General features: G+C 38.6%; 2 protein-coding genes across 4 annotated transcripts in view; one reads left to right on the top strand and one right to left on the bottom strand.

The window, feature by feature from the left end:
- Window positions 1-8,735, bottom strand: part of DLEU7 (deleted in lymphocytic leukemia 7) — a 21,507-nt gene extending 12,772 nt beyond the window's left edge. Inside the window, 3 exon segments of the mRNA XM_033104645.1 lie at window positions 7,950-8,198; window positions 8,201-8,381; window positions 8,383-8,735. Of these exon segments, the coding sequence (XP_032960536.1) occupies window positions 7,950-8,198; window positions 8,201-8,381; window positions 8,383-8,411 (459 nt within the window). The 5' untranslated portion in view covers window positions 8,412-8,735.
- Window positions 8,736-59,180: 50,445 nt separating this feature from the next.
- Window positions 59,181-124,856, top strand: RNASEH2B (ribonuclease H2 subunit B). Of its 3 annotated transcripts, XM_033104899.1 has the most exons (11): window positions 59,181-59,297; window positions 85,273-85,344; window positions 87,235-87,342; window positions 89,591-89,667; window positions 92,123-92,237; window positions 102,122-102,186; window positions 103,801-103,906; window positions 106,287-106,368; window positions 107,766-107,808; window positions 111,778-111,858; window positions 115,125-115,260. In XM_033104899.1, the coding sequence occupies exons 1-11, from the start codon at window positions 59,234-59,236 to the stop codon at window positions 115,239-115,241; spliced, it is 930 nt and encodes a 309-aa protein (XP_032960790.1). In that variant the 5' UTR covers window positions 59,181-59,233; the 3' UTR covers window positions 115,242-115,260. The 3 variants fall into 3 exon arrangements, with proteins under 3 accessions (XP_032960790.1, XP_032960792.1, XP_032960791.1); XM_033104901.1 differs by lacking the exons at window positions 111,778-111,858; window positions 115,125-115,260 and adding an exon at window positions 123,668-124,856; XM_033104900.1 differs by lacking the exon at window positions 111,778-111,858.
- The last annotated feature ends 19,323 nt before the right edge of the window (window positions 124,857-144,179 follow it).

Below are 144,179 nucleotides of genomic sequence, written 5' to 3'. Positions count from 1 at the left end.
TGCAGATGCAGGCGACCACCATATCTAAGTCTTCAGGCTTTTCCATATAAATGGCTTGTCTTGGCTCATGCTGCGGACTTTCCTAAAATCTCTCAAAGGCTCACAAAACCCAAACAAGTAACATCTGGCTTCGGTGTGTCCTGTATGTCTGGCTGAGCAGCCCTACGCCTGGAACTACTGAGAGCCAACCTTGGTTCGTGGCTTGGCCTCTTGAGGCACCTCCAAGCCCAGCTTGAACAGTGGCCATCTATGGTTTGCTTTGTGTCTCATGCCAGGTGGCCATGGTCAGGACACAGGCTGTAGCTGAACTTGGCCTGAGGTGGGGTCCCTCCCAGGAGGCCCTAGGGCTGGCCTGCCAGGTGGCCAACTTCAGACCAAGATGAAAGGTCATCTGGCCACCTATAGGGATGACACACCCACAGGACACACTGCACAGGTACCAGAGCCCTGCTAATGCAAATCCTGCTCTGTAGGGTCAGCCCCTGTACAACAGCTCCTCCATTGTAGTCATGGAGGAGCTAGTCCTCACAACCAATCAGCCTGAGGGTCAATACCTCCTACTGACATGCAAACAGCAACCATGGCTCAACTACACTAGGATGGCACACACAAATCACACAAGGGACACACCTGGAGTACCTGGCTCAAGTGACCAGGAAGACTGTGCCACTGAGCCCCACAGCACACCTACTACTCTACTAAGACCTGGTGACATAGCAGCCCTACCTCATAGAAACAAACACAGGGAGGCAGCCAGAATGGAAAGACAAACAAATATGTCCCAAATAAAAGAACAGATCTCTTAAACAAAATAGAGAAAAGCAATCTACCAGATGCAGAGTTCAAAACACTGGTTATAAGGATGCTCAATAATCTCAGGGAGAATTTCAACAAAGACATACAAAACATAAAAATAGAAATAGAAAACTTAAAAAAGAACCAGTCAGAAATAAAGAATACAATAACTGAAATGAAGACTATATTAGAGGAAATCAACAGTAAATTAGAGGAAGCAGAGGAATGAATCAGATGTTTAAAAGATAATGTAGCAGAACACACCCAAACAAAACAGCAAAGAGAAAAACCATCCAAAAAAAGAGTACAGTTTAAGGGACCTCTGGGACATTATCAAGCATACCAACATTCGCCATATAGGGGTAACAGAAGGAGAAAAGAGAGAGCAAGAAATTGAAAGCCTGTTTGAAGAAATAATGACTTCTGTAACCTGCAAAGGAAATAAATTTACAAATAAACCTGCAAAGGAAATAAATAAATACAGCACAGAGAGTCCCAAACAACATGAACCCAAAAAGGCTCACACCAAGACTCATCATAATTAAAATGCCAAAGGTTAAAGAGAGACTCTTAAAAGCAGAAAGAGAAAAGAAATTGCATACCTACAAGGGAGCTTCCAGAAGACTATCAGCTGATTTCTCAACAGAAACTTTGCAGGCCAGAAGGAATTGGCAGGAAATATACAAAGTGATGAAAAGCAAGGACCTACAACCAAGATTACTCTACCCAGAAAAGCTATCATTTAGAATTGAAGAACAGATACAGAGCTTCCCAGACAAGAAAAAGCTAAAAGAGTTCATCAACACCAAACCAGAATTACAAGGAATCTTGGAGGGACTTCTTTAAGGAGGAAAAAAAAAATAAAAAATATGAATAATAAAATGGCAATAACTACATATCTAGGAACTATTACTTTACATGTGAATGGATTAAATGCTCCAGTCAAAAGACATAAGAGGGCTGAATGGATAAGAAAACAATACCCTGACATATGCTGCCTACAAGAGATTCACTTCAGATCAAAAGACACACAGACTGAAAATAAAGGAATAGAAAAAGATATTTCATGCAAATGGAAACAAAAAAGGGGGAAAAAAAAAGCTGCGGTAGCAATACTTATACCAGACAAAATAGACTTTAAAACAATGGCTATAACAAGAGACAAAGAAGGACCCAGTAATCACACTTCTGGGTACGTATCCAAAGAAATGCAAAATGCTACTTCAAGAGAACATATGCATCCATATGTTCATTGAAGCATTGTATATAATGGCCAAGATGTGGAGGCAGCCTAGGTGTCCATCAATGGATGAATGGATAAAGTGGAAGTGGTACATGCAAGCTCTGACAATTAAGTTTGCGAACTCATCCTAGAAAAAGTGTTACACACCTCATTGCTGAATATCACTACAGTCACCTTCAAAGTACTCCTCTTGGGAAGCTATGCACCTACACCAGAGTCCAGACCACCCTTCAAAGCAATTTTGGAACTCTTTTTCTGGAATGGTCATCAGAGCTGTCATTGTATTACCCTTGATATCCTGAATGTCATCAAAATGTCTTCTCTTCAACATTTCCTTTATCTTCAGGTAAAGAAAGAAGTCACTGAGGGTCAGATCAGGTGAGTAGGGAGCGTGTTCCAATACAGTTATTTGTTTGCTGGCCAAAAACTCCCTCACAGACAGTGCCTGTGAGCTGGTACATAGTCGTGATGTAAGAGCCATGAATTGTTGGCGAAAAGTTCAGGTCATTTTTGTCTAACTTATTCACACAGCCTTTTCAGCACTTCCAAATAGTAAACTTGGTTAACTGTTTGTCCAGTTGGTACAAACTCATAATGAATAATCCCTCTGATATCAAAAATGGTTAGCAACATCATTTTGACTCTTGATTTGGACTAACAGAACTTTTTTGGTCATAGAGAATTGGCTGACTTCCACTGTGCCCTTTGAGGATTTGTTTCAGGGTCATATTGGCACACCCATGTTTCATCACCAGTTATAACATGGCCCAAAACATCATCTTGCCTCTCCAAAAGGTCTTGGCAAACTTCTATTCTCCTTTGCTTTTGTTCATTGGTGAACTCCTTCGGAACCATTTTTTCACATTCCTTCTTCATGCCAAGATTTTCAGTTAAGATTTTCCTAAGTGTTTCTCTATTGATGTTTACTTGGTCTTTTATGCTTCTCACAGTCAGCCGATGATTTTGACGCACAATTCAATGAATTTTTGCAATGTTTTCATCAGTTCTGCTCGTTACTGGCAGACCTGACCTCTCTTCATCAGTGACGCGTTCTCTCCCCTCAGAAAAATGGTTAATCCATTTGTACACTGCCATTTTCTTCATGGCATTATCCCCATAGACTTGGACTAACATGTCCCTTATTTCTTTTCACTCTTACCAAGTTTAACAAGAAATGTAATGTTTGTTCATTGCTCTAATTCAAGCTCAAACAGTCTTGCGATGGCACACAAAAACATGCAATAATAATAATGAACGCCACTCAATAAGACACTGCCACTCTTTGACATGAACACAGCTGTGAGACACTGACAAGTTTATGAAACCTTACCGAGCTATTTGTACAGTGCTGCCAAAGTAAGTGCATGATGGCAAGTTTGCAGACTTGTCAGACCTCATATATACAATGCAATATTGCTCGGCCAGGGAAGGGAATGGGTTCTAGCCGTCAGTGGCCACAGATGATGAACCATGGATGGACCTGGAGGGTATTGCGCTGAGGGAAGGTTATCAGACAGCAAAAGACCGATGCAATGTGATTTCACTTATATGTGGGATCTAAACAACAAAATACACAAACAAAACAGAAACAGACTCATAGAAACAGACTCATAGATACAGACAACACTTTGACGTTGCCAGATGGGAGGGGTTTGAGGATGGGTGAAAAAGAGGTGGGGATTAAGAAGTACGAAGTGGTTGTTACAAAGTAGCCATGGGGATGTAGGTTATAGTATAAGGAATATAATCAATAATATTGTAATTACTATGTATGGTGTCAGATGGGTACTAGATTATTGGGGTGATAGATAGGAAGGGGGTTGAGGGGCGGGGTATAAAAAGGTGAAGGCATTAAGATGTACAAATTGATAGTTACAAAATAGTCATGGGAATGTAAAGTAAATCATAGAGAATATAGTTAATAATATGGTAGTAATTGTATAGTGCCAGGTAGGTACTAGACTAGTCAGGGGGATCACTTCTTAAATTATATAAATGTCTAATCACTAAACTGTACACCTGAAATTCATATAAATTAATATTGACTGTCAACTGTAATTGATAAATTTAAAAGGGGGGGCAGGTGAAGGGAAATAAGAGGTTCAAATTTCCAGGTATAAAACAAATTATATTGGGATGTAATGTACAGCACAGGGAATATAGTCAATAACATTGTGATAGCGTGATTCGGTGTCAGATGGTTGCTGGACTTATCGTGGTGATCGCTTCTTTAGGTACATAAATGTTGAATAACTACTGTGTACACTTGAAACTAACATAATATTGTATACTAGCTATATTTTAATAAAAATCTTTAAAAATGTATATAGGAGGAAAAACAAAATTTAAAAATATATGATTATAAATAGCAAAACAAAACAAAATAGTCATGTGGATATAGAGTATAGAATAAGGAATATAGTTAATAATACTATAATAACTATGTACGGTGTCAGATGGGTACTAGAGTTTTTGGGGTAATCACTTCGTAAGTCACATAAATGTCTAATTACTATGTTGAACACTTGAAACTAATACAATGTCGCATGTCAACTGTAGTTGAAAAATTAAAAATTATTAAAAAAAAGAATTCATGAGTCATTGACCTGTTAATAGTAATAATTTTAAAACTTCAACAGTATTGAGACTTACTGTGAGAAACCACTAGCTAAGACTTTATATGCATTCTCTCAATAACGCTATAAGGTTAGATATCATTATACCGTTAGATACCCATTTTACAATTGAGGAGACTGAGGCACAGAAAGGCTATTTGCCTAAGAGCCTACAGCAGGAAGTGGCAGAGTAAGTTTGAAATGCTCCGTGGAGCCAGATCACCGTGCTGTGCTGTCTCCACTTTAGGATCCCTAAAGCCTGTCACCTTGGCTGTGGCTTTAGTTCAAGTGAGTCCTCCTCCTTTCTGTGGCAAGTCACACTAGAGAAGAGGCCTGAGGTTGGGGAAGTTTCCATACACCTCCAAGTGATACACAGGTGTTATTTCTATTAGCACAAATCCTCCTGAAACCATTCTGGTGTATAAAATCAAACTGCATGTTCTTAATTTAAAAATATAGAAAACATTCTTCCAAATTGTTTGAATTAACACTAGTATTAATGAAGCCAAGTCTGTATAACCAGCCCCCTAGAAATACTGCTGCATCCTTATGTCCAAGGGCTTTTAATCATTACTCTACAAACCAAAAGGAGATCATACCTTTTCTCCAAACAGCACACCGAGCAAAATTTGAGATGTTGGCCAGGAGGCAAGTAATCCAGAGAAAGCCCTCTCTGCTTCCCTCCCTTCTGAAAGCACTTGGCTGTTCTCAGGAGCCCTAAAACTCATTACTCTCCTGCCAGTGAATAGCAGACTCCAGTAGTTGAAAGAAAAGAAAAAACCTGCAGACCCCTGTCCTTAATGAGCACTGTGGACACTTCTAGAAAGTGGTAGCAACACACTGAGATGTCTGCATGTTTGCTCATGACAGGGAAGAAAAGAACTGTGACTCAAGGGCCTGGGTAGGTGAAGGAAGCTTCGAGCATGTTTATGGACTGAGGGAATCGGCAGAGTGGAGGCAATAGAAAACATAAGACAAGAGGAGGGAATTAATAGAAAAAGGGATGGGGATAGATGAAAGATTTGTTCCAGTCCTTAAGAGAAAAAATTTACATGGAGGCTGGGGAGTGTAAACCAAACAGTATTTTTTTATTAGAGACAAGAAAGAAAATGAGTGGAGGTGAGATGTTTTTAGATAGAAAGGAAGATATTTGTGTCACATGGCCTCAATTTTCTCAGAAAAGGAGTGAGACAGTTGAGGTTTGGATAAAGAAAGCTTGAGGAGAGTAAAAATCGTTTAGCACAAAAAGTCAAGTAGAAAAGTTTAAAAGGATTGCCAAGTAGAAGTGACAGCTGAATGAAGCTCAAAGGACATAATCTATAGTCCAGAGCAGAGGACACCATTGCTACCAAGCCGGATCAGACCCTCTGACAATCATCTTCTGACTTGATTCCCAAACCTCGACCTTGCCTCCCGTGATTTGTCTAGGCTCCAGACCTTCCTTCAGTCATTTCAATGGCTAGCTTTGACCTGCAAGACAATCTAAGGTCCTCTGCATGACACACAGGCCTTGCCCCATGTGACCCTCACTTACCTCTCCAGAATCCTTTTTTGCCTTCTGTCATAATAAACTACTTTTAGTTCCCCCACCCCCAATCCAGACCCTTTCATCCCTTCGGGTCTTGGATCACACAGCCAACCTGAAATTTTATTTTCCCTTTAAACCGTAGAGAGCAAACATTCATTTTTTAAAAAGATTACCTCCTCCAAAAAGCCTTCTGGTATCACTTGAGGTAAAACGAATCACTCAGTCTCTCCTTTTGCCAACCTATCTATGCCCTGTATATGCTGCTAATATCAAATAACACCTCCTATTTGATCAATTCTAAGATTTAGTTTTTCACATTTCAAAAATCTCTGAAATGAGGTTTTATCTCATAGTCGAAGGTGTGTCATAATTTAAAACTGGCAGGATTTTTTATTTCTTAGAGGTACAAAGAAAGGTGCACCTTACACTCAGGAGCATTAGTGAAATGCAGGTTCATTTTTTAAAACTCTAAGGTAAGTGGAGCTGTACTTCACATCTGGGGACATTCTCATTTCCCCTCCCCCCCACACACACACACATTTGGCAATATTTGGTTGTATCAATTGGTGGTGTGTGTATGCTGCTGGCATCTAGTGGGTGGAGGTCAGGGGTGCTGCTATACATCCCATAATATAAAAGACGATCCCCCACAATAATTGTACAGTGCAAAAATGTCAACAGTGTGGAGATTGAGAAACCCTAGTGTGGAGTAACAATGTTTATTTGGGTGTATGATATGCTTTATTATGTTTGGTTTTTAAATCAGCCTTTTACAGTGTACAGTGCAATCTAATATAGCAATTTTCCCCCCCAAACCTTGGCTTATAGAGCAAGAATAGCAATTCTTGAGGAGTGCTCTAAACTTTCTTCATCACCCCTCGCCCATTTCCTTCTGATAAACTCTCAAGGGGAATGAATGAAGCCATGCTCCAGGTCAAAATTGGAAAGCCAGAAGGTCCCAAAGTGATTTATGACCTTAAACCAATTAGGTTAATTAATGGCAAGCCCAAGACTGGAACCTGGACCACCAGATTTCCACAATCCCTGGGAGGCAGCTACTCTGTTTCCTGGCCAACTTGGTCAACACAGTTTGGTACCTTAAGAGGAAGCTGTGCCCCACAAATATGAGCTGCGTGACTTAGCAGGAGGTTAGCCTTAGTATTCAGGCTTCAACACCTGCAACCCACCCCGCTCTCACCCCACTTTATGAGAATTTAGGTGGACTCCATAAGGTCCCTGAGCTCTGTGGGGAATTGCATTTATGCAAAAATAATTGCGATTCATAAGTTTGAAAGAACTTTAAATGAATGTAGGTGATTTCGTCATTCAAAAGGCATCCCATAATATATAAGACATCCCATAATATATAATTGTGGACTTAATACGTGTATTTAAGGCTCTGAAAGAACGGTTATTAATTCGGAGGGGGCCGTAGGGGGAGCTGTCCCCCATCTAGAAGCTGCACCTGTGGAAAGGCCCTCAGCTGGAGCAGGAAGCTGAGAGAGGAGGGCGTTCCACAGGCCTTTGGCGAGGCCTCCGGATGTCTGTGCTCCTCCCGCAGTCTGGGCCCCAGGTGCGCCCGGAGTTCCCAGCCCCAAGTGCAGAGTCCCGGGAGTGTCACCTCCCTCCTTCATTACTCAGGGGGCTGAATCTCGGTGGGCAGCTGCCCTTAGGACACTGTGACCCCACCCCGTCTCCATCCAGTCCCCCACAGCCCTGGCTTGCAGGGGGATCCTGCGTCCTAGGGGGGAACTGGAGCCAGACTCACCTTCAGGTGGATGGGGAAGGACCGCTCCTGCTGGAGGGGGCCCAGCAGCGTCTGTTCCACGCTGACCAGCTCCGAGGTCGAGTCCACCACGCGGGCCAGCGCACTACGCATCGCCATCCGGGCCAGGGTGCAGGGCCCGCGGCCCCGGGGGAAGGGCAGCAGCTCCGCTCCCCCCTCTGCGCCTCGCACCACCTCTACCTCGGGGGAGCTCGCCCTGCGCCCCGGACCCCCCATTCCTGAAACCGCCTGTCCCCGCCGCCTTCCTCGCGCCCAAGCCCGGGCCGGGCCCGCAGCGGGCCTGAGCGAGCACTGAGGCGATAGACACATGATCCGGGTCCCGCGGGCTCCCTGGGCGCGCCCGGACCGTCCCCCCAGCCCCACTCCTGCTGCAACAGCTGCAGAGTCTGCAAAGCCACCATTGGTGGCTGATGGAGGGCAAACTAGGGGAGCGGGGCTGGCCATCGCCTCCGCCGCCGGCTCTGGGCGCTCCGCTGGCAGGTGGAGGAACAAGAGAGGAGGCGGGGGCGTTTGGGGTCGCCAGGGTCACACTTCCTAACCTGCGGCTCCTGATTCCTCCTTGCCTCTCGACTTGTGGGGCCGGTCCCGCCCCTGGCCCGCAGTCCGTGACCCCCACTGGCCCCTGCATTCGCTTAAAGTCTGAATCGCCCTGTTTTGACCCAAGGCTGCTCGAAGCGCTACTCGGCGTGCGCTCGAAAATCGGCAAATGCTGAGCTCTTGTTCTTCAACCCCTCCAAGGTTTTGCTAGGAAAAGGTGGCCGCTTTAGGCGGATGAAACGATTCGCAGTATTACCCCGCCCCCATCTCTTTAAAGGATTCTGCCAGTGACCATTCACGCCCCTGGGGGATGAGAAGCGAGCGTGTAAAAGACCCACCCCGGAGTGAAACTGTGAAGAACCAGAGAAAAACTCACAAAGGAAGACTGTACCTGATCCTCCTCCCCCTCTTTCTCAGCCCTAGGGGAATTTTCAGGAACTTCATGGAGTAGCCTTCAAGGCCTGGAGCTCCCCAAACAAAGGTGACTTGTGTATCTCTGCTTTTGCCCCATGCCACATGTGCTCAGAGATCCTGATCGAGGAAGTAGCATCAGGGTACACAGCCCATGAGGCCTGCTCCTGAAGTGGACTTGGGAAGCATGGGCCCGGGTACTGCCAGATGAAGGACCTGAATGGTTTTGTGTGAAACTCCCAAAGGACTTCTGTAGCAGAGTTTTGAAGCTAAATCCTTTTACCAGCCATGAACCCAGGGACGCTGTACAAATAGTTGCCGGTTTTAATTAAATCTAACTTCACTACTTCCTTGACTTGGGAAAAGGGACTGGCAAATTGTGTTTTGATAGATAGGAAACCATTGATTTGTAATTCATTACACTTTTAAAAGGAAAGGACATTTGAGGGAATGGTAGAAAGGGACTATCCCGGAACAGCATCGTTTCCATTTCCTTCCTGTGTGGGGAAACCTAACAACACACTCAAGCAGGGGACAAGGGTGCAGGCCCATGACAGACAAGGGGACCCTAGCAGACCCGCAGGATGGGATTCGTTCTTTAGAAGGGAGAATCCATCCTTCGTGCTGTGGGGTGAGATCTGGAGAGGCCCTTACTTGCATGGGAAAGCTGGTTCAGTGACTTTTAGTCTAGAAAGGCTGTCAGGGGAAATATGGGGAGGAGTTTAGGGTCCTTTAAAGTTTCTCTAACTCGGGGATAGTATGACTCCACATAATCCTCCCAACTCTCCAGTGACAGTTCCTTCTCCTTTCTCAGTGTTTTCTTCGCCTATGAAAACAATCTGAATGCCAAGGTAAAGAAAACCTTTCTTAAACAAAAACAAGTATGTTCACACTAATTATAAGTAAGTAAAAATGCATGTCTGTACATTGACAGAGAGGAAATTACTTTGGAGGGAAGTAAATAATTTAATGTTGATTAGATTCTTTTGCCATGAAGTTACTTAAGTTCATTTAAAAAGCAGAGAAATTGTGTGTGTGTGTGTGCGTGTGGGTGGTGTGTTTATCCTCAAATGTTGAAATACGTTAGGTTCAGCAAAGACTAACCAAGAATAGCAAAACTAACCCCTAATTTTCACAGAGCATGTCAGATCTCCAGGGGTGCTCCTCTTCCAGATATGCAGGAAATTCAGTTTCATGGGCGAACTCTTCTACTATCAAATGGCTGACTGCAAAACCTTCTTGACAGATGGAATTCCAGCTAACAGCAGAATTGAAAGCACTAGACACAGCCTGACCTGAGGCCCCAGAGTTCTAATTACCAGGCTGACTCTGAGAGCCATGAGACCAACTGAACTTAAGAGGTATGAGAGACGGGGGCCAGAAAAAATATGGGGCCTGTGGGATGATACATGGAGCTTAAATAGCTGCCTGAGTTTTCCAGTATCCTTTAGATAGTACTGGATTATCCAACAACTCAAGGCTTTCTCTGTCTTGGCCATGGACCACCCTTTCTTTGCCATGACTTTTAAATAGCTGATTTTCAAAGCTGGAGATAGGAGACCCCTAACTGAGGAAAAGTATCATAGGCTACCAAGATGAATCAATAGCGTAGCAGATCTACCTTTGATCTAAAACAACTCTCAAGTTGTATATTCTGGGCTACCCACCTACAATGCCCTACCTACTACACTGACAGTTTCAGGCCACTGTGTAATAAAAGGCTTATTCAAAAGAATGAAGCACTAGACACATGATACTTTTGCTTCACAGTATCTATTTCACTATTTTATGGAAACCATACCCTCATTTCCCAGGAGATATTTCTCCTCCTCCTCCAGGCTCAGTCCATGTAGTCAGAGGGATGAACCCTTCCCACTGCAGAAGTGGACTAGGGCATTGTGAATGGTCAGGAATGGATGCATGCCCCAATTGGAGCCATTATGACAATGTCATTTCGAATGATATCATTTAGGACAATATCATTTCAGCTGAATGTACTAAATAAGAGAAAACAATGGAGCTAGAAGAAAATGTAGGCTGAAAGATGAAACATCTAAAAGGTAAATTCCCTTTAACATAAAAACATAAAATAGTTGAATCAATAAGAATGAGTTATTGTCTCAGATCACAAGTCCTAGGGTAGGATGGCTCCAGTGTGATTAATCTGCTGGAGTGTCAGATCCCAGAAACTGAGAAGATATAAGTTCTGGAGCTTCTGCAGCCATCTTATGAGTCTGAGGGAAGAGGCTGCCTATGAATGAGCGAACACTAAAGATAGAAAAGTCAAGAGATCTATGGAGAGAAATCAGTGACCTTATAATATCATCAGAGCCCCACATTTAGCTACGAAGAAATGATAGACCCACCTCCTAGCTTTTCATTTATATAGCCACTAAGATCTCTTTTGCTTGAGGACACTTTGGGTTGAGTTTACTGCCTCTTGCAACAGAAAATCACAACTAAGCAAACTGCTTGAGGTATGTAAGAGGATAAAGTGTTAATGGAATGACCTGTGACCCAAGTCACCCTCAGTCAAGACACTGCCAAAAGGTCCCTCCAACTGTTTCCAGCAATGCTTTTGTCATTCACCTGATCTTTCTACCATCTCAGTAATTGGTGGGAAACGTTTTTTTGAGCAGTCTGGTCATTGCTGACAATTGATGGGAGCATTAGAAAATGAGCCATGGAAACATTCATGACTCTGTGGGATGGAAAAGGGAAGAGGGTTGAAAACTCGGTGAAGTGAGAAGCAATTTCTACTTGTTAATAGACATAGTAGAGTGTTGTTAGATAAACAAGGATTCTGTTGCTTCTATTAACCTGAAGGTTCTTTTCTCACATAAACAAAAGATACAAACTCTTGTGTGGAATCATGAAGAAGCTGGGCCCAGTCAGAATAGAAAGGAGCTGGCAGAAGGTACAGCTCTATGGAGCCTTCCTCAGAGGACTTGGCAGAGCCCAGATACATTTGAGCCCTCCTTATATACTTTGGCGCTTTTCTCCAAAAAGGATCCAAGAGAATTCCAGAAATGGAGCCGTTAACCTTCAACACACCCTCATGAAGTTCATAGGTGGGGGCAAAACAAAACATGTCCAAAGAGGCCAAAGAGTTATTATTGTTAAATGAAAATTATGATTGAGGAGAAACAGATGCTGAATAGATATACCAAGATACGAAAATGTTTTATAAGAGAGAAAACAATGGAACTAAGAAAAGATGGAGGCCCAACAAAGAAAGAGCAAAAAAGATCAAATTCCTCTTTTAAACATACAATTGTAACGTCTGAATATGCCAAGTCATAAAAATGCACATGCAATTCTAACTTTGGCCTAAACATTTGATTTTGAGGGGGAAAAAAAGATGCAATCCTGCCACGAAACCTCTGAATTGCCAAAAATAATTGTTTACATAGGGCAATGTGTTTTCAGGACATCATATATGCACTGCCTGCCCAGACCCTATTAAGCTGGTGACACTAAGTGAAGCTTAGTAAAACTAAGTAGAAAAATAGGGAAGTCTAGTATAGGGAGGGAAAAGAGAAGTGAAAAGTGTTCAAAATGTTCAATCCCGCCTGCCTGTGCCGATGGAATCTGACGTGCAACTTATCTCAACACAAAATACCAGTTTACCTGGACATACAAATAATTTTACTGGATTGTGTCTCCCTAATAAGTTTATATCCAGGAGGAATTCTTGATGCCAGCAGAGAAAAAAATCTAAAGTCGATTTTAAAAGAGTAGTGTAATTTTTCCTAATTCTTGTAGCTTTGGTAGATAATTTGTTTTTTAAGAGTGACAGAAAGGCCATGGATTTTCATGCTGCCTACATAATTTCAACAAGAAAATCTTGTTGGGTTCTCCCCTCCATTTGTGATTACAAAATGTAAACTGAAGAATATCCTTTCCCTTTGAGGGAAATTCAAAAGCTGTTTGATTTCCTGAACCACTTCAATTACCTGTGTAGATACGGCTTGTAAGATTGAAATGAGGGGGGAGGAGCCTCGTAATAGTAATAAAAATAGGACAGGAATAAGTGTAGGAAGTGTTTTAATGCAACTGTATGCCAGGATCTTTCATCTTAGTGAAAAAAATAGGACCACGCTCATCACTTTCCATGGTCATGATCACCCTGTATGTATTTCCAAGTTCCAGTAGGTACCCTTTCAGTGTGATAGAAATAAATGCTCAACTTGGATTGATATACTTAAAACTAAAACTGAAAAAAAAAAAATCTTCCTAGTCCCTTTCCTTATATTTATCCTCATTTCTTTAGACTTTTTTTTTCCTCTAAGGAATTTTCTACTATTGTTCCCCAATGTCTCTTCTGTTATGTTTTATGATCAAAAAGATATTGGGGTTTTATCCAGCCTCTCATTTATTCCTCTATCCCTTGGATATTTCCAGCGCTCCCTTTCCTGTGGTGACTGTAATGAAAAAACAGGGCAGGGAGGACAAACTGGGAGGGCACATGTTCTTTTGTTTAGCTTTTGCTACAAGAACGCTATTCCTATGCACCCACGAAGTCAAAACTTCCTTACTGGGAGATTCAATAGGTATGTTGTCAGGCTCCAACTCCTAAACCCTGAGTGCAGCAAGGGAGAGCTAAACCAGTTCTGAGAACTGGATGAGTGCCTTCCCACGTTGGCTCTCTGTGCTAGGAAAATAAGAAAGGCCAACAGATCCGCTCGTTTTATTTGTTTGGTCATTTTCATCATTTTTATTTCAAAATATTATTGAGAATGGTCAGAAAAGTTGAAATAAGGTAAAAGCCATTTTAAAAATAAAGATTTGTGAAACATAATTGAAAGAACCTTTTTTTTTCCCTTGGAGGAAAAAGATGTAAAATATTTAAATACTTACGTTTACATAAAAATATGGCATTACATATTTTAGCATAAAGAATGCCTATTTTTTCATTTTCATCATCTGTTTCTCTTACAGTTCACTGTTAATTAGCAAGTGGTGTTTTATAGATGCTAATCTGACTATAAAACTCAAATGGTCCATACAAGTGATCAAATTTCAAGTATTTGTTCAAGAAAATCATATGGAAATTTTATTTGGTCTGTACTTACCATTTGAAAAATTGAAACCACATTCACTAGAATCTTTAATTGCTCTGTTCAAATATCCAAGCTTCTCAGAACCCTAAATAGTAGCTTTGATGGACCATTCCTAGATAATTGTCGATAATTTGTTAAGAAAGCGTTGAAGAATTCTTAACATCCTATTCATTTTAGCTGAGAGTATAATCTAATATTACTAGGTGAATGTTAATTTTAATACACAATTCTATTTAACAATGGCTTGTTTGTTGTTTTGTTTTGTTTTTTATTTTAAGTAACTATTATTCCACAGTCAGGGTAAAATATAAAGTATGTATGATGGGTAAAAAGTATACCTTGAAATCAGCTTATTTATCATAATTTATATTATAGTTCAAATTAAACCTTTTTAGCTCCCTTAACCTTCCATGCTAATATTTTAAATTCCTAAATTTAACATTCATAGGAAAAGTAATGCAGTATAGAAGCTAACAGATTAGGCTCTTGTGGATGATAGAAACATCTGCCTAGAGAATCCAAGATAATCAACTGAAAAACTATAAGAACAAATGAGAGTTTACTTCATATATATACATATATATATAGTCAACATACAAAAACTGATTAGCTTTCTTATGTACCACAATAACTGGTTAGAAATGTCAGGGGAAAATTGTCCAATTAATAATAACATCAAACCTAGAAATTAGCTGGAAATAAACTAACTATAAATATTTTCAAGACTTACAAAAAACCATATGTAAAACAAATTACTAAAAGCTATAAAAGAAGATGCAAATAAATGGAGAAAAATATTCCCTCTCTGATTGACCAGTCCAAATTTATAAAGCTCTCAGTTTTCTCTAAATTAATCTAGAAACTCAAGAAATCCCAATTAAATGTCAATAAGATTCTTATGAAACTAAGCGAGCTCATTCTCAAGTTCATCTAGAAGAGAAAGCATCAAAATAGCTAAGAAAATTTTGAAAAAACAACAATTAGGAGGGGACTTTCTCTACCATATATCAAAATGTACTCTAAGCTATACCAATTTTAAAAGTGGGATTATGGTATTAAAATGGATAAACAGATCAATAGAGTCAAAAGCAGGTACACACACATATATATATATATATATATAATATATATATATTTTATTTATTATTTATTTATATATAACATATATAATAGAAGTTGCTCATGTGGAAAGAGCCTTGCCCTGGAGCAGGAAGCTGATTTATGTGAGAGGAAAGAGGCCCACAAGCCTTTGGCAAGGCCTTTCCTGTGTCTCTATTCCACAATCAGGCAGCCCCAGGTGGGCCGCAAGTTCCAGCCTCAACTACCAAGTGTATATATGATTTTATCTTTGTCAAACCAGTGAAGAAAAAATTGGTGATATGACAATTGGCTCTCCATTTGGATAAAAACAAAATCTGATGCGTTCCAACTTCATATGTAAACATAAATAACAGATGGACTGAAGTGCTAAATGTAAAATATCAGGATTTTAAAAACATTGGGAGAAAATACTGTTGTGTATATTTTTAATCATTGAAAGAATGCATTTCTAAACAAGACACGTATGTATACACCATAAAGAAAAAAGCTGGATAGATTTATTACATGAAATATTAAAATTTTTAATTGTTAAAAGATGCCATAAGTAACATTTAAAAACAAGTGTACCCTGACAAAATATATTTGCAACATAAAAAACAGGCAAAGGATCAATATATAAATATATGAAGAGGAACTATACATGTTTTAATGATAATAGATTTTGATTAAGTTAGGCAAAGGATATGAAAATAATCAATGGTCCAGTAAACGTATAAAAGATAGTCAGCCTCACTACTTATCAGGAAAATACAAATGAAATCCACATTGAGATATGGCCTGCCTACTCCTCAACCCCTCATAGTGGCAGAAATAAAAGTTGGTTAATATGTACTTGGCAAACAATGTTGGGAACTGGCGAGTTTCGTATGCCATTGGTAGAAGTATACTGAATCAGTCTTTTTCAGTATAATTTTTGTCCTACAGGGATAGTCATATGTGCTCATATTTGTATGCACTATGTGTGTAATAAAAATAAGAAAAACATGCTAATAACGGAATTGCCTGTCTGTAGGAGAATGGATAAATAAAATCATGGGATACCAAAAGAGTAAAAATCCCTGTTACAAAGAATGCTGATACCAAAAACAAAAAAAAGTAGCACTATAGCTAGTAACTTGGAAATAGCAAGATGCAAAGCAATGCACTCACCAGACAAATATTAATACTGATTGAGTATCTTAACTAGTCAGGCACTGTTCTAGATGCTGGGACACAGAAATAAGTAAAACATCAAATTCCTCCTTTAAGAAGCTTACATTTAATCTAAGTTTGATAATAAACAAATAAATATAACCCATAATGTCAAATAATGGTAAATCCTGTTAAGAAAAATAAAGCATTTTGTGTCATTTTTTACTGTGTTCAGCTATAGGAGAAAATCCAATTTGCTAAGGTTTAAATAAATAAGGATTTATTTATTTTGTGAACAGAAACTCAGGTATGGGGGGAAGCTGGGAGTAGATTTTGAAGGAATGAACACCTTTGAGCTTTCTGCTCTCCTATCCTCAGGATGTGGCTTTCCTTCTCTTGGTTACAAGGTGGCTACTGCTCCTCTGTGCAATAGGTCAGCATCCAGGCATAAATTAAATAAGAAAAACTATATAATGCACTGAGCACACAAAGCAGTCACTGAATTTTTATTTTATTTTTTTCTCATGAGTTTCCAGGCTATACTCCTTATACTGGCTTCTTTCCATCAAATCTACTTGTTATTTTCACAGCTTAAAATTCCGTTTTCCCTCAGTCCACTTCATTTCCATCCTTCACTTCTGCAACAACTTCTTGAAAGACCTGCCTATTCTCCCTATGTTTTACTTTCATCACTTGTAAGTCCATTTTCACCCTATGGTGATTTGCCCTCCAACCTTCCTGCACTCCAGCAGTGGAGCCCAAGGTCCTGTTCAGCCGCTTGTTCTCAATTCAGTGGCCACTTGCCAGTGTCTTAAACCTTTTCCATTCTTGAAAAGCTCACAAATCATCAAACATGATACACCATATACACAAACTAAAAAATAAAAATCATATGATCCTATCAATAGATGCAGAAAAAGCGTTTTACAAAATCCATCATTTATTTATGATGAAAACTCTCAGCAAAGTGGGAATAGAGGGAATATATCTCAACAATAATAAAGGCCATGTATGACCCCCAGTTCACATTATACTCACAGGGGAAAAGCTAAAAGCTTTTTCTTTAAGATCAGGAACAGACAACAGTGTCCACTTTCACCACTTTTATTCAACATCGTACTGGAAGTCCTAGCCATGGCCAATCAGACAAAAAGAAATAAAAGGCATCCAAATTGGAAAGGAAAAGGTAAAACTGTCATTATTTGCAGATTACATGATCCTATATAGAGAGAACCTTAAAGATTCCACCAAAAAACTGTCAGAACTGATAAATGAATTCAGTAAAGGAGCTGAATACAAAATTATGTTTAGAAATCAGTTGCATTTTTATACAGCAATAATGAACTATCAGAAAGAGAAATTAAGAAAACCAATCCCATTACAATTGTATTAAAAAAAAATACCTAGGAATAAATTTAACTGGGGAAGTAAAAGACCTGTTCTCAGAAAATTATAAGACGCTAAAGAGAGAAATTAAAGAAGATACAAAAATTGAAGCATATACCATGCTCGTGGATAGGAAGAATTAATATAGTTAAAATATCCATGCTACCAAAAGCAATCTATAGAATCAATGCAATCCTTATCAAAATACCAATGACATTTTTCACAGAACTAGAACAAATAATCCTAAAATTTATATGAAACCATGAAAGACCCCAAGTAGCTACAGTAATCTTGAAAAAGAAGAATAAAGTTGGAGGTATCACACTACCTGATATCAAATTATACTACAAGGCCACAGTAATCAAAATAGCATGGCATAAAAACAGATACATACATCAAAGCAACAGAATGGAGAGCCCAGAAATAAATCCGTGCCTATATGGTCATTTAATCTATGACAAAGGAAACAAAAATATACATTGGGGTAAAGACAGTCTCTTCGATAAATGATGCTCGAAAAACTGGACAGATACATGGGAAAAAAATAAAACTAAACCACCTTCTTATGCCATATACTTATGCCAAGAATAAACTCAAAATGGATTAAAGACTTAAATGTATGACCTGAAACCACAAAACTCCTAGAAGAAAAATAGGCAGTTAACTCTCAGAAATACCCTTAATAATATTTTTATCGATATATCTCCTCAGGCAAGGGAAACAAAAGAAAAAAATAAACAAATGGGACTACCTCAAACCAAAAAGGTTTTGCACAGCAAAGAAAACCATCAACAAGATGAAAAGACATACTACTGAATGGGAGAAGATATTCATCAATGATACCTCCGATAAGAGGTTAATATCCAGAATCTATTAAAAAAAAAAAACTCATACAACTCAACGCCAGAAAAAACAATTCAATTAACAAATAGGCAGAGGACTGGGTAGGCATTTCTCCAAAGTTGACATACAGATGGCCAATAGACATATGTTAAGATGCTCAACGTCACTAATCATCAGAGAAATGTAAATAAGAACTACATGAAATATCACCCCACAGCTATCAGATTTGCCATCATCAATAAATTAACAAACAACAAGAGTTGGCAAGAATGTGGAGAAAAGGGAAGCCTCGTGCACTGTTGGTAGGACTGCAAATTGGTGCAGCCACTATAGAAAACAGTATGGAGCGTCCTGAAAATTAAAAATAGAACTACCTTATGACCCAGCAATTCCACTCCCGGTATTTACCCAAAGAAATCCAAAACACTAATTTGAAAAGATATATACACTCCTATGTTCACTGCAGTGGTATTTACAATAGCCAAGATATGGAAACAACTGAAATGCCCACCAGTAGGTGATTGGATAAAGAAATTGTAGTACACATATACAATGAAACACTCCTCTGCCACAAAAAAACATAAAATCTTACCATGTGCAACGATATGGATAGAGCTAGAGGGTTTTATGCTAAGTAAAATAAATCAGACTGAGAAAGACAAATACCATATGATCTCACTTCTATGTGGAATCTAAAGAACAAAATAAATAAACGGAGCAGATACAGACCCATAGATACAGAGAACAAACTGATGGTTACTAGATGGGAGGGTTTGAGGGGCAGAGTTAAAAAGGTGAAAGGATTAAAAAGTACACATTGGTAGTTACAAAAGAGTCATCGGGTATAAAATATAGTACGGGAAATATAGTCAATAATGTTGTAAAAATTATGTATAATGTCAGATAGAATTATCGGGGGGGGTCACTTCATAAATTATATAAATGTCTAACTGCTACACTGTACACCTGAAATTAATATAAAATAATATTGAATCTCTACTGTAATTTAAAAAATAGTTACAGAGATATATAGTATAGGTAATATAGTCAATAATAGTCTAATAACTACCTATGTACAGTGTCACATGGGTAATAGTCTTAAGGGGTTATTACTTTGTGAGGTTTATAAATGTCTAATTGCTATGTTGTTTTGTACACCTGAAACTAATAATGAAAAAAAGAATGTTACTCAATAGAAGATGAGCTGAATACAAATAAAATTTATTTGGTGTATTAAAAGCCACTGTTGCAAATTTACTCTGACACAGATTCCCTTGTGGGAATGTGTGTGTTTGGAGTCATTTTAGGGCATTAGGTGATGATTTACAAATATTGTAGAAGCATCTACTATGCACTTCAGGTGCCAGTAAAAATAATAGCTGTGGAGACTTTTAACATCCCTAATAATGTTTAAAGCACCACAGGGATATGGCACAGATTTCAATCTCTAGGATGTTAATATTGCATTTTGGTGCTGTAGGGATCTGAGGTGCTTTCAGTTATGAAATTTCAGCTCCAGCCTAAAAATTTAATGTGTTTGTGGTTTCAAAGACATGGCTAAATAATTTATCCAAGATAGGATTTGGGGCAGATGACTTAAAGAAGTACCAATCAGATAAAAGTAATATTCAATGCTAAGGAAAGACATAAGTGTACCTGGCAGAGTGGGGTAGGATTGAAAAAATTTACTGAACTCTAAGCCACCCTCATCTCTAAGGTGTAATAAGGAAAATAGCTTATATGCAAGGAGACCTGCTGCAAGAAATCTCCCTCACCCCTCATTGCTTAGGAGCAGCCCTAGGAAATAGTAAGATAAGAGAATTCACGGAGAAGCAATTGATTTTGGCACAAAGGAGCCCATCCTTTTGATAGCAAGGGTATTTTTCATATACAAACACAGGAATGTGTAGCTATATGCCTGCTACATGTATTTTTCTCAGTATATTATGTAAATGCCAAATTTTGATTTGTTTAAGGGCTGGCATTTGGTAATTTGTTTTGTGAAGCTGAATTTGTTTAGCATCATCTACATTGCCTTCAGGGCCCTGAATGCCTACTCTTGAGTCCTGAGATCCAGTTGTGTCCCTGCAATTCACCAGGGGTGAGATCTTAGGCAGGTAATTAACTCATTGGTCTTTACCTTCCCCATTTGCAGCAGTTAAATTGGTAAGCTCCAATATCCCTACTGGTTCGACTTACATTTTTTTTCATGTATTTAATATTTTATTCATTCACTCAATAACCACTTACTAAATGTCTACTATGTGATAGGCATTGTTCTGTGGACACAGCAGTGGACAAAAACAGGCCAGGTCCATGCTCTCTCAGAACTTATATTCTGTGAATCTGCTTCTTTACTATTAATGAAATATAAATTGTAAGTGGTCAGAATGCAAATTTTATGATGCCCTCATTGATTATGACACATTTCTGCATTTTTCTGAATCTAAAAGTAATACATTAATCAATAATACCCTGGTTCAGTGAGGGTGTGGAAAAGTGAATGAGCAGTCTTCTTTGCCTGTAGGTAGGATGTAAATTTGTTCAGCCATTTTGGAGGATAATTGGAAAATACCTACCAAATTTTTAAATGCACATATATTTTGTTCCAGCATGTTTCCTCTGTGGAATATTTCTTATGGAAATAATCACATATGTTCACAAAAACAAATGTATCACTTATAATATCAGTGTTTATTGTAAAAACACACATTTGGAGATCCTCTAATTATCCTATTTAGGTGGATGGATAAATAAATTATAGTATATTATATTAAGAAATATACTGAAACCATTAAAAAATGATATAAATGCTGACATGGAAAATAACCAAGGCATACTTTAATAAAAATCACAGAACTTGTATACAATAATTGCAGTTATATTTTTTAAAACTATAGAAGAAGATACCAATTGCTACTTCTGGTAATGGCACAAGAGTGAACTGGTCACATGAAACTTCCCTTCAAATAAAAATTATACAAACTGGATAAAATAAAACAAAAATATTTTATGAGAGTGGAACGTACAAAAGTAGACTGAAACTACAGGAGAGTTCAGCTAAAATTTTCAGTTAGAAGGGGTAAGAATTATGAGGTTGTGACTTTCTGAGCCAAGTGCACTGCCCAATCCTAGTATCAATGACTACAGAAAATTGTAGAAGAAAACCACATTGTTATTAGCTAAAGGTGCCAGAGATAAGAGTTGAGGAGTGGACAAGCAGCTGGAAATTTCTCAGGGAAATCTGGCAGTGAGAGAGCAAGAGAAATATTGAAACAGAAATTCTGAACATAAACTCTTCCCAAATCCTTGACTAACAGCTAAAATCCACAGATATTGGAGAAGACCTTAGGGATCCACAAACAAGCATAGAGAAGGAAATCTACTCTTGAAAAAATAAAATTACATGAGGTCATACCTATGAGTTGTTTCTTTAAATATAAATATATTTAAAATATATTTTAAGATATATTTAAATATATAAATGTGCTTAGTTAAAAAACAAACTCTCTCTCTGTAGATGATAGATAGATAGATAGATAGATAGATAGATAGATAGATAGATAGATAGACAGACAGACAGATAGATAGATATAGAAAGAGAGTTTGTTTTTTAACTAAGCACATTCTTCAACATGCAAACCTTGGCTGTAAAAAGTGAAGGAAGCCTTATGCATCTGAAGTACACAGAACAGAGTCTATAGATGGCACAGCAGCTGGCTGTGAGATCCCTAGAACAAGGAAACCACTGAGAGGGTAAGCCATATCCATGTACAAAGAGCTGGCTGATTGACAAATAATGCAGACACAACAGAGGCCAGGCTAAAAGTCAGTAGTTAGAAACCATAAGAATATAACAAGATATCAGCTGCTGCATTATAGGAGGAAAGTTTGAATTTACACAAGTTAGCTGTCTGAATAAAGAGCAGTAATCCTTAGACGAATGTAACAGAATCCTGAGTAACTACAATGTATTAAATGAGATATCCAGTCTCAAAACAGAAAATAATTAACATGCATAGAAACAGAAAGTGTAACCCTTACTAAGAAATAAAAGCAGTCATAGAAGTTGACCCCAACTGGGCCCAGGTTTTGACTTAATAGACAAAGACTACAAAGTAGAAATTATAAATAGATTTACATTTTCAAAGAAAAAATATGGCATTAATGGATAATAGCATACAGTATCTCTACATAGAAAAAAATTCTAAAAATAAAATTTGCAGAAGTGGAAAGTATAAAAACTGAAATAAAATCACTATATAGGCTCAATAACATTAGAAATTGCAGAAAATATAAAGCTTATCCAAGCCAATACAAGCAGAAAAAAATACTGACAAAAAATGAACAGAATCTCAGAGACATGTGTGACAAAATTATTAACCAGTGCAACATCTGTGTAATTAGAATTTTAGGAGGAGAGGAGAAATAACAACAATAATTAAAAAAAAATTTTTTTTGAGGAACTGATATCTGAGAACTTCCCAGATTGGACAGAAAACATGAATCCATAGATCCAAGAAGCTCATCTATTCATAAGAGGATGAAACTCAAGTAAAACCACTCCTAAATATATCAGAGTCAAACAGCTAAAAGATGAAGAGGAGGAGGAAATGTTGAAAACAGGAAAAGAAAAACCACAAGTTACATATAGGGAGACAATAAAAGGTAACATAACAACCAAAATATTGAAGCCAGAAGACTTTGGAGTGCTGAGGGGGGGAAATGTCAATTAACAATTCTATACCCAGTGAAATTTTCTTCAAAAAAGAAGACAAAACAAAGATAATTTTTCAATAAGCAATAAAACAGTGTGTTGCAAATAGGCCTGCACTACAGTAAATTCAAAAACAACAACAAAAACAAAAACAAAAAAACAATTTTGGGCTGAAGGGAATAACATCAGATAGCAATTGCAATATACAGGAAAAAAATGAAGAGCACCAGAAATGGAAATATGTGGACAAATAAAAAATACTATGTATTTTTTCATTCATTAAAAGACTTAAAGCTGGTTAAAGAAAATAATGATAATAAGTAGATGGGTTAAAACATACAAAGATCTCATGTATGTGACTAAAATAACTCAAAGGAGAGACAGAAAACGGAAATATATTGTTGTAAGATTCCTATATTTTACCTAAAGTCAGTCAATACTAACTCTAAGTAGTCAGTTATGTTAAATATTGCAATATATGAATAAAAAATAAAAATAAAGCAGGAATTATAGCTAGAAAGCCAAGAAGAATAAAAATGGAATCCTATAAGATATCTGATTTAAAAATAAAAGGAGCAGAGGATAAATAAACAAAAACAGAGATGACACAAAGTAACAGCAAAATGGCAGCCCTAAATACAACCACTATACCACTGCATTTTCTACAAATATTAAAAGTATAATAAGAAATTATTATGAACAACTTAATGCCAATAATCTCAACAATTTAGATAAAATGGATAGATTCCTTGAAACACACAAACTACCAAAACACTTAAGAAAAGACAGATAACCTGATTAGAAAATTTTATTAGAGAAATTAATCTATATATATATTATAGAAAGTTAATTTATAGTTAGAAACTTTCCCATAACAGCAACAAAAAATTCTTGTTTAGATGGTTTGACTAATATATTCCACCAAGCAATTAGGGAACATACAATATCAATTCTACACGATTTTTCCCAGGGAATCAAAGAGTACAGAATACTTTCTAATACATTCTATGAGGCAAGTATCCTGATACCAAAACCTCACATAGATACCACAAGAAAACTACACACCCACGTCCCTCATAAATAAGCCCCCAAATTCTAATAAAAATCTTAGTAAACTGAATCCAACAATATACAAAAATTGTAATACATCCAATTTAGGTTTATTCAGGAATGCAAGGTTGATTTAATATTTGAAAATCATGTAGTGAAACAGTTTAAAAAAGAAAAGCTATATCATCATTTCAAAAGATACAGAACAGGCCTTTCACAAATTCCAGTATCTATTCCTGATAAAAACTTACAGTAACCTAGGAATAGAAAAGAACTTCCTCAATCTGAAAAAGTGCATCCTTAAACAATTTACAACTACACCATACCAATGTTAAAAGACTGAATGCTTTTCCCCTAAAAATTAGAATGAGGAAAAAGTGTTCACTATCACCATTTTTATTCAACATTGTTCTAGAAGATTCTAGCCAGTGTAAAAAGGCAAAATAATAAAAATAGTAATAATAATAATAATAATAATAATAATAATAATAATAATAAATTAGTCATCCAGATTGGAAAAGGTAAAACTATCTTTCTTTGCATACAACATGATGATCTATGTGAAAAATTCAATGGGAATCTATTTTTTTAAAATCACTGGAACTAATAAATGAATACAGCATGCTTTCAGGGTTGAGGTTGATATTCAAAAATTAATTGTTATTTCTATATATTAGTAACAAATAAAAATTAAAACTTTAAAAGAAGTGCCATTTATAGTACATCAAAAAGTAAGAAATAATTAGGAATAAATTTGACAAAATATGTGCAATATTTGTGTGCTAAAAATGATAAAACATTGCTAAGAGACATTAATGAAGATCAAAATACATGGAGAGATACACCATATTCATTAATCAGAAGCATTAAATATTGTTGTCAATTCTTCCTAAATGTATATGTACAGACCCAACACAATCTCATTCAAAATTTCAGCAGACTCTTTTGTATAAATTGACAAACTGACAATAAAATTCATGTGGAAATGAAAAGACCTAAAGTAGCCAAAACACTTTGAAAAAGAACAAAAGTAATTTCAAGAAATTTTATAAGCCACAGTAATTAAGATAGTGTGGTGTTGGAGTCTCAGAGGAGGGATCCAAGATGGTGGAGTAGATAAACACAGTGCCTGAATCCTTCCATGAACACATTAAAATTACAACTAAATTATATAACAGTTAACTTGGTGAACCATCCGAAGTCTAGCCAAACAGAAGTCCTATAATTAAAAAAATAAAGAAGAAGCCATGTCGACGAGACTAGTAGGAGGTGCAGAGACATGGAACGAGCCCCAAACCTCCCGTGGCGGTTGAGAATCAGGCATATCAGGATATCTCAGCTGCAGAGGTTACACCCAGAGGAGTGAGGGAACCCAGCCCCACACAACACACCAGGCTCCCCAGCCCAGAGGAGTGGTGCTGGGAAAAGGAGCCCCCACAACATCTGCCTATGAAAAACAGTGGGGATTCCAACTGTACAGGTGGGACAGAAGGCTGCAGGAAACCCAGACATCTTCTTAAATGGCCCTCTTAAATTATCTTCATTTTTTTTTTTTTTTTTTTTTTTTAGATTAGCTCGCAGGCACTCACCTTGGGCTCCAGTGGAGGGAAGGTGACCTGGGGGCATCAGAGACATACAGGGGGGCAGACTGAAGTGTGTTGCTTCAGGGGGAGGACTAGAGGACAGTTAGCATTTTCTTAGTTAGGGGTCCTGCTCCTGTGCAACCAGCAAGTGCGGCACCATCTTTCTTATGTTGAGCCCACTCCCACAGGCTAAATTTGAAACTGATTAGCCTGGTGAACTCTGCTGTTCTGCCATGCTGACTCAGCTGGGACCCCACCCCACCCAATTCCCCCATGCCCATACGTGGGAGAGACTTTCTCCAGGAGCAGCCACCCCCCCAACCCCATTGCATTTTTCTTGGAAAACTATCAGAATCCAGGAGGCCCCAGGCAGGCAGAGACTGGCCACTATGTGCTCTGAGACTTTTGTTGAGTCACTCCAGGCTCAGCACAGGCACCAAACCAGAGTCTACATTACCCTGATGACCACAACTCTTCCCACTCTAGTGACTCCCTGACACCCTGCCTTACCCAACTTGTGTACCACCTGAGGCTTTATCAGTGGTTGAAACTTAAGGGGGCCAGCAGGTGGCAGTAGCCATTATTCTAGGATGTCCTGGCTTTTTGTGAAGTTACTCCAGGCCTAGTACTGGTGGAAGTTTGCAGTGTGGACTCTTCCATGCGTCTCCAGGATTAGCACAGGCAGCACACAACCATGGATTGCTTTGTAACTCCTACCAGGTAGCCCCCAGCCATCAACAGGCAGTACCTAAACTGGGTCTGCAGCGGAGCCACTCCCAAGAGGCCCCAGAGCCAGCATATTTGGAGGTTAGCTTCAGACCATAGCAGAGTACCAACCAATTAACCCCAAAAGTGGCACACACAAAGGGTGGTCTCAACAGGCACTACAGCCCTCTCGTACAAATTCCACTCAGCAGGGTAAGCCTCTCCCACCCACTGACGTGCCAATAGCAATCAAGACTCAACTATAACAGGAGAGCACACACAATCCACACAAAGGACATTCCTGGAGCACCTGGCTCAGGTGACCAGGGAGACTGTGCCACTGGCCCCAAAGGACACCTACTATATATGGCTCCTGGACAACACTGATAGAAATAGCAGATCTACCTAATACATAGAAACAAACACAGAGAGGCATCTAAAATAAGGGAAAAAAGAAATGTGTCCCAAATGAAAGAACAGGAGAAAAATCCAGAAAAAGAACTAAATGAAATGGAGGCAAGCAAACTACCAAAGACAGAGTTCAAAACAATGGTTATAAGGATGCTCAAAGAACTTAGTGAGAACTTCAACAAAGAGATAGCAAGCATAAAAAAGGGACATAGAAACCATAAAAAAGAACCAGTCAGAAGTGAAGAATACAATAACTGAAATGAAGAAGGTACCAGAAGGGGAATCATCAGCAGACTAGATGAAGCAGAAGATTGAATCAACAATTTGGAAGACAAGATAGCAGAAAACACCCAATCGGAACAGCAAAAAGAGAAAATAATCCCCCCCCAAAAAAAAATGAAGACAATTTAAGAGACTTCTGGGACAACATCAAGCATAACAACATTCACATCATAGGGCTACCAGAAGGAGAAGGAAAAAAGCAAGGGAGTGAGAACCTATTTGAAGAAATAATGACTGAAAACTTTCCTAACCTGGCAAAAGAAATAGACATACAAGTCCAGGAAGTGCACAGAGTTCCAAACAAGATGAACCCAACTAGACACATTAAAATTAAAAGAGCAAAGGTGAAAGTCAAAGAGAGAATCCTAAAAGCAGCAAGAGAAAGGCAACCAATAACTTATAAGGGAGCTCCCATAAGACTATCAGCTGATTTCTCAACAGAAACGTTGCAGGCTAGAAGGGATTGGCTGGAAATACCCAACGTGATGAAAAGTCAGGACCTACAATTGAGACTACTCTACCTAGCAAGGTTATCATTTAAAATTAAAGGACAGATACAGAGCTTCCCAGACAAGAAAAAGCTAAAGGAGTTCATCACCACCAAATCGGTATTACAAGGAATGTTACAGGGACTTCTTTAAGATGGAAAAAAAATCAAAATTATGAATAATAAAGTGGCAATAACTACATATCTATCAACAATTACTTTCAATGTAAATGGATTAAATGCTCCACTCAAAAGACATAGGAGGTGTGAATGGATGAGAAAACAAAACCCTTTCATATGCTACCCACAAGAGACTCACTTTAGATTGAAAGACACACACAGACAGAAAGCAAAGGGATGGTAAAAGATATTTCATGAAAATGGAAATGGAAAATGTATAAAAAGCTCGGATATCAATACTTACACTAGACAAAATGGACTTTAAAACAAAAGCTATAACAAGAGACAATGAAGGATCCAGTAATCTCAATTCAGGATATTTATCTGAAGAAACACAAAACAGTACTTCTAGGGGACGTGTGCACCTATGTGTTCATTGCGTCATTGTTTACAATGGCCAAGATGTGGAAGCAGCCGGGGTGTCAGTTGATGGAAAAATGGAGAAGGAGAAAGTGATACATATTTACAATGGAATATTGCTCAGCCATTAAAAGGAAATCTGTGGGGCATGGATGGATCTGGAGGGTATTGTGCTAAATGGAGTATATCAGGGAGCAAAAGACAGATGCAATATTATTTTGCTTATATGTGGAATCTAAGGACAACATTAACAAACAAAACAGAAACAAACTCATAGATACAGAAAACATTTTGATGGTTGCCAGATGGGAGGAGGGTTAGGGGTATGGCTGAAGGAAGGGGAAGGGATTATGAAGTACAAATTCGTTGTTACAAAATAGTCACGGGAAGTAGAGTATAGCATGAGGGATACAGTCAATAATATTGTAATAACTATGTATGGTGTCAGATGGGTACTATATTTGTTGGGGTGATAGACGGAAGGGGGTTGGGGACAGGGCTAAAAAGTGAAGGGATTAAAAAGTACAAATTGGTAGTTACAAAGTAGTTATGGGGATGTAAAGTAAAGCATTGGGAATATAGTCAATAATATGGTAATAACTGTATAGTGCCAGGGGGGTACTAGACTAGTTGGGGGTTCACTTCTTAAATTATATAAATGTTTAACCACTGTGCTGTACACCTGAAATTAATTTAAAATAATATTGAATGTCAACTGTAATTAATAAATTTCCAAGGGGGAAAGGAGGAACAAGAGATCCAAATTCCCAGGTATAAAGTAAGTCATGGGGATGCAATGTACATACAGCCTAGGGAATAGAGTCAATAATATTGTGATAGCATGGTAGGGTGTCAGACGGTTTCTGGACTTATGGAAATCACTTCTTTAGATATATAAATGTTGAATAATTATTGTATATCCCTGAAACTAATAAAATATTGCATGATAGCTTTATTTTTAATAAAAATCTTTTTTAAAAAAGAAGATGGTGTGGTGTTGGAATAAGCTAGGCAAATAGATCAATGAAATAGATAGAGTCCAGAAATAAATTCACACATATAAGATCAATTGACACTTCACAAAATTGTTAAGGCAATTAAGTGAGGAAAGAAGATCAGTTCAACAAATTGTACTGGAATACTTGCAAAGGATTTAGAATAGTGACAGCTATTCTGAAAAAGAACAATGTAGTTATAGAATTTATACTACACATAAATACGAGGTCTGGCAATTAAGTTTGTAAACTCATCCTAGAGAAAGTGCTACATATCTCATTGCTGAATATCACTATGGTCACCTTCGAACTACTCCCCTTGGGAAGCTATGCATCTATGCCAGTGCCTAGTCCACCCTTCAAAGCAATTTTGGAATTCTTTTTCTGGAATGGCCATCAGAGCTGTCGTCGTATTACCCTTGATGTCCTGAATGTCATCAAAATGTCTTCCTTTCAACATTTCCTTTATCTTCAGGTAAAGAAAGAAGTCATTGGGGACCAGATCAGGTGAGTAGGGAGGGTGTTCCAATACAGTTATTTGTTAACTGGCTAAAAACTCCCTCACAGACAATGCAGTGTAAGCTGGTGCATTGTTGTGTTGCAAGAGCCATGAATTGTTGGCAAAAAGTTTAGGTCGTCTAACTTTTTCTCTCAGCCTTTTCAGCACTTCCAAATAGTAAACTTGGTTAACTGTTTCTCCAGTTGGTACAAATCATAATAAATAATCTCTCTGATAGCAAAAATATGCCTGCAACATTGTGGAGAATTGGCTGACTTCCACTGTGTACTTTGACGCTTTGTTTTAGGGTCGTATTGGTACATCCATGTTTCACCATCAGTGATAACACAGCCCAAAACATTGTCTTGCCTCTCCAAATGGTCTTGGCAAACTTCAACTGTCCTTTGCTTTTGTTCATCGGTGAGCTCCTATGGGACCGTTTTGGCACACACCGTTCTCATGCCAATATTTTCAGTTAAGATTTTCCTAAGTCTTTCCCTATTGATGTTTACTTGGTCTGTTATGTTTCTCATAGTCAGTTGATGATTCTGATGCAAATTTGACGAATTTTTGCAATGTTTTCATCAATTCTGCTCGTTACTGGCTGCCCTGTCCTCTCTTCACCAGTGACACATTCTCTTATCTCAGAAAACCAGTTAATCCATTTGTACACTGCCATCTTCTTCAGGGCATTATCCCCATAAACTTGGACTAGCATGTCCCTCCCTGATTTCACTTCCACTCTTGCCAAGTTTAACAAAAATTTAATGTTTGTCCATTGCTCTAATTCAAGCTCATTCTTGCAACAGCCCACAAAAACACACAAAACATTAATGAACACCATTTAGCAAGACACTGTCACATGTCGACATGAACACAGCTGTGAGACACTGATACACCAAGGTTATGAAACCTTACGGAGCTGTTTGTATAGTTCTGCCAGTGTCAGCGCATGGCAGCAAGTTCGCGAACTTAATTGTCAGACCTCATGTATTCAGGTGATTTTTTGACAAAATTGATCAATTGGTTTAAAGAAAGGTGCTAGAGAAAACTGGATATCTGTATTTTAACAATAAACTTCAACCTCCATGTCACTCTGTAGAGGAAAATTAATTTAAGAGGGATCATACTGTTACAGGAAAAGAGGGTCCTTGACTTCACATGAGGAAAGAATTCAAACGTGAGCTGATATAGAGTTTAAAGTAAAAGTAAGTTTACTTAGCAGAGAGTAAGTAATTAATCAAAGGCCACCCTATAGACAGAGTGGTGGTCTCTAATTGCTAGTGAAAGAGAGACTCCCTAGGGTTTATATGTGTTTTCTGCTTCCCTGGAAAATTCATTAGTATGGAAGATAGAAGAACAATGGTAAGTTGACCTTCAAGTTCAGTAAGATGCAAGAAGAGTAAGGGCAGGTTGTTTTTTAACTCCTGTAAAGCACAGCCTGTGTTTTCTTTCCGTGGGCATAACTACAGAGATGGTCACAAGGGATCTCTGGTCTTTGAAGAGATGCTCTAAACGAATGATTAGCGAATGGTCTCCCAGAGCTCTGTGTGTTTGGGCACACAGGCAGCAGGCTTGGAATCCAACCTCTTACTTCCTTCTTCTGCAAAAATAGTACCCATGCCCTTTTCCTATATTAGGATCTTTAAAAGTAACCCATCTATAACCATAGAGCTTCTAGAAAAAACATAGATATTCTTAGACAAGACTTCAAAAACACTAACAATAGGACCAAAAATATTGATAAATTGGACTTCATCAAAATTAAATTGTCTGATATTCAAGAGCCATTTTTGAGAAAATGAATAGGCAAGTCACAGACTGGAGAAAATATTAAAATAAATATGTGACAAAGGAATTGTAGTCTGATAAATACACATTAATAATTGAAAATCTTATGTTTAAAATGGGCACAAAATTTGGACAGACATTTCACAAAAGAAAACATATGAGTAATCAACAAGCACAAAAAAGTAGCTGAACATCTCAGTCATCTGGAAAAGGCAAACTAAAACCAACAATGTGCTAAAATTTTACACTCACTAAAACGGATTTTTAAAAAGACCGACAACAGCAAATGTAGGGAGGATATACAGCAGTTGAAACTCTCATACATTAATGGTGGGTGTGTAAAAAATGGTGCAAACAACTTGGAGAACTATTTGGCATCTGCTTATAAAATTAAACATACATGTCCCCCATGACTCAGCAATTACATTCCTAGATACTTAACAAGAGAAATGCAAACATATGTTAACTAAAGGACTTGTAAAAGAATATTCATAGGATTCTTATTCATGATGGCCCAAAACTGGAAAACACATGTGTCATTCAACTAGGAGAATGGATAAACAAACTATGATATGTTCACAGGACAAAATACTTCTCAAGAAAGAAAAGTTCGTAATTGATAATTGTAAAATATGCCTGAATCTTCCAGATATTAATCTGATTGCAACAAATGAAAAAAAAAAACAGTGCTTACTGAAGGTGACAAAATTTTGGCTTCATGACCTTGGTCATGTTGTTATATCTGTAAATGTTAATTACATGGCAAAAGGGACTTTGCAGATGCGATTAAGGTTATTCATTGGTTGACATTAAAATAGGAAGATTATTCCTATGAGCACTTAAAAGCAGAGGTTGGAGAGGGAATCAGACATATTCGAAGCTTGAGAATAACTCAAACTAGCTTGAAGATGGAGGGAGGAGTCCAAGTGGCAAGTGTGAGAAGGAAATGGATTCTGCCAATACCCAGTGCTTGGAACATGATGAGACTCTACCCTCAGCCAACACCTTGATTTTGGCCTTAGGAAACCTGAGCAGAGAATTTAAGCTATAATGTGCCAGATTTCTGACCTAGAGAAATTATAAGATAATAAATGTCTATTGGTTTAAAGCTGCTAAGTTTGTGGCAATTTTTTTTAATGCAGAAATAGATAACTAACACACTGTATGACTTCCGTTTATTTTAATTACTACAACAGGCAAAACTAATCTATAACAGTAGAAGTCAGAAAATAGTTGCCTGTAAAAGGAGAGAACTAAGGAAAAATGGCAGAAGGGAAAGGGCCAGAAAGAAACTTTCTGGAGATGGAAGTGTTCTGTATTTTGTTGTGGATAGTGATGACACAGGAATAATTGTCAAAATTTGTTAGACTGAATATTTAAGTCCTGTGCGTTCTATTACATGTAAATTGCATCTCATTAAACATGAAAAAATACCCTAAGGAAATACGAATAGTATTTATTTAGTCAGCATTTACTCTCTTAATGTAGTTATTTGAATGCCTATTATGTGCCCAGCCCTGGGCTGAGCCCTCACACGGGAAGACCATTTGGTTTTGACATTCTCTGTCCTGTTATCTTGGCAGATGTGCTTAAAACCAGTCACGTTCCCTTTCTTTAATGACAAACTTGATCATTTCAACTAGGTCTTTATTACATTAATAGTGGAAAGTTACATGTTATAAATGCACTATTAGCCTAAAACATTTGTATTTCCAACAGCTACAGCATGAAACAAAATCTAGCTTATTTTCATAGGAAACGGAAAATTGTGTATCTAAGGAATGATTTGATTTAGAATTCTGAGTTCATCCAAACCGTATGGGTTTGAAAGTTTTGAGATTAAACTGAAGGATGATATTGAGATTTATATTCCTTTTTCACTTATTTCTATTCTGGCAGCATTTGTCTACCGTAGTTTATTTATTCAGTGCTTCCATCCTTGCTGATACTATTCAAGATATGTTTTTAATATTATATTGTGGTGATTCTAAAGATTTGAAAGTTTTACAGAGGGTAGAGGGATTATTATAGAGATATAAAGTTTTTTAAATTTCATTTTCCTTTGCAGAGCCTTTTGCTTCAAAATTTAAAACATGTGACAGTTCACAAAAGGATAAATACAAATGACTAATAAACATATGACAGAAGTTAAGCCATTCAAATAATAAAAGAGAAATAAATTGCAAATTAGATGTTATACTTTTGCCTCTCAAATTATCAAAGACTTTAAAACGTGACATTATCCAGGTTTGGCTGGAATGTACCATAGGTTGCTCGTGGAAATAGAAATTGGAACAGTTTTTGGAAGAACAATGTGGCCCCGTGCATCCATAATCTTAAAATGCAGGTAGCCCTCTCTTTGCAAGGTGTTATGTTTAACTGAAGCTCAATCATATCAGAACCGTGCAAAGTAAGGACTGTTTGTGTTGCTTTAGATACAATAATTTCACCTCCAGAAATCTATTTAGCGATAAAAAATAGGGATGCATAAAAAGATTAACTTTTAACTACATTTATTGGGGCATAATTTATCATTTAAAAAGGGGAAATAATTCACATATCCAACAATAAGGAATTGGTTAAATAAATTATGGTGCTTCCATTTAGTAGAACACTATGTTTCCATAAAAATCATGTTTTCAAACAATAGCTAAAGACATTTGGAAATATTTATAATATTAAATTTAAAAGCAGGATACCAAAATTACATACAGAATGATCTCAATTTTATGTGCATCTGTGCAATCATGTTCCCAAGAATATACATACATGATACTGGTTTAAATTGAACCAAAATGTTAAGAAGTTTCTTTCCGAGTGATGAGATTATGGGTAATATGTAATTTTTCTTAAAATTTTCTATACTTTTCCAATCTCTCACCTCTCCTTCTGGGCCACTAATTACATGTATATTAGAGGATTTGATATTGTCCCGTGGATGTTTTAAAACAAACTCTTTAAAAGAATAGTTTGAGATTACAAAAATGCTGCAAAAATAATATAGTTCCCATATACCCCACATCTCGTTTCCCTTATTAAAATATGGGCCATCTGTGGGTTTGTTTCTAATGACATTCTTTTCTCTTAACCATGGGTCCCATTGTCCTACTATTCTTAGTATCTCACAATTTTGTTGTTGGATACTGATAATGTAGCTTAAAAGAACAACGGGAATGGCCCTATCAAATGGCATGGCCCTTACTCTGTCAGTCCTCTATGATTCAGGGACTGGTCAATCTGACCTGCAGTTATGTTGGTTCTGAGCTTTGTTGCAAGTATTTAGATTCAGTTCATGGTTAGTTTTATAAGTTTTAAGAGTTTGAAGAAAAGAAGACTTTTATTTCAGTATATCTAAGAATTTTAGCACCTGCAGGACTCTGGAACTATCTCCAACCTTCATAGTCTAGCCCCCAGCTTTCCAAACTGTGGGAAACCTGTTTATCCTTTATAGACCAGGTCCCAATTTGGGGGAGTTGCTGTCACATTTTCTTTGCTCTACAATTCTGCCTCTCCATTATAGAAGTTGGGAATCTCTTTTCACTTTTCTGTCCTTCCCCCAGCTTTTGGTTGGCAGGCCTGGTATGCCTCAGGCAAACGACATTTATTTCAGTTCTCCTGCTTTGCTGCCATTACTGCAGGCTGCGACTTTGCGGTAAGTAAAAGCCCGTCCTCTCAGAATGATTCCTCTCAGCTTTACTGCCCTCTACCCAAGCTTTGCTGGGCCACTGCCTTGTAATCGATGAAATTCGTATGCCTTGCAGAATCTCTCTCATCTGTCCTGCCTTGCTTCCACTTTCAGCAGGCCACTTTCTTGTGCTTGGGGAAACCTGCTGTACCTCTGGAGGATATTTTTCAGCTCTCCTGCTCTGGCACTAAGTGCAGGCTGAGTGGGTACAGACTAGTTCTGTCACTGGGTGCCTTGTCACTCTAATATATTATGATAGCCCACATACAATCATTGAAAGTTTGTTGAAAGATAGGCTGGTTTCTCCCTTCCTTTCTGTGTTCCTTCCACACGTCCCTAGGAATGAAAGCAGCTGTGGAAATCCTCTTCTACGAAGGGCTTGATTCTTTCTAAAATGTAGTAAATCCAGGTATTTTTGCCTCATGGATTTTCTGATAGGTATAAAACAAGTAAACAAACTAAACTACTATTTTGTAGAAATTCTGGCCTGTTCTGTTTATTAGGGTAAGAATGACAAATTATGATAACTTTCTACATCTTATACAGAAAGAAAGTCTTGTCCCCTCATTAGGTGGTGTGCATTATCCTAAAGATATAATTTGTGTACCTTTCACAAAGTCACCTTAGATGCACACACACACACACACACACACACACACACACACACACACACCTTTTAAATATGGCTAAACAATGCTTTAAAGCCTCAAAGTTCAACATCCACACTAAATATTAGGAGCTCAAACTTTCCTTGGTCTTCAAAACTGCCCTCCAGAATTTCCCATATTTATGATGGAATTCACATAATAAGTTTATTCAACAAATGTTTACTTGTGTATCTACTATGTGCTAAGGAGTAGTTACCTGGTACCCTGGAGATACAGGATAAAAGTCCCGTGGCATTTACTTTCCAGTGGACTTCTGGAAAAATAAAAGAATCACGATTTAGATGTAAGCGCACCCACCGTATTCGAGTTTACCATAGTCTAACATTTGAAACAGCTATTTCAGGAGCCAAATTATTAAGGATAATTTATTCCAGATCTCTGCTGAAATAAACAATGCTTCTGAGTTCTGTACAGATGTATAGCCAGCAGGAAGCTGCCTGACTACATCAGCAGTCAGAGCTCCACATGGAAAGCTGAGCATCCAGGGCCTCTGTGCATTTTCAGACGCACCCTTAGGTCTCAGGCTCATGAGGGGATTATGCTCTTCTTTGTGTGTAATTCTTTCATTGGTGACAGATTTAACATGGATAACCATGCTCATTTAATAAGCAATCCAGTATACTTTAACAGAAGTTACTAATATAAATTAAAATGAATCTTCATCTACAATTTTAAGAGCTTCATGTATATGACAGAGAAGGACAGTGTGTGAAGAGTTAACCTAAAAATAGTAACATCCTGAATTGCATTATTGCATTATCTATTTTACTTAAACAACTGAGACTATGAAAATTGGAAAATTGCATTTCATGATAGACATGATTTAGGTACAATATTAAATGCTTAACCCAAAAGATTGTACTATTCACCTAACATATCACAAGACATGAAATCATGTTTACTCACACAGTTTTAGCTTATCAACTAAAGCCGGGTCAGCAAACTTTTCCTCTAAAAAATCCAGATTGTGAATAGTTTAGGCTTTGCAGCTAATACAGTCTCTCTCCCAACTACTCAGGTCTGCTATGGTAGCATGAAAGCAGTCGTAGACAATAGGTAAATAAATGAGCACAACTGTAGCCCAATAAAACTTTATTTATAAAAATGGCAGCAGGCATAGTGCATCAACCTTTGAACAAAAGAGTTGGGAGAGCTGGAGTTGTAATTAGACTCTCCAGAAGAAATTACAAGTTACACACAAAATGTGTTGATCCATGGCTGGCCACCAGCAGAATTGGTAGCTGTGTACGTGTTATGCACAAAATCTGACTGTATCGTGGAAGTATTTCTAGACCTGTGTGATAAGATTTACAAGCTGGTATCATGTCAGCGCATAACGACATTGTTCCTGAAGGTGGTCAGGGAGAAAGATTCTCAATAGACTTTGATGTCCTAGCTTTTCTCTGGGTGGGGAAGAATAATTAGATTAAGATTACTTCAAAGTTATATAGATGTTTTCAACACCATTCATTCATGATATTGTTCACATCATGCTAGGATCTGGCGATACAAAGATAAATAGAAAAAAAAAATACCTGCTCCTAAGGGCTTGCAGTCTACTAATAAAGTGATGAAAAACAAATTAGAGAGATTTAATAAATTCCATAGTAAAAACATAAAGAAAGCACTCTGATGTGGAGAAAGGGAAGCACTCGACTTTTCCTGAAGATATTAATGAAGCCTTTGTGAGAAAGACGTCATTGATTTGGTCTTTAAAGATTAAGTATTTGCCAGGAAGACAAATGGAGGAGATAATGCTAAACGGATAGGCAATATGATTTCATTTCACTTTCTTCTTGTGCCTTGTCATCGGGCTTCTGTCTCCACAGCTTAATCTATTCTCTCCAGAAAGAGACCCATCCATTAACTGTTTCTCAGGCTACATTTTCTCTGTGACTATTCTGCTGCATTTCACATTGTTGAACCACTGTCTCCTCCTCTTCCTTTCTTTTCTTCTTTCTTCAGACTCATGCTTTGGGCAGATCACTCAGTTTAAAGTACGAAAAATAGATGGTTACAGGGAAACTGGGTAGGATTTTATTGTGCTGATCGAATTAAGAAATGATACGGCCTGACCTAAGACTTGGAGTGCCAACAGAGAAAGGGAATAGGTTCTAGAGTAATTAGAAAAACTGACTCTAGTGAGTAGGGACCAGCTGGATGTGGTGCTGTGGGAGGTGGATAAGGTATGACCCCCACCAGGCTGGAGTCGGTGTCTTACAACCTTGACAAAGCGACTGTCTTCTCTCTCAGAAGTGCTTTCCCTCCTGAACATATTATAACATAAATTTTACCATCTTAACCATTTTTATGTGTATAGTTCAGTGGCATTAAATACATTCACATTATTGTGCAACCATCATCACCATCTATTTCCAGAACTTTTTTTTTATCTTTTGCAAAACTGAAACTGTGTACTCATTAAATAACAACTCTCCATTCTCCTCTCTCTGCAGTCTGGCAACCACCATTTACATTCTGTCCCTATGAATGTGATTATTCTAGGTACTTCACATAAGTGGAATCATACCATATTTGTCTTTGATGATTGGCCTATTTCACTTAACATAGGGTCCTCAAGTTTCATCCATGTAGCATGTCAGAATTTTCTTTTTAAAGTTGAATAATATTCTATTTTATGTATACACCACATTTTGTTTATCCATTTATCCATTGAGGGATATTTGCATTGCTTCTACCTTTTGGCTATTTACTTACTTTTTAAAGTTTATATTACATTTGTAAGATGCTTATACTATTCCAAACTGAAAATATTTCCTTACACCCTCTCCCAGTCACCCAACTAAAGCCCAAACTCTCTAAAGTTTCCTTTTAATGCCCTCTTACTGAGACACCAATGATTTCCCATGGCCTGTGTTCTTCCCTGAAACAAGGAACAACTCAACTTGTTCAACTACAGGTGTGTTTGGCAGTTGTGTGAGTGTGTGTGTGGGAGGGGGTTGTCTTTGGCTGAAGTGTATATAAGTATAGAAACACATTGTTGACTTCATTAGGTGCAAGTAGTACTCCTTCCTTGTATGATGGAAAATTTGAGGTGGGAAATAAATGAGAGGTGCCAAGTATGTAACCCACCTGCTGGCGTGGCAGAGCCAGCTCCACTGGGGACCTTTATTCCCTAAACTGGATCATTCCAGAAACAAAATTTCAGGGCCTATCACATTGATCCTGTTACTTTTCTCCCGAAGTTTTCTGTTGTAAATCAACTGATCCCGTTATTTAGTTTCTGAAATCCTTTATTTCTTTTTCTGTGTTGGATAAATAAGTTCAGTAGAGGCACATGCTTTGAAGATCTTGCCTAGATTAGTGTCTCAAATCTATAAATTGTAACCAGAGACTCAGTTTTTAACTTGTACTATACTCCTCTGGGATGGATTCCTAGAAGTTAGTGGAAGCTTTTGCTCTAGTATCTTGTAGAACCAGAGGAGGAATGGGCCCTATAAGGAGAAAACATAAAATAGAATGGCTGCTTCTAAGAATTCTCTCTCTCTCTCTCTCTCTCTCTCTCTCTCTCTCTTTCTTTCACACACACACACACACACACACACACACACACACACACACGATGTAGACCAATCTGATATTTATTGACACCTACTCTGTGCCAGAAACGATTCTGGTTCCTTGAGATACCTGCGAGTTTACGTATAGTAGAAGAAGACAGACAAGCAATACACGCAATAAATAAATTCTATAGTACAATAGAAGGTGGCTAGTACTATGGAGGAAAGAAAAACAGCAGGGAAAGGGGGTTCATGATATGAGAAGTGTTGCAATTTTAAATAAAGCAGTCAGGGTGGACCTCATTCATAAGGCAACATTTGAGTATAAACTTAAAGGAAGAAAGGGAGTTAGGTGTGTACTATCCATGGGAAGGGTGTTCCAGGCAGAGGGAACAGCCAGTACAAAGAATCCGCGGTATAACACATTCAAGGACAACAAAGAGGGCTGTGCGGTTTGAATGGAGTGAGCAAGGAGAAGAGGTAATAAAAGGTTAGGTTGGAGAAGGGAGGACCTTGCACACCATTGAAAGGGGTAAAATGGGATTCCCCCAGAGGGTTGACCAAGAAGTCCTCGGAGAGTGTAGTAATGAGTAAGAAAAGGACTTTGATCGATATGCAGCCAAGATTACAAAGGAGACCAACCAAGAGCAGTTGCAATTAAAAACCTGAAAGAAGCCCAGTGTTGTTCAAAATATTTTTACTATAATCCATAGTAAGAAATACATTTTACAGCTATAATCCACAGTAAGAACTACAAGACCCAGCAGTCACACAAAAAACATGCTGGTAACATTGATTAAATTGATTTCACAGCCTAGTAGTAGGTTGTGATCTGCAGTTGAAAAGCATTGTTATCGGTAACGTGATCATTTTGGCTACACCCTAACACGTGGAGAATATAATCAACATCACTTTCAATTCTGAGCATGCTTTGGCTAAACACCACATAGGGCCTAATGACTTTAAACAGGGAACCACCATTAGCTCATTAATCAAAATCCGATGTGTATATAAGATATTCTGCTTTCATGACAGCTGTCATCATGTAAAAATATTGTGTGGGCTGGGTCACTATTAGGAAATGTAAAACACGTGAAATGCGGGTACATCATTTCTGACAGGCGGCCAATATTTATGGTAGTTGGCTAAAGAAATTTTATGTCAAATAAACAAATGTTTAATGTTTCCATTAAAGCATAGACCTGACCCTAATTAGTAACTTTGCTAATAGATTTTTATTCATTATCTCCAAACTAATCTTTAGATATATTTGTTTTTAGAAAACTGCACAAATTTTAGAACTGTATATCAAAATGTTTTGAGAGTTTCTCTTGATTTTATGAGTATATAAACACTGGTACTTTTCTGACCTGTTAAATTGCCTTTTCAAAATTCAAAAATTGTTTTCAACTAGATTATAGTTTAAAATTTTTTTTTCACTTCAAAAAGTTCTTAGATTTACCATTGGATAGTCTCAAGGTATACAGCACACTGGAATCACCCCCACTGTCCCACTTACCACACAGCAGTGTCCAATTTTTTCAACAGTGTTAGCCAATGGATCTTTCTGCAATGAAAGAAATGCTTTATATCTGTGCTTTCTCTGAAGGAAGTCACTAGCCGCATGTGGTTTTTGAGCACTTGAAATTTCAACTGTGACTGACAAACTGAATTTTTCGATTTTGTTTATTCTTAATTAATTTAAATTTAAATAGTCATGTGGGGCTAATGGCTGCCATAGTGGACAGAGCAGTTTCATTAAAAAAAGCTGAGCAAGTCACTTTCCTGTTTAAACCATTCCAATGGCTTCCAATGACCTTTCCAATAAAATTTAAAATCCTCCGTTTGATATTCAAAACCAAGACAAGCTGACCCTGCCCACCCCTTAGTCACTGCAACTCCAGACTCTTGGGTTTTCTTTCTGCTCCCGCGGCATTCCACACTTGCTCCGTCTGCCCTCAAGGACCTGACACAGGTCATTCCCTCTGCCAGGAAAGTTCTTTCCACTCCCACCCAACGCTCCTCTCACATTCCCCTTTCTCCTAGCCAAATGCTACTCTTTCCTTGGGTCTCCTCCTCACTTATTCATTCATTCAGCAAATATTTGTTGAGTCCCAACTATGAGCCAGGCATTGTCCTAGAGGCTGGCTAGTGACAACAAAGACAATAGAACAAGATAGACAAGGGTCTCTGTCCTTGTGGAGCTTATAGGCTAGTTAGGCTGTTAGACTTTTAAAAACAAATAACCATAAAAATACTAAATTGGTATAAGCATCTCAAATCAGGGCTATGAGCTGGACCAGAGAATAATGGCACATAGGGAGAGGGACCTCAGAAGCTATGACATTTTCATTGAGACCCTAAAGGGAAAGGAACCTTGTATGTGAAGTGTAAGAAGAAGAGCACTAAGGAGATCTTACCACAGCAGTAATTAAAGCTTGTCCCCGTGATTACATATTTATTTATGTAATTATATGCTGTCTGTCTTGTCTTATTTTCTCATAGCACAGAGCCTGGCACATAATCAACACTCAGGAAATTCTTGTTAATGTTTTAATAAGTACTTTTTTGAAGTCTAAAAATAGAACAATTGCTATAGAATAGCTATGAAAGAAAAATCATTAGTGATTATTAATTATGATTTACTTTGGCTTATAAAGATAATTTTATCCAAAGGTTTTGGACCTTGAAAGTACAGCTTATAAAGCACAAATACTAATTCTCAAGAATCAAGAATTTGTTGATATTCCATGAAATCTCGGAACATCTTATTGAGGCAAGTATTTCTTGATTCTCATCTTTAGTGCCTAAGTTCCTACTAGTTATTAAATGAATCACTAAATTAAGCCGAATTAAGGTCATTACTTACTTTCATGCTTAGCATTCCTTCCTTCTTGGTTGTTCAAAATAAGGAACATGCCAACTCAAGTTTGCACAGTAAGTTCATACTTCAAGTGCCCACCTATACTAGTACAAACAAATAAAATATAGAGATGTGATAAAAAATTGAAAAGGCATAACTCATGTTGTAAAGCAAAACAAGCATCTCTATGGACTATAAGTAGAGCAAAAACACACAAAAATTAGTTGGGGCTGGTGCCCCAACTTATAGGCTCCGAGCCTATAGGCAGGTGGAAGGAGCTGGGAGCTCCACTTAGTGGGTACCAGAATTAAAGGTACCCTATGTGAGACAGGGATCAGGGCAGGCTCACTATTTCAAAAGGAAGTGAGGTAGAGATGAAAGGGAGAATAATGGATGAGAGAAGATAGAGACACAGCCTCACTTCTCTATCTGTTCACGGCTGTGTGTGACTGTTCACGGCTGTGTGTGACTATGTGCCTAGATCTTGGATATCTCCAATATGACCAACGTTAGGAGCTCTGAGCTACAGATATAAGACTTGGATCTGAGTTGGGAGCTGCGTGGAGGAGATCAACATTTCTAGATAAGGGGGCATGAGTGGAGCAGGAGGTAGGGGTATGGAAGACAAGCAAAAAACTATGTTTCAAGGTAAGTCTGCAACCTCAAATTCCAAAACACACAAGGAAGAGGACAATTACTACTTAAAACATGGCCCACAGAATCTACAAGTTATATGGATTCTCTCACAATGATATGAAAATAACAGAGCAATCCAAAAGTAACGTTAAAATAAATGTTTCAGAGTCCCAAAAAGACAGAGGAATACCCTCATAAAAATGACAGGAAATTATAAAATAAAATCTGGTAGAAATAAAGTAAGAATAAACAACAAATCCAGTTGGATTCCTCAAAATGAAAAATACAGCCATTGAAATAAATGCATAGAGTAGAACAAATTCTAGACTAGACATAGTCAAATAGAGAAGTAGTGAATTAGAAGATGGTGATGAGGAAATGACTGGTAAAGCAACACACACAAGGAGGTAGAAATATGAAAGAGCAGTTTATAAACATGGTGGCTAGATTGAGAGGCTCCAACAAGAGTTGTAGAAAAGAATGGAGGGAACAGTAGATAAGCAAGATTGGAGAAATAATGGCTGAGCATTTTCAAGAATCACTGAAGTACAAGTACACACAGAGCTTCTCCCCATCTCCTGCCACTCTCCAACTCCTGAACCTTCCAGTGTGCCCACCGGCACTTACTATCCGTCACACCCTGAATCCTTTATATCTCAGCCTCTTCTCTAAATGTTTTCTTCTCCTTTTTGCTCTAAAGCAGACCTGGATTACCCCAAGAACAGTGCTTCCCTGGACACCCTCTGGAGTTTTCTTCCTTATACCACCTGGCTTTGAGGTGGGATAAGTGTTCTTGTTCCTTATTGCTAGGAAGAAAATTTTATGAACTTAAGACAAGACTTAAAAAGCAAAATCTATAGGAGAAAAATATCGATGAATTTAACTACATTAAATATTTTTTTAAAAACCTACAAAATATGACATTCAGAGTTAAAAGACAATCCACAGACAACAAGAAAGTATTTATAATATCTATAATTGACAAAGGATTAGAAAACAAATTGTATATACTTTTAAAGTCTACAAATCAAAAAGAATGACAAAATACAAAATGGGTCAATTTCACAAACAAGCAATTAACAGAGGAGGAAACCTGAATCATCAAGAAAATATGTTTAACCTCATAAACAATCAGGGAAATGACAAATAAAGTAGCAAGATATCTATCTGAATAGCAAAAATTTTAAAGTCCACAATGTCAAGTTGGTAAAAAAAAACACAAAAACTCTCAAAAACATCTTGTGGAAGTGTAACTTTCCATAAGTAACATGGAGAGCAACTTTTATTATCCGGTAAAATTCAAGATGTACATATCCTATAATACAGCAACTCCACTTTTAAGTATATATCCTAGAGAAATGCTCAGATATATGCACACTTTGATCAGTAGATGTATGTTCAATATATAGCTTGAAACAGAGAAAAATTGGATACTATTTAAGTGTTCACCAATAGAATAATGAGTAAATACATTATATCACTCTTATACAGTGGCAAACCAGTAAATAAAATAGATCTATATTGTCAACTTGGAGAAATCTTAAAAACATAATCTGGCATTAAGTAAATTCCAGAGTGATACATATACTGTGGTATAAATAATATAAACACTCAAAAATAATGCAGATTATATATGTGATATACGAGTATATGTATCCCATTATATATGTATATGATATATACATGTATGTATATATGTAACTTTTATATATATATTATATATATATATATATATATATATATATATATATACATATATAATATAAAAACTGGACAGGACAAATATGCGCTTAGCTTCAGGATAGTCATTAATTACCCTTTAGGAGAAAAAACAGGAAGTTGTACAGAGGAGGCATTAATTATATCTATAATATCTTAATTTTTAAAATTAAATACTTAAAGCCAATGTGACAAAGTTTCTCTGTACTTTCTAAAAATTTATAGATTTAAAGAACTTGCCGTTTTATAATCAATACTACAGATGGCCTTTTACTTTAAAACTGAGACCATGTATAAAACATAAGACCACATCCTTAATTTGTAAAGATAGATTGGTAAATACATTTTAAAAAATCAGTTATATGCTGTGGACATGGTTTTCAGCAAAGAAAGCCCTAGTCCCTGTTACCACTTAGAGTTGTGATGGGGGAACAGACTTGAGTTGCAGCCAAAGAGATTTAGATTAGACATTCAAAATAACTTCAGGTCTCTGCAAGACAACCAAGACTGCCTGGGGATTTTGAGAAAAAGAGCTTAGCTGAAACAGCTTAGATCCTAGCCTACTTGGAACCAGAAGGGATTATCAATGTCACAGATGTCCTTTGAAATTTGGGATTCTGTCCACCAACTCTGTAGATATGAAAATCTTAATTGATTTACTCAGAATCTAAGACAAGGCAGAAAGGACACCCAGAAACAAGAAAGCTTGGTCCTCAGTCCTCATAAGAACCAACCTTAATGGGAGAAGCTAGTGATACCCCAGTATGACCAGAGGCAACCAATGGGCTTCAGGGGCCCATGATGCCAGGTAAGGTATCTACTCATACATCAAGAAACATTTGTAGAGGAGCATTTGAATTTCATACCATGCAAGGTACTCTGCAGAATGAATATGAGACAATAACATCATTGCTTATGCTTCAAGTTCACAATCAAATTTGAAAAGACCCACGCATACGAACTAATTAGAAAAATGTAACTCAGCAACTAATAATCAAGGACAAGCAGTACCGACATTAGTAAAAATCAGCCTAGGCTGGACTCACAGTCCATGAGGGGTTTGCGATGAGCCTCGTGGGTGGGTAGCACTTGAACAGTCACAGAGAGTCAAGGGCATTCCAGATGCTGGCTAAATATGGGCTACAACTTGATGGATATTCATGCAAATCAGAGAATGTTGTTAAATGGAGGGTTCTGGCTGTAGTGCAGAAGTTTTAGAGAGCACAGGAGGTGGTGAAGTGAAATAGTTGACTACTGCTGTGTGGTCAGAGAACGCTTTAAAATCAGCCAGAGAATTCTAGACTTGAGGATGGAGAGGGAGAGAAGCCAGTGTGTGTTCTTGGGTAAGACAGGAATATATTGAAAACCATGTAACCAAGATTTGTTTGGCAGCACTTTTCGTAATGAACTATTTCACATGGATTAGATATAAAGTAAAAGATCACCATGCTTTCCTTCTTTTTTATATTAAAATATAGGATTTCTGTTGTTGTTGTTAAAACACTACTCAATTATTTTAGAACACACTTAAGGAAAGAAGCCTATGTATAATTGGATAACCTTATCATCAATCAGACCATTATGCTGAGCCTTAACCTGGAGCTTAAAACCCTTTCCCCAATGGTTTGTTCTTTAGATTTGCACTGCATCTAAGCACTATTTCTCAGAAAAATGGCAATAACAGTATTAACAGCTAACATGGGAAATATAGAGTCTTCAGTATAAAATCTTAACAGTTTTACTTCAAATCCCAACATGACGCTACACAGTGCTCCTACGCCCTTGGAGAAGGACAGTGTGTTAGAGCCACAGGTGGAATATTGAGCTGAGAGCAGGACACTTGGGCTCTGTCCTATCTCTGTGTCTCCTCAGTTGTTTCCTCCATGAAGCCACTTACCAGTCTAGGTTTCATCTAAAATTGAGGGGAATTCAGTAAGATAAACTAAAAAAAAAAAATACTTTTCAGCTTAAACCTTATATAAAATACATTTCTTTGTGTATCAGGAGTTCTGGCTTGAGCCTCGCTGACATATTTTAGGGCATAACTGGGCATATTTGGCAGGCAGGTAGGAAAAGTCTAGTTGCATGAGAATAGAATTCTCTTGTGAATGCAACCCATTAGTAGATATACACACGCATTTGGTTCAAAAACAGTTCTTTAGTAATGGAGACCGTGAACAATATATATTGAATATATTGTCTACTATTTAGAGCCTCTTTGGCCCAGCCCCCATACACTGGTGGTTGAATTCTAGGAAAAATTCAGAGAAATTGGAGGACAAACTGCCCAGAAGATCACTTAGATCAATTCCTTTCAACTGCAAGGAATGAAAATTCCTGACTAAAGCTGGCGTAATCAATAAAAACATTGGTCTATATAACCAGATTCTAAACCTAGAGCATTAGTTTCATCTGAAGACTGGTTCTCTTCATGCTCTCAATCTGGCTGCCAGTGGCAATGGGAGCTACATGCTTCTTGGTTAAACCGAAGACATGAAATATAAGTCTTTCTTTTTATTCTGTCTATATCATCTCAGATTATGTGCCCATCGCTGGACTCATCTCAGTGGCTGGGAGACTGCCATTGACTCGAACGAGGCAGGTGCTATCCTTGGTGATCCGGATGGTAGTCTGAGACGTACTGAAGAGGGGTGGGTAGCTTTCTGAAAAGTACTTTGGTTTTACTAATGAACGTTTTGCAGGCAATGAACTTCTTCTGTGACTGTGACCTAGTGTCTGGGGAAGTGGGGAGAAGAGAGCATCTCCTACTGGGTGAAAATACTTACCTAGAAAGACCAGAACACAGGATTTGTTGACAAGGATGGGTGTCAGTTTTATAAGATTTGGAAGAACATAAATTCCTCAATCTAATAAATTGTCCAAAGTGTAGTTTTGGTAACTCTCATGTTTTATATTCTTTAATATGAATCGTTTTCTCACTCATTGCTATTGTTTGGGCGGAAATCACATGTTCCATGTAGTTGGAAGGAAGTTGCCTAAGATAAATTATCAAATATGTGTGATTATTGAAGACTATATCAAATGTACAGATGATGACCCTACAGCCCAGGAAATTTGGGATGAGTGAAAATTCAAGAAATGCTTTTGGACAGACCTCTGGGGATTTGGCTAAAGCAGAGAATGGAAGGCATTTTTAAAAATGGATTTTCCTTGATTCTTGGTATAATTATGAATCATGAATATAGCCTATTTCTTGATAGGTGGGTTTGAACTACAGAAAAGTTCTAGTTCAGCTTTGACCTCTGCTGATGGTATCATTTTAATGTTAATGCCAGTTGACATACACCTTCTTTCTTTAGCAATAAGACCTCCTTGAGCTCATTAGAGGAGTTGTGTTTCCTACCTCTTTCAATGAGTCTACTTTGCATGTAAACGGGGAGCCTGGCTGCGGCCTAACTGAATTTCTAAGCACATAAGTGTGGTTTCCTGATAAAGAAAATGAAACCTGTCTCCATGTCATTATGAGTCTAACATATATGCTAATTTTTTAACCGTGCATCTGATACACACTGAACAATCCTAGTTCTACTCCCAAGGGAAAAAGTTAAATTTATGTTACATGTCTGTAAGGCATTTTAAAGTTAATCGTGCCCTTTGGGTCTAATTTAATTTGTGTAAGATTGCTGTTGATGATTAGAATAACTACTTAAGATTTTTGTTAACAGTCTGTTACGTGGACTTAATGGAAACACTCCAAAAGCAGTCTGTTCACTTTCCCCTGTCAAATTCAGGTTACACAGACTTCACAGATGTTGTAAGTATAATAGACATCAATATGAAAAGAGGATAGAACACAAATTAAAATCATAAGTGTACTAAAACTGCCAACGTTGAACCTTGGTTAAAAACATCTGTCACATAAAAGCAAACATTCAGAGCTATTGGGTCTTTTAATAATTGTCTTTATTTTTCATATCTTTGGTATTTTCATCATTTTATGTTACTGCTCCCTTTGGAATTTTTCTAACAAATGATTGCTTATTTAACATCACTGTTTTTTTTTTTTACACAAAATGCTTTTGTAAGGCATTGGTGCTGATACTAAAAGTGACAGTCACAAGCATAGCTGGAATCCTAATGGTCTCAGAATGGGAAAGGTCAACTGACTAGTGCAGAGCACTTGAAGGAAATGCATGTATTTAACTCGTACAGGCCAATATTAAATCAAACTAGCTCTTTGATTCTTCCTACAAAGTTATTTTTCATCAGTAAAAAATTTAGTGACCATCCTTCAGGCATAAAGTATCCATGAAAAACACTGGTTCATTCTCCCTTTTGTACAATCAGGAGATTTCAGAATGTTCTTGAGTCAATCTCCTGTTATTTGTTATAAGTCACACTTTTTGTTTTTTTTCAGATTTAAGACTTTATTTCTCTCGTAACTTTGTTTCACAGCTTTAACATTTTTATTCCTTTATTCTGTTTTCACTTTCTGTTACCCAGTCTTTGCATTTCAAAACCACAGACCTTCTAGTTCATTTTTCCTTTTCTTCTCTCTCATCTCCCCTTCTACTTTCCATGAGTTCCTTCCCCTTCTTTTACTCTTATTTCTTTTGTACAGGGGTAGATTTTCCTGAATGTTAAGTATCCTGTGAGCTTCAGTTAAGCATCTGCACACCAGCAACAAGAGCAGGAGGACAGCGAGCGGATCCCCCTCCCCAACCCCGTTCCACTGCCCAGGAAAACTCCTTGGTTCTTATGTGGCAGGTAAGGGCAGGTGAGGGCCGGCATAGGCACGCAGCACAAATGCTAAGCATTGTAGGCAAATACTTTAAAAATAATCAAGTCACTCATTGAGTAGGAGGTGGTTGTAAACTTTATTTATTCTTGCTTTAAACTTAACGGTGATATTGCAATTTACACATAATAATCAATCAAGTGATTGAGGACTTAAAACTTATGCAGAAAGCATTCTCTTCGTAGGCATTTGGCTGGGGGTTTACCGTAAAGTAATCTTATCCTAAAATAATTTTTAAAAGTGTATTTATGCATAAAGTAAAACAGAAGATTTAGATTAACCTTATTTCTTAATTTAGAAATCTCTGTTTTATAATGTTTTATTTAATGGGTAATTGACAGTAAGAAAAGAGATTTTAGGGCGGTTGGATGGTTCAGTTGGTTAGAGTGCGAGCTCTGAACAATAGGGTTGCCAGTTCGATTCCCTCATGGGATGGTGGGCTGCACTTCCTGCAACTAAGATTGAAAACGGTGACTGGACTTGGAGCTGAGCTGCACCCTGGCCAACTAGATTGAAGGACAATGACTTTGGAGCTGATGGGCCCTGGAGAAACACACTGTTCCCCAATATTCCCCAATAAAAAAAATAGAAAGAAAGAAAAGGGATTTTAAAAAAACTAATAGAAAAGGTTGCAGATCATCCTACCTCAACCCACTCTCTTCCTGGTCACCCCAGGTTGGCCAGCCACCACGCTCTCCTTCCTTAGGCTGTCATTTGCACCACCTATGAAGTTACATCAACTCTCACTTCATTTTCATTCAAAACAAAATCTCTTTTATACTAAAGCCGAGAATACGTTCAATGTCATGAATGCTGAGACTCAAATACAAAGGTCCTGCAATCATATTGCCCCCCATAATTCATTATGTAATTTTAAAGTTTGGTCAAGCCTTGTATTTTACTGTCAACTATATCTTTTAAGATTTTTTTAGACTAATCTTTTGTTTCTACATCCCGGACAGTAATGATTAAAAACTGCCTTACCTCCCCCATTCCCACAAGTCTGTCACATGTTCAATAATCTTGATGAAAACATGAGATCAGTGTGATTAAAGTAGCAAGATTTTGGCAGCCTTTTCATATTTGCTTAGGTTGTGCAGATCTAATTTGAAGGTGGGCACTCTTTAAAAGGCTTGATCCCTCTCCTGAATGGAGCTTTGTCATCTGTGACTCCGTCTTATTATAGTTGCTATGAGGGCTTTTCTGTTGGAGACCTTTGTTATTAATATATCTGCCTCAGTGCATGGCATGCTGCTAAATGTTAACAGCTGGCTTGGGGTGTGTGTGTGTGTGTGTGTGTGTGTGTGTGTGTGGTGGGGGAGGGACAATTTGTAGCACCACAGTTTCTGTGGTGTAAATACTCCCAGCAATGACAATTTCAAGCTACCAACTCGACATCACTGAACCTAAAATTGGGCAATGAAATGCACAATGGGTTCCTGGGATCAGGTACAAGCTGGCTCATGTAGTCACTTATGCTAAGCCCCATGTCACTAAACTGAGACTTAACTTAATTATAGGTTCATCTTTCCCCAGAATGGAATCTTACACCAGTCAATCAGGCATTATCAGATCAGCACCAGTCAGGTAATCTGCCTGAAAGAGACCCCTGCCATCCCCTAAAGGAAAGTAACTTTGCAATAACCAACCTGTTTCTGTGCCTAGTACAACTTCTTTGTTCCTGCTCCCTTCTGGCTAGAAATGTATTTCATTTTGTACAGCTCCTTGGAGTTCCTTTCTGTTTGCTGGATTGGGTGCTGCTCGATTAGAAGCAATTTTTGCTCAAATAACCTCTTAACAATTTTAATATGCTTGACTTTATCTTTTAACACTACTCAACAAGCATTTACCTACTGTGAGTCCGCAGCTTTTGTTATGTATCATGGGAGGAGAGGATATATAAAATAATGTCTCTGACAAAGGAGAAAGAGACCCAAAGCAACGCCCAGAGAAAGGCAGTGTGCAACAGTGACCCACAAACTCCACTGAAGGAACTCGGACAAAAGCTTGAAAGAAGGGCACCTCTGTGGAGGAAGTGTGCTGGAAGGACACAGAGGAGTTCACAACATGGAGGGGAGGGAAGGAGGCATTTCAGACAAGGGGAGGCTTGAAGGCTAAAATAGTCGTGCATGTTCTTAGAAAAGACAAAACAGAGTTTCAGGCGTTAAGACTTCCCTGATGACTCACAATGAAAAGCTTTTTGTAAAATTACAGAATATTTGTTTCCCACTTACCAAGCACGTTCACACACAGTGCTTCTTTTGATCCTCACTATAACCTTGGGAGACAGGCAGAATAGAATAGCTATTGTTATCATCATCTTCATCATCATCTTCATCATTATCATCATCATCACCCTCATTTTATTAATACGAAAACCTGGAATAAGAGATGTCAAGAGCCTGCATGGACTCCTATAAACCCACGTCCAGATTGCTTTATCCCGCGCTGTACTGCCTGCCAGCTTGAGTGCGCTCACCGAGCAGTAAGGAGGTCCATACGGTAGCCTCTCCAACGGCAGGAGCCCTCAGCTGCATGAGCATGACGATACAGTTCTCTTTATGAAGAAACGGAAGAACTGCCTCAGTGGGTTCATAAAGAAGAGCAAAGCCTTCTAATGGAGTCATTATGGACAACATTTATTCAAGATACTGTGACTCTACTTCGGAAATAGACCAGTTATTTGAAATAAATGAACACACAAGCAAATACATACATAAATAAAAAAAGAAAATTTTTTTATATATTTTCCTTTATATATTATTATTCTGTCTACTCCCACAAAACATTTCAGACAGCTCACGATGAAGTGCTCTGTATGGGACAGGGTTCTTTGGGTTGCAAGTGACAGAAAGTCAATGAGAAGCTAGCTGGAGCTATGAGGAAAATTAATTGGCTCAATTAACTGGAGGATGGTCAGGCTAAATGATAAACATTTTAGCATATATTCATATATATAAACAACATACAGCTTTCTGTGTCTTTATAAACTATATGTGTAGTTTCTTCTGTGTAGTGGACACTGTGTGTTGTATGGTCACCCAGACCTTCATTCCCCTGTTTGGGAGTACTGGCCACAGTTGAATCCTTCACTGGGAATGTCCACTGGCCAAAGGGACCTACCTTACCCAAAGTCACACCCCCTTCCCGGGAGCATCCAGCAACTGTTGGATGGGGGATGGATGTCAGTAGAAAGACCTGGCTTTCTTACCTCAACACAGGGCCATCCCAGCCCCAGACCTCCCCATGGAATTAACTGACGCCTCTGTTGCAACTGAGCTGTGGTTCAACTTCTCCTTCTGTCAGTTCAGCCTCCCTCACTCCCTCACAGGTATTGATCCTGAGGGCACTCCCCAATAAACCTCCCATAAGCTACAGCACACTGGCAGAATCCATTTCCCGGGGAACTCGAGCTATAGCATCCTACAACTTGCTTTTGACATAGCTCATATTCTAAAGATTTATCCACTTTGGTGTGTACCCAGTGCATTTATTCTAACTGCTACATGGCATTCTATTCTATGGTAAATCACTGTGTTTAATTATTCACATGTTGACTTGTTAGCCCTTTTATGCAGTTACAGAAGTGCTGCAATGAGTACTTGTAGATATGTCCATTTGGCACATGTTGAGGTGATTCTTTAGTGTCTATAACTAGATGTGGAACTGCTAGTCTGTGGATTATGTGGGCCTTCAATTTTATTAAATAATACTAAGTTTCCAAAGTGATTATAACAATTTACTCTCTAAACAATGGTTTTTAAGTATTTATTCTTCCACATCCTCACCAACATTCTGTGTTGTCAGACAAAATTTTTTTGCCAAGCCAGTGAGTATAAAGAGCCATCTCAATGTTGTTATAGTTTTAATTTCTCTGACTACTGGTGAAATAAACTGGTTATTGGTTACTCAAGTTTCTTCTATAAATTGCCTATTCACACTTTTTGCCTATCTTTTCTATTTTCTCATTTGCTGGAATTTTTTACATATTAATAATTGTCTGCTTTGTGCTATGCAAGCGGCTTAGTATGTGCCTTGCTTATATATTTTGTAAATGGTATTTTTAATTTACGATATTCAAGTTCATTATCTTTTTGAATCTTATATGATAAGTACTTCCCTATTCCAATGTCATAAAGGTATTTTCTGTTTTCTTCCAACCTTTTACAATGTTGCTTTTTTACATTTAGGTTTTCATCTATCTGAATAGACAACTTCCCCAAGACAACTAATTTGCAATGCTGTTTCTATCATATGACAAATGTCTATATGAGTTGTTAAGTATTTAGACTTTTTTGTTTTTGGCATTCTAAAGTTTCACTGTGATATGTCTAGCTATGGTTTTATTATTTTCCCTCAAGAATGAGGGCAAAATAGACTTTCAGAGAAACAAAACCTAAGAAATTTGTTACATCCTTGCTGAACGAACTATACTGAAGGATATACTTTAGGAAGAAGAAAATTGAAATCAGATGAAAGAATTGGGATTCAAGAGCAATGGTGAGAAAGGAATTTGGCAAAGATGCAAGTAAAACAAAATAAGCACTGACTATAAAATAATAATCGTAATATATGTTGGCTATTTTAGGGGTTATTTATATCACAAAACATAAGAAAGAGAAAGGCAAGGAAAATAACAAAAAGGAGAAGATTTTGAGAAATCTGTGCTGATTGAGATCAAATTTGGTGCTTTTCTTTTTTCTCCATTATGCTAATTTGTAAAAATTTGTGATTTTTTTTAAATATTAAAAATTTGCAGATGGGATTCACTCTAGATTGGGTGCCGTTAGAAAGCGTGGCAATTCCGTGTGGATATCTCAATGAATCTTGTCTATAGGGAGGGGAAGCCAAAATGAGGATAAAGCTGTAATTGGGAAAGAAGTAGCAGTCACTCATTTTGGCCGAGAGAAGGTGTTTGGTATTTTGTGGGTGACGTGTTTTTGTCTGTGATTTGCCAAAATCATGAAGTGTACTTGCTTTGTCTCATTTTATCATGATCTCAGAGCAGCCTTGTCTGAGGCTGGTGATATTCTGGGAGACCGTTTATGTCTATTGGGAAAGTCACATAGTCTGTCTGTGAGCGCTGGGCCAGCTTCTTATTGTCAAGGGCTGCTCCTCTTTCTTTCTCAAAAACTTCAGTTATTCTCTAACTGACAGATTACATTTCTCCTTTTGCTAACAAGTACAATCCAATTTGGGCTGGGTTAAAAAAAAAAAAAAAAGAGTAAATATAAAGGAAATACTCTGCCTGGAAAGGATGTTTCAATACTACTCATTCGGCCCTTTTCTAAACAGTTGGCCCTTTCGAGAGCTGATCCTTTTCTCCTCTCTAGTGTATGCTTAAGTACCGTTGCCTGCTCTGTTGTCCCTAGATGAGCAATTGGAAACAAGACAAAAACAAGCCATAATCTTTTCTCATGATAAAAGTGATGATAAGTGTGAATTTTCACTTGTTTTGAAAGAAGCATTTTCATGTTTTTAATAGTCTGTAAGAGAAAATAATTCTTTCGCTACCCTTAGTTAATTCTTTCACTACACTTAGTCAAGCGCTCTCTGGTCTGATCACTAAGTATTACTAAAGGTCATTTGACCCTGAACTGTTTTTTTTTTCCCCCAGTTCCTTGTTTTTTACTAGAAAATGAAAATCTTTTGCTTCTGCTATTTAGAAAAGTCTCTATGATCCTATACTTAGCGGTATTAAGGTTGCTATTCCCTTCTTATTTTTTACAGAAAGACTTACTTGTCTCTTTGCATGTTAGCAGGCCTAGTATTAAGATTAATTTATAGAATATTTTATGATATACTAGATGTAATGCTACAAGCCACACTGATTCTTACCATAACTGCCTATCTAGCCACATATATGTTTATTCAGAAGATATTTGCTAAGCACATGATGTGCCCATACAGCTTTGTCCTATGCATTGGGACACTAAGGGGGAGGAGTGGTTAAGAGCTCAACCTCGAGTTTGGAATTCCTGCTCTGTCATTTGCTCGTTACGCATGTTGGGGAATTATCGTGTTTCCCCCAAAATAAGACCTAGCCGGACAATCAGCTCTAATGTGTCTTTTGGAGCAAAAATTAATATAAGACCTGGTATTATATTATATCATATTATATCTGGTCTTATATTACATTATACTATATAAGACCCGATCTTATCTTATAGTAAAATAAGACCGGGTCTTGTATTAATTTTTGCTCCAAAAGACGCATTACAGCGGATTGTCCGGCTAGGTCTTATTTTCAGGGAAACACTGTAGTTGGTCTCTCAAAACTTAAAAATTTTCCTCTGTAAAATGTGGGGATCATACTAACACTTCCCCTTAAGGCTGCTGGATGACTGAAAGAGAAATCTGAGTTAAGTGTTTAATGCAGAGCTTGTCACAGTTCTCAGTTAAAGCCATGGCTATTTTTTGAATAAAGTGGTGAATTACTAGATGCTATCCTCTCCAGGAACTGACAGAGTCAGGCTCCACTGCCCAGTAAGATAACTGGGAAGGTTGGAGACATTTCACTCATTCTCAATGAGAACGTTGGGAGGCAGGAATATTGCTAAGAAGGCATTGTCTAAGGAAAACCTGAAGGATGAGTAAAGGAGTCCAGGCAGCCGTGGAGAGTGAGGGAGAAGGCAGAGCAATGAGGTTAGTGGAGAGCAAGGTGGTCCCAGCATTGGGAACACAGTGTCAGTGCTGGATGCGACAGAAGGCATTTCCTGATGTCCAGACTGTGGACAGGGTAGGGAGAGGGAGGTGGTAGGAACAGGGGTTGGAGGGGCAAGAGAGGACCAGATTTCAAGGCCCATGTGTTGAAAGCATAGTACCTTGGACTTCACTCTGAGGACAGTAGAAATCTAGAGTGAGTCTCCAAGCACGGATCCCCCTTTCAGGGTTTTTTTGTTGTTGTTGTTGTTGTTGTTGTTTTTTTAGTGGATAAAGGAAATTGTTTAGAGATGTTTGTTACAGCGCATTAAAAAAAAAAGTTTTTGCCCTTGGCTCTCATTAATAGGACATAGTGACAGTTGTCCATGTGTGTCCTGGTCCCTCTCGATTTTCCTCGACCCCTTTCCTTACCCATCCCTTATCCCATTCCCCTCTATTTTAAAGACACCCATGTCTTATGTATTTGATAGATGGCCTTAAATGTGCACGTATCCTTATAAAATATATAATGTTGTTTTATGTGTTTTTAACTACATGGCATTCTGCTATAAGTCTCTTCCTGCACCTAACTTTTTTTCTTGATATAAAGCATCCATGTTGTCATGTTGTGCATCTAGCTCATTATGTGTACAGTTAGTTCATTGCTTTGAACTGCTGCATAGTCCACATATAATATACGAGGTCTGACAATTAAGTTCACGAATTCATCCTAAAAAAAGTGCTACGTACCTCATTGCTGAATATCACTATGGTTACCTTCGAAGTACTCCCCTTGGGAAGCTATGCACCGACACCAGTGCTTAGTTCACCCTTCAAAGCAATTTTGGAACTCTTTCTGGAATGGCCATCAGAGCTTCTGTGATATTACCCTTGATGTCCTGAATGGCATCAAAATGTCTTCTTTTCAGTATTTCCTTTATCTTCGGATAAAGAAAGAAGTCACTGGGGGCCAGGTCAGGTGAGTAGAGAGGGTGTTCCGATACAGTTATTTGTTCACTGGCTAAAAACTTCCTCACAGACAGTGCTCTGTGAGCTGGTACAAGAGCCATGATGCAAGAGCCATGAATTTTTGGCAAAAAGTTCAGGTTGTCTAACATTTTTATGCAGCCTTTTCAGCATTTCCAAATAGTAAACTTGGTTAACTGTTTATCCAGTTGGTACAAATTCATAATGAATAATCCCTCTGATATCAAAAAAGGTTAGCAACATCGTTGCAACAAGTTTGAGAACTTAATTGTCAGACCTCATACATTGTAGCATTATTTATAATACTTTCAAAGAACCTAAATATTGCACACTATGGAATGGTTAGGTAATCTTGGTACATTAGCAGTGTGAAATAATATGCTTCCATTAACCATGATAATTCTGGATGCCATGGGCAACGTGTTTATGTCAACCTAAAGGGAGATCAGCAGACAAAATTGTCTTTACACTGTGAAAACAACCACATAAAAGTATATATTCATACAGCCAACGGCTGGAAAAGATCAGAGAAAAATAAAAGCAGCTCTGTATGTTGGAGCACGGGAACTGTGGGTAACGTTCCTCTTGTAGCTGTTTGTTAGGATTATGGTGTGCCTGGCGATATGGCCTACACACCAGAGCCTTTCCCACATCATAATCTTGGGGGAAGGAAGAGATCAGATAACAATTTGCTGCCTGCCCCAGAGTTGGCATCTGGGTGTCCCTTCTCTCTTCACCACGAATGTCCTGCAGTCACCATCAGCTGTCTCCTCCCATAGGAAATAGGATTGAAACTAAAAATCTTTTCAGAAGGCTGAAATAGATCTAGCACTGCCCACTTTAACTATCTTCAAGATTAAACAAGAAAAGCAAAGTGCATTAAGAGTTTTATACCGGGGGTGCCAAAAAATGTATACAAGTGGACACTTTGGTCAATGTTGCTTAAGCAGTAGTTCGCCATAATCAGAAGTGTCTGGATGTTGATGGTAACCACTTTGAGCACCTCTTATAATTGCAGAAGTCAAACGTGACTTGTACTCATGTTTTATCAGTATATATTATTAAAATTTTAATAGTTTTTCCTTTCTTAAAATGTGCATATATTTTTTGGCACCCTCTGTATGTTATTCTTCCATTTGTGCAAAAAGCAAGACACGTTAATGTGTATATGCATGGAAAACTTCTGGAAGAATAGACAAGAAACTGTAAACAGTAATTGTTCTGGGGAGGGGAACTGGGGATCTGGGGTAGGAGGAAGACATACTTTAAAAGTATGAGCAAAATACTTATCATCTTCTTTTTCAAAAACATGTACCAAGCATTACTTTTTCAATTAAATTTTATTTTTAGAAGTTTATATCCCCAAATTTCATGTCCCTAACCTTGTAAACATCACGTTCAAAAACCTTAATTTTTAACTCATTACTAAGAGTCTTCCAAAATAACAAATTTGCATTTTGAGCCTCAAATTGTGCACCTCTTTTTAGTGTTAAGGACTCTGCCCAATTTGAGGACTACTTACATGTGTTATGAATCACAAAGCACACACTAGCCTGACATTTATTCCAAAGCAGAATGCAACTAGTGATCAAGATACAATGAAAACTGAGAGTACATTAGGGTTCAGATAGGATGACAGCGGTTGTCCTTAACATGGACTTGCTCCAGGCTTTTCTTCTCTGCCAGGGGTGTGCGAGTGCCCTCCGAGGGTAGCGGGCGTCACCCATCCTGGGGACCCACTCCCCTCTCCCGGCCCCGGCCTCGCCAGCTCTCCCGCTCGGTTGTGGGGGTGTCCCTCAGCCGCGCCACCACCTCCCTGGGAGGGCCACTGAGTGTGGCGACCTGGCGCCCGGGCCGAGGCGACCCCGCCCGCCGTCGCGTCCCAGGGTCGCCGTCCCGCGCGCAGCGTCACTCGGCGCCCCGGGTGCGCACCTACCACTGGCGGGGAAGCGGAGGGAGAGGCCGCGACCCTCCCCCTGCCAGCGGGTTAGGCGCCAGTACTTGGGTTGCCTCCACCTGGCGCTAAATTTAAAAAGTTAACAGGAGCAGCCTGCTGGCTCCGGAAACGAAACCAAATTCGTCCCGCGGGCCGCCTGCTGGGCCCCGCCAGGCCCTCCGCGCGCCGCGCCACCCGGAACAGACCCTTCTCCCGCCATTTTCCGCCAGGCTCCAGCCAGGCCCGCGCTCCGAGGGCTGAGGCCGGCGCTGCCGGGCCCCAGGCGCCGCGCTTGGGCCCCGGGAGCAGGCGGGCGGCATGGCGGGCCGCGGGGACTGCGGGGACGGCGCCGGCGCCCGGCAGCACGTGTTTCTGCTTCCAGGTAAACACACCCGCCCGCCCCAGTGCGACGAGCCAGGCCGCGCGGGGCGGGAGAGCGCGCAGAGCGGCGGGCGGGGGTGGCCCCGCGCGTGCACCCTTGCGGGTCCCACCTCCCGCGCGGAGCCCGGACGCAGCCTGCGCGGGCTCTGCGCGCCCCTGGGTCCCGCGTGCCCGACTGGATTCTCCCCGGGAACACTTTGTCCCTTATCTTGGTCACACGTTACAACCAAGTGCGGTTTTCAAAACTCAAAGCCGGAAGCGCGGAAACGGACCGAGAGTAGCCCCCCCAGCACGGATTCTCTGTGGATCGGGTGGGCTGCAGGGAGCGGCCCGGGCCCGCGGAGAGCGGGGGCAGGGTCACGGGCGCTCTGCGGGGCCCGGAGGTGCCTGCCCTGGGGGTGTAATTTGGCGTCTCCCTGTTGGCAGCGGGGTCTGGGTTCCTAATGAATCGGAAGCCAGGATCCACTAGGCCCGGAATGGCCTCGGAGACTGCGCTGTCATACCAAGGCCCCTGCCCTGGGACAAGCGTTGGATGGGGAGGCAGGAGGGAAGCTGGATAGTGGTAGGGGTTAGGACAAGGGTGATCCCGAGATGCCGGCGGGTAGGTAATGACAGGAGTGCGGGAGCCAGGCCTTTCCGCCTCCCCTTGGGTTTTGATCAGCCATCTAGGGCCCACAGGGGCTTATGAGGATGGACAGTAGGTGGCCACACGCTGGGCCCTGTTAAGTGGCAAAATAAAAGGAGTTTGGGACTAGGAAGTGCAAGCCAGAAAAGTTTGGCCCTTTTATAGAATGATATGTTGATATGCTGGCATAACTTTGGAAATAAGGAACATCCGTCATTTGCTGTATTGCAGGATTTAGCTCAGCAAATGCAGTTTTTGCTGATGACGATATAGTTGCCCAGTAATGTAGATTTTTATGGATTGTTACGTGGCAGCTTGTCAATATTTTTGTGTGTATGTTTCACTTTTTCTTTTATAAAGAGGTATAAATACATGAAGTGTACACATTTAAGTGTACAACTCAATGAGCTTTTCATATGTATATACACCTGTAAGGGTCTTCCAGGTCAAGATGTATTAATAGAACTTTTTCAGTCAGTTCCTATGCGGGTTGTTAGATAGCCCCAGTAATCTCGCTGCTGACCTGTCACAGAGATTCCTTTTGCCTGTTTGGATGAGTGATTGCTCTTTCCTGTCCAGCTTCTTTCACTCAGCATCATGCCTGTGAGATTCATCCATATTAGTTGCAGCAGTTTGTTGGTTGGTTGGTGTTTTCATGGCTGTGTATATTTTATTGTATGAATATCCATAATCTTTATCTCCTCTACTGTGGATGGACATGTGGATTGTTTCCAGTTGGTAACTATTATGAATTACACTTGTAAGGTAGACAGAGTCACAGGGTGCATACCCCGGACTGGAAGTGCTTGTCCTGGGTACTTGTATGTCCAGCTTCAGTAGACACTGCTAAACAGACAGTTTTCCAAAGTGGTTGTTCTGATTGACACTCCCATCAGCAGTGTGTGAGAATTCCTGTTGCTCCACATCCTCACTAGAGATGTTTGTAGTAAAACAGTTAATGCAAAATTCAGGGTTTTGACAGAAGCCGGCAAATGACTGCCTGTATGTGTGCTTTACTTTAGAAAAATCCTCTTCTCACTTTTGTCACATCAATTCTATGAAATTTTAAGGGTAGGAACTCTCATTCTTTGAGATCAAGTACATTATTATTATTCAGATACACACAATGACTGAGGATAATCTAAGTTTTTTATTTTGTTCTGTTTAATCAGTATCGACATTTCATTCTTAACCTGTGTTGTATTAAACACAAAAACCTTCAAAATAATGAAATATTGATGGCATCCCTGGAAACTGTAGGTATATTATGCTGCTGTGAGAAGAATTTCAGTCCAGTTCCTGTTCAAAACTGAGATGTACTGTGACCTTTGCATTCACTGGAGGAGGCTGAGGCAGCTGTTGAGGAACCGGGAGAAGGAACTGTGGGGTCAGGCCTGCAGGTTCTGTACCACAACTTCAGCGTCCTGCGCCAGTAATTCTTCTAGCTGGTGTTTAGTGACACCTGCAGGTTGTGAGAGTACAGTGATGGTTTAATAGTTATTGCAGTGCAAAAGTGCTTCTCAAACTTGAGGAGATAGGTCACCTGGGGAGCTGGGCCCCAGCCCCAGAGTTTCTGATTCAGTAGGTCTGGAGTGGGCCTGAGAATGTGCATTTCTAGCAAGCTCCCAAGTGATGTGGATGCTGCTGGCCTGAGAACCACAAGAACCGCTGCAGTGAGAACAGCCCTTGAGAGCTGGATCGGGAAATAGGAATGGCTGTCCTGAGGTTGAGGTCTCTTTTTGGGGGGCCAGAATTCACATGGGCAGGGGAGTGCATGGAAGCACAGGGTATGAGGCGTGCACATGTATTTGTTAGGAAATTAGCTCCAGTAAATCAGCATTTGAGACGAGGAGACTGGACCCTCCGCTGAGTGAGCACCGTAGCTACAGTCAAGTTGGGCCCTTAGTAAAGAAAACAAAGATTATATGAAATTTTTCTAAATTATTTCGTGGGAGTAGTCTGTGCTCGGTTTTAGAAAACTGATAATCTGAAACAGAACTTTAGAGATTTGTCCACGAGACAAATGTAAAAGCCACAGAACCCTTGAGATGACACTTTTTCTCTCAACATTTAATTGATGTTATTTATCGAGTTGCCTAGCATAGCATTGTGTTATATCTTGAAGGGCAAATTAAAAAGTACTGTTTAGGTCTCTTTGCCTCTCGTTTTTAATTTGTCTGAAAAAGTCAAATATCCCAGGAAAACAAAAGCTGGAACTTGGCAGGGATACTTGTGAGGTAGTCAGACTTGGGGCCTTGATTTTTTCATAGGCCGGTGGAGACAGAACTGCCTCCCTTTTCAGCAAGGTAAGCATTTCTTATAGTTTAGGACGGTCTTAATGTTTCTCCAAAATGGCCTGGGAATACCAGCTTATTTGCAGTTGTAGTTACTATAAGAGACCATTAACATCTCTACTTTTTGGAATATGGTAGAAGTTTCCATCCCTTTTTGCTGCCCTAAAAGTAAATGCTTAAGTCGTATTTTTAATATTTTTCTCTAGTCCACATTTTGTATGCTTGTCAGTTCTACTAAGTTGGAATGGACGCTAATGTGAAAGGCCAGCTGGGAACAGATTCACTAAGTGTAAGATAGAAGACTGTTGATTGTTATTGTGACTGAACCGTGTTCCTTAGCCATCTCCAAGGAAATGTTAAAACATTGAGAAACCCTAATGTTGTGTGAGGAAAAAGAGCAAGGATAGAAATGATTTCAGGACCAAAACAAAAAGACAACAAAAAACTCATTTGGGTCTACTTTGGCTGAAAACGTCCTTTAATCAGCCTGATCAAACTGGACTTCAGATTGCGTCTTCAACTATAGATAAGTTTTGCAATAAAATTATTCCTCTTTATTTTATGCAAATACATGTTTAAGAGTATTTTAGGAAACTTTGTATTTGTTGTTACTTATTTCCCCACAGCTAGCATAACTAATGCCAGTTTGGAGTTTTGGGGTAGGGTGAGGAAGTAGAGGACGGGTTTCTCTTTGAGAGGTAAAAATCCCAAGCCCGCCTGCCAACCTTAGACATTCCAAACACCATAATGAGCCTTTCAGTGAGGCGCCATGATAATCACAAATAAAGATATCAGATTTGTCTCTCCACATGGAATGCAAAATAGATTTGAAAGCGTTGTATGAATGTGAACTTTAGAACTATGTTCTAATTAAAAAATTAAAAAATTAAGCTAAAAAGGAAAAACTAATTTTCCTATTTAATGATAGAGAAAATTTATATCAGTGCTATTTCTAATTAGTCTTGTAGCTTTTTAAGAAGCCCACAAGAATACCACTTGTTTGAAAAAAACGTAAAATTAATGTGGCAAAAGAATTACTATAGACTTAAATGACTTTTCAGTGACCCTGAAAAACAAAACTTTTTTCCTTCTTTACCTAAGTGCGCATGGTTAATCTCAGAAGGAAACTTTAAGCAGATTTTTTGTTCTTTGTCAAAACTGTTTGCGTGTAGTATGTCTGTTTGTGTTTAGAAGTATATACCTTGTGGACTGAAAGCTTCCTTACTTTCAGAAGAGCTTATTCACATGGGAGGAACCTGCACTTAGCTTGGCCAGGGATAGGGGAGACCTGGCCAATTCAAGTGCTGATTTTAGACAACCTCTGAATAATTAAGCTCAGCTTCTTGGAAGATTTGTCATTTACTGAATAGTCGTCTGCAGGCCATCAGCAGTGTGGGAGTCTCTGAGTTTTCCAGCACGGAGCATGTTTAACATTTTCCACACAAATCCAGAGTCTGGCTTTGTCTTTATGAAACGTTTTTTGGTGGGAACTCGCCTGACCTTTCTCAGATGGCCACTGGATCTGCTCCCCTTGCTATTTGAGCACGTTCTGAAGTGGATGGACTTAATCAGTTGCCAGTTGGTGTAATTAGGCTGTTTCCGGACCCTGATCTTGTCCTGCTAGTAATTGTTCCAAAAGACCTGGGACGTTTATAAGTAAGAACTCATGACTCCTGCATATTTATCCTCCAGGGCAGAAAAAAATTCACAAAAGAAAAGTAAGCAATGTTCATAATTTTTTATTTGAATAGCAGAATAGGGGCTGCATGGGTTTTCCTCATATCCTCTGAGCTTTAACCCTGCTGTTAAGAAACAAACAACTCACCAATGTTCTCTAAAGCCTGGCTATAATAAAATACACCTAACACTAGATTTATGCTATCGATTAGCTCTGTGTTCTTGGACAAATTGTGTTCTCATTGTAAAACATCAATTTCCTCATCTCCACAGTGGGGAGAGCCATACCAGTCTCATGGGGTTTTTGTCCAGTTGGTTTGAGTTACAAGTACATTCTCTTTTGCACCCCAAGCTCTTGGCCTGGGGCTTGGGACAGAGGAGGCATTCAATAAACATTTACTGAGAGAATAAATGTCTCACATTCCATTTCTTCCTGCAGCGTCCTTTGCTTATGTTGTCCTTTTTCTTCTCCTTTCACTCCTATCCAAATTCTACCCTCTCTTCAAGGTTCGGTTCAACTTTAGTTTCTGTGAAGCTAAGCCATTTGCTCCAGTCCAACTTCTCTTTTTTTGAATGCGCATAACTGTGTCTGCCTGGACCTCTCCTTGCTTTTCGCCATGTTCTCTGCCTGCCAATTGACTACTTACTCTTTAAACCAGCATGTCACCTCCTTCAGGAAGTCTTCCCTCTCAGCCTCTCCCCGTTAGTGTACAAATTACTGATACCCCTGCAATCACCTACACATTCATCATGATTATCAGTTCACTATCATTTTTATATAAATATGTATTGAACAGCCAACACACGCCAGTAGCTGGGAAGAATCCAGGCGCATTCTCCTTGAGTCGCCACTCTTAGCTTCTTATAGTCTTAATTGTGTAGTCTACCCTGTGAAAGCGATACTTATTTGGTGTATTTATTATAAAAAAAACTCATAACAAGCACCTTGGCCTTAAGCTTCAGAGCCCAACCTTGCTCAGTGCCTCTGAAAGCGGAGCATACTACTTAGGACTTCTAGCCTTTTGTTTAGAGGTCCTTTATTTTTCAACTACCTTTAAAAGTGACTTTATTTTCTAGGTATGTCTGTCTGCTAACATGGAATGGACTACCTGGTGCAAGGGTCAGACCCGCATGTTCTGGTGCCTATTTTGTAATCTGCCTCTGAAACAAATAGGACCCAGGCTGGCTGAGGTCTTGTTGGCCAGAGCTGATTTTCCTGGGAGAGCCTAAAGTCCCAACAGCATTTGGTGAAGCTCTGCTGTGATCAGTTCCTCAGTTTTGACCAGTTAACTTTTCGTTTACACATTTTTCTCCATGTGTTTTTGTTTTAGTAACTTTTAAAATTAGAATAGTAGTACATACCCAGTAAAGAAATTTTAGTAATGCAGAAAAATATAAAGAAGAAAAGAATTTGTCCATCATCCGACCACCCAAAAATAACAATTTTGGAAATATTTCTTTCCAGTCTTTTTATGTTGTATGTATCACAGAATGAATTCAATGTTCTTAAATTTTTTCTCATTTTTCATTTCTGCCTCTATTTTGCCATTTACACTTTCTACTTATTTACTGTAACATTCACTAAAATACTCAGGGATATTGGGGTTATACAAGAATGCTGTATGGTTTTATTCCTTGTACTTGATCACAGAATTAGAGAAGATAGTTAAATTGATTTAATGGAGAGCTAGGGGACTGATATTTTTTTCTCTTAATTTTGATAAAGATAGAAACTTACACAGCCATATGATATGAACAAAGTTGACAAAGAGAATTTGTAAGTCCCACTTTGAGCGTTAAAGAAGCTTATTATGAGTTTATTTATAATAAATACACCAAATAAGTACCGCTTTCACAGAGTAGACTACATAATTAGAATGGATTATATGTAAGAGTAGATAAAGACTGAGCATACAAATAGATGCATGAGAGATGAAGATAAATTCCTGGAGAATATGGACACGCTCACTGGCAAGGCAGGATGTTTTGAAAGCTCTTTGAGGTGGGATGTTTTAGGACAGCCACGGCCTCCTGAACACATCCCTTGGTGTGCTTGCCAATAAGTAGGATGCCAGTTTGAGTGGACCGTTCGTCTGCGTACTATTTCTTTAGTGGGGGGGGGGGGCAATGCATCCGGACTGTGTGTTACGAAACCTGACTTAACCTTTAACCCCCTAGTGGATTCACATATTCCTAGGACGGGCTGGCTGTGTGTTGGGGCGAGGGGTGGTGGGCTGGTGGAGGACATGGCACATCCGGAACATCAGAGGGTCCAGGGTGTCTGCCTCCCTGAGAGTTAACTTCCTCCTCTTAGTGAACAACAGGCTGCACACTGCACCCAAGTCTCAGATCTCCTGGTGTCTGCTGGGAGAAGCTGCCCTGATCTCAGTTCTAGTTTTAATACACTTTGATGTGTGTTATTGTATTTGACCCTCACAATGACCTGGGAAGTAGTCCAGGCAAGCTTCTTTATCACCATTCTACAAGACTCAGGGAAGTCAAATAATCTGCCCAACACTCTATAGGAATTAAGTGGCACAGACTGCCAGCTCTGATGTCCTCCAGGACCCGTGCTGTGTGTCAAAGGCCACTCTGCTGACTGAATGACTGTTGAAGAGGTGGAAGGACCAGGAAAAGCTTAGGGATCCCTCTGTTGTGTCACTGGACATTCCCGTCCTGGAGCCAGCCCTCGTTGTTACTGGACCTTCCGGTCAGGTCTGCCCTTTGTACCCATCCAGAATTTTCCTGCTAGGCCTTAGCATCATCTATGTGTTGCTGGTCTTTGTGGCTCTGAGTTTGCTGCATACCTGAAGTTTTTCATCAGTTCTTTAGGGCGCACGCATTCCTAGAAACAGGGCAGTTGATAGGGGCAGTCCTGGAAGAACGGAGATTTTTATCTTCTTTGGTCTTGGTTAAGGCCAGTTTTTATTTTATCTTCAAAGCTTCCAAATAAAGAGAGAACTCTTAGAGGAACCTATTACTTGGGAATTATTTTCCTCATTCGTGCCTTTCTGTAGCTTTCTTGGTTTGCCTCCTGTAATGTTTGAGGAGGCTAAGAGCTTAGAAGTCAGGAGAACGACCCAGACCTCTTTGATGGCCATGCTAACATCGTGGGAAGGGAAGGCATAGAGTTATTACTGGAATTCGTGTTTTTGGAAGCAGAAAGTAACTTGAACATTATGCTGCTTTGTCTTACATGTACTATATTGGAGTCCTAGCAAAGTGGTTCCAAGGAGGTATCTCAGAAAATCAGGCAGAAGGGATCCAGGTGTTCTGAGTATATTCTAATGGATGATGACTGAAGAAATGAACTGGGGCCTATTTAGGACGCAGAGGACGAGAGTGATATTCTCATCATTTTTTCCCCCGTTATATTTTCTTATGAAACCCGAGTAGCCTTGCTACGGTATCTAAAAATAAAATGAATGGTGCTTTGGTGTCTGTTCTTCCTTCTCCATGTAATAGCGGGTGTGTGTTTTCACTATGTGCCAAAAATCAACAGGGCTGTAAACAAATGCCCATTGCTTCCAGGTCATAAGAACACTTGGCAAAAAGGTGGTTCTCTCTCTCTGGTCTCATGTCTTTAAATTTTGTATGATATGAAACTTGTCTTAATTAAGAGCGGGATGAGAAAAAGCTGCCAAGTTTAAGAAATGGTTGATACATAACTTCATATCAAGTGTAGAACAACCCATACTATATAGTCTGTAGATGAAAAATAATATTCCATTTTGGCTTGTACAATATTTTTCTGACTAAATTTTCAAAATTATAATGATTAAGTGTATGTGTTGATACATGCTATGTTCCCTAATTTTTAAGCATTAAAATGTCACAGATAACTTGGGAGGGGGTGTATGCAGCTATGATTAGGATATTGTAATCTCTAATAGGAAGTTTTCTTTACTTGTCATTGATCAGACTTGACTTGATCAGTTTTTATCACTAGATGTTTCTTGTATCCCACAACAAATTTCTCTCATTCTTCCTTATGTATTTTTTGATCCTGCCTTTTTCTTTCTTTCTTTAGTAACCCCCTCCTTCCTCTTCATCCTGCTCCATCCCTGGTAGTGTGGGGTACTGGCTGGATTGGAGAGGGAGCAGCTGATTAGATGACTAATCCTGGAGGCTGAGGAAGACAAAACAAGGGGGACAGATGAGTCTGAGATGTTTGTGTCATAGGAGAACAGTCATACCAAGAGTTATTGTACTTTAGAGCTGCAGTTTGTTTTCTAAGTTAAGAAGGGTGAGACTTGAGATTAAGATTTTCTCTGAAGTGTCATAGTTTAAAATGTGGGTGGCTTGAGTTTAAATCTTGGCTATTTATATAGTTGAATAGCTCTGTGACCTTGGACAGATTTTTTAACTTTGGACAAGTTTCTCATCCATAAAAAATGAGAATTAAAATAGTCCCCCTACCTAATTGAGATATTATGAGAATTATATTACATAATTTATATAAAAGACATTGCCTGGTATATAGGAAAAGCCTGATACATATTAGATATTGTTTATTGTTTTACATTTATTGGACACAGTTGTTTCTTAAGTTCAAATGTCAGGAAAATAGTTATCAGTTTCTGTTTGTTGAGGTTTTTAGATCAGGATGATAAACAGATGGAAGATTTGCTGCTAGAGTTAATGGTGACCAGTGGGACATAAAATTGAATCTTTACAGAGAACGCAGAGACTAAATGTAAGTAAACTGCTATGGAATTGGTTTGACATAAGAAACTAGAGGGGCAGGGCTTGAGATAATTGGGAAGTTTAAGATATTATTGAATCTGACATGGCCACAAAGACTGAGTACCTGCTTCTGATTTGTCTGAATTTTTTCTGTTTTTGTAAAAACACTCTTTTAGCCAGCATGGCTTATGTCATCGGTTATGTAAGAGAAAACATTAAAAAAAAAAAAAAAGAAAGTGTAAAACTTACTCTTTAAAAAATATAATGTGAAGTCTTATTTTATTCAGCATAATTTTAGAAAAGATGTTTCACATTAATAAATTTTCTAGATAAATGAGGTTCAGTTCGTTAAGTATCAAAACTTGCTTTTACCATGTCTTAATGAGCTTTTTCTAAAATCAAAATAACATTCAATTAATATTTATTGAGTGTATTGCATGTGCTAGAAGCTCTGCTGGGTACTTTACTATATGTTACCTTAATGCTCATAAATGCATTGTGTTCTGGCTTTTTTAAAAAAGATACATTGGTCCTAATTTATATCTTCTTGAAAAGCTAATTGTTAGGCCTTTATGTATTTCTTGGAATTTTTGATACTATTGTTCTCTACGTACTCCTAATATTTCTGTGTAGTTGAGGGAAAGAAAGCTGATTTTTAACTGAGTGCTTATTACATATTCTGGGCATTTACACGTATATTATAATTTTAAGCTAAACAAAAGCTGTAAAATAATTGTTATGCCTATTTTTATAAATGAAACAACTGAGGCACAGAGAAAGTTGAATAGCTTGCTCAAGGTCATACTGCTGATTAAGAAGAGGATCTGGGATTGGATTGTGCACCTGTCTGACTCCAGATCTTGTTGATATTATCAAAGAAGTAGATCAAAATAGGTTTATAGAGGAAAACCCTTCTCCACACTCCCACTTTCTCTTTTGTCTGATTCTTTCCCATTCTAAAAGCAGATTTTTTTCTTCCCTAATTAATTTAGCTGTCCTTCAGCTGTGCTAGCTGAAGGTAAAAGTTAGAAAAAAGATGGAGCTTCCAAGTCTGGTGGGTGAGAAACTAACCGATGGGATGACCCAGCGTTTTCCAAATTTAAGTGAAAATCAAAAACTCTTTAACTTTGATAGGCCTTTAATTTATAGTCACAGGTAATTTTGTATGCCTAAGGACAGGTGTAGACTAAGGACTTTATTAGAAGTATTATAGCAATATGAGGTTGTTGTTGGTTTTTTTCATACTAACCTTCAAACTATGGTGGGGGTAAATGCATTCTTCCATAAAAGCAATGAAAACATTGACGAAGATGGCCAAAATCAACTTTTTCAGAACTCTTGAAATTAGCCAAAAGCTTCCAACAATTTGAGGAGTGTTTATTCAAGAAAAAACTGCTGAATCTCATAAACAGGATTTGTGGGCACTGTAACTTGAACTGCTCCCATCTCCCTCTATTCAGGTCTGCAGTAACCTTGAAAATCAGCAGTCTTGCAAACATGGTACTTGTAAAATCCAGCTGCCTTGCAACCACTGGACAGGGCAGTCCTTATTTAGAGCTCCTCAAAAAGTCCCATTCCCAGAACACTGGTCCCTATTTGACCTGGTCTAGCTCCCTTGAAAAGCCCATTTGCAGGCATTGTTTATCACTTCGCCCTGATTGGAGCTCATAACTTGCTCTGTGGGAAAAGCAGTATCCCCAGGGCCTTTGTTAAAAACAATCAGAGGCACTTGTTTAACTTATCAGCTGCTGAGGGTACAATACCAGTTGGGCAAATAACCTGGCCAAAAACTTGAACTTATGGGAATAAGATATCCATAAGGGCCTTTAAAGAGCTCTGACATATTCTTAGGGAATGAGAAGGTTGTGCACCTATGCAGGGCTGTGTACGTGCTCAGGAAAGACCAGAGAGGGCCCTAATCTCTCGCCTCCGACTGACTTTGAGGCCCGAGGCAATCAGTGATTAAATGCTAAGGCAGAAGTTTAAAGTGCTTGAGTGTTGAAGGCATGCCCCAACACACAGGCAGAACCCCTCAGCAAATGTTGCGAGACAATACCTGCAATGAAAAATTCCCTATCAGGCTCAAATAGCAAATCTGAGCTAAGAGAGGAAAAAGCAGTAAACCTGAAGATAGATGAATTGAAATTATCTAGCCTGAGGAACAGAAAGAATTAAGAAAACTGAACACAGTTTCACAGATCTGTAGTAAACCATCAAGCATAATAGCATATGTATAATGGGATTCCCAAAAGGAGAAGAACGGGGCAAAAGGAATATTTGAAGAATAATAGCCAAATATTTCTCAAATTTGATGAAAGACATTAAGAAACTCAACAAACTCCAAGTAGATAAACTAAAGAAGATCCATGCCTACACACATCATAGTCAAACTATCGAAAGACAAAGACAAGGGAGAGAATCTTGAAACCAGCAATAGAAAACGACCTATCTAGGAGGAGACCTAAGATGGCTAAGTAGATAAACACTGTGCCTGCATCCTTCTATGAACCCATTAAAATTACAACTAAGTTGTACAACAGTCAACCTGGAGAACCATCTGAAGCTAGCTGAACAGAAGTCCTATGACTAAAAATATAAAGAAGAATCCACGTTGAGACTGGGATGAGGGGCAGAGACATGAAACGAGCCCCAAACCTCCGTGTGGTGCTTGAGAATCAGGAAGGATATCTCGGCTGTTAAGGGTCGCCCTGGAGGAGCAAGGACCCCAGCCCCCTACACCAGGCTTCCTAGCCTGGAGTATTGGTACCAGGAAGGGGAGCTGCAACAACATCTGGATGTGAAAATCAGTGGGGATTCCGAATATCCAGGGGACAGAAGGCTGTGGGAAACCCAGACATCCTTTTAAATGGCCCATGCACAGACCCAGTCCTTTGTAGGAACTCATTTTGGGCTCCAGTGGAGAGACAGTGACTCGCAGGGCATCAGAGGCATACAGGGGTCAGACTGAGCTGTGTGTCTTTGGAAGTGAGGACTGGAGGGTAGTCACCATTTTCATTGTGTGGGGTCCTTCCATGCAGCTGTCAAGTGGGTGCCATCTTTCTGTGTTCAGCCTCCCCCTACCCCCAGGTCAATTCTGAGTCTGATTGTTCTGTTGAGTGCTTGCTCCATCCTGTTGACTCATTGGTTCCCCACCCCACCCAACTCCCTCAATACTGGAGGCACTTTCTCAGAGCAGCCAGCCCTGCACAAATTGCACTCTTTCTTGGAAATCTTTTGGAATCCTGGGGCTCAAGGTGGGTGGCGACTGGCCTCACTGTGCTCTGAGAATTTTGCTGAGTAGCTCCAGGCCCAGCACTGGCACCAAACCAGAATTTACATTAACCTGGTGACCACAATTCTTCCAACTCTAGTGACTCCCCAAGACCCTGCCTTATCCAATTCACGTACTGCCCGAGGCTTTATCGGGCTGAACCTTATGGGCACCAGCAGATAGCAGCAGGCCTCTGGGTGTCCTGCCTTTTTGCAAAGTTACCCCAGGCCCAGTACTGGTGGTAGCTGTCCTAGGTTTGCAGCGTGGCCTCTCCCATGTCTCCAAGTTTAACACAGGCAGCAAACAACCGCAGATCACTTTGTAGCTCCTACCAGGTAGTCCCCAGCCACTCACAGGCAGTGGGTGACCTGGGCCAGCACCAGAGCCTCTCCCAAGTGGCCCCAGAACCAACATATTTGGAGGTTGGCTTCAGACTACAGAAGAACATGCCCAGTTAGCCCCAGAAGTGTCACACACAAAGGGCGGTCTCAACAGGCACCAGAGCCTGCTGGGGCGAATCCCACTCAGTGGGGTAAGTCCTTCATATAGCAGACCATAGGCTATGGACCTGGCCAAACCCTACAGCCAATCAACCTGAGAGTCAATCGCACCCACTGACATGTCAGTAGCAATCAAGGCTCAACTAGAAGAGGAGGACACAACCCACCCAAGGGACACTCCTGGAGCACCCAGAGCAGGTGACCAGGGAGACTGTGCCACTGGGCCCCACAGAGCACCTATTGCATAAGACCATCTGGTCAAGACTAGGAGACATAGCACATCTACCTAATACGTAGAAACAAACACAGGGAGACAGCCAAAAGGAGGAAACAAAGAAATGCATCCCAATGAAACAATAGAAAAATCCCGAGAAAGAACTAAACAAAATGGAGGCAAGCAACCTACCAGAGACAGAGTTCAAAACAGTGATTATAAGGATGCTCAGGAAACTTAGTGAGAATTTCAACAAAGAGATAGGAAGCATTTAAAAAAGGACATAGAAACCATAAAAAAGAACCAGTCCCAGAGTGAAGACTACAATAAACTGAAATAAAGAATGCACTAGAAGGAATTACCAGCAGACTAGATGAAGCAGAGATCAGATGAGCAATTTGGAAGACAAGATAGCAGAAAACACCCAATTGGAACTGCAAAAAGAAAAAAGAATCCCTCCAAAATATGACAGTTTACGAGGACCTTTGGGACAACATCAAGTGTAACAACATTTGCATCATAGGGGTACCAGAAGGAGGAGAGAGAAAGCAAGGGATTGAGAACCTATCTGAAGAAAAATGACTGAACTCTTTCCTAACCTGGCAAAGGAAATAAACATACAAGTACAGGAAGCATAGAGGGTGCCAAACAAGATGAACTCAAACAGGCCCACACCAAGACACATTATAATTAGAATGGCAAGTTTTAAAGACAGAGAATCCTAAAAGCAACAAGAGAAAAGCCGTTAGTTACCCACAATGGAGCTCCCATAAGACTGTCAGCTGATTTCTCAGCAGAAACTTTGCAAGCCAGAAGAGAGTGGCACAAATATTTCACATGATGAAAAACAGGACATACATACAATCAAGGGTACTCTACCAGCAAAAGGACTTCCCAACAACAAACATTAAAGGAATTCTTCACCACCATTCCAGTAAGGAATGTCAAAGGGCACTTTTTTAAGATTGGGGGAGACAACTAAATTATGAATAATACAATGGCAATAGTACTTATCTATCAACATTTACTTTGGATGTAAATGGATTTGAATGCTCCAATCAAAAACATAGGGTGGCTGAATGGAGAAGACAACAAGACCCTTACATATGCTGCCTACAAAAGAATGACTTTAGATTGAAAGACACATACACAGATGGAATGTAAAAGGGATGGAAAAAGATATTTCATGAAAATGGTAATGAAAAAAAACAACCAAAAAAGCTGTGGTAGACATACTTATACCAGACAAAATAGATTTTTGAAACAGACTATAACAAAGACAAAGGACCCAATAATCCCACTTCTGGTTATTTATTCAAAGAAACCAAAATACTACTTTGAGGGGACGTGTGAATTCATATGTTCATTGCAGCATTGTGTACAATGACCAAGATATGGAAGCAGTCTGGTGTCTGTGGATGGAAGAATGGATAAAGAGAGGTTGGTACATATATACAATGGAATATTGCTTGGACATGGAAGGAATGGGGTTCTGCTGTCTGCGGCAGCATGGAGGACCTGGAGGTTATTGTGCTGAGTGGAGTGTCAGACAGAGAAAGACAGATGCATGTGATTTCTCTTATGTGGAATCTAAAGAACAAAACAAACAAACAAAACAGAAACAAAACTCATAGATACAGAGAACATTTTGATGGTTGCCAGATGGGAAGGGGAGTTGCCAATGGGTGGTGAACAAACGGGGAAAGGATTAAGAAGTATAAATTTGTTGTTACAAGTAGTCATTGGGGATGTAGCGTACAGCATAAGGAATACAATGACTAATATTGTCATAACCATGTATGGTATCAGTGGGTATTAGATTTGTCGGGATGGATAGATAGAAGGGAATTGGAGGGCAGGGTGGAAAAAGGTGGAGGGATTAAAATGAAATTGGTAGTTACAAAATAGTCATGGGGATGTAAATTATAGCATAAGGAATATAGCCAGTAATATGGCAATAACTATGTATAGTGCACAGTGGGTACTAGATTAATTGGGGGGAATCACTTATATAAATGTCTAACAACTATGCCATACAACTGAGATTAATATAAAATAATATTGAATGTCAAGTGTAATTAAAAATTTAAAAGGAAAGGGGAATAAAGGTCCATTTTCCAGGTGTAAAACAAATAAGTCATCGGGATATAATATGCAGCATAGGGAATATAGTCAATAATATTGCGATAGTATGGTATCAGATGGTTGCTGGACTTATGGTGATCACTTCTTTAGGTATATAAATGTTGAATAACTATGGTGTACCCACTGAAACTCATATAATATTGTATGTTAGCTATATTTTTAATAAAAGTCTTTTAAAAAATGACTTAAAAGGAAAGGATCCTCAGTAAGATGAGCAGCTGCCTTCTCATTTGAAACCATAGAGGCCACAAGTTAGTGGTATGATATATTCAAGATGCTGAAAGAAAAACACACTCAACCAAGAATTCTACATATGACAAACTATCTAAGAGATGGAGAAAATAAGACATTCTCAGATTAAGAAACATGAGAGAATTTATCCCTAGGAGACATAATTCGCCCCTGTCTCCCGCCAAAATCATAAAGGGAGTCCTACAGTAGTAAGGAAGAGACACTAGATGGTAATTTGAATCCACATGAATACAGAGCACTGGTAAAGATAAATACATAGATAAATATAAGAAAGAGTACAATGTATTTTTGTTTGTAACTCTTTTCTCCGATCTGATTTAAAATACAACTTCACAATGCAATAATTATAAAACTGTTAATGGACTTATATAAAGATGTAATTTATATTATAATAGCACAAAGGGAGGGGAGGAAGAATATAGTGCAGGTAAGTTTCTATATACTATTGAAATTTTCAAGTTAGCATTAATCTGAACTAAATCATTGTACGTTAAGATGCTAATTGTAATTCCCAGGACAACAACAAAGAAAATAACTCCCCCCAAAATAGAGTCAAAGAAACAACAAGGGAATTAAAATGGTACAATAGATAATATATTTTTTAATACAAAAGAAGGCAATAATAGAGGAATAGAGGAACAAAAACATGACATATAGAAAACAAATTGTTAAATGACAGATGTGAATCCTACATTATCAGTAATTACATTAATGTAAATGCATTAAACATCCCTATTAAAAGGAAAGGATTGGCAGAATGGAGTGTGGAAAAACATGCTCCTACTATATGCTGTCTATAAGACAAATACTTGAGGATCAAAGACACAAATAGGTTGAAAATAAACAAATGGAAAAAGATACAATATGCAAACAGTAATTTAAGGAGAGCTGATATGGCTAATACCAGCTGAAATAGACTTTAAGCAAAAATTGTTACAGGACACAAAGAGATATTTTACAATGATAATATCTCAACAGTTTAGTCTATTAGGAAGATATAACAGTTATAAACATATGTAAATACGAGGTTGGACAATTAAGTTTGCTAACTCAACCTAGGAAAAAGTGCTACATACCTCACTGCTGAATATCACTACGGTCACCTTCGAAGTACTCTCCTGGGAAGCTATGCACTGACGCCAGCGCCTAGTCCACCCTTCAAAGCAATTTTGGGACTCTTTCTGGAGTGGCCATCAGAGCTGTCTTTGCATTACCCTTGATGTCCTGAATGTCATCAAAATGTCTTCCTTTCAATATTTCCTTTATCTTCAGGTAAAGAAAGAAATCATGGGGGGGCCAGATCAAGTGAGTAGGGAGGTTATTCCTCCAATACAGTTATTTGTTCACTGTCTAAAAACTCCCTCACCGATAGTACCATGGGAGCTGGTGCATTGTCATGCTGCATTGTTGCTGAAAAGTTCAGGTCTTCTAACTTTTTCATGCAGCCATTTCAGCACTTCCAAACAGTTAACTTGATTAACTATTTATCCAGTTGGTACAAATTCATAATAAATAATCCCTCTAATATCAAAAAAGGTTAGCAACATTGTTGCAATAAGTGCAAACTTAATTGTCAGATCTGGTATACCTAATGACAGAGTCCAAAAATACATGAATCAAAACTCGACAGAATTCAAAGGAGTTATAGACAATTGAACAATTATAGCGGGAGATTTTAATAACCCATTTTTAATATGGATAAAACAATTAGGAGGGAGAGCATCACGGAAATAGAAAATTTGACCACCATATTAAATCAACAAGACCTAAGAGACATCTATAGAACACTCCACTCAACAACAGTGGACTACACATTCTTCTCAAGTGAACATGAAACATTCTCCAGATCAAACCATATTTTAGGCCATAAAACAAACCTCATTAAATTTGAAAGTATTGAAGTTATACAAACTATGCTGTCCAAAAATAGTGGAATATAAATAGAAGCCAATAATAGGAAGATATTTGGAGAGTTCACAGATATGTGGAAATTAAACAATACACTCCTAATAACCAATGGATCAAAGAAGTTACAAGGGACAATAGCCAAGACATGGAAGCAACTGAAATGCCCATCGGTAGATGACTGGATTAAGAAAATGTGGTACATTTATACAATGGAGTATTACGCAACCATAAAGAAGAAAGAAATCTTACCATTTGCAACAACATGGATGGACCTAGAGAACATTATGTTAAGTGAAATAAGTCAGACAGAGAAAGACAAGTACCATATGATCTCACTTATATGCGGAATCTAAAGAAAAGAATAAGTGAATGAACTAATCAGAAACAGTTTTGGAGACAAAGAGGAAAAACTGAGGGTTGCTAGATGGGCGGGGGGGTGGGGATAAGGAGGAAGGTGAGGGGATTAGAAAACAGTCGGTAACCACAAGATGGCCACGGAGTTTTGAAAATTAATCTGGGAAACGTAATCAATAATGTTGTAAAGATTTTGTAGGGTATCCCATGGACATGTGTCCCATTTGGGAGACCACCTTAGGGAAGATGTAGATGCCTGATCACTGCATTGAAGCTGAACAATAATGAATGCCAACTATACTATTATATATACATATATATATATATATATATATATATATATATATATATATATATTTGTATGTATACACTTACATGAGGCGGAGTGCAGCATTGGAGGTGGAGACAGTGGAAATGTGATGGCTCGGTGCGATGTCAGAGAGATAGTGGATGGGGGGAGGGGGGTCCACAGTGTGAGGGATATAAATGATAAACGTCTAAGTATTACTTTGTCTTGTGCACCTGAAACTAATAAAAAAAAAAGTAGATTAGTGGTTGCCTATGGCTAGGAGAGTGAGGGGGAAATGGCAGTAACTGCTAGTGGGTGTTGGGTTTATTTTGGGGGATGATAAAAAGTTCTAAAATTAAATTGTGGTGATGATTGGGCAACAAACTCTGTGAATATACTAAAAACCATTGAATTATACACTTTAAATTGGTGAATTGTATCATATGTAAATTATATCTCAATAAAGTTGAGTTTTAAAAATGAAAAAAAAAAGAAGTTACAAGGGAAACTAGAAAATACTTTGAAATGAATGAAAATGATATACAATATATCAAAAATGGATACAGGTGAAGCAGTGTTTAGAGCAACATACACAGCTATACATACCTGTATTAAAAAAGAAGGAAGACCTCAAATCATTAACATAATCTCCACCTTAAGAAACTTTTAGAAAAAGAAGAACAAATCAAACAAACCTAAAGAAAGTGGAAGGAAAAAAAATAAATATTAGAGCAGAAATAAACAAAATAGAGAATAGAAAAACAGCAGAGAGAAAAATCAATGAAACTAAAGTTGCCCTCTTGAAAAGATCAACTAAATTGGCAAATCTTTAGCTAGCCCACAAATGAAAGAGAAAAGACTCAGATTATTAAAATCAGAAAAGAAAAAGGAGTCATTGCTACTAATCATGCAGAATTAAGAGGATCAGAAAGGAATACTGTGAACAACTGTATACCAACCAAATAGATAACTTTGATGAAATGGACAAATTCTAGAAAGACATAAAATACCAAAACTGATCCAAGAAGAAATAGACACTCTGAATAGACCTATAGCAAGTAAACAGATTACGTTAGCAAATTAAAACCTTTCCATAGAAATAAGTCCAATCCCAGATAGCTTCACTGGTTAATTCTACTAAGTACTGAACAAGTTAGTACCAGTCCTTTACAAAATTTCCTAAATAATGGAAAAAGAGAAAACACTTCCCAACTCATTCTATGAGGCTAGTATTACCCTCATCCCCAAACCAAAGATGTAAGAAAAGAAAATACAGACCAATATCCCTATGAACATAGATACAAAAATCCTCAAAAACTTGCAAACCAAATCCAGGAGTATGTAAAAAGGATTATACACCATGACCAAGTGGGATTTATTCTAGGAATGCAAGGTTGGTTCAACATACCAAAATCAATCAATGTAATTATATCATTTTAATAAAATAAAGGCCCAAACCACATAATCATCTCAATAGTCACAGAAAAACATTTGAGAAAAATCTAATACTCTTTCATCATACATATACACACACACACACACACACACACACACACGAACAAGAATAGGGAACTTTCTCAACCTGATAAAAGGCATCTGACAAACCTACAGCTTACATCGTGCTAACACATTTCATACGAAATTTTTTTCTGTGTTGAAATAGAAATATTTTAGATTATTGGGTTAAGAAATTTATCATTGAGCTTTACTTGACCTATCTGTAATGTGGCTCCTAGAAAATTTTAAATTACATATGTGGCTTTCATTTGGGGAATGCATTTATTTGTGTTGGACAGCCCAGTTTTGGACCCAGGACCTCCAGGTTCTGGCAGATCTGTGTCTTATTCCCTGCCATGTAGAAGTGGATGAGGTGTGGGCAGAGCATGGGGATTGATGGACTAGAGTGGAGAAGAGGTAGACAGGGGAAGACAAAGGGATGCATTGAATGTTGTCTTTCTGTGAGGGCAGGGGCTTTGTTTCATTCACAGCTCTATCCTCAATGCCAAGAATAGTGCCTGAATTGGTGAGAGGAAATTGGTAATATAAAAATGATTCAATAAGACAGTGGTGTTTATTACCAAATGGTTATTTAACACCTGATATTTGCTAAGTCCTGCTGTGGTATGAGTACATAGAATCTATCAACTGAGAAGTCAGTTTAATTAGGACAGACGTGGCATTTGACAATCATCCAACAATGAGATGAGTGTGTACAGCTTGCTGTAGAGGAGGACTAAGGGCAACCAGAGACTGGTAGTTACCGTCCGATAAAGTGAGTTTGTTGTTGCCAGGTTTTTTTATTGTGCAAGGCAAAATCTTTACCTAATTGTTTTTCATATTTAGGGAAATATATTTGCAGTCTGAACTCTGTAAAATCACATGATTTCCAAATATTGGCACCTATTTCTAATTTTTAAAAATGTGCATATCAAACAAAAACCTTCTGTGAATTGGGTTTGACCCAGGAGCCAACTAAAGATTTAACTGGTGAAACAAATGGATAATTCATTTGACTCCTTAACCATCCAAGCAAAGAACTTAACCAGTGCTAGGCATAGGGAGCCTTTGCATACCTCCTCGTCTATTTTATATCTTCTGTCATAAGGTCTCGTATTCCATGTATTTTCTTCTTCGTAGCAGTTGTTACATTCGCAGTCTACATTTGTGTGATTATTTGATTCAATATCTGCCTCTACCATGGACATCCAAAAGCACCCCATGAGTAGGTGCTGTATCTGTTTTTGCTAATCAATAGTTAATAAATTAATAAACTGGCCAGGAGAGATTAAAATGCATTCAATAGTTAAAGAGGGGAAAACAACCTGAGTATAGCATCTCACTTGGAATTCTATGTTGAAAGATTCAGTCTAATAGCAAGTTCTTTTGTTGGCACAGTGTGAGAAAGATGACTTCTTTCACTAACTAGACATTTCAGTGTTATCTATACTATTGTATCTCAAAGCATATTTCAGAGAACACTGGCATTTGCAGCAGAACACATTAATTCAGTATTTATTTCCACTTAATAATTCCAAAGTTCTTATAATTTGACATTTTAGGCTATAGCTAATCCTCTGAACTTACTGCTCTTCCGGGGAAAAAAAATGGAAACACTGTTTCCCTTGTAGAGTTATTAAAAATATGTTTTTAGACTTTCGGTATTTGTAAATTTTAATTATTTTAAGGTCTGGAGGAATGGGAATGCTGAAGAACTGGCAAGGATCACTAGAACCAAAGTTTTCTACTGAAGAAAAAAGGAAACAAAAAATCAGTAATTTACCAACTTAAAGGTGAAAGAGATGCTGTAGTACTGAAATAAAATAAAGGGTGTATTATGGAAAAAGAGAGAGGACACCGTTTCTATGTCTTGAATGATGAAGATTTGTGATACTGGAAAAGTGAGAAACAGCAAGGGGGGAAAGGAGAGAAAACCATAACCTGTTTTAGTCTTTTGTAAAACTTTTTAACAGTGCTAAACTTTATCCTTTATGTTTTTATAAGTTGCAGACACGAAAGTCTTAAGAGACTCATAAAATTGAATCCGTATGGTTCATTTATTTGACATTCTCAAAATGACAAAATTATAGAGACGGAAAATAGATTAGTGGTTGCCAGGGGTTAGAGATGGGGCAGAGGGTTCTATCAGGTTTTACCTTGTACATCTTGAAGCTCTGTATTTGTGAGCATAAATATTTAGGATTATTTCTTGAGCCGTCTGTCATTATGAAATGACCTACTTTATGCCTGTTAATAATCCTTGTTATTAACAGAGCCATTTCATCTTTCTTTTAATTAGTGTTAGCATGGTAAGTACACTTTATCTTATTCTTTTACTTTTTAATCTGCTTGTGTCTTTGTATTTAATGTGTGTCTTATAGGCAGAATATAGTTTTATCTTACTTTTTTAATCCAATCTGACAATTTAATTTCTGTCTTTTAATTGGGGTGTACAGACTATTTACGTTGAATGTGTTTGTTGACATGATTAGGTTTGAGTCTGTCATCTCGCTGGTTGTTTTCTATTTTTCTCATTGGTTCTTTGTATTTCTTACCCCCTTTCTGCCTTCTTCTGGATTACACACTTTTTTATGATTCTGTTTCATCTCCTTTGTTGTATTATTAGTGACAGCATTTTTTGTTTTGTAATTTTAGTGGCTGCTGTAGGGTATAGTGTACACATATTTAAATGATCACCTCTATCATCAAGTGATATTACACCACTTCGCATAGTGTAATGTGAAACTTACAATGGTATGCATTTATTTCTCCACTCCTGGCCTTTGTGCTATCGTTGTCATACATTGTATTTATCCATATGTTATAAATCCTGCACTAAATCATTGTTATTTTTGTGAGTGATCTTTAAAGAGATTTAAACAATAAGAAAATTCTTTTTTATTTATCCCTGCAGTCACCATTACCACACAATGTTCCTCATTCCCTTGTTTAGATTTATATTTTCATCTGATGTCATATTCCTTCTGCCAGAAGGACTTCCCTTTGCACTCAGTGTAGTGTGGGTCTATTGATGATTTATAATTTCTTTCAGCTCTTGTATATCTGAAAAAGTCTATTTATCATCTTCATTTTTGAAGGGTATTTTCTCTGGATTCATCGTTTTCTTTTAGTGCTTTAAAGACGTTTCTCCATTGTCTTCTGGCATGCATTGTTTCCAACAAGAAATTTACTGTCATTTTTAGCTGTGTGCCTCAGTACAAAATGTGGGGTTTTTTTCCCCTTTCTGCTTTTAAGATTTTCTTTTTATTACTCGTTTTGAACTGTTAATCTTATGTATAGTTTTATTCCTGTTTCTTTGGATTTATTGAACTTCTTGGATGTGTGGGTTTATGTTTTCATCAAATTGAAAATATTCAGCCATACTTTCTTCAAATATTTTTTTCTATCCCTGTCCCCGCCTTTCAGGAATTTCAATTACATATATATTACTAGGATGCTTAAAGTTGTTCCACAGTTCACTGATACTCTTTTTTTATTTTTAATTATTTTTTTCTCTGTGCTTTCATTTTAGATAGTTTCTATTACTATGTCTTCAAGTTCATTAATCTTCATCTGCCATTAATCTCATCTCAAGTTGAGTCTTCTAAAAAAATGTTCTAATTGTCTACTTATGAGTAATACTGTTTTAATGCTCTTATCTGTTCATTCTAACATCTGTGTCTAATATCAATAATTGTCTCTCAGTAATTGATTTCTTTGTTTTTCTCAGTATACGCCATCTTTTTTCTGCTTCTTTAAATACCTCGCAATATTTGATTAGATTGATTAGAATATTTGATTTTATCGTTTTGGTTGATGAACATTTTTGTATTCTTATAAATAATCTTGAGATTCATTCTGGGACACAGTGAAGGTACTTGGAAACAATTTGATCCTTTTAGGTATTACTTTTAAAATTAGTTCAGTGGAACCAGAGCAGCTTTGAGTCTATGGTTATATTACTGAGGCAAGACCTTTTTAAGGATCTACCCAATGACCTCTGAATTATGAGGTTTTCCAGTCTGTCTGGGAGTAGGCCCAATGCAAGGCCCTAAGTGAACGTGAGGTACTGTTTCCTCTCCTCTGTTCAGATGGTTTTTCTCCCAGCCCTCAGGTAGTGAGTCACATCATATGCATTCGCTGATCCTTATTTTATTGAAGACCTAGGCAGTACCCTGAGCAGGTCTCTGGGGTTTTCTTTCTTTGTAGCTCTCTCCTTTCCTGTAAACTCTAGCCATCGTATCTCCAGAACTCTCAGCTCCCTCTCTTCAACTCAGGGCATCTGCCAGGCTTCAGCTGGGTTCTTCCATTCTACACCATGGCCTGGAAACTCACTCAAGGCAGTAAGCTGGGGAAGTCACAGGGCTCAGAGATCACTGTCTCTCAGAGATCACCATCCTGCATGGCTCAGTAGCCAATGTCTTGAAATAGCTGTTTTGTACATTTTGTCTTTTTTTGGTTACTTCAGGTGGGAAGGTAAATTGGGTTCCTATTATTCCATTTGATTGCAGTGGAAATCTCAAAATTAGTGTGTGTGTATATATATATATATGTGTGTGTGTATATATACATATATATATATATATATATATATATGCAGTCATTATTTTCAGAAAAAAGTTGTATTTAACCATTTATAAGTCAGTTTCTAAACATGCTTGCTGAAGATCTGAAGTAGGGCAAAGGCAGTGGGGACCATAGAAAATAAAAGTGACTAAAAGTTCCTTTCCTTCCCTGAAGCTTTCTGATTTGCTCTTTGGTAGGTTCTTGCTCTGCTCCCTTATTACCATGTTTCCCCCGAAAAATAAGACCTAGCCAGACCATCAGCTCTAAAGCGTCTTTTGGAGCAAAAATTAATATAAGACCCAGTCTTATTTTACTATAGTATAAGACCGGGTCTAATATAATATAATATAATATAATATAATATAATATAATATAAGTAATATAATACTGGGTCTTATGTTAATTTTTGCTCCAAAAGATGCATTAGAGCTGATGGTCCAGCTAAGTCTTATTTTTGGGGAAACACGGTAGTCATAGCCCCTTTTGGAGAGAGATTCTTAAAATGAATTCTGTGAATGTGCCACTCAAAATGTATGGAGGATGTTATAAATAAAATTTTATCGTCTTTATGTTATAATTTATATAATTAAAACTTTGACAGTGCAATATTGAAAAGGAAACATGTGAGGGGGCTTACCTCAGTAGATATTAAAATGTATTTTAAAGCTACGATAATGAAAATATTGAAGTACTAATGCTAATATAGACACAGCTTAGTGGATCAAAATAGAATGTTCCTTGACAGACTCATACATGTGTTTTAAACATTTAGCATAAAGGAATTCTTTTAATGATGGGTCATTCAGTTGATGGTGCTGGTGCAACTGGGCAGCTCAATGGAAAAAGAATTAAAGCCGATCTCTCCATGTCTTACACCCAGATATATTCCAGATAGGTTAAACATATAATCTAAAAGTATTAGAAGAAAATATAGGCAATTCACATTATCTTGAGAAAGAGAAGGCTTTCTAAGTATGACAGAAAGCGTACAAACATAATGGAAAATATTGATATGATTACATAAAAATATAGATCTTCTAAATGGCAAAAAAAAATCATTAAAAACAGAGTTCATATTCTTATTGTGTAAAAACTCCTCATAAAATAGTAAAAGAAAGATGAATACTGCACTAGAAAAATGGGCAGAGGACATGATTAGGTCATCACAATTAGGGCCAAAAAGTATAAATGTCTAGGAAATATTTATTTTAAAAATGTTCTATTTCATAATAATAGTAACAATAAATACTAGTAAAAGTAACTATCATTTATTATGTGTTTCTATTTTTCTGAATATGTTAAGAACTCTCAGCAGATTAGCTAATTTAATTATCTGAAAGGCAAATATGTATGTTATCATTTTATAAATGTGACAGCTGATGTAGGACATGAAGAACCTTGCCCAAGGTGACAAAGCTTCCAGGTGGTTGAGCCAAGCTTGTAACTCAGGACACCTGACTTAAAGTCCTATTCCTCATCACTTCTCAAGGAGGTAAATTAAAACAACCTAAAAACCCCCATGCGCCTTATAGAGACATTGGTAATTTGCTCAAGATCACACAGCTCCTAAGCAATATGATTGAGTTAAAAATTGAAGGGAAAAAAAATCATATAAAGAAAGAAAATCAGGATAAAGTAAATTAGAAGAGCAACAAAGCAAATGTCTTTTAATTTTACAAACTCACTGTTTCTTTTCAGAATATTTAAAAGATGCTTCAAAGAAAATGAAAAGTGGGCTTATGTTTGTAAAATTGGTCAACCCATGTTTAGGTAAGCTCTCTCCTTCTCTCTCTTCCGATAATAGTAACTTGAACTTTTTTTAAACGTTGTGGCTGAAAAAAATATATACACTTATTTGCCTTTGCATGTTCTAACTAAAAAGTTTTTAAAGGTTAAATGGCATTACAGGGTGACAAGCAAGCTAATGACATTACTAGTCTTCTCAGATGATTCACTCTGCCTAAACATTTTTTATTTATTTTTATGATTTTAATCTATAGAACTGTTCATTCATCAGAAATAATGGACGGCAAAACAAAAAAGTAGCTAGTTTGATTTCTCTCTGAAAACAGGTTAATTTTCTTTGGCTTTCTTAAGCCAACTTTTCTTCGAGTAGTTAGTCTCCATTTATATTCATTTTATGTTATAAAGTAAAATAAACAGCCAGGGTGGGGGAGGAGAAGGCTTTTACTAGACATGCCAAGATTATGAGTAGTTTCATTTTTAGCTGTACTTTCCTTATTTTGTTCTGACCAGAAAGTAGTGTATTTTTTTCCTGTCAAGGGGTGATTTTTATTGTGTGCTAAAATCGTTGTATATTGAAGAGATACACATTTTATCAGAAATAATTTTATTTTAACCTTATATTCATGTATTTTCTGTTTGTCTTCTAATTTTTAGGCAAAAATATTAAAATATAGCATAAATATGTAGTAATGTTGATGATAATATTTATCTCTATGTGGAATTGTTTTTCCGTTAACTTATTTTATAAGATTTATGTTATAAGTTATTGTTAATTTTATAAGATTTTGAGTAGATACCCGATACTTAGTAAATCAGAACATTCTCCTGCAGACTGTAAGACCCACTAGAAAAAGCAAGGGGAAGCCAGTGGCTAGTGTCTTCTTGTTACTGTTACTGTTAGAAAAACATGTAATAGAAACAACAAGAGAGGAAAAAAATTCTTGGCTTCCTCCAGCTTTCTTTACCTTAAAATGAAATTGAATGTAATTGATCTGCTTTATTATTTAGAGCTTCTAATTATGCAGAAGACTAAGTTGAAGTGAGAAATATATTTTTCAAGAGAAATTTTAGGTAGCAGTAAAGATTCTAAAAGAGTTAGCAAAAGTAAAGGTACAAAAAAAGTCAGGCTTCTGATAAAAAGGTTTTTTTTATCTAAATTTCCATAGACAACAGAAAAACAAATGTGTATATTTGCTGCATTGACTATGGATAAAATAAAGGTTAGTACTTGCTGAGCACTTACTGTGTGCCAAGTACTGTTTTAAGAACTTTGCATATTCTCTTTTTAATCCTTATAAAAACCCTGTGAGGTAGGTTCAGTATTGCAGATTACAGATATGAAAACCAAGGCGCAGAAAGGTTTACATAACTTCCCCCAGGGCACACACCCAGCATGTGGCAGAGACAGATTCAAAGTCCCTGATTGTGCTATGTTTAGGGAAAAGTTTCCTGACTGAAGGGCCCTGCCTCTCACTCAGAGCTGGCCTTCGGGGTCTGCAGGCTCAGTCTCTCTTGGTCCCTACGTGTGGGGAGCCACGGGCTGCCTTGGAGACAGGCACCGACATGCCAGCTCAGTTCATCTGGCTGAATCATTAGGTTTGGGTCGTTTAAGAATGGGTTTCCCTCCTGATCTAATGGAAGATTCAATAAGAGGCTTTGTAGCAGTTAAGATAAATGATTTGCATTTTATTATTTATTGGTTTAAGTTCAGTGAGGGTTATAGAGCTGGAAAACAAGCATCTGTATATATTAACTATAAGCTTTGCTTGGAGTCAGTTTGTATAGACTATATATCTGGTGTATGTTTATGTTCATATTAGGAACATTCCTTAGAACTATTGGGTAGTCTTTTGATTTTTTTTTTTTTTTGTGGGTGTGAAAACTTACAAATAAAAAACAGATTTGTCTTAACAGGGGAAGGAGCCCTTTACTTGTTCAATATGTGTCCACAGCAGCTGTTTGAAATAAAAGTTTTCAAGGAAAAACACCATTCTTGGTTTATAAATCAATCAGTTCAATCAGGTAAGTGACTCGTGTATATATTTCCATTAACTAAACACATACTCTAGCTTTTCCATCCTTCACGGGCGTACGGGGTCTATCCTCCTGCTTTAGAGTCTGGTCCATGATTTTTTCTTCCTTGGCATCAGAGCAGGGTTTAATCAAGGAGAAAGGAAAGATAATTGGAGCAAGTTTATATCAATACCTACAGCCCTTAGATGGTAGGAAATGTTTCCCTAACGACTGATTTGTCTCCTGACGCCCTGATACATTCTTAGTCAGGAGGTAGATGACCTTTGGACCATGGAGTGCATTGTCTTGACTAGAAACTCTTTGCTCTTTTGTTAGCCACAGTTGAGGATTTTCAAGTTTTCAACATCTTATTGCCTTGGAAATGGATATTGATAAAGCTTCTGAAATAGAATTAATAGAACAAAGATTTTTTTTTTAAATGCTTTGTCATATAAATTACTGTTGCCACCCTTCCCCTAAGCACACACATGCCCCCCCCCCCAACACCAAAGTTCTATTTCTTTTTATGTTCCTTTCATTTGGAGTAGTGTTGACTCAAAAGGAAAGGGATACCACATGCTGTTCTGGAGCTTCTGAGGGGGGTGGGTAGGAGGGGGGCATCCTAGGATAGTTGAGGCACTCTGTATTTCCTCCGCCAGTTCTCATTGTTTCCAGAGAGTACTTTCAATTTCCTTAGCCCCCTGCTTTCTGTTGACTCTGTACATGGCTACTTAGACCTAAGGTAGGAAGGCCACTTGGCCTTGCTTCTAAGACAGAAGAAGAAGGATTTCATGCTGCTGACAAACTTCCTATACCTATGTGCATGAGAAGAATTAAAGTGGTTTTCAGTTGTCGAATGCAATGGTAGTCTGTATAGCCTGGTAGTTGGAGCATGTATATTCCCTTCTATTATTGCTGCCATGCTTGCTCGTTTGGCAGTATGTGAGACTTCTGACTTCCATTATATAATACGTACACTTGCAGTTGCGCCTGCCTAGATAGACACAGTAATATCCAGATGAACTGGAAAATATTGGTCACTTCTCCTGGACTGAGTTGGTACCTACTTTTTTTTCTTTGTTAGTAGACCTTGTTGTTTAGAGTAGTTTTCACAGCATAGGTACCTGCTTTTCCCATCATTGTCTTCTTTTTAAACTTAGCCTTGAAGAAAGAGCAGTTTTTAATAATTTTTGTTTTCAGACCTAGAAACCTATTCCTAATTTCTGAACATAATAGATGCCTCGTGTAAAATGAACTCAGAGCTTCTGATAGGTTGTTTTCATAAACTTCTACTTTTAAAAAAAATAATCAACTAATATCATAATATGAAATTACTTCCTTAAATTTTTTGCTTACTATGAAATGGATTCATATATATAATTTAGGGTTAGAATTTTGGCTGTGTAGATAAATTCCTCTGTTAGAGACTAAAAGTAAGTGCATGTATTTCCTGAAACCAGAGTAATAAACATGGAGATAAATGAATTGTTTATGTTCCATTTGGTGAACTAGCTCTTCTGCTTCACTTCTGTGGAAGAGGAAGTCTGGGGTGCTCTGAGGGGAGTGTGATAGAGTAAGGAAAAGTGGGGAGTAGGTAGGCTGCTTTGTTTGATTTGCCTTTTTTCTTTCAGCCTGGAGAGCACCATTAATCTTAATGCAGATTTTCCAGTTTGTTATACTTAGTTTTGTTAGGCGCCTGCCCCGTTGCCTGTTTCTTTGGGGCATGGGGCAGAATCTGGGGTGGGTAACAACCTTCTGAGCTTTGTGTCATTAGCAATTTGGAGGTGTGAGCCCACAGACCATAGAAGGAGCTATGTACAGAGGGGAATAATATTGCTTTCCCATGGCTTTGTCCTCAAAAGCACAGGAAATTACATTTTACTGCAGCTTTATAGATAGACTTATATAGGTTTCCTATGTTTGTGCAGTTCACATTCTGTCCATATTTCCCCCAACCCTTGCCTTTTTGGGGCGGTGGGGAAGATCTCTGTTAAAAATGATTTCTAAAGAGAAATAGAAAGGTAGATTGATTTCAGTGTCTTGGCTATCCTCTACACACAGGGATTTGAAGCTCTTGGGAGTAAAATCTTATGGACCACATTCTGCCTTTTGAGAGAATCGCATAGAATCTTGGGCCTGTGTAAGAAGAGCTTCCGAATCTAGAATTTCACATACATTTTTCGATGAATGGTTTCCACATTGGGATTAAGATGTCTTTTCAGGCATTAATTCCCTTTGTTCTCTTTTTAATCTATAGGAGGTCTTCTCCACCTTGCCACACCCATGGACCCTCTATTTTTGCTTCTCTACTACCTTCAAAAGGCTGATAAAGAGGTGAGTTTCCCAGTTTGGGATAATAACGGTAAGGAAACAGAATAGATTGTTTTTTGCTAGATCTCCACTCTCTCTTTTTAATGATCCAAATATAGATTCCCTACAATTTAGATTTAGTTTGGTTGGTATAGAACTCACGTATCACGTGTGCTGCTGTGGATTAGGGAGACCTGAGAACTACCACCTTAATCTTGGAATAGTTTACCCGTGACTTCTGAGAACTGCCTCACCCTCTATGCTGTGTGTCTTACTTGTCTGACACAGCCTAGCAATGAAAATTTTATTGTTAAGTACTCACTAGTTTTGAAATATAATACAAATGCTAAAAAAATTGATCTCAGTACATAGAAGTTTGGAAATTTTCATATAGTTTACATACTCATGGGTTCATCTAATTTAATCCTTAGACCAAATTTCCAAAACTTCTATTTTGTGGGAATATTAGTCGAGTTTCCTATAAATAGTGAAAGTAATAAAACTGAATTAAAACTTTAAGTCATCCTTTCTCCTGCTGCAGCTTAGCTTCTTTTATTTTCTTCCTTTCCTATATCCCAGGTCCCTTTGTGTGGATTAGTGAAGTTTTATTCCTTAGTTTAATCATGTTTCCTGTTTTCTGGAAGCTACATAGGGCATACAAGCAGTGAGACTAGTAAGCCATGGGTCTCTGGTGAACACAAATGGTTCTAACCACCACCAGGAAGGCCTTGCAGTATTCAGAGAGGAGGTTGAAAACTTCATTTGTGCCCAGTTTGTTTTCTGTGATACATTAACGGAGAGAAAGCCACCAGCCAGCCTTAGTACCTGCATTGATGAATGTTTAAAGCTCCCTCACCCATTTTTTGGTAATGTTTCCCTATTTCCCATTAAACCATCACTGGAGGATGAACCCTCACCCTGACCTTCTGGGAATCTGGGGATGCTATGGTTCATTCAAGTTGACAGATGCAGAATGAAGCAGGGAGCCTGCCCGAGGTGGTAGTTGGCTTTCATTGTAAACCATCTTCTCTTCTCAAATACTAGATATGCCCTTTAAAGTATCCCATGAGACAGTTAGGTATTTCTTTCCCTACATTTTAGACGTGATCTTTTCCTGTTTAGTTAAATAAATATATTGGTACCCACTTTTAAAATGTTGACCTGTTCTTTTTTAATCATAAGATTTATTTTAACATCACAAGAAATAATTCTTTATTCTAACTATCCCAACTGTTATTAGCTTTATATGCAAAGCAAGTTGCTTATTACATTTTCTTTTTATGTGTATATGGTAATGAAAACAAGAATGAAACATTATTGTGAAATTATTATATCATGACTTTGTGAAGCAGAATATTGTTTTAAAGTAGTTAAATATTTAAAATACTGATTGATTGTGGAAGGATACAGATTAAGGTAGAAATCTAAAGACAGTAAGACTTGGGAAATCTGTGAGTTATTTTACTATCTGAAGGAAAAAGAAAACATTTAAAGTGAGGCATTTCTTGCCATCTTTTAACCTAACAGAAAAGATGACAAGCTGTCACATGTAGTACTGAATGAATGAGAACATTTCACCCTTGAAAAACAAAGAAAGCTGCCTTTGCAGAAGGAAAACTGATCAGAAACAGTTTTTCTGTCTTAAAATGGAGTTGTCACTAACACAGAAAAGAAGAGGGAGCTGGAAGTGGGAGATGGGCTAAACGATGCACCTTTTACAAAGTCTGGTATCCCCAAGTCAGGGGACTAATAATTTAGACAGACTTCTCTCCGTTCCTTAACTAGTAAAGTGAAGAAAAACAAAGTCTTAACTGAGAAGAAGAATGTTCTGTGTTTCTGTTTCTGTACTTCTGGCCCATTGGTCACCAGGCCGTGCACACTTATCTAGCTGAACCTGATTTAATGTGTCTGCAGCTTCATTGTAATTATCCTTCCAGCTATGTTTTCTTTTATTATAGTCTAAATTCGGAAGCATTGTCAGACAGCCCTGACAGGAGTAGGTTCACTTTTAGTATTTTTCTTTTTGCCGTGGTGTTTAAAGCCCTGAAGTGAGGAAGGAAGGGGAACTGGATGCTCTGGGCTTGGCCTGGGCTTAGTCCTGGATGATGGTCAGAATTCCTGCTCTGGGACCTTCAGCTTGTCATTCTTTAAATTAAACTGGTTGGACCAGCCCTAGGCACTTTCTACCATCTTGTAAATTTCCATAGCTTCCAGTGCTTTTCTAGAATTTTGCTGCCCTGTTTTATCAGATAACTGTACCCCTGAGGTTGGAACCCCAGTGCTTTCAAGAGCTTCCTAAAGGAAACTGAGAGTCAGTTCTGGAGGCTTTCCCAATTTAGGGATTCTTTAGGTGGAACAAGTGGCTTTGAACTTAGTTTAAAGGTCCAGCAATGAGGTAACATATCTTTTCCTCTTTTTTTAATGTCTGAGTTTGTTGACTGCTATGCCTGCATTCTGACTGACTAAAGTCTTTTTTCAGGGAAAGTTTCAGCCTCTAGATCAAGTTGTGGTGGATGACGTGTTTCCAGATTGCATCTTACTGCTCAAACTTCCTGAACTTGAGAAATTACTTCAACACGTGACAGAGGAAAAGGGTATAGTATACAGCCTTTGGAATCAGGCTATGGCTGCTAGAAAGGCCGGGCATCTGTCTGGGGATGTGGCTGCTTGAAGGCCCACGGAATGTAATGCTTATTCTCTGTGGGCCGTAGGGGAAACTTCACCCAGATTGGCTTCCACTTGTCAGTACTAGCCCTCCACTGCTTTGAATTGTTCATTTTTTGACATTGCAACCAATGAAATGTGGTGGCCTATTTCCTATGGGACCAGGCTTCACAAGGCTTGTGCTTTAGTATCAGTTCTTTGAATTAGTCTATGACTCTGACTTTCTGCTTCACGTTTCTTATTTGTAAAAATTACGTAAAACCTATACCTTTGTAGATTTAAGAGACATTTATTGGACATTTGTTAAGAAGTACACGTTGAACACTGGTGCTAGACTCTGGGAATACTTATAAATGAGACATCATTCTTTCCCTCACTTAGCTTGGAGTCTGATAGGAGCAAATGACAAGCAGGGCAATGACAGGAAGGACTAATGGAAGTAATCTCTGAGTTTCCTGGTGATGTAAAGGTCAAGTTTGTAACTTGGCCTGGGTTGGGTGGGAGTACAGATCAGTGGGTATTGTGTTGCTCTCCTGGGGGGAAATAACCTCTGAGTGGAGTCCTAGAGGGATACCTCAGAGTAGCAGCACAACAGAGGAATGGATGTATGGAAAAGTTTGTCACATTCAGGAAGGTCCAAGGAGTTCAGTGTGCTTAGGCTATAGGATTCCAGGACGGATTTAGGTTAGTAAGGAAGGGTTCAGATGGTGACGGGCGTTATATCTGTGTGAACTTTACCTTATGGTACTGGAGTGTCAGCAAAGTTTTAAGCTGGAAACTGCAATAGTGTAGAGTGTGTCAGAGAAGCTAAGGCCAGGGTCATGGAGGCTACTGCAGTGGTCTAGGCAGGACATGATGGTCCTGACCTTAGGAGCCGGAAGTAGAGGGAAGTAGCAATTTGGAGGTAGAACCAACCCCCATTGGTAATTGGCTGGTAGTCAGGTGTAGGAGGAGTCAAGGATGACTTTTGGGTTTGTGCCCATCCTGGAGACAGGGACGTGGGTGGGAGGAACTGGCTGGGGGTAACGAAGAGATGAGTTTTAGATATTATTCATTGGAATTTTTAGAGGAGGCAGTGAGACAGTGTGTATGAATGTGTTTTGACAAGTTAAAGAAACACTATACAAACTTAGCATCAAGGTCTCAAAAAATCATCCAAGTAGTTTCAGGGTTAATGTGGAAATGGTGTGGGAACCAAAACAACAGGCTGATAAGTTGTGGTTTTTTGGGGTCATAGACAGTTTGTTCAACTATGGCAGTTCTTCTGGGACCAAGAAAGTTCTTCTGAGATTCCAAGAAGTGTAAGCTTACAGTGGGAAAGGGGAGAACCTCATTGATTGCATTTTACATTTGAGGGGTCTACGAAATTCACACTTGGCCAGACTTAGAGCTCATTTTGGATCTGAGGGGCGTGTGATGCCGAGGTTTTATCAAAGCCGTCCATTAAAGACATTCCCTGATGCTGAGCTTGGCCGGAGACAGCAGTCTTTTTCTGGGTGACACATGAGTAGTTCATAACCATTTCTGAAAGCTAACGTAATGAGGAATAATTACAAGTCATTTTAATTGTGTCAAGTGAACACAAATTGAAAATGCAATTAGCTCTCATTATCCAAAATTCTTATAATAGCTACATAAGAACAGTTATCTTAAACCCAAACCCAGAAACCCAGATTCGGAAAGAGTTTTAACGCACTGGCATTTGTTAGCTTACAGCCTCTTTCAAAGCAAGAGCTTACCCCTCTCTCATTTCTTCCTTCTTGAATACCAAATCACTGACCTCTTATTGAATTGTTGTCTGAACTCCTGTTCTAATCTCTTTCACTTCTCAACATTGCCTAGCTCTTGGAAGTTCTGCTGTATTAGAAGTGCATACCCTATGCTTACCTTGTTTGACTGGCTCTAAATAACCAGTTGTAAACTTCAAAATACTGTGCTTTTCCCTTTGGAGTTTTATGGAAAAGATATCTATCTCAGTATGTTCTCTGTATACAGAACTCACATAAATAAAAATATTTTATATATTTTTGTTCTGGGTCAAAGGGTGAAGCAAGTAATGTGGAATTGCTTCTGTATATTTTGATGAAGAGGCCTTTTTCAGGATGAGGCCTGAAAGATCTTATTATTTCTTTTTTTTTTTTTAACTTTGTTTTTAAACCTTCCATTATTTTAAGATTTACAGACTGTAGTTCATTAGGGGAAGAGTTTGATTATGAAGAAAACTGCCAAGACGTCTAGAGAATTGCATACATCTTTTACTGTGTGAAATTTAATCTGCATTACTTTGTGTTTTGCCTTACTGTCATTAAAAAAGAAAGAAAGAAAAATTTGAGGCCTAGAGTTTTTAGAAACTTGGTATATATAAAGGTTGGTAATATATCTGCTTTCAAAATGAAAGTACATGGGCAGGTGAAACAATTTTTTTAATGAAAAAAATTTTAAGTTTCAGGAAAAAGCTGTAAGTATTATTTGTACCCAACCCCAATAATCAACAAATGTTAATATTTTGTTATAGTTGCTTTATATCTCTTTGGGGGGAAGAATTTCTTTAGGAACAGTCTGGTAATCTGATCGCAGGACCTGATGGCCTGCAAGGAGAATAAAAAATGTATTTGCTATATAGTTTTGAACAAATCTTTCAAAGTTTTCAGCATTCTTTATGTGTAAAATGAAGAGTTTCAAGAGTTGAGGGTATCTCCTGTATTCTTTCATACATTATAATTAGTATTCTGCAAATTGTTCTAAATAGTTGTTCTAAATCATAAAACTTTCATTCTCTTAGCTTTATATTGTTGAGATTTCTGAATGACCAACGTATGAACATTATTTAAGTATTGCTGTTTAGGAGTACCTCATACCTACCACAAAGAGATACTTCAGGAATTAAGTGAAATAATACAAGTAAATCAGTGCCCAGAGAGTGCAGGATATATAGTAAATGCTCAATAAGTGTTAGTACTATCGAGGCTTCCAAATTAGAAATTTTAAAATTATTTGCTGATGTTTAAGTACTAGGTACACAATAAGTGACCAATACACATTTGTTTGATGGTCCATTTATTAATATATATTCAAGTGGTTCAAATAGAATGGGGATAATCAGATAACAAAAATATCTTCCATATATAAGCATCTCTATGCTTATTGTTTTGCATATATTATTGAATCCTTGCAGTAATTCACTTTCATTTTTATTATAACCTGCATTTTTACAAATGAGGAAACTGAGGCTCATAGAGTTCATGTTAACTGACATCATAAAATTTGAAGTGGTAGAATCAAGATTTGAACCCTTGTCTATCTGACAGCAACTCTTTCCCTTCCTTCTTACAACTGTGTAACACTTCCAAAATACTGTTAGACTTTTCAGATTGTCTCATGTAAAACTAGAAACTTAAAAAAAATATATCTTGTATGTCACCTCTTAATGATTTCCCTTTGTGAGTCAAAAATAGAGAGACAGAAAAGGAGACAGAAAGAACTTCGATAACTTAAGGAAAAGGCAATTTTCTGATCTTGGCAATGAGCTTTCAGTTTTCAAGGCACTATATTATCTTGTTTTAATGATTGCTTTGGGTGCCGGCTACTTATTTGATTTTGGGGAATTGTGCATTTATAAGTTAGTGTTTCGTTCCAGTCTTTGTATTTTATTGCTAAGATTTTTAAGTAAGAAACAAAGAAGACTTCTAAAGAATGGTCAGGTTATATCCATGACAGGGAGCAAAGATAGAGAAGAAAGCTGATGTTTTTTACTTCCATCCTCTCCACAGGCACTATGCAGATAGAGTAAACCCTGAAATACTCAAATTCCCCAGCCAGCTATTTTGATATCAGACTCCAGATGCTGTCTCAAAAGTCAATTACAGTACAGATCTGCTTAAGCCTGCTACGTCTATGAAAACCTTCCCGACCTGCCTTCTCCCTGCCGAATAAATCCAGCCACAGTTGTTTGTATCCTGAATGTTGATGGCGGTGACCTGAGTTAGCACTGCCTGCTTTATTAGTGAAGGAAATGATGTGTCTCTGTTTGCTAGGTCTGGAGCTCAGCATGTTTTTTGCCAAAGAAGCTCACATTCAGTGAAGAGATGACGGTGAAGGACTGCTAAAGGGTGATGAACTTCATCCTGAGTGTAACACTCTGTTTCATATTGTAAGCAAAGGCTGCACTGCGCTGTCCAATGTTTTTCACAGGAAGAGCCAGGAAAACTTACCTGATTAAAATGCCCCAACCACAGTTGCCAAGTTTCTATCCCCAGGAGGCAGGAAAAAAAAGAGACCATATGAGTTTCTCAGTTATGGAAAACATTGAGAAAGTAGATGTGAAAATATGCTCTAGGCAGTTTGTTCAACAATACATCAGGGAAATTCAGGTTTGTGAACCGATTATCCAACTGCTGAACATGTTATTTAATTGTGGACTCACTTTTATTCCATCTTTATTTTGTAAACCCAATCTTTCCAGATGTTTGAGACCAGTTTTATAGGCACCAGACACATTAGAGAAAGAAACCTTTCCAGCATATGTGCATATTATCTAACTCCCTAACTCTTGCAAATATTAAATTTAGGACATGAACAAACATGTAATGGTATTTTTTCATAACTGTGGGTAATCTGTGGCCTTGGTGAGTATTTTAAATCTCCTTGCTTATAAAAATTTGTAAATTTTAAAGTTAAGCAGTACTTTATGCCCTTGGTCGTTGTGTAGCATTTTGGGATATTCAAGCTAGATATTTCTTGTGATCATCTTGTCCAGGGATGTTTAATGAAAAGTAAATTTATAATTTAAAAAACTAACTAGGAAAAAACTCCAGGCCCAGTTAGCTTCACTTGTGAATTTTGCCATACTTTAAGGAAGAAATAATACTCAAAAAGATAATGGTACTTTCTCAAACTCTTTCAGAAATTATATGAAGAAGGAATATTTCCCAAATGATTTTGTGAAACCAGAATTACCCCAATATCAAAACCAAAATTATTACAAAAAGAAAACTAGGCCATTATGCCTTATGATAATAGACTGAAAATTTTAAAGCAAATATTAGCAAATCAGATATATAAAAAGGATAACACGTTATAACCAAGTGGGGTTTATCACAGCAATGCAAAGTTGATAGAACATTAGACAATCAGTATAATTCACCATATTTACACGTTACAAAAGAAAAACTGTATGATCATCTCAATAGATGCAGAAAAGCATTTGACAAAATTCAATCATGATATAAAGTCTCAGCAAATTACAAATAGAAGGGAACTGCCTCAGTCTAGTAAAGGGCGTCTATGCCAAATCCAAGCTAACATCATACATCATTGTAAAAGACTGAACACACTTTTCTCCTAAGATTAGGTATAAGATGAGGATGTCCATTCTCACCACTTCCGTTCACCATGTAGTGGAAGTCCTAGTAGTTTCAGTGAGACGAGAAAAAGATGAAAGGTATACAGATTGGAAAGTAAACAGTGAAACGACTCAAAACCGTATGGTCAGTATATAAAAAGCTCAAAAGAATCTACAAAAAAAGTCACTAGAACTAATAAACCAAGGTCTCAGGATACAAGGTCAATATACCAAAATCAATTGTATTTCTGTATATTAGCAGTGATTTAAAGGACAAAGGAATAAAAACATACCATTTATAATATCAACAAAAATCATGAAGTTCCAGGGATAAATGTAACACAAAATGTACAAGACCAGTACACAGAACATTACAAAACATTGCTGAGAGAAATTAAAGAAAAATTAAATAAATAGAGATGTACCATGTTCATGAATTAGAAGACTCAATGTTATTAAAATGTCCATTCTCTCCAAATTGATCTTTAGATTTAATTATAGAGAATCCAGAAGTAGACCTACACTTTTAAAGAGTCAGTTGATTTTTTTCAAGATAATCCAGTGGGAGAAAGGATAGTCTTTTCAACAAATGACCAGGGAAAAACAGATCCCCATACGAAGAACAACATTGATCCCTCACCTCACAGTCATACAGAAAAATTAACTCAAAATGGATCACTAACTTAAATGCAAGAATGAAAACTATTAAACTTCTGGAAGAAAACCTTTGTGACCTTGGGGATAGGCAAATCTTTCTTAGGACACAAAAACCACTAGCCATAAGAAAACATTATAAATTACATTTCATCAAAATTAATAGCTTTAATTTTTTGAAAGATACCATTATGGAAAAAAGAAGATAAGCCACAGTTGGAAGAAACTGTTTACGTGGCATATATGTATCTCAAATGCACAAAGAACTCTTTTAACACAATAATAAGGTAATGCACAACAGTAAAAAATCAGCAAACAGTTTGAACAGACACTTCAGGAAAGAAGATTTATGGACACCCCATAGGCACATGAAAAAAATGCTCAATACCGTTAGTCACTGGGGAAATGTAAATTAAAACCACAAAGAAATATTAATATCCACCAGAGTGGCTAAAACAAGAAAGACGGTTAGTTGTGGAACAACTGGAACTCCCCTACCTGGCTATTGGAAGCATAAAATCGTATAACTGGCAATTTCTTATGACTCAGTAATTCTGCTCCTAGATATGTACCCAAGACTTCTGAAAACATACGTCTGCCGTGCAAAGACTTGGGCAAGAATGTTCAGAGCACCCTTTGATTTCATAGCAACTTTTTTAAAATAGCCAAAAACTAGAAACAACCTAAATGTCCTTTAGTGGGTGAATGGGTAAACAACACGTGGAATATCCATACACAGGATACATACTCCATAATACCAAGGAAGGAACTATTGCTAGCTGCAACAAAATGGAATAATCTCACAGAAATTATATTGAGGATGGTCACAAGAAAGTACTCACCTCAGGATTCCAGAATAAAGTAAAAACGAATCTATAATGACAGCAGATCAGTGGTTGCGTGAGGTCTGGGTAGGAATGGGAGAATTGACAGAGGGGCTCAAGAGAACTTTCTGGGGTGATGGTTACATACAGTCATCCATGCTCCTCAAATTGTACACTTAAAAAGGGTGTATTACTCAAGAACAGTTACTAAATAAAACTGATTTTTTTAAAAAATGTAGTTACTGATCACAAGAAGCTAAGCCTCCTGATTTCTGACATAGTGTTTTGTTTGTTTGTTTGCTTTTTCCTCCCCCATTGTCCCCTACAAGATAATGTTGGTTCTTTCCCATCTCCCGTGGAATCCAGTGATGGAATGTGGGGAGCAAGGTGGGAATGAGTAGTGGCTCCGGGATTTGAGCCTGGGTGTTCAGCAGGGTGGTTTGGGAGGAAGGTGGTTAGTTTGGCTTTAGGCACACAGCTTCAGCTCAGAGCAGTAGGCATCCTCATTGGGTTTATTTGGTTTTGTTAGGATAAAGTCACCCAGGAGGAAGGTACAGTTGGCCTCAAAGGAGGAAGTGGAGCTAGAAAAGAATCCAAGGAAAAGTCATCACAGATGTAGAAAAACCGAGAGAAAGGTTTTATAGAACCGTGGCAGAGAGGTTTTTCCCACAAATAACGGCCAGAAGTACTGAGGCCGGTGAAGAGGTCATTGATCTTGATGAACTGAACATCAGATCCACAGTGAGCTTTGCAGTCAGCTTGAGAAAAAATCCCGACGCCCCTGCTTACTAGCTCAGTGACTTTGGACAACATACCGAACTTCTCTCAAACCCAGCCCTTTAAGATGGGGACAAACAATGGTTTTCACCGGCGATTCATTCTGAACACTCCATGAGAAAATGTGTATAAGGAACGTAGCACAGGCCTGGATGTAAATCAGTTCTGAAGCTATTATCAGTAACAGGTTGTCAGTTCTAATTTGTTCTTAGCTAATATTAAGTAAGTTTTGTTATGTGCCAGGTGTTGTACTATCGGTTTTATATGGGTCAGCTCATTTAATAGGGGACTTCCCAAGGTGACATTATGCACTGCATAAGAGCCCGGGAAGTATGGCTCAGGACCTGTGGTCTGTGCTTCTGAAAGAGCATTTTTCAAGAGGGAAAGGAGTATTTCATCTTTTATGGCAGAATAGTATTCCATTGTGTATATACGGTATACCACAGCTTCTTTATCCATTCATCTATTGAAGGACACTTTGGTTGTTTCCATGTCTTGGCCACCGTAAATAAAGCTGCAAGGGTGGCAGAAGAGGGTAAAGGGGGTCAAATATATGGTGATGGAAGGAGAACTGACTCTGGGTGGTGAACACACAATGCAATATATAGATGATGTATTACAGAATTGTACACTTGAAACCTATGTAACTTTACTAACCATTGTCACCCCAATAAACTTTTAATTAAAATAAAAAGAGGGAAAGGAGTAGCCTGCAGAGGGTCAGGGAGTGAGGGAGAGGAAGGAAACTAGCAGATTGTAGAATGGTCTTTCAGGGAATCTGGAGGTAGAGCCAAGAGGGAAGTGAGTAGCCAAGTCAAGGTAGGATTTCTTAGGAGAGCCCTGAGCCCTGAGCTTTTTTGGAGATGATTTGTCTCAGGCAATGAACAGCACTTCTAAATCCATTCAACAGTGTGCGTGTATTGAGTGATCGCTGTCTGCTCTAATGAACGTGAAGTGGGACATCACCTCTAGGAAAGTGGAGTCCAGTCTCCTCGGCCTTTGTTAACAGCAGGCTGGTGGCCCAGGCAGTGCTGGCTGGAGGGTAGTAGACCTTGCACCTTGGAGTTCTCAGACTTCTGACAGGAGCATTCTCTTTTTGTTATTCCAGTGACATGTCCTGAGGAGAGGGGTGCAAAGGTCCAGCCCCCACTCCATCCTGCCTCCTGTTGCCCACAGTGCTGACAACCCAAAGCTGAAATGGGGAGGAAATGTACAGGAGCTAGAGCCAGGGACCTGCCAGCATCTCCCCCACACAAACTATTTAGTGCAACTCAAGCAGTTTAACAGGCTGCAGAAAATGATCCCCGAATAAGCCATTTCCACTTCCCATTACAATTACAGAGGAGAGAAAGAGAAAACACCATTCTCTATAACTCTAGGATGGCTCCCACAGAGTGACACGCATCTGGCCTTGGGATTTCCAGTGGTCACAGGATAACTCCTGTGGAGGCAGCAGGCCGGGGGTGGAAGTGCTGCCTCTGCTGATTGCACGGAGACCGAGAAACCCTATGAATGAAGTGTTACCGAGGAAATAATGGTTCAGTGACATACGAGATAACGCTGGGTGGACTGTGGACAGGAAGTATAATTTATAAGATGTGAAACTTTTTTCCCTATAAAAGGGCCAGTGTGAGCATATCATAAATCTAAATTCCCCTGAAACTGCAATGTTTATCTTGTAATACAGTGAAAGAGAGACATACATTTTCTTTTTTCTCTTAATTCCACCAGGACAGTACTGATTAGTTAACAAGATTTTTAAATTGTTTCTATTTTTTTGTTTTTGTTATAGAATGAAGTTCACAGGCATCTACATTTAATTTCAATTGTATTTTCGGGGATTTCTATTTTTTTTTTTTAGGAAAAAAAGCCTTTCATTGAAAACATTGAGGCGAGCTGAAAATTATTCAGAAAAATGAAGTTTTCTTAGCTTGTTAATTTTCTGTTTTAAAAATTACGTTTTCTACAGATTTGTTAGTGTAACTTGATGTTTTCTTAAACTCCCACTCATTTAATGGTTGGATGAAACCTTAGGTACCCAAATTCTGTTTTGGAATTCTTTTTAATGTCTCAAGTATGCTCTCGGCTTTGTAAATTGAGTTTTTCAAGAACATAAACTATGAAATATTTTAAAATTATCTTGTATGTGATATAACTTTATGAGTTTTGTTTTTGTTTAACCCACTGTGCTCAGTCTTTTTTTTTTCTTTTAATCCAGAAATAGACAAAAAGAAATATTATAAGTACAGCAAAGAGAAGACATTAAAGTGGCTGGAAAAAAAGGTATAGTACTTCTCCAGTGCCTACAGCAGAAAAAATTCAGTGCTCCTTTTTAAAAATCTTTAGAGAATATGGTAAATCTTTATGCAAAGACTCTTGTATTTGCAACTAAGAGAGGAAAACTATAAAGATATCCAATATGAGAAGAAATCTTTTACTTTTCATCCTCCCTAACTCGTGTATCCCTGGACTTAGCTTGATATTTTCCTCTGACCTGTATCCCCATTTTCCTATGATCCTCACCGCTGAACGAAAGTCCTTGCGCTTTGTTGGTGTAGAACTGAGTCAAACAAGCCAGACAATACCAGCCAGGCCTGATGTGCCATGCTCCTGTTGGTCCTGCAGGTGTGTCCGGCTGCTGTTGCTCACACAGCCCGGCAGAGGCCTGAGGCAGGCTGGATTCAGGCTTAGGGAAGTGCGTCCCGCTCTGTGTCTGGATGCTGAAGAGGGGTCATCTTCCAGGCACACCCTGTGCCTTAGTAATGTTAAGAATTAGACCTCAGAGAAGGTCTGGGGCAGTGTTTTCAAATTGATTTAGTAATTCACACCAGTGTTTTTCTTGGAATGGAATGGAGTACAATGGGATAGGATAGAATAGGATGTATTAAAATTTAACAGAGTAAGGGCAAGTATTAAGTCTGGCTCTATGAAATGTATTTATATGTGTGTTTGAGTATTGGGTTGCTATGTATTTCTTACTCTGGGTTGTGGCTAAAAAAAAAAAAAATACTTTGAAAGCCGTTGGTCTAAGGATGTAGTGTACTGTCACATTGATTAAGAATCTCACTAGCGCAGATCTATTGCTGACAAAGTTTTTGCAAGTCAGTAGATACCAGCGGTTACAGTACTGATTTCTAAGATTCTCTTCTATCATATATCTTCTGTCTTCCATCTTGTGAAAAGCATGTTTGTGTGTCATATGTTACTGGGCACATTAGGAGTCTGGGAACATGGGAATGAACCTTGTAGAATTAATCAGGTACCTACGGTACAGAGTAGTGAAAAGATTTTAAAGTAACCCCATGTTTCACTTTTCATTTGCCTTTGTAGTCTACGTGAAGTATGAATATTAAGTGCTGAACAAAATCGTGGCATTTAATTTTTGCTCTTAGCAAATGCTAATGACATGAATAGCAAAGTTTATATTTATTGATTGTGTTTCCTTTCTTAAATTCCTAGGAAGTGGGAAATTTACATTATTTATTTTGTTTCGAAATTTATTACATATAAACTTTGTGTCAGGTTCTATTCTAAGGGCCTTACATGTATTAATTCATTTAAGTCTCATAACAGCCCTATGAGAGCGATACTGTTTTTGTCCCTATTTCACAGAGAGGTTACGTAACTAGCCCATGGTCACAGAGCAAACCCAAGCGGCCTGATTCCAGAGTCAGTGCTCTCATATTGTGTCGCTCTTAGAAAGTCCGTGCGTTGAGATCATCCCGAAACACTGCAGCTGCTGCTCAGCTTTTCTCCAAATGTATAGCTCTCTCATCTTCTGACGTCAGCTAAAGAAATACTTCTCCCTGGATTGTAAATGGATTGAGGACTATCTGGAAAATTGTGGATTTCTATAGTTCAAAATACCCTAATATTCCCCTTTTGGTTACTTCATAGGTAAACCAGACTATGGCAGCATTAAAAACCAATCACATAAATGTCGGTGCCCGGGTACAGTCAAGTGCGTTTTTCTCCAGCCACCAAGTTTCCAGTGACAAGGAAGGTAAGTAAATTGTTTCATCGCAAATGATTGTTGTCTGGAGTAAGTTGCTTACGTATAAATGCCGGTCTTAATGATTTTAAAATCTTGTCTCAGAAGCTTCACATTCCTGCCAGTGTACTACGTGTACTCATAGATCTTGTGGCAAGTGTGCATTTTATATCAGAACCAAGTAATACTTTTACTATAAATCATGATTGTGTCACTAATTGATAGTTAAATCATTCATTCAGCAAATATTTATTTCTTACTAACAATAACAACCCTCACAGTGCTGGCTTTCATTTATTGAGGGTGTATTGTGTGCCAGGCCTTTTACTAGGTTGCCAGTGTACACACATAATCTCATCTGACCCCAGTAAGTCTCATTTAACAATGAGATTCTTGCAGCTGCGGCCAAACTTGCAAAGCTAGTAAAGGTTAAAGCCGAGCTACTAATGGAGCTGGTCTGACCTTTGTATTCACACTCAACTTTCTTGTACTGTTCGTGAGGCACAGCGTGCCCAGAGAGCTGCATGTGTTGGCATCTTTCTCTCAAGAAGTGTATGTCCTCCTGTAGGTCTCAATATTTCAATTTTAGATGAAAAATTAATTCACTTGGCACTGTTTGCTTCTTTGAGGTTATTAATGTACATTCTTTTGCTTTTTCCAGTGTAGTATACATATATATAATAAAAATAGCTATATAATGCAATTAACATTCTCAAATGGTAGGAAAGGACAGAAATTATTCAGACTAAGCTCCAGTTCAGTGTTCCTCTGTTCTGGGTATAAAATTCTGAAACATCTCACATTAGTCATTAAAAAAATAAAAACTAGGTTACAGTGGCTTGTTTGTGATTGATGGTGGTTGAGACACTCTTTGATTTGCAGAAATATACCTTAAACACCTCGCACAGGCAGATGATACCTGGCTCCAGCCATTCTGCAAGTGGTGGACCGCTGCCTTGCCATGCTGAGTTTACCAGCTATCGGGGTTTTTGGTTGGCTTTAACAAAAGAAGAGCGGGAATTGAATCGGATGGATGGATGGACGGACGGACGGATAAATAAAACCATAGATTTTTTTTTTTTTAAGTAGGAGAAGGGATGTTACAGGTTATTTAGACAGATCTCATTTTAAAAATGAAAAACTATGATCTCAGCGAAGTAGATGACTTATTCAAGGTCACCCATCCTGGAGAGTAGGCCAGGTCTTCTTTTCCAAGTCCAGTGTTTTTCCCAATCTCTAAATATAAGGGTGTGGGTTTGGCTATATTGTCATTTAGGGTTCCAGCCATAAAATAAGCTTTACACTCTTTACGCTAGTTCCTTTTTTAGGTCTTTAGTTTGATATGCTACCAGAAGCAGCAAACAAACGATATGTTGGCATTCTTACTATCATTTTGTATATTCATGACTCACTGGATAATGATTAGCACAGAACCATGAGAACATTTTGAGAAGAACTGGGTGATAACTTTCAGTTCCACATTGGCAGTGAAAGTCTCTTACTGAAGAGTTTTTGAGATCAGGTGGTCCAGGAAGCAGTTACTTTCTAACTAACACTGGAGCAAATTCTTATCTTAACCTGAAGGCAAAAGACAAAGGAAAAAAAGAAGCGAATGACTATCCTAGCAACAAACTTGGGATATTGCTTTTGATAGTTTATATCCCCATGTGATTATCCCACCTTACGATTAAGTTTGATTATCCCCCAGTCTTCTACATAAAGTACTGAACTAAGGAGCAGGGCTTTAAAACAGATTTTATTGTCTTATGTAACTAGATTTAATGAATACACATTTTAGTATTAAGGATCCAGATGCTTTGGAATTAATGATTATACACTCTGCTGAGTTTGGTTTTTTTACATTTTTTAAGGCATTTTATTAGTTTGGGAGTATATATAATGTTCAGGACTCTTATAAAGCAAGTACTTAATAGACATATTATTTCTCTTAAATGAGCATACATTGCGGTTCTATAATTAGATTTATTCTGTATTCAAACAGACCTAGAAACGATTAGTCTTTTAAAAAGACATGAATATTTCATATTGTTACAGCCGATTTTTCAACTTTATTTATATTTAAGGGCTTCAACTAAAAAACCAACTTTGAATTTTTGTTTTAACCATCATTTAGTGGGTATCTACTGTGTTGTGCTTGTATTATCTTATCTTTGATATCATCTTATATCCTATCTCATCCATCATATCACCCTACTACTCTGACAGATAGATATTAGCATTCCCATTTTACAAATGAGGATACGGGCCAGGAGCTTAAGTGAGTTTCTAAGGCCAAATAGAGCCAGAATTTGAACTCTGGTCAATTTGACTTTAAAACTACCATAATTATTACTAATTTTTTTTCTTTCATTCTCCATTTTGTTTCTTTCAGAGGATTATATTTGTTATGCCCATGGTCTGATATCTGATTACATTCCTAAAGAACTAAGTGATGACTTAGCTAAACATTTAAAGTAAGTATTGTTCATCTTTAGTCATAATTAAGAAGTATCTTTTTGCTTCTAGGTTTTCCAGAAGTTGGGTATCTTTGTACCTTATCATGTCACTCCTTCTGATAAGTTCTTCTTGAGTTATATCATAGGCTCTGTGGTTTGAAGGTGATTTTTAATGGACATTCATTGAATGAAATGAATTCATTTAGTGGAAACCAATTGTAGGAACTTGTGTCAGGACTGGAATTATTGGTTGGTATGACTTCTGATGGTGAACTATGTTAAAATTTTCTCTCCAGATCTCTGATGGTGAACTATGTTAAAATTTTTTCTCCAGATAGACTTAACAAATTTGGTTCTTTGTGGTCATTTTAATAGAAATAAAAGTGGGAAGGAAAGAGTAGATGGCATGTAGAATATTTTTGCAAGTTACATTTAAAGGTTCTGTACCATTTTCACTGTCATTAAATGTTCACTAAGAACCTTTGTTATGACTAGCACTTGGAACCCGAGGAAAAACACAACCTGGCCTTTGAGGGCAGAAGAAAGGTTTAAGAATGACTTGATTTGTGTTTCTTCCTTTGTAAAGATCTTTGATATAATAAAAAAGACTATCTTAGGCTGAAAAAAAAATGTTATTTCCAGAATTTAGTAACTGTTGCTAAGATTTTATGTGTGTAATAATTTAATAGCTTTGCCTGATCCTTATAATAGCTTTATTCTCTGACACATGAAAGTAAAGTAACTTTTTAATAGATACAGTTGCTGTTTTTAGTAAATTGCATAGACCCTACTTTAAAAAACAATTACTAGTTAAAGTGTGTTGAAAGCCTGCTTTAAATTGATAACCATATCCTTCTGTTTAGTATCTCCCTGGAGTTTTTAGTCACTGTTTATTTCGTTAGAGACCTTATGTCTTTGTACTCCTTTTTTTTTCTCTTAGATTCTTTTCTTTCCACTGAAATTTTTAAGTTTTCAGTAAAGATTTGGGAAGAAAGATATGTCAATTAAACTTATTTTTAATGAGAGAAAGATAAATGTTGTGTGGCTTTTGTCAACAGTTAAAATCATTTTAACTTTTAAATATATACTAGATTGATCATTTATGAAAAAAGTACTATGATGCCAAAATGCAAATTTATGGTGGTTAAAGAAAAGCAATTCCATTTCAACAAATCAGTTCTAGTTTTACTTTTTAGTTCAAACAATTCCTATACAAGGAATTAAGTAGTGAAATGAAGGTTTATTCATTTAGAGAAATTTCATTCTTTACACTGATATGATTGTTCAATAAGATATATGGTGGTGAAGCTACCAGAAGAAGGCAGGACTTACTAAATAAATGTCAAGTTGGCCCAGTCTTTCTGTTTGCTTGTCTGTGAAAATCATGATTGTGATTCTTATTTTTTATGCCTTAGGCTTCCAGAACCTTCAGCTTCAATGCCAAACCCTCCTACAAAGGTAAGATATCTTTGTGACTAAGATACCTTGGGGGAAAATGTCATACTTTTATTACGTAAGTTTAGTTTGTTCTAGTGTATTTTAAAGCATACTAAATCCACCTTGCATGGGTAATGTCATGTGGAATAAAGATTGTACTGGGCTCTCTATCAATATTTTTTTTATTTTTATAGATTTTACCTGAATAATAAAATGCTGTCAAAACCCAATAAGAGTTGATTTAGCCAGATACCTACATAAAAATATTATAGATATATAAGTATAATTAAATATTCTTGAATTAGCCAGATCCTGTAGTTAATTTTGTTAATCACCATAATACTTTATATATAACTAAAACTTATTTTGCCAGATCGAATTGTCACTGGCACAAAGATACAGAGCATGATCTTTGTAACACAAAGGACCCTTTGAGCAAGGATGACCACCCTTCTTTTTTCTGTACTTGAAGTGATCGATGCAGTTTGTGTGTAATCCTCTGTCTGTTAGTGGGAAGCCTTTTCCTCTTCCAGATGTTCTCCAAAGGCCACCCACAGCTCCTCTGCACTGTGGACCACAGCTTGTGTTTGTCTCCCAGGTTGGGAGAGCAGAGCAGCCAGTCCTCAACCACACCTGGAGGCACACTGCACAGGCCTGAGCTTGGGCAGAATGCACCCTGCACCATCCTGTCAGTGAGCTCATTCTCCTGCCAGCAGAATAGCAGATGCTTTGACAATGTGAAGTGGACATATGGTGGATGTTAGACAATTGCCTTTTCCCCCCTGCCTTCAAGGTGGCCAGCGTGCTCGGGATTGTTTTGTATCATGTCCTATTTGGAGGTGGTAGCTCCATAAACATTTATTACCTTGACTTTTAGAAAAGGAAGGAAAATTTACAGTCCATCAGTGTGAGTTATGGGCCATTTCCAGCTGACTGTCTGAGGTTCATCTTTTACTCTCTGGAAGAATAGTGCGGGGCAGAAGTCAGTTGCTGTAAGATCTTCAGGTCAGATCCACACTTCTTCCACTCCAGTAGTCTCCTGTCTCTGACAGTGGCCCTCGGGTCACAGACATAATTGTCTGACTGTAACTAAGAGGATAAGCGTATTTGCTTTTTTCTTATTTCTCTCCCTCCACAAACTAAGTATATTTCTTTCTCTCAAATTCTTCCTTGGTAACTTAGAGATCATTCATGAATGGCTTCTTGAAGGTTTTAGCCTTTGATTCTGTCTCGGGTAGTGCGTTTCATAAGTTTATTCTTCTCGGACCCCATTTTTTGTTTTCTTATTTTCATTTCCAAAATTTAAGGTGTTTGTGATTTCTTCATTTACGATATAGATCAGGGGTCAGCAAACTTACTCTGTAAAGGCCAGATAGTAAATATTTTAGGTTTCATGAAGCAGATGGTTTCTGTCACAGCTACTCAACTCTGCTGTTGTAGTGCAGAGACAGCCACAAACAATTCATAAGCAACCCTGCGCGGCTGTGATCCAGTAGAACTTCAGTTATAAAAGCAGGCAGCCGGTGGATTTGGCCCATGGACAACAGTTTGTCAAACCCTGATTTAGAACTCGGCATCTTGTTTCTCCTAAATCTCAGCCTTACCTCCTGGATTATTTGAGTTGCTTTTTGAAATCTCCTACTCTATGGAGATTTCCTACTTCCTGGGGCTCCAGTGTACACATTGCAAACTGCCCTGGGTGATGTACCGTAGTTTAAAGAAGCATAGGGTGATGTCTTCTGCTAACTTTCCTGTCTGTGGCCAGCAGTTGATTGATTTTTATAGTAATAATAGTTGATTGTTTTTAGGAAATGCATTCCAGTGGCTATTAGGTTTCTTTTTATCTGTGTAGTAATCGATAGCATGGAGCCTGTCATCCTTAATAATATGTTTTGTAGTATTTTCTTACTATTGTATGTTTGCCTGTGTTGAAACTCAGCTTCCAACCCTCACCACCTTCCATCTTTTGAATGTATCACTGTCAGCTAGCAGAGATGAATACAGTCAGTGGACCTGAAGATGTTCCTGAGTTCCTTCTTGCAAATCATTAATAAGCATAAGACAATCCATCCTAGCACTAATTCCTGTGGTACTCTGCCATTTTTTCTTCTCTTTCCAGGACTGTGCCCATTTTGCCATACCCTTTGTTACTGTCTGTCTTTTTCTTCTGAAACATTCTCCCAAATCCATAGTGATTCTGTCTTTTAAATAACAAAAATCTAAGTAAATCTAACAATTATGGTTTTTCTCCAACATACTCACAGTGTGCTGAGAATAACATACAAACTACTTATGTGCAAAGGCCTACCACAATCATTTTCTTTTTTATAAGTACTTATAACTGTTGTCTTGTTTGATAGTGAGCCGTTAAAGCACCTGAAGAAGTCAGTCATCTAATTAAATGATTGATATTTATAAGGAAGCATCTTCAATCTTAAGCTCTTGCTATGAACTCTTTTTTATTTGACTTATCAGCAAAAGTGAACATGCCCAAGTGTTAATAATGACGTGTGTACTAGAACATTTTGCCACAGAGGATGAAAGCAAACATCCTCGTATCATGAAGCTTTTTACCATGTAAAGCTATTATGCCTTCATCATTATTGCCTGAGTTCTCTCCCGGTTGCAGATACTTTCCTGGTAAAAGCATGCATCACCCAAACACCCTTTACTGCCTTAATTTTAGTAGAAATGTGTATGCTTAAGAAAGTTGCTTGTACATCTACATTCACTTTGCTGGTAGGTAGTTCATACAGGATACGCTCGTCTTTTTCTTTTGCTTGAGCTTGCTGTGCGGCCAAGAGAAGGTTTTGCCCCATTATGTGATATATTCCCAGATGCCCCCCTGTTTGCTGCAGTGAAGAATTTCAAGACTTGTTGTTCTATCCCGTGTTAAACATGTGCTGTGGCATCTTTTAGCAATAACTCTATCTGTTCTTTGTTTAGCAATAGCTGGGGTGTGAAAGTGAAGCCGGGAACAAATCTGTATTTCCTAGGGTGGATCCACGTTGGGTCTTGTCAACCTGGTATCTCCAAAAAGAGCTTGAAGATCTGTCCAATTCCGAGTTGGGATCACTGTGTAGTCAGTGCTCCATGTTAAACAACAAAACTTATCTGCCCTGCTATGTGCCTTTTACATAATAAATGTGACACCATTTCTTCTATAATGTCAACAGTAAGGCTACAGTCTAGCTCTTGACAAGATTCTTATATTCGTTAGTGCAAAGTGTCGTGTGAAAGGTGAAAACACAAAGTAAAGGGTGACCTAGTCATACTGGGCGTAATGGAAAGAGCTCTTGTACAAAAACAGATTTCACCCCAAGTCCTCCACTAGTAGCCTTGGGCTATTCATTTAACCTCTCTGTGCTTCCTTCTCCTGCTGGCTGCTTGCTTTGTAAGGTTGTTCTTTGTGGATAAAATGACATCATTGACTTGAAAGGAAGTTAAGAACATGAAGCTATACAAAGCTGGTAATGAGCTATATTCCTAAGCCGACATTCCACCAGCCCAGGAGGTGAATGAAGTGGGGGTTCTGGCTGAACACCTGGCCCCCTTAAAGGAAATTTCCGTCTTTGCTTCTGTGCCTGTGTTCACCCCTTATACTGTCCTGGAGAGTCGGCAGTCACCGTCCCTGGCACATATGAACCATGTGGTTGGTATTGCTCGACTGCCGAGAGGCTGGGGCTGGGACCTGCAGAATTATATCCGCCCATCACTAGAACTCCTCACAAGGGCTGTGTGACTTAGTTCCCTAGATAATCGGCAAAATGTGAAAGAGCTTTTAAAAGTGAGCCCTTTGCAGGGTCACTTGGCCTCATTTGGCCTCGATGCAATCGGCAAAATGTGAAAGAGCTTTTAAAAGTGAGCCCTTTGCAGGGTCACTTGGCCTCATTTGGCCTCGATGCGGGTCCAAATTGCACATATTGATTCTTTTTAAATGGATGGATGGGTCAAGGTGATGTTTGACACTTCACTGCTCTAACATTACAGAAAGTAAAGTTATCAGATGAGCCCGTAGAAGCAAAAGAAGATTACACTAAGTTTAATACTAAAGATTTGAAGACTGAAAAGGTATGTGTGTCCAGGTGTAGTGGACGCGCTCGGGCTCCGTGGGTGATGCTGCACGGCACACCCGGGGACGAGTGCGTGCTCAATTTGTGATCTCACGATTTTAACCATGAAGAATTATTAACTTGTGTTTGTGTGACTTAATCATCAATTCAAACTTGTGAATGGCAATGAAAATATCAAGCAAGGAATACTTCAGGAATCAAAGAAACGCAATATATTTAGCAAGAGTGTGCCTAAACTTTGCTACGTATTCAGTGATAGGGTGGGGCGGGGGTGGGAATAACTGCCACAGGTAATGTTTTGTCAATTACTGCCGAGGAGCTTCCCAGAAATTATAATGAGGACAAAAATTAAGAAACCCACCCTTCAGTATCACCCCTGCAAATATTTTTATAACATTTCTTACTAAGTTTTATCTTATACATGCATTATAAATATATATATATATATATATATATATATATATATATATATATATATATATATATATATATATGTAGCTTTTTAAATTGGCATAGTTTTATGTGTACCGGGGGTGCCAACAAAATGTATACAAGTGGACACTTTGGTCAGCGTTGCTCAAGCAGTAGTTCGCCGTAATCAGAAGTGTCTGGACACTGATGGTAACCACTTTGAACACCTCTTGTAGTTGCAGAAGTCAAACGTGACTTGTATTCATCTTTTGTTACCAGTATATATTGAGTATTACAAGTTAATACAGTTTTTCTTTCTTAAAATGTGGATACATTTTTTTGGCACCCCCTGTATGTATAGTTTTGGGTTCTGCCTTTTAATTTCTGACTTGTGAAAATGTTCACGTCATTAAACATTCTTTGAAATGTACTGATTTTTCATCATATTCAATCATGTGTGTTATTTTATTTCACCATATGAAATATAATTTACTGAATCGTTCCCCTACTTTTGGACACATAAGTCACTTCTGCTTTTTTTATTTTTTATTTTTATGAAGTGATTCACATTCTTATTTATGGTCTGCATTTCTGATTTTTTCATTGATACAATTTAAAACTAAGTAACAGTTTAAAAAAACATGAGCTCTTTCCATAATTATTGAGATATACATAATATGAGTTGTGATCAAAATACAGTGAATGTTGAAATTTAAAAAAAAGTTATTACAGTAAAAGACATATTGCCACGAATCCCCCTCAAACTAGTCCCCCTTGCTTTGAACACACTTATCCCATCGTTCTTGCCACTTTCTGAGGCAGTTCTGGAAGTCCTCTTTCGTGTCTTTACTTCATCCTCCATCATGACAACGCTCCCTGTCACACATCGATACTGGTACAGCAATTTCTGTCAAATAAAAACATTACGCTGTGTCCTCATCCACCTTATTCACCGGATCTGGCACCATGCAACTTCTGGCTCTTCCCCAAAGTCAAAATGATCATGAAAGGTAGATATTTTGAATTGATTTAGGACATCGAGGCAGCCACAACAGTGCAACTAAAGACATTCACAAAAGAAGACTTCAGAACTGCTTCTGAAAGTGGCAAGAACAGTGGGATGCGTGTGTTCAAAGTGAGGGGGAGTATTTTGAGGGGGATTAATGGCAATGTGTCTTTTACTGTAATAATTTTTTAAATTTAAACATTCACTGTATTTTTTGATCACACCTTGTAAAATGCTTTCCAAAAATTTAGTAGAAATTTGTACTCCCAACCATTATTCCTGATGAGTATTCGTCTTGCATTCTTGACAACATTGAGTATTATGTTTATTCTTAAAAAGTTTTGCCTATGCAAATAGCCTACGTTTCTTTAACTAGAAAGCTTAGTTGTTTTTCCAAATGCTTATTGCTCATTTGCATTTTTGCAAATTGTCAGTTCATGTCTTTTGCCTGTTTTTATATTGAATAGTAATCTTTTCCTTGTTGATTTGTAAGAGCTCATTCTAATTAAGGCTGTTAACACTTTTCATGACATATAAGGTACAAATAATTTTCCAGTTATGTTTAGACTATTCATTTGATTTTTAACCATTTTAAGATTTTCTGAGGATTAAATATAGGAATTATTTTTCTTTATGATTTTCTCAGTATTTTTATGCTGAAAAGACCTTACCTATCCCAAGATGAATCAATTTCCACTTAGATTTTCATAACATTTACTCCCCTTATAGTTTAAAAGGTTTTTTTTGTGTGTTTTTTTTAAATCAATTTTATTCTTTAATTTACATGTAATTTATCTGGGCATGTGATATTAGAGGATAAGCCAACTTAGAGATGGCTAAATAGCTGGTTATCTCCATGCTTTCTGTAAGCAGGGACATTTTTTAGTTTCCCTGTGAGAACTATTTCTGCCCCACCCTTCCAACTGCCCATTGTATCCCCTTGGGCACAGCACCAGTGAGATAAGGGGTTGGACCAGATGTCAGTTAAATGCAGGGGATAACTTATCTCAAAGAGACTGTCACTTTTCACTATCCAGGCAGAAAATAAGGCCACTAAATTATAAGTGACAGAATGTCAGAAGCAAAATTTCAGGGATCATAAACTGTGCCCTTAAAAGATACTTTGGCAATGATTTTTGTCTCACATTTCCCAGGGAGGCAGCTGATTTCTTTCTCTGCTGAGTCCCATTATTTATACTTCTGCTCAACAAGTTGTGATGCATCAAAGTAAAATCAGCTGCTGTTTACCTTCTGCTAAGACATGACACACACACACAAAAAAGTGACCAGGAAGAGATAAAAATATTTGAAGGCAGCTTTTTGGAAAGTGTTTCTTTGTTGGAAGGAAAATGGGGCAGCTAGCTGGTCCAGATGCTTTGCAATACAGGTTATCTTTTGAATATAATATAGTGTTGTCCTTGGTTTCCCATAAAGCCTCTGAATAAAATCAGATGGTAAATTGGTGTGAATTATTCATCATGTAATAATACAAGGCTGTAATTCCTCCTTCTGACAATTGCTGCCTGTGTCAGTTCCATTGTTTGTATTATTGCACTTAATGCACCCTCCAGAATTATTGCCCCTAAAGTAAACCATTGGTTGTACCATTCCACTCTTTAGAAGGCAGCAGTTTGTCTGTTGCCTCTTTTAACATATTTTGTCTCTTAAGTCTGAATTCTGAAGAGAAATCAGAACTTTTTTTAATGATAACTCCCTTATGAAGCATGTTAGCAGCAAATGATTGCCTCCCTTAATGAACCTTGAGACATGCACGGTCTGGTTTGATTTGCATGTATGATGTATAAATGTTACATTCGTAACAATTTTTCTCTTATTTCCATTAACAGAAAAATAGCAAAATGACTGCAGCTCAGAAGGCTTTGGCTAAAGTTGACAAGAGTGGAATGAAAAGTATTGATTCCTTTTTTGGTGTAAAAACTAAAAAAATTGTTGGAAAGATTTGAAACTGAAAATGAAATCTAGCAAAAATATTTTCCTTTTACATGTTCCATTTTTGTCCTTCTTCCATGTCACTGTACTTCCTGACCCTTTAATCACCACCTTTTGAAATAAAAAAAAAAAATGCAGTTTTCAGATTCATTTGAACATTTCTTTATATTTGATTTTTATGTTCCTGAACAAAATATGGGAAAGTAATTGTGTAACTAAATGGCTTGTGGACTTTGGAGTCTTCTTTGACATGATGAAAAGTAATCAAGTGAATAAAATTAACCTCTAGCACCACAATTTCCTCAATAAACTGACATGTGACAATATTTGAGTGTATGCCTGTTATTTTATGCAACTTTGCCACATGATAGCTATAGCAATACGATTTTCAATATATTGAGAAAAATCAGATAGCAAAACTAGCTGATAAACTACTACTTTTTAAAAACCTTTAGTTTTTGGCTTTTGTTTAGTGGTATTTTCCGTTTTATGAATACATGTTCTTTGTAGAAAATAGAGAAAAGTATAAAAAAAAATTATATTCTCCCAATTCTTCATTACCCAGAGATAATATGAAACATTTTCTTGTAATAATAAATTTTTTTAATTATAATTTTGGAACCTTTTTTCTGGACATCATTTTGTGAGCATTTTTCTAAGCTATTAAAGTATTTTTCATAAATATACTTTATTTGTAAAATAAAGTATATTTTTATTATATACTTTATTTAAAGTATAGTAAAGTGTGTTTTTTTAATGACAGTAATTTTTTTCTGTAAATTAAAGTTAATTGGGGTGATAATTGTTAGTAAAGTTACATAGATTTCAGGTGTACAATTCTGTAATACATTATCTATATCTCACATTGTGTGTTCACCACCCAGAATCAGTTCTCTTTCCATCACCATATATTAGACCCCATTTACCCTCTTCTAGAGCCCCGCACCCCTTACTCTCTAGTAACCCCTAAACTATTGTCTGTGTCTATGAGTTTTTGTTTCTTCATTTGTTTGTCTTGTTCTTTTGTTGTTTTCAGCTTTATGTACCACGTATCAGTGAAATCATATGGTTCTCTACTTTTTCTGTCTGACTTATTTTGCTTAGCATTATAATCTCAAGATCCATCCATGTTGTCACAAATGGTACTATTTCATACTTTATTTACGATTTTTGCAGAGTGCTGGGCACAGAGTGTACAATTGGTAACTGTTGAGTACGTGCTAGGAAGCTAGGTTAAATAATCTAACCAGTTCTCACTAGTTGAGACTTGACTTTTTTTGTCAAGAGTGAAAGTCAGGATCTTGATCTACCTTGGTCTTTCAAAATGTCTAAGCTTTCATCTGTCCTTTTTTTGTTTTTGGTCCTTGAATATGCCAAGCTGTACCCACATTGGTGTCTTTGTATGACTGGTTTGTTATCTGGGTCTTCCTCCAGATCTTCACCTGATTGGTTCCATTTTGTCATTATCTGTTATCTCAAGAATCTTTTTTTCAGAGACTCAATTCCTGACTTTCCTCACCTGCTTCCACCCCGTCCAACTTCAGTCACTCTTCATCCCATTTTTTTGCCTTCGCATTTTCACAGAACCTTGCCTAACTGTTTCACAATTATATCCACAGCACCTACATGGGCAGCACAGAGAAGACCTTTAATAAATACAGAGGGTGCCAAAAAATGTATACACATTTTAGGAAAGGAAAACTGTATTAAAATTGTAATACTCAATATATACTGATAACAAAAGATGAATACAAATCATGTGTATACATTTTGTTTGGCACCCCCGGTATTGCATGAAATAAGCAATCAGTCAATCTGTAAAGGACACTTCAGACAAGTGTTCTATAGCACAACATTGGGGGTCCTTGACATCATATGGCTGAACGTAGAAATTTAAAGTTCATTCTGAGAGTAGGTTTTCTGTGATGCTCCAGAATTTGATGTCCAAGAACATATTTTTAAACTCATTCTTAAACTTGTATTGGCTTAAATAGGAATAGACGCAATCTCTAATCTCTGTAGATAATCTCTGTGAACTTTCTTCTGTCAGTTGACTGAATTGCACTTACTGCAGTCATTTTGTCTCTCACAAGTCAGGTTAAAATGCATTGGTTACATCTGTGGCAGTGCTAATGTAAATAAATTTGTTTTTACGTGGCATTTAGTCATTATTTATATCAAGCTCACACCCTATATTGTTGAAGTTTGAGAATATATATGGTCTATATAAATTCCTTGTCTTCCCAGGAGCTTTACTGAGGTATAATTGACAAAATTGTATATATTTAAGGTATACAATGTGATTTTGGGTGTATATATACATTGTGAAATGATTACTACAATCAAACTAATTAACATATCTATCACCTCACACAGTGACTTTTTGTGTGTTAAGAACAGTTAAGATCTACCCTCAGCAAATTTGAAGTACACAAAACAGTATTACTAATTATAGTCACCATGCTGTACATTAGATGCCAGGAACTTTAAATAGGAGCTCACATCATGACTTAGCTATAGATTAAGTGGGAATTTGGGAAATCAACTATTTTGTTTTCTTCCATCTATGGTTTTATCTTTGATGCCAAGATGAAGATCCTAATCTCACTTGTAATTTCCAGGGACTGAATAGTAATTGAAGAATGCAAAACTAAAAGTGTCACACATGCCAAGTACTGTTTGGGAAGCTAATGTCATAAACATATCAGTATGGACTTATATGTACACATACACTTATGCACACATAGACACACATATACCGGAGGTGCCAAAAAAATGTATACAAGTGGATACTTTGGTCAATTTTGCTCAAGCAGTAGTTTGCCATAATCAGAAGTGTCTGGACGTTGATAGTAACCACTTTGAGCACCTCTTGTAATGGCGGAAGTCAAACGTAACTTGTATTCATCTTTTGTTATCGGTATATATTGAGTATTATAGTTTTAATATAGTTTTCCTTTCTTAAAATGTGTATACAGTTTTTTGGCACCCTCTGTATATATGTACACAAACATATATACATATAAATGCACATATGCAAACAGGCACAGATATGTTCTTTTTTCCAAATCCTTTAAGGAATTTCAAACTAGAACCTTTTTAGACTTTATTATACCACCAAACATTAGGATACCTTAGCTTACTCAAATCCTTTGGCTCTTTGCTTCTTTTACTTACATCATTTTTCTTTTTGATTAATGTGCTGAGTTTGGGGAAAGCTTTAAAAACTATCTGCAAACTATACAACCACTGTATATACACACAAGAGCCCCCATCGTTTTTATCAAACCGTACATATTCTGAAACTGATCTCAGATTACCAACATTCTTTTTTTATTTCTGGTTTGTCTTCATTTACATTTTCCTTGTACTCTAGCTCTCAGGCTTTTTCATCTCCGAAGGTTTATGCTTCCACACTACCAAGGAGATCCTCCTCCATCAGGTTTAATGTGAATGTCAAGTGGAATTGTGTTTTGTTGGTTCGGGTCTGTTTCTAGTGTGCTGCAGTCCATTTCCGGAATCACATTTCTCTTATTTGGGGCCTTAGCAAAGCACAAAGGCAATTTGGAAGTGAGAAACTAAAATGGACCCATTTACGTACTAAATGTGTGTCATCGTTTATATTGTATGCTAACTTAGAACAATCATAATAAACAGTTATCTTACTCTTTAAAAATGTAAATGAAGTGAAAAATAACCAACCATGTTTCAAACTAAACTAAAACAATTTACTTTTAAAAAGTAAAAGCAGGGGGTACAACCAAGATGGCACAGTCGGTAAATGCTGTGTTTACCTTCTCTCACAACCACACCAAAATTACAACTCATCTATAAAACAACCATTATTGAGAATTGCCTAAAATCAAGCTTAACTGAAGCCTTTCAACTAAGAACGTGAAGAAGCAGCCACCTTCTGTGCTGTGGCTGAAGTAGACCTACAGCTGATCATCTCCAAGGTGGTCCTGGGGCTGGCGCCCCCAATGTGGCCAGCTTCAAACTGAACTGGATCATCACCCAACTGCCTCCAAGTACAACAAACCCATAAGGCAGATTGGGCAGGCACCAGAGTCCTGCTGAGGCAGATCTGCTCTGTAGGGTCAGCGCCTGCACAACAACTCTTCCACTGTAGTCAAGACCCGTCCTCACAACCAGTGAGCCCAAGGGTCAGTCCCTCCCATTGATGTGCAGTTACCAACTAAGGCTTAACTAGAAGAGGAGCGCACACACAACCCACACGAGACACACCTGGAGTACATGGCCCAGGTGACCAGAAAGACTGCATCACTGAACCCCACAGCACACCTACTACATAAGGCCACTCTACAAAGACCAGAAGACATAGCAGCCCTACCTAATACATAGAAACAAGCACAGGGAGGCAGCCAAAATGGGGAGACAAAGAAATGTCCCAAATAAAAGAACAAAGTTCCAGAAAAAGAACTAAGTGAAACAGAGATAAGCAATCTACTAAACAGAGTTCCAAACACTAGTTATAAGGATGTTCAATGAGCTTAGGGAGAACTTCAACAGAAAGATGAAAACCATAAAGAACCAGTCAGAAATAAAGGATACAATAATGGAAATGAAGAATATATTACAGGGAATCAACAGTAGATTAGATGAAGCAGAGGATCCAACCAGCGATGTAGAAGGTAAGGTAGCAGAAAACACCCAAGAAGAACAGCAGAAAGAAAAAAGAATCCAAAAAATTGAAGTTTAAGGGGCCTCTGGGACAATATCAAGTATACCAACATTCCTATTATAGGGGTAATAGAAGAAGAGAGAGAGCAAGGAATTGAAAACCTATTTGAGGAAATAATGACAGAAAACTTCCCTAACCTGGTGAATGAAATAGACATACAAGCCCAGTAAGCACAGAGTCCCAAACAAGATAAACCCAAAGAGGCCAACACCAAGACACATCATAGTTAAAATGGCAAAGGTTAAATACAAAGAGAGAATCTTAAAAGCAGCCAGAAAAAAGCAGTTAGTTACCTACAAGGGAGCCCTCATACAACTGTCAGCTGATTTCTCAACAGAAACTTTGCAGGCCAGAAGGGAGTGGCAGGAAATATTCCAAGTGATGAAAACCAACAACGTACAACCAACATTGTTCTACCCAGCAAGGCTGTCATTTAGAATTGAAAAACAGATAAGGAGCTTTCCAGACGAGAAAAAGCTGAAGGAGTTAATCACCATCAAACCAGTATTACAAGAAATCTTAGAGGGACTTCTTTAAGATGGGAGAGGAGTAAAGGATGGGTGAGAGGGGAAGGGATTAAGAAGTATAAATGGGTTATTATAGAGTAGTCATGGGGATGTCGGGTATAGCATAAGGAATATACTCAATAATATTGTAGTAACTAGGTATGGTGCCAGATAGGTACTAGATCTATCAGGGTGATAGACGGGAGTGGGGTTGGGGGCAGGGTTTAAAAGGTGAAGGCATTAAGAAATAAAAATTGGTAGTTAATACAGTATGGGGAATATAATCAACAATATTGTAAAGATCATGTAAGGTGCCAGATGAGCACTGGACTTATCAGAGGGATCACGTCATAGACTATAGATGCCCGACCAATGCTCTATACACTTAAAGCTGAAGGAGAATAATATTGAATGTCAACTATAACTAAATACACAGGTATATATAGTCACAGGATGTGGAGTACAGCATGGGGAAGACAGTCAACAATATTGTAACAGCTATTTAAGATATCAGAGGGGTGGTGGCTTGGGGGTGGGTGGGTTATCACTTTATGAGGGGTTTAAATGTCTAACTATTGTGTTGCTTTGTGCACCTGAAACTAATAAAAAAAAAGTGTTATAAAGAAAAAAGTAAAAGCAATTGGTTTAAAAAGATGAGTTAATTTAAAGTAGCTGGATTCTACCCGCTGGTAGTCCCAGCCCTGCCTTAATTCCATGATCCGTGGTCAAAGCAGCAGCATTACTGGCCCACAGTAGCGTCCTCTGTGTGAGATGAGACTAAACCATTGAGTTGTTTTATGTCCTTCCCTGCGTCGCTGCTGCTTGGGGAGCCTCATCTCCTTTACACGGGTGAAGGAAATGCTTTTAGTTAGCCTCCATCCGGTGCTTAGCACGCCGCAGGTACTCCTCTAATTCAACAAGGATTATCTCATCTGTTTCTCTGGAAGAAAATCCACCAACATGCTCATACTGGCTATTGTGGTTTTCAGGATATATATATTTTTTTCTTCCTTTCCCATAGATTATAGCACTTTTCAGTGGAAAGAAATGCAAAGAGCACAATTACTGGAAAGTAATAAAGACTGACAAAGTGCTTTCAATTTTTAAGCACTTTTCACATGAATTTATATGTTTAATACTTCCAGAAACCATATGACACAATTGGTTTACTTTACAATTGAATTATTTCCCCACTTTACAGTTGAAAAAGGTAAAGTGAGCTTATTTGCCCGAGGTCACACAGCTAATAAAGAACTGAGCCAGAACTTAAACTCAGGACCTCAGACTCCCAGACTCTCCGCACCAAATTCTGTTTCCTCAGAACTTTGACTTCTGTTACATCCTGGGAAGTCTCTCCTTCACCAGATTTGAAAGACAGGCTCTTCACATAGGTTAGAGTTGACTTTCTCTGTTCTTAAAGTTGATCTCACGTGGCTAGCTGCCTTGTATCACATGTTTTCTCCCTTGGATTAGCCCTTATTCCAGGACTAAAGCAAAATTTGGTGACCTCCAGAGTTAGCTGCATCAAACCTCTGTGGAAGACACAGAGCTCCCTTTCTAGGAAGGCAGTGAGCGCAACGGTATTTCCTTAGTGCCCTTGGAAGATGGCCACAGGCTTTGACCGTGTCTGAATACTGGGAAGAAATGATTAGATTCATACACCTTTTTATACACAGAGATTTATACCCTCCTCAGAGTCATTAGGCTGACAAAAAGGTTATGTTTAATAGTCCTTTACAGTGTTTACAGCAGTCCCACATCAGCTGTTAAATTAACCTTTACGACAGCTCTCCGTTTTATAGATGGTCAGGGTGGGGTTGCAGGGACTGAAAGTGGCAGAATCCGGTTCTGCCCTTCCACCCCAAGCTCAGGCCTCTCTTTTTTTGCCTCCCTGAGACTCTTACCCATACCATTGTTTGTGTGGCTTTACGGCCTTTTATTCTTCTGTAGTCTGTTTTTATTGTGAATTTTAAGAAAGGAAAAAACAGATTTATTCTGCTTCATCTTGCTCTATTCATAATGATTTCTGCAGGTCAATTTATCCTGAGCAGTGGTGACCCAGAATTTAAGTAAAACTTCCACTTAGGTGGTGCATTTGCATGTCAAATTTTTAATTCAGCTGTCAGCTTTTTAGCATTTACTGTACTTCCGTAAATAACTGTTATTTTATCTCACACTAATCTAGCCTATGTGGGGGTCGGGGAAGCACCAAATATGATTTACAGAGAAATCATCTTCTTCGCAGACATTCAAAGAATTGTTACCTTACATATGTTTTATTAGAATATGTGTAAAATTAACGTCAGTCATGTTATTCTTTCAAAAGAAAAAAGAAGCCAAAGGATAAGCTTAGATTAATTTATTCCTTTAAGAACACCTACATGCCAAATGTTGTTCTAGGTACTAGAAATGCAGCTGCCAATGTGGCAAACAAAATACCTGCCTTCTAGAAGTTTCTGTTTGAGGGGGCAGTTAGTTGGCATTATCCGGGGGCAATGGAAAAAGCTGAGCTGGGGAGGTGGACAGAGCCCCAGGGAGGTGGGTGATCAGAGGATGTCTAACCCCAGTCACATCTTATCCACATTATGGCATAGAAATTGAGTTCCATCAACTTTTTTTCTGGTAATTCGTATCTTCAGAATAAATTATGTATGACTTTGTACTCAGTAAGAAACCAGCTTATACTAAACTTGTTCACTGGCATTCTTTACAAGGATATTAGGGACTGCTACATCCACCAGCAAGTCTATATTTATCTATTTTTTTATACATTGGCGACTACTAAAGCCTCCTAATTTTTAAAAAAAGGATGCACCTTAAAAATAGAAGAAAAAAAGACAAAAGGAAAAGAGAAAAATGGTGTAAGAATTATTCATGTTAGAAACTTGTTTTTGTGTATTTCTTGTATTTTTATTTTTTTTCTAAAATGAGGGTGTGTATTCCATAAGTTGGGGGAACCTTAACATTTTTTGTATTTCACTCCCTTTGAACACTGGAAAGAAAATATGCTTCTTCCCCACCGCCTCCCTAGAGTGAGGTCACTGAGGTTGGTGACAACCGAAACCCCTTTTTCACCTGAGGTCTTCCTCAGAAGCAAAAATGCACCGCTGCTGATTCTCAAAGGACTAAACCAGCCAGCGTTGCTTTTGCGTTCTAGAAGGTGCAGATGGTACTTGGGATTTCAGGTGACTCCTTCTCACCAGGATACAACATGTTTTCCTTTTCTCTCTAGGTGGCAGCACAAAGACAGAAAAGGAACAAGTGACAGCAGATCCACACAAGGCTTGATTGGCTGCTTCTCATGTCACTTAAGACTCTGCCAGAGGGCTCTGGCTTTTTCTTCTGCACGTTCTAGAAAATCACCAAATGCCAAAAGATGTACACATATGTTAAAAAACTAACATCGACTGCTGTATTCCTTTGATCAGTTTCATTGGTGTGGTGGGTGGTGGCATATTGCCTGGACACGATTCCATCCTGGAACTTGAAAGCACCCTGGAGTGTGACATGCCCATAGTCTGAAGAATTCAAGGCACCTCACCCCTGGGAGTAGCCCCAGGCCTATCTCCATGAAGGTGTGGATTTCTACGGCAGTCCTTTAGATTTTAAAACATCGGCAGGAAAAAGCTCATTGTGAAATTCAGGTCATTTCTTAAGCCTGATCATGGTGGCTTGTCCTGCTTTCCTAGGTCTAGGCTAGCATGTTTTAGGCACGTGGTAACCATACATGTGTAGGGATTATGAGTACTTCATTCTACACTAAAAGCTTTGATGAACCAATTTTCTACCCTTCTACCCATAATACCAGAACATGTGCATTTTATGACCTGCTGAAGTTATAAGCATTGCTTCATTTTTAAAAGATTTGCTCAGCATGTATATTATTTTTTAGAGTGAGGGCATAAGATACAGAAGAAAGTTTCAAGTAGATGCCAAAAACTAATTTAGTGGGGAATTCTGATACATAGTGAATATGTTTTAGGGGATAGTGTGGGGTTTTGTGCAAAAATGTTCCAGGGGTTTGAGCTGGCTCATCCATTTGACATGCAAGAGTGATAGGGCAGGTAGATGGATAGAAATGAGCAGGAGAAGGAGAAATTGAGCCTGTGAGAAAGCCCCTCACTGCAGCTCCCACTTGGGTCACGACCCCTTGCAGCTGCCCAGCAGGATTCCAGGCTTACACATCCCCCTAAGGGATGTGTTTACACGTTTCTAAATAAAAAAACAAAAAGCCCGGTTAAGAGAGGAAGACATCCTGCTTATCAGGTAACACATGCTGTTTGTCAGGATCCTCAGTACCTCACTAGCCCAAAAGGATCCCAGGTTTTCACACACCCCAAAGGTAGGTGTTTACACATGTCCCCAAATCAAAGAAATGCATTGCTAAATGCCAGAGGACTAGGCACCTCAGAGAGAGAGAGAGAGAGAGAGAGAGAGAGAGAGAGAGAGAGAGAGAGAGAGAGAGAGAGAGAGAGAGAGAGAAGGGAAGGGAGGGGAGGGGAGGGGAGGGGAGGGGAGGGGAGGGGAGGGGAGGGGAGGAGAGGAGAGGAGAGGAGAGGAGAAGAGAAGAGAAGGGAGAGTGGGAGGCAATTCTACCCATAGAAATAAAAGCCATCAGCCATGTAAGGCGAGGCTGCTTCCCTCTCTTGGGTCAGCCGGCTCCCTGTCTCAGAGTGTACTCACTGTTACTAATAAACTTCCCCTGTCCATGCTGCACACTGTCTCATGATTGAATTCATTCCTTCGAGACGAAGAGCCGAGGTTCAATGTCATTTCCTGGTAACAAGAGGTATAGGGTGGAAGCCACTCAGGTGATCTTCCTGCATTCAAACAGGATCCCAAACCTCTTCTTCAGGAAATAATTTTGTTTCTGATTCTCTGGTGCTCGCTCGCTCTCTTCCTTACACATGTTAGAATTTGAGACAGGTTAGCTAGCATGTCCCTAGGTAGACAGGGAGGTCCCTGGTGGAATACACAAAGACAGCCATATTCTAAAACTCCAGGCTTTGAAATCGCTCCTTCGCTCCAGAACAAAATGTAACAAGACCTTGAGGTAAATCATAAAATTGCGTTTGACCTGACAAATGGAGCAGGTCTGATAGATAAGCGTGGGTTACTTTGCTAATTCCTTTAGGATGGGCAAGCAGAACAAACCTGGTAGACGGATTTCATTAGAAGGCGCCAGTTCCCTTCTTCAAACAGCTCCCCTTCCCCAAACAGGCAAGGGAAGGTATAAAAGTTAAGAGCTTTTGCCTCAGTCACAGGGCCACTCTCATTCGGGACCCCCTCCCACTCGGGACCTCTGACTCTTTGCTTTCAATAAACTATCCTCTTTTTAAAACTCTTTGCCTCTCCTGGGTCCGTGTTTCCATTATTCGGTCAAGACATGATCCCGGCCTACACTCAGAAACTGCCGGCAGATCCAACATCATCTACATCATTTGGGGACTCACAGGAAAAATATTCCTCCAGCAAATTCTTCCATGATCAACATGTATTACTATTATATTAATACCAAAAACAATTATAAAAATACCCAGTTAATTTGTACCATTAGTTCCTTAACATTTTTCCTCAAGGTTATATATATTTTTTTAATTTTACATCTCATTTATTAAGTTTCTTGGAGGAAGAATCCATGATTTACTGTTCTGTGCTTAGTGTTCAAATGGATGCTTACCAAAGACTATAAGTAATCAAATAATTGTTCTTCTATCTTCAAATCCTTAAAGCTTTCAGATCCCAACTATTGATTCCTTGACTTCCCTTACCCAGTCAAAACTATGTTTTGCTGTAAGTTGTGTGTGTTTGACATGAATATGGATGGTGAAATTAATTAATTTTGCTTTAGAAAGCAAATTACAAAGAGACTTGGAGATCATTGCAAATGCTCTGGGGTATTTCACCAACAGAACGGAAAAGTACTGTTCCTATATGTAAAACTGAGGCGAGACAAAAAACATGACTGAAGGAAGAGAGCAGAAAATGTTTCTCCTTTGCTGTTTTGTTTTCCTAGCAAGTAGTAACCAAATTGTTCAACTTTACAACAATAACTGAATCACACACACACACCAGCTTCACTTAAAACTTTTCAGTGGTTTCCTTTTGCTCTCAGGAAAAATCCCTCAACCCCTCCCCCCACCATGACCTCAAGGCTTTCCATGCCCTATGTAGCTCCAGCCTTCCCATCTGTTACAGCCACACGACCTTTTCAGACCCTCAGTGGCACTCTGCTTGCTCTAGCTACATGGGTTTTAGACGTGCTGTTTCCTCACCTGTTCTTCAAGCCCCTCTCTGATTCCCTAAGCCCTGCTCTTCCTTCAGCTCTGATCTTCCCTAGTTTGCCATCCGGAAGCCTTAGGGAGGCTCCCTGACCTTCCCAGCCAGGGTAGATATTCCTGTGGGAACTCTCATGGCACCCTGTGCCTCTCCTTCCTGCAACTATCGGAGATGTTTATGTTTGTAGGTACAATGATTAGATGAATGTTGCTCTCTCCCAATTACACAGAGCTTCAAGAAGGCAGAGACCATTTCAGCTTACCGTTTGTGCAGCAGAGTTAATGTAGCAGGACTGAGGCTGCTGCCCTTGCCTGCTCGCAAGCTTGGCCCTTGGATGGTGACTGGGAACTTGGCTGGTAAACAGCTCCTGACGCTGATATGATCAGAGTGGCCCCGTGTCTAAACCGTTTGTATACACAATAGGGCTGATGCTGAACCCATGTTTTCCTTCTGGGGATCTGGAACTTTGGAATGTGCGAGGCACAGTGTGACCAGACCCCAATAAAAACCTGAGGCCGGAGTCTGTAAGGGGCATCCCCAGGCAGAAACATTGCATGCATGTTGCTGCATTTCTGCTGCTGCTGGGGTGTACTCTGTGTGACCCCTCGCTGGTGGGAGGGAGCATAAGGAAACCTGCACATGACTTCTCCAGACCTGTGTCTTTTTCCCTTATGATTCAGCTGTGTATCCTTACTGTACTGCTGTAGGAAATCTTACCTGTGAATACACCTATATCCCGACTCCTGCAATCTCCTCATAGCAAATATGCAAACGTGGGAGTGGTCTTGGGGGCCCTCAACGCACCATGGTATCCCCAGAACCCTGCACGGTATTTGACATTTAATAAGTGTCGTATTACGTGTTTTTTGAAATGATAATGAAAATGATCTCAGAGGGCTAAGGCTAAATCTATCCTGTGGAAATTCTCCAAAGAACTAAGAAATGTTATAATTTATCAACTACATCTTAACAACCCAAATAAGAATGTAAATACTTCTGGAAAAGGCAGAATAAAACATGATTCAGGAAATGTAGTAGGTTAAAGCCTGTCAGAATTTTTTTTCTCATGACGATGAATTTTCTGTATCTGGAGCAGGGAGCAATGGGCCAGGACCTTCGCTCTGACCCATAGGCGGTTCCCTGGCTTTCCTGTCCCCTCCCTCCCCCACTCCAGGTTACAGTGTTGGCCAATTCCATCATGTAGAGTGACACAGGATCGGGAGCAGGGAGTGCTTCTCTACTTTGGCTGCACATTGGGAATCTTCTGGAAGTTTAAAAACAAGTGCTGATGCCAGGGCCTCGGCTCTAGAGATTCCAATATAATTGGTCTGGGCACAGGGATTTCAATGTGTAGCCCCTGCTGACACCCCCACCCTGCATCCCTTCCTTCCTTCCAATCCCGGCCTTTGACAATCATATTTCACAAAGTCCAGGCTTCCACTCAAGGCCAATTTATTCTTATTCTTGAAAGATTTCTTTAAATTTTTGTTTTCTGGTTTCCTGGCTCACAGCTAATAGGCAGACACACTCACAAGAGGAGAAAATAACACCTTTGATTTCAACAGCACAAGAAAAAGGAAGCAGCTAGGACAAGCAGGTGGAAGAACTCAAAACCCTAAAACTCAGGGCAGTTTCAGAGGGGGTCACTCATAAGGACATCACTGGAGCGCAGAACAAAGTCACTCGTGAGAATGTTGTTTTTAACAATGACCAGCAGTCTCCACCACCACTCAGCACCGCCCTCCCCGTATACACTTCACTTTATGTATAAAATGCAGTTCATTAATTTTATTTTGAATATTTGGTAAGAGCTCATTATCAGTGATAGGGATCCACATATTACTTACTGTCTTGGGGAAGCTCTCCCCTCCAGTAAATGTAAACCCAACCATCTGCTATTTTTTAACTCTTCTCCAGGGAAAACAGGTCTCTAAGATGTATCAGCCGTTAATTGGCAGAGCTGTGATCTATCTTTCCTTTGTAACACCCAGCATGGCTGCTGTGGGATTCCAGGAGTGGTGGGAAATAAATTGGATGAAGTAAGGCTATCAAGGTCTTGAAAGCCAGGCAAAAGAGTTTGGCTTTGAAGTGGATGGAAATGTTTGGTTCTCAAACAGAATAGAAGAGTCATAAAAAGAGAGATATCAGAATTGCCAGGTATACGAAGGGTGGCTCCTTGGAGAAGGTGGACCTGAGCTGGAATAATTGGGTAAATAGAATTAATAGTGCATGCACCTACTGTGTGTCCCAGCTGTCCTTTCCTCAGAAGGAGAAGGGACAAGAATTCAGGAGGCAGTCTCTGCTTTAATGGGGTTGGAGAATCTCTTTGGGATATAACTTCACTTTTTCTCTGCCTGCTGCTGTGGCCTCAAGGTGGCAGTGGAAATGTCAAGATAAGTTGTGGTTAGCACGTCTGCTCCAAGGAGACTCCACAAAGGCTGGCTAACAGGCCTGCAAGGACATGGCCTGTCCAGGGCCCCTGCGGTTGGGCAGGCCCAGGAAGGATAGGAGGAAGTCAGGAGTCCGCCTTTACCCAGGTGCGAAGAAAGGCATCAGCCTTCCAAGCCCATCTAGTCAGCTTTCCACTGTTAAGCCAACCAGAGGTAACTAATCACTAAATGGGTACTAATCATTTTGCTGCTCATTTATCTTCCCAGTGAGTGCTTTTCAACACAAGCATTTACATTTCCGTTACATTTCCGAAGAATAAAGGCTTGTAAAAAGAGTGGTGGGGTTTATCGCTCCCAGTTTGCTCTGCTGACAGGTTTATATGGCCAAGGAAGTTCATAAGGTAAAAGAATTTTTAAGCAAATGTATTTTTAGGAAATGAATTGTTGACATTTTCTTTTTCTTTAACAGTATAAAGGTTATGTGTATTGATTTCATGGGTGAACAATGGGAAATGGTCAAAATATACAGTATCTTTTCTTGAACGTGAACAGAAGTACCAATGGGTTTTTCTTTTGTTGTTGATAAATGATCTGGGTAAAAAAAAAGACACCTTGGGTCTTCAAAGATATCTAGCTGGTCTATTTTTAAAATGCATGATTTGCCTAAAATCATATTAAAGTTTTAGTAAATGAATACCCTCATATTTAGAGTGTAGTTTCCATAACGCTAGCCTGAATATGAATAGGCAGAATATGATTACCTTAACACAGCCCTGATTTGGTCATCAGGAGACTAATAGCAGTTATTTGGTGGCCTTCATCGTTAGAGACTAAGTCAATGCGATGAATATTAAAAAGCCTGTTTTCAATTAATTGCCAAGGAAATGAGAAGGAAGGCAGGGAAGCCAGGGCCATGCGACATGGCAATGCATTCAGGCGCCTATGAGAGTTGCTCTGGGGAAGAACACTGGGCTCCAAAACAAGGAAGGCCAATCCTCACTGCCATCTTGAGTAAGTTACCTAACCTCTTAGGATCTCATTTTCCATGACCCTAAAATGAAGCTCATAATAATACCTGTCTCTAAGGTATATTAATGTAAAGTTCCTAGCACAGAGCCAGACACATAGTAATTTCTCTCTGCGAGTTAGTTCACCTCTTCCTACTTCAGGGCCCTGTACATTTCCCCAATCCAAGTAACCTTGAGCCTAAATTCCACCTCCAGTGATTCATTCCTTGGAATTAAACTTTGGTTTGTCCACTGTGTGTTAAGGCTTTAGAGGTCCTTTCCCTTTACTGGAAAAATGAGGTCCAGAGAGATAAGATGACTTGCCCAAATGATAAGCTAAGAAAATACCTTGAAGCTTCAAAATATCTATGAGTCTCTGGAAAGTGAATCCTATATTGGTTTTCTTTAAAAAATTTTCAAAATTAGCTGCTTCAATCCTTTAAACTATTCACTATGAAATATTGATGTCCATGTACTTTTTTTTATTTGAAGAGGAATGTGAGAAGTCTATCTTCCCCCTTCTCTTCTTTGAAGTTGTGGAAAGCCAAAGGAAAATAAGATATGAAAATAAAATGTCAATTTTCAGCAAACTAGGAAAGATTTAAAACCATGAAGAATGAAATAGATGGAAGGCCTGCAAAAAGCAGGGGAGCATACAGGAAGAAGAAGAGCAAAGAACAGCACGTGGTTGCAGAAATCAGAATGAGTTAGTAAAATATGTTTTTAAAGGGGAGAGATGAGGTGAAGAACAGAATCTAAGTCTCACGTTTACTACACAGGGAACAATGTACAAATAAGGGAAGCAAGAATTTCCTGAATTCAATTTAGTTGTAAATAAATAGAGGTTATGGGGCTTAAAAAAAAAATCACACATTTACAAGGAATGCTCCATCGATACGCAGCAAGAAAGAAAAACGATGGGTTTTGAAAAACCCCACAGCTGCCTAGCTTTATTGGCTGCGGAAATAGATCTAAAACTCATGCACAAAACCCTGGTTCCTAAAGAATATTCCTACTTGGCTGAGATGTGGCCCTGCAAATATTTGGTCCAAGAAAAACTCACCTGCCTCAAAGTTATTTCAAAGATTTAAGAAATATAACAACAAAAAGATCAGGAAAGGTGAATGGCAGATAAAATGTTGCCAAAGAACAGATGAAAATAGCAAAAAAATATTTTACTACATATGTAAAATATTTAATGAAGCAGTTACCTCTACAAAGCCTGGGCATAAAGCAAAGACACAGGCAATGATAGTGAGACAACAAGAGAAAATGTGTGAGATGGCGAGATTCAGGATACAAATGGGAGAAAAAATAAACCATCAAAGAAAGGAGGATGAACTGGAAGGGAAAATAGGAAATAATAAAAGCACAGTAAAGAGCTTAGAGGATCAAAATGAGGAAAACAAACAAAATGAAAGGATATGGGTGTAGGAAAGATTTATTAAATAGGACACAAAAAGTGGGCATAATATTGATAGAAAAATCTGGTAATAATTGTGCAATTAAAAAAAACTTACTTTAAAAATACTAATGCAAAAATACTAAACAAAATATTACCAAATAGACACAAGCAACTCATTAAAAGAATAAAGAACGTGACAATTCAATGCAAAGATGGTTCAATTTTAGGAGTCTATTTATATGAATTTACCATATCAGTGATCAAATAAAAAACATTTATCTCTTTAGATGCTTAAAAATGCTTATTAAAGTTCAACTTCTATTATTGATCTAAAAAAAAATTCAATGAAATAGAATAGATATGTACTTCCCTAAAATAAACCAAATTGAAAGTCAACATTATGTTTAAAGGAGAAATACCAATAACATTCTTACTAAAGTCAGAAATAAGATATAAATATTATAAACAAAAAAGAGAGAAATTAGAAATAAAAATTGCAAAGAGGTAAAATCATCATTATTTGCAAATTATACATTTGTATGCTTGGATAACCCAAGGGGATCATCTGAAAAAGATTATGAAGTAAGAATTCAGTAAGGTGGTTTAATATAAAATCAATTTATAATTTTCAAAAGCTTTCATACATTTAAACAATTGGATAGAAGATATAAAAAAAAGAAAAGACCTTTTCACACTTAAAGTAACAATAAAAAACTAAAATAACCATGAATAAGCCTAAGAAATGTTCCAGACCTATATAAGAAAAACTTTAAATTGATCCAGAAAGACACAAAAGCAGTCTTAAACAAATGAAAAATCACACCAAATCCTTGGGCAAAAGGAGTGAATATCATAAAGATGTCAAATATCCCTAAATTAAATCTCCTTGTTTGTAATTCCAATTAACACACTACCAGGGTATTCTTGTAACTGAACAAGTTGATTCTAAGGTATATATAAGAAAATTAATTTTTTTAGTACCTATGTTTTCTTCTACACAGTTTATTGTTTCAGGTCTTATGTTTAGGTCTTTGATCCATTTTGAGTTAATTTTGGTATATGGTGACAGATAGCAGTCTAGCTTCATTTTTTTGCATGTGGCTTTACAATTCTCCCAGCACCATTTATCTTGGGTTCAAAAAGCATTTTATGAATTTGACTCCAAAAGCAAGGGAAGTAAAAGCTAAAATAAATCAATGGGACTATATCAAACTAAAAAGCTTCTGCACAGCAAAAGAAACCATTGACAAAATAAAGAGGCAACCAACCAAATGGGAGAAGATTTTTGCAAACAACGCCTTCGATAAGGGGCTAATATCCAAAATATACAAGGAACTCATACAACTCAACAACAAAAAAACAAACAACCCAATTGAAAAATGGGCAGAGGACCTGAAGAGACATTTCTCCAAAGAGGACATACAAATGGCCAATAGACATATGAAAAAATGCTCAACATCACTAATCATCAGAAATGCAAATAAAAACCACAATGAGATATCATCTCACACCAGTTAGAATGGCTATCACCCACAAGACAAATAGTAACAAGTGTTGAAGAGGCTGAAGAGAAAAAGGAACCCTCATACACTGTTGGTGGGAATGCAGATTGATGTAGCTGCTATGGAAGGCAGTGTGGAGGTTCCTCAAAAAATTAAGAATGGAATTACCATATGACCCAGCAATCCTTTCCTGGGTATCTACCCAAAAAATCTGAAAACATTTATCCATAAAGACATATGTGTTCCAATGTTTATTGCAACTTTATTTATGGTGGCCATGACATGTAATCAAGCAAAATGTCCTTTGATAGATGAATGGATAAAGAAGTTGTGGTATATATACACAATGGAATATAATTCTGCCATAAGAAAAGATGAAACAGTACCATTTGGGACAACATGGATGGAGCTTGAGATTATAATGCTAAGCAAAACAAGTCAGACAGAAAAAGTAGAGAACCATATGATTTCACTGATATGTGGGTTATAAAACTGAAAACAACAAAAGAACAAGGCCAACAAATGAAGAAACAAAAACTCATAGACACAGACAATAGTTTAGTGGTTACCAGAGGGTAAGGGGTGGGGGTGGTAGATGAGGGTAAAGGGGATCAAATATAAGGTGATGGAAAGAGAATTGACTGGGTGGTGAACACATAATATACATAGATGATGTATTACAGAATTGTACACCTGAAATATATGTAAGTTTACTAACAGTTGTCATCCCAATAAACTTTAATTAAAAAAAAAAGAAAGAAAATTAATTTGGTAGAATATTTAGAAGAATACTTTAAAACAAAAATAAAAAAGGTATACACTAGCCACTTCACATATTAAAATATATTTTAACTTACAAAAATTAGGAGTGTGGTTTGGAATGGATAGAGAGATAAAGAATCAGTAGAAATATTACAGATAGGCCCATATGCATACTAAAATTTAGTATTTGAAATAAATTTTAAAATGTGGATTAATTCAATAAATGATTTAAAGACAGTTAAGTAGCAATATAGAAAAATTAAGTTAGATGCATGCATCAGAACAAATTCCAAATGGATCAAAGATTAAATGTTAAAAGATAAAAGAAATGGAGGAAACATGGGAGACTTAAAAATAGAATTCTTCATGGCAAAAATGAACATAAGCAAAGTCCAAAGACAAGATAACTGGGAAAAAATATTTGTACCTCATATCACAAAGCCCCAATTTTCTAGAAACTGAGAAGTAAAAGAATAAGCCAATAGAAAAATGGGAAAGGAGAGATTCAAAATGGTGGAGTAGATAAACACTGTGCCTGTGTCCTTCCATGAATACATTAAAATTACAATTAAATTATAGAACAACCAACCTGGAGAACAATCTGAAGTCTAGCTGAACAGAAGTCCTATAACTAAAAATATAAAGAAGCCACAAGGAGACTGGTAGGAGGGGCGGAAACACGGAACAGGCCCCAAACTCTGTGTGGAGGTTGAGAACCAGGAGGGATATCTCAGCTGTGGAGGTTGCCCCCAAAGGAGCAAAGGACCCCAGCTCCCACACCAGGCTCCCCAGCCTGGAGTATTGGTGCCAGCAAGAGGAGCCCCCACAACATCTAACTGTGAAAAACAGTGGGGATTCCAACAGTTGGGTAGGACAGAAGGCTGTAGGAAACCCAGACGTCCTCTTAAATGGCCCGCGCAAAGACTCACTCACCCGCAGGCACTCACCTTGGGTTCCAGCGGAGGGATAGTAACTTGGGTGTCCTCAGAAGCATACAGGGCTCAGACTGAGGAGTGTGGCTTCAGGGAAGGACTGGACAGTTGGCATTTTCCCTGGGAGGGGTTCTTCTTTGGTGTGGCTGACAGGCGGCTGCCATCTTTCTTAGGTTGAGCCCGCCCACATAGGCAAAACCTGAATCTGATTGGCCTGGTGAGCTCTGCTGCTCCACCCTGCTGACAGCGGGGTACCCACTCCCACCCAACTCACTCACCACCAGAGGCACTTTGTGAGCAGCCAGCCTCTCCTGCATTGCACCCTTTCTTGGAAAACTATCAGAGTCCATGGGCCCCAGGCAGGCAGCAACTGGCCTTGGTGTACTCTGAGACTTTTGCTGAGTCACTCCAGGTTCAGCTTTGGCACCAAACCAGAGTCTATATTAACCTGGTGACCACAACTCTTCCAACTCTAATAATCCCCTGAGACCCTGTCTCACCCAACTTGCATACTGCACGAGGTTTTCGCAGTGGCTCAACCGTAAGGGAGCCGGCAAGTGGCAGCAGGCTTTTCGGTGTCCTGGCTTTTTGCGGAGTTATCCCAGGTCCAGTACTGGTGGCAGCCATCCTCAGTTGGCAGCGTGGCCTCTTCCACATGCCTCCAGGTCCAGCACAGGCAGTGACCAACTGTGGATACCTTTGTAGCTTCTGCCAGGTAGTCCCTAGCCAGTCATAGGCAGTGGGTGACCTGAGCCTGCACCAGAGCCCCTCTCAAGAGGCCTGCATCTATACAAAACAATATATAGACAAGATTATTCATTACCTCCTTGGTTGAAATAACAAAAAATTGGACACAGCCTGAATGTTTATCTATATGGGGCTAATTAAATAAACTATGTATCTGCATAGTATGTTCAGGTTATCAATTGCTATGCAACAAATGTTCTCAAAATATAGTGGTTAGAACAACAGTGGATCTTAATGTATGCCTTTTTATATTATTTTGATTTTTGAAATACATTGAAAGAGAAAATAATTGGATCTCAAAGAAATCCAAAGAAGCTCCACCGTGGTCATTTCCTCAGGGTGCTGGAGCTTTTGGAAAAGTAATAATGGGTCCTATTTTTACAGTCCCATCAGTTTCCAAGGCATCTTACATTTTACCACCACTATAATAAAAATCAACCCAGAAAATGGTCCATTTGGTTATACGTTTATTTACAGCTAACAGCCCCCACTGGTGTACTGCCTATAAATTAATTGTCATATTTGTGCTGGCCAGAGGGTATGGAGTGAGCAGTTATTTTCCTTCATTGTCAAACCCAAACTAGGATTTAAAATGTAATTTAAAAAGGTTGAACTTGTCAAAGTAGGTTAGCCAGTGGTGTGCTGGCTCGTGAGAGCTAGTTGTTACATATTCAGGAGTTTTGCCAGCCAGTTGTTAAACCAGTTGGAGCTTCAAATCAACCACGGTGGCTGATTCTAGTATATAAACAAATAAACTAATTTCAGGTTGCAATTAGTGTTATAAATGAAAAACACAGGGAAGTGTGGAAGAGAACGGACTGAAATGGTGCTCATTTGTACCAGGTGATCAGACAATGCAGCACATGGAAATTATACTGACTTTATCAATGAGACTTAGGATTTCCACTTTTTCTATTTCTGTAAGAAACTGTACAGATGTGGACTGTAGAAGGATTTTTCTTAAATAGTTAACATTTATTGCACAGTGACACGTGCAAGGAACTGCATGCTTTGCGAGCATTATCTCACCATCGTAACAACTTTGTAGACACTATGATGATTGCCATTCTACAGAGAGGAAATTGCGAGTCCAAGGTGGAAAGTGACTTGCAGAAGCCAATGAGCCGCAGAACCAGGCTCCAGATCTGGTGGCTTGGCTCCAGTGCCCACTCATTTAAACATCATGCTGGAAACCCATTATATATTATTTGGAAAACTCAGAAACACATGTAGAAGAAAAATAAAGTCACCCATAATTCTAGCTTCTAAAAATGACTGCTATTAACATTTTCATCTAAATCAATGGCTTTCAATTGTTTCTTCACCCCAATCCATCTTAGGACTGACTCACTTCCTTGAGTAACTGTGGCTGTCTGAAAAGATTTTCTCAAGGGTATGAAGGGTGCAATCGGAAAAATCCCACTGTGTTTTTTTATATAGTGTGCCCCCTGTCTCCTTTTCTTTCTTCGTCTAAGTGGCATGGTCTTTCTAAGTTCAAAGTGTCTGTGATCAGATGTAAGGAAGTTTGGTGGATTTTTATTGGAATGATTAATGGAAAGCTTTCCTGCACTGTTGCATCCCTACTGATTTATCTGCACCCTCGTTGGCCAGCAATTTGCTTTACTTCTCATAAGATGTTTAAGTATTATGGTGATATGCATACAGTCACATACAGTCACAATATATACTCATATGTTACCTGAGAGCCTGGCTAATATTCAAACACACACACACACACACACACACACACACACACACATTACTTTTTGGAAGAACTGGGTCAAAATAAATTCTGATTTTGCCAATCATAACCACATATTAATTTTTTCTTTTATTGAAATCAAATTTATTGGGATGACAAGGATTAGTAAAATTACATAGGTTTCAAGTGTATAATTCTATAATACATCATCTATATATATAGACATGGAAACAACCAAAATATTATTATAATAATATCTTCAAGTAGATGTGTTGAAAAAGAGAAGAAAAAAGCAAAACTAATTGCTCTTTAATCAGAGGGTTTTAAAACTTATTTTCTGTGATAAGATAAATTGATGGCCCAAAAGATTTTGAATGGTTTTCTATTTTTTTTTCCTCTATTGGGAAATAACAAATGTGTGTGTGTGTGTGTGTGTGTGTGTGTGTGTGTGTGTTTCTGATGCTTGTTAATCATAGGCAAATTAGTAGACACCTGAGGTTTAGTTAATAAATTATATCTGCAAATTTAGGCATCTTGAACTTTCAAAATGACACTTCTTGAGTTTGGGAAAGTGTTAGTGGTTTTTCTATAAACTGATTTTCTTTTTTGTGTGTCAAATGCTTAATTAAACATATTTTTGAATGAGTAAAGAACTTATAATGAAGTTGTTAGACAAAACTCTTTGTGGAAAGATTTTATATGCAAATAACTGATCATAAACATTAACCAGTTGAATGACATGAGCCATGACACATATCTTCAAGTTGTTAACCTCCATTTGAGTTCTTGATTTTTAAAATTTTCAATTCCTGGTTTTTCATTGGTTCTCCCAGTTTCTTCGCTCCGATTTTTTCCCCTCGGGTTGTGAGCCTTGGTCTCTGTGGAACAAGGCATGGCTGTGTTGGTGAGTGACTCAGCCTTTCTGGCCACGCCAACTGGATGATGCTCCTGTTGCTTTGTTGAGCTCCTGACTGATCCCTTCTTGAGTGATTTGTGACTTTGGCCTCTTTTGTGCTCATCACTAGTGTTTTCAAGCCATTTGTAACTAAGATCTTTGATAAAGAGTATACTTTAATGATATTTCTGTAATGCAACCTCATTATTCTGATATTTTCAACCAAGTGTGTTTAGTAGATATGAAAAAAATCACGTTACTTTTTCCATAAGCAGAAATTTAGTTTTTTCCTAACATAAAACAAAGCTAGTGGCCTAAAAAAGTGGCCTAAAAGGTTTTGAAACTCCTTACATGTTTTTCCACCCTTGGATAAGGTAAAACAAGTCATGATCAGAGGGTGCTGTGCACGTGATGGTGTTTTGTGTTTTTTTTTTTTTTGTCAGTAGCAAGTTAGTAGACATTTTGTCTCTTGAAACCTCTGGTTTTATTTTATTAATGTATTCTCGCTACAGGGGGCCTCGTGGATTTTAAAATAGCAGCTGTTGATCTGAGAAGGCATTAGAGATTCCTGTGTAAACCTGTTTTATTTATTTGTCATATGTTTAGTTTACATATACTTTTTTATGAGAGATAAAATGTCTTCTCTTTTTGCTCAGTTCTAAGTGGCATTAGTCTGAGCGTAGTCCAAGGCAGCTGCATACCAGGGAAATTCAGGGACTGCTGAAGTCCGATGTCATGGACCAAAGCCTGCTCTGGGTTGTTTTCTCTGTAACAGAAGAGAGACACGGCCAGGGTTTGGGACGCTTTACTTTTCCGTAATGAACGCTAGTAGAAACCCAGTTTTGGACACATTGTGTATTGAATCTTACTGGACATTTCAGGCCCCAAATGAAACATATGTTTAAATAGCTGGATATTTTAGGAGAAAACTTAAATTTTAACTTTTATTTAGGTCTCTTCTGTTCAGTTCACTCGAACTATTTGGGTCTGACATAGGGCTTTATAAAGGGTGAATGAGTGAGTGTGTATCTTCCTAATATCTGTTGAAACATTAGAGAGGGTGGAACCCAGTGACCGAGAGCTAAGACCGGAATCAGGCAAGGCTAGATCTGAAACCCAATTCTTCCAGTTACCTCTGGTGCCAACATCCCCGTCTGTAAAACGTGGGTCACCCGCCTCACACTCACAGGACGAGAGCCCTTGGCTGGGGCTTAGCACATAATAAGTACTCAGTCGGTAACCATGATACCGTTACCATATTTTTCTACACCAGCACCTATGTATCTAATGCTGAATGTTGACAGGAAGCTGCTCCATTAGGTGGACATCAGGCAGCTACCAGCCCCTCTCCTCCTTAAGCCAATTGGAGTGCCCACCCACCCCCGGTGTGGGGGAAGCAAAACAAGTTAAAATACTCTGAAGCTTTGCATTTGGAAACTGGAAAACAGATGCGCAAAGCAGTGTCCACCTCTGAGTGCATATTGTAATAGATTTTCTAATGCCACCTTTACAAGGATGAGTTAAGTGGTTCGTTAACATATCATTATCACATTCTGAAGTTAAACAGCCACAGGATCTATGAACTCTCATCACACAGTTAATTATTCCTGGATTTTTCTGTGCTCTTGAAACATATTCTATTTATTGAGCCATCCCCTGGGAGCACTGGCCGCCTTTGTCCCCATGACATGGCCAGTGGTGTAGAACCTCTGCATATGTCAGATTTCTCCATGTGAAGCATAATTGCCTGATTTCCATTTGAAAGTATAGCCCTGGCATTACAACTACATAGACCCACCAATGATAACAATGACATCCTGACACCTACAAGGGGACAGGGGTGCAGGGGGGCATAATGCTGTAATAAATACGTGCACCAAATGAACCCTTGCCTTCAGATGGACCAGGTCTGAGTTTATAGCTGCACTGAAGTGGTCCTTGGGAACAACCACAACAATTAAAAAAGAATAAAGGAAAAGAGACCAACAGATTAGCATCAGCGTGAGTCTGGTGGAGCCAGATGGCTCCCTGTGGAAATGGAACTTTCCTGCTTTCTTCCAGTAACCCTGACCAGCAGACGGCAAGCCTGCTAAGACGGGAGTGAAATGATCTCATTCCTCAGCCAGGCACGTGATTTGCCTTCTTTCTGTCACATACAACTCGAGCTGAAGGAAAGTTGGAAAAGAAAGGGTGAAAAAGAAGGAGTGGGGGAAGTTGGGTCGTGTAAAGAATGAGCCAGTCACAGCCCAGATGGGGGGTGAGGTGCCAGCCCCGGGGCCAGTCCCAAGCATTCAAAAACCTGGGCTCAGATGTTTACAAAGGAAGGAGAAAGGGGAGTCAAAGGGGCACCCTGACATACCTGGCCACGTCCATGAACTCTACCTCTGGAGGCTTGGTGTGTAAGAGGTTGGGAGGTGGGGCATCACTGGCTGTAGAAGCCGTGGAATTAAGCTCTGCATCCTCTTGGGAAAGGATGGTGGACAGTGTTTGCGTTTTTACTAATGAAAACCTACATCTCTCTTCATGGGCTGAAGGCTGATGAGTTTGTAGCAGTCTTTGGCCTGCTGGACCAGGTCAGAAGCTGGATCAGCCATCTGCTTGCATCAGAGTCTACGGTGCCCCTGAGCTGTGTCCTGGAGTGGAGGGAGGTGAAGGAGCTGGAGACAGACAGGGTTACCGGGTCAAGTGAATCTAACAGGTTTTTGATGTGAGTTTTCTCTCCTAGAAGGTCCTAAGGTTGGAGGAGGCTAAGCCTGGAATAATTGTCCTTCCAGTTGAGCAAAGCTTTTGCTGCTCATGAACAAAAGTGTGTTATCTGGAGAGAAAGCCAGATAACAGCTATATCTGGCTGATGGACGTCAGGCAGATACCAGAGGTTGGTGTTCGAGCACAGCACTTACAGAAGTGTGCAGAGGTGCAGACATCCTACGAGCTAATCTGCCTATGAGTGGATGTTCACACACTCCAGCGTGGCATGGGGGTTCCTGAGGGCTCCAACCTAGAGAGGTGCGTCCAAGAAAGGATGCTCCCCTGGGAATTCCAAGGTCTCACGGAGTACACCGGCAGCCTGGCTAGGTTTCCTGGGCACCTGAAATTTGTCTCCACCAGTGTTTCCTCCAAAAAGTAAATAGTAGGCTCCAGGAGAATACTAAATGCGGGATGTAGTCATTCATTTACAGTTGCAAACCATTATTTCAATCATAATAAATATTGAACAAAATCCTCTCCATTTTCAGAGCTGGGGCACCTGCTTCGCAATTTCTGGCAGTCTTAGGTGTAGCTGAGCATGAAACGGGCATATTCTACTGGGGCCAAGGAAGCAAAGCCAGCTGCCAGCTGGGATCCGAGGTGCCAGGCTCCTGCTCTTCTCCTACCAAAAACAAAACAAAAGGCTGCCACTCCCCCAATCAACTGTTTTGCTCTTCATCACTCGGACAATGCTACCACCTAACAGAGTTCATAGTCCTGAGTTGAGTTCTTGCTCACAACGGAGCTAAAGGATTTTGAAGGAAATCATACAAAGAAAGGAACAAGAATCGTGAGCTGGGTCATCTTGCTCCCACTTTAGCAGAGAGACAACTTAATAGGAGCATTAAAAAAAAATTGCTAGTATTTAAAGAGGGCTCACTCAGTGTCAGTAACTCTTCAAAGTGCTTTGTGTATATTTCATGTAATCCTCATGGCACCCTGATGAGGCTGGCCCTCTGATCATCCCCATTTTACAAAGGGGGCAGTGAGGCACAGAGAGGCTAAGCAACTTTTTCAAACTCACACAGCTGAAAAATGGTAGAGCCAGGATTCAGATCTGGCTCTACCTGGCTCTAGGATCCATACCTGCAGGCCATCCTGCCTCTTGTTGATGGTGTAAGAACAGAGCAGCATGTGTCCTGCTTAGGCTATTCACCAGCACCAGTGGTGTGATCTCAGGCCACCGAATCTCCCTGAGTGTTTGTTTCCTCATCTGTCAGGTATCTGAAAGAGCGGGATTGTTGCCAGGAGCAGAAGTGACGTGTAACACATGTGCAGAGCCAGTGCCGAGCATGTGGTTGGTGGTCAATAAATGGTAGTATTTACTATTATTATATCACATTCATCTTTGGGTTCTTGTATTTCACTGAATCATCACCAGAAAGCAGACAAAAACAAACAAACAAACAAAACCACCTGTGAGGAAGGTGGGGCAGGTGCCACCCATTTTAGAGCTGGTGAAATTGAGATACCAAGACATCAGGAAGTGCAGTCTGGACAAGAACCTCATCTCTTGACGCTGCACTTTGCACTAAGTCTAATCCTGGTTGCTGTAGTCCTGCTGATTTCTAGACACGAGACATAGTTGCTGCTGTCTAGAAGGGTGAAACAAGGAATTGAACTCTTGTCACCTTCCCTTCACCTCCTGTGCCTGGGATTGGCTGGGGACAGAGTCAGGTCCCGCCCATGCCCTCCAGGGAATTGCTGAAAGACAGTTAATGCCTCTTGAGACAACTAAGGTCCTCCCAAGAATGAATCACAAAATTATGTGTGCCCTTAAGATTTTCTGTATTATCTAGGTTAAAAAACAAGAAACAACCTTATTTTCTCACCATCGCCAAGTGCAGCTGCATAGTCCATAGACCACTTCTGTCTCCCTGTCCATGCTCGCATGCCTCGGGAACATTTCCAGTCCTGTCCATTGCAGAAGGTGTTTCCACAGCCGCAGCGGGAAGCAGAGCAGGGGCTTTCTGTGCCATGACGGAAGCTGGCCAAGGGACCGGGATGTCTGGCTGCTCTACCTTGATTCCCTATCGCTCCTAACTCTGCCCTTCCTGTGATTTTCACATTTCCCCCTCCATTTTACTTTCAGCAAATCCCTGGGGAATGCAGTTTTTGTTCTATTGCTTTGTGTAATTTCCAGGACTGGGAGTGAAAATGATTTCCTTTCACAAACCTGGCTGAGTGCCGTTCACATGCCGGCTATGTTATGGGGTGATTTATAAACTGCAGGTCTGGGTCTCTTTCCTCCTCTCTCCCTTGCCCCACCATCATTTAAATCAAGACACTGAGCACCATGAGCTCCAAGCTTCAAGGTCAGGGTGTCCTCTGAAGTCCGCCACTGGGGCTTTTGCTCAGAGGCAAAGATTCAGTGGAGTTACAGTGGTGGGACCAGGGGTGGCGTGCCCTGCTCCTAGAAGAAAACAGAAAGAGACCCCACAGCCGAACTTGTGATCTATGAGAACAAACCAGACCCAAACTCTCAAAGTATAGGGGTTGGCTTTGAACTGACAATGTAAAAGCACATTTTCCAAACTTGTCAGGATTGTTTCATTTCTAGACTTTTATTCTCAAGGGGACAATGAGGAAGAGATGCAGCTTAGGAAGTCTTGAGCTGAGAAATCAAAAGAAGTTACTTTTCTTTGTCGCCATAAAATTGAGTAGGGGAAAAATTAAGCTTTCCCTCTGTTACAAAGACCAGAGCACAGAAATCAGAGGGCAGAGCATCATTAGGCAAGGGATGTGTCTTTGTCTGATCTAAAGACCGTTGTCCATCAGCTGCCTCTACTGAACTCCCTTCAGGTGTCCATTTATCAGAAGCTGAAACAGGACAGGGGGGTGAGGAAATCAGTCAAACCTCAGACTGGTGTCTGCAGTCAAAGGGCTTCTGTCTGAGCCAGGCCCCAGAAAACACATTGTGGCCACTAGGGGATTCCTTTCCTACCTCCTGGGCAGGAGCACATCTTCACAACCTGGCCGGAAAAGGCACATACAGACCTCAGCCTTGTTGCCACATTATTTCTTTCATCCCACACTGTGTCATCTTGTTGGTCACATGCCAAAGCTTTCCTTGTGCATAACTCATGTACCAGCACCGAGCCTCCAGACATGCTGCTCTGTGACGACCTAAGAGGTCTGAGCATCAACATCACGCAGGCTGAGGTTCATACACAGCATGGCCACTACTCACTACTACCCTCATTTGTCCTCGTCTGAAAACTGGGGAAGTAAGGATTACGCCTGACTCCCAGGGTGGTTGTGATAATTACATTAGATGATTTATAGAAAGTGACTAACACAGTACCCCACGTAGAGTATAAACTCAAAGATGTCAATTCTTATTTCTAAGTATGGAAAGAAGCCCAGGGAGAGGCA

This window comes from Rhinolophus ferrumequinum, chromosome 4 (genome assembly GCF_004115265.2).
Source record: "Rhinolophus ferrumequinum isolate MPI-CBG mRhiFer1 chromosome 4, mRhiFer1_v1.p, whole genome shotgun sequence".
NCBI lineage: Eukaryota > Metazoa > Chordata > Mammalia > Chiroptera > Rhinolophidae > Rhinolophus > Rhinolophus ferrumequinum.
The sequence above is the reverse complement of the archived record's forward strand: the minus strand, read 5'-3'. Positions and strand labels throughout refer to the sequence as shown.

Excerpts from the sequence above, each read along its gene's own strand:
- RNASEH2B (XM_033104899.1), top strand. The coding sequence starts at position 59,234 with ATGGCGGGCCGCGGGGACTGCGGGGACGGCGCCGGCGCCCGGCAGCAC. Across the intron at positions 59,298-85,272 it reads GCACGTGTTTCTGCTTCCAG|AATATTTAAAAGATGCTTCA; the intron begins GTAAACACACCC and ends GTTTCTTTTCAG. Across the intron at positions 85,345-87,234 it reads ATTGGTCAACCCATGTTTAG|GGGAAGGAGCCCTTTACTTG; the intron begins GTAAGCTCTCTC and ends TTGTCTTAACAG.